General features: G+C 47.7%; 5 protein-coding genes, 1 long non-coding RNA gene and 1 other non-coding gene across 25 annotated transcripts; 6 read left to right on the top strand and 1 right to left on the bottom strand.

Moving 5' to 3' along the window:
* Window positions 1–17,123: 17,123 nt before the first annotated feature.
* ASIC1 (acid sensing ion channel subunit 1) lies at window positions 17,124–42,797 on the top strand. Of its 4 annotated transcripts, none has more exons than XM_023257031.2 (12): window positions 17,124–17,735; window positions 18,582–18,959; window positions 19,584–19,779; window positions 36,805–36,955; window positions 37,571–37,698; window positions 37,978–38,131; window positions 38,512–38,568; window positions 39,039–39,192; window positions 39,632–39,723; window positions 40,223–40,302; window positions 40,391–40,495; window positions 40,658–42,797. In XM_023257031.2, exons 2-12 carry the CDS (start codon window positions 18,598–18,600, stop codon window positions 40,760–40,762), a joined length of 1,584 nt encoding a protein of 527 aa, XP_023112799.1. In that variant the 5' UTR covers window positions 17,124–17,735; window positions 18,582–18,597; the 3' UTR covers window positions 40,763–42,797. The 4 variants fall into 4 exon arrangements, with proteins under 4 accessions (XP_023112799.1, XP_023112800.1, XP_019690458.2 ...); XM_023257032.2 differs by having other exon boundaries at window positions 17,598–17,735; window positions 37,981–38,131; XM_019834899.3 differs by lacking the exons at window positions 17,124–17,735; window positions 18,582–18,959; window positions 19,584–19,779 and adding an exon at window positions 33,278–34,115.
* Window positions 42,798–43,669: 872 nt separating this feature from the next.
* On the top strand, window positions 43,670–56,653 carry SMARCD1 (SWI/SNF related, matrix associated, actin dependent regulator of chromatin, subfamily d, member 1). 9 transcript variants are annotated; one of them, XR_002159727.3, is made up of 15 exons: window positions 43,671–43,896; window positions 44,596–44,783; window positions 45,074–45,116; window positions 45,211–45,333; window positions 45,801–45,923; window positions 46,981–47,097; window positions 48,373–48,474; window positions 48,769–48,930; window positions 49,252–49,349; window positions 51,310–51,445; window positions 53,001–53,123; window positions 54,711–54,812; window positions 54,935–55,565; window positions 55,814–55,910; window positions 56,063–56,653. XR_002159727.3 is itself a non-coding variant. In XM_003988680.6 (13 exons), exons 1-13 carry the CDS (start codon window positions 43,720–43,722, stop codon window positions 54,986–54,988), a joined length of 1,548 nt encoding a protein of 515 aa, XP_003988729.1. In that variant the 5' UTR covers window positions 43,671–43,719; the 3' UTR covers window positions 54,989–56,653. The 9 variants fall into 9 exon arrangements, 2 of the variants coding, with proteins under 2 accessions (XP_019690460.1, XP_003988729.1); XR_002159726.3 differs by having other exon boundaries at window positions 54,935–55,128; window positions 55,487–55,565; window positions 55,814–56,653; XR_002159728.3 differs by lacking the exon at window positions 55,814–55,910 and having other exon boundaries at window positions 54,935–55,128; window positions 55,487–55,565.
* A 3,026-nt stretch (window positions 56,654–59,679) lies between these two features.
* On the top strand, window positions 59,680–65,599 carry GPD1 (glycerol-3-phosphate dehydrogenase 1). Its single transcript, XM_003988682.5, has 8 exons — window positions 59,680–59,846; window positions 60,353–60,530; window positions 61,347–61,487; window positions 62,065–62,203; window positions 62,448–62,560; window positions 63,219–63,452; window positions 63,597–63,703; window positions 64,940–65,599. Exons 1-8 carry the CDS (start codon window positions 59,806–59,808, stop codon window positions 65,034–65,036), a joined length of 1,050 nt encoding a protein of 349 aa, XP_003988731.1. The 5' UTR covers window positions 59,680–59,805; the 3' UTR covers window positions 65,037–65,599.
* Window positions 65,600–65,742: 143 nt separating this feature from the next.
* Window positions 65,743–72,028, top strand: LOC101086986 (cytochrome c oxidase assembly protein COX14). 3 transcript variants are annotated; one of them, XM_006933688.5, is made up of 3 exons: window positions 65,743–67,662; window positions 67,750–67,849; window positions 71,628–72,028. In XM_006933688.5, exon 3 carries the CDS (start codon window positions 71,636–71,638, stop codon window positions 71,807–71,809), a length of 174 nt encoding a protein of 57 aa, XP_006933750.1. In that variant the 5' UTR covers window positions 65,743–67,662; window positions 67,750–67,849; window positions 71,628–71,635; the 3' UTR covers window positions 71,810–72,028. The 3 variants fall into 3 exon arrangements, with proteins under 3 accessions (XP_006933750.1, XP_006933749.1, XP_003988733.1); XM_006933687.5 differs by lacking the exon at window positions 67,750–67,849; XM_003988684.6 differs by lacking the exons at window positions 65,743–67,662; window positions 67,750–67,849 and adding an exon at window positions 69,204–69,263.
* TRNAE-CUC lies at window positions 69,289–69,361 on the top strand. Its single transcript has one exon. It is a non-coding gene; the product is annotated as a tRNA-Glu (tRNA).
* A 9,447-nt stretch (window positions 72,029–81,475) lies between the features above and the next one.
* On the top strand, window positions 81,476–118,967 carry LOC123386595. Of its 3 annotated transcripts, none has more exons than XR_006600708.1 (5): window positions 81,476–81,490; window positions 82,042–83,316; window positions 86,344–86,560; window positions 87,403–89,134; window positions 102,711–103,092. It is a non-coding gene; the product is annotated as an uncharacterized LOC123386595 (long non-coding RNA). The 3 variants fall into 3 exon arrangements; XR_006600707.1 differs by lacking the exon at window positions 81,476–81,490 and adding an exon at window positions 117,690–118,967 and having other exon boundaries at window positions 81,550–83,316; window positions 102,711–102,796; XR_006600706.1 differs by lacking the exon at window positions 81,476–81,490 and having other exon boundaries at window positions 81,552–83,316; window positions 102,711–103,085.
* On the bottom strand, window positions 88,185–119,525 carry CERS5 (ceramide synthase 5). 4 transcript variants are annotated; one of them, XM_019834902.3, is made up of 11 exons: window positions 119,198–119,519; window positions 99,972–100,077; window positions 99,005–99,135; window positions 98,110–98,167; window positions 96,261–96,311; window positions 95,484–95,576; window positions 93,505–93,633; window positions 93,282–93,388; window positions 92,356–92,512; window positions 91,231–91,339; window positions 88,185–89,104 (listed from the first exon to the last, which is right to left on the bottom strand). In XM_019834902.3, exons 1-11 carry the CDS (start codon window positions 119,392–119,394, stop codon window positions 89,082–89,084), a joined length of 1,161 nt encoding a protein of 386 aa, XP_019690461.2. In that variant the 5' UTR covers window positions 119,395–119,519; the 3' UTR covers window positions 88,185–89,081. The 4 variants fall into 4 exon arrangements, with proteins under 4 accessions (XP_019690461.2, XP_023112807.1, XP_003988734.1 ...); XM_023257039.2 differs by lacking the exon at window positions 91,231–91,339 and adding an exon at window positions 102,238–102,327 and having other exon boundaries at window positions 119,198–119,334; XM_003988685.6 differs by lacking the exon at window positions 91,231–91,339 and having other exon boundaries at window positions 119,198–119,512.
* Window positions 119,526–122,083: the final 2,558 nt, after the last annotated feature.

Consider the following 122,083-nt stretch of genomic DNA (forward strand, 5'->3'; position numbering starts at 1 on the left):
TAGAATAGCGATTGAATAGGAGAGGGAAGTACCTGGTTCTTTAAAAAGACCAGAAATTTATGTAAATCATAGCAATACCAATTCTACTAACAGTGGACCCTAAAAGTCAAGCCAAGAACTAGTTCTCAGTAGTCAGACTGCGAGTCAAATCTGGGCCCTCTCCCTCTCTCTTCGATTTCTGTTATCTCCAATGTTAAATGAGAATAATAGAACCTACTTCACAGGGTTGATCTGATGATTAAAAAGGAAATTACAGGGGTGCCTGGGTGACTCAGTTAAGCATCCGACTCTTGATTTCAGCTCAGGTCAATCATCTCATGGTTCATGAGTTTGAGCCCTGCATTTGGCTACACACTGACAGTGCAGAGCCTGCTTGGGATTCCCTTTCTCTCTCTGCCCCTCCCCTGCTCATTCTCTCTCTCTCTCTCTCTCTCTCTCTCTCTCTCTCTCTCTCTCTCTCAAAATAAATAAATACACTTTTTTAAAAAAAGGAAATTATAGATGCAAAGTTCCCTTCCCTGATCACTTCATTATTTACCCAGAACTTCCGCACACATTTCATTAGATCCTCCCAACAATCCCGGGGGGTGGGGGGGTAAGAGAGGCATTATCCCCACAGGGAGGGGGATGCTCAACTACTAGTTCCCTCCCATTTCACAGATGAGAAAGCTGAGTCGTAGAGAAGTTAGATGACTCGTCTAGAGTCTGTGCAGCTTGGGTAAATAGAGGAAAGGGCTCAAAGCAGACCAGGCTGCTCCTCCCCACTTTGCCCTTCGTTTGTTCTTGTGCCACCTCCTTCCCTTGGGTCCCTCTTGCAGCTCCTCTAGGTGTGTGTTACCTGAATCTGAATGGTAAGAAGACAGGGCGGGAGCTCTCTGCACCTCTTGGAGACGGTCCTGTTCTCTCGCTTCCCCCTAACCCTCTGCCTGCAACTTCCTCCCTACGTAGGCCCCTGTAGAACTGATACTGGCACTCTGTGTGGCAAATCTCTACCCTAAATGCGAATTCCAGAGCAACCCCTCACTAGGGGTTTAAACGTGGATTTAAACAGATCTCTTCCTTTTAGCTTGTCTCGTCATCTAGGACATAAGGACTGGTTTCAATCTGTGGTCCCCAAACTGTAGAGCGATCACAGGAGATTCAGCCTCTGGCTCCATGAAGACTCTGAGGACCCTGTCTGTGTGGAACTGTGTAATTGCCGGGGGAAGGATAACTGTGTAATTGTGGGTGCCTGGCTGGCTCAGTCTGTAGAGCATGCGGTTCTTGATCTCGGAGTTGTGAGTTTGAGCTCCACATGAGGCATAGAGTTTACTTTAAAAAAGTACAACCGTCAGCATGTCAGGATCGTGGAGAAATTTTTTTGGAATGAAAAGTTGGGAAACCTCCGGTCTAAATATCCTCTGAAGGTCCTTGCAACTACCATCCTACGCAGCTGCGCTGGAGATTGGGCTTTAGACCACCAGGGGGCGCTGCAGCCCCATACGATGTGGAAACTGAGGCTCCATGGGCCAGAGGACAGTTCCAAACTAGGACAGGGTGGGACCAAGGTTCCAGTCCTGGGTCTGTAGACCACACTGAGACCTGTTACACATAAGGTTCTGTAAGAGAGATGTATCTCCACAGGCAGGGGAGGTAAGGGACCCAGAGAGGATGGTATCCTGTGTCCCAGGCCACTCAGCACTGTGTAGACACCTGTGGTAGTGAGAGGTAATTACCCGTCTGGTTGGACCCTGAGCTGCAGCTCCTAGCCTCCCACATAGGATGGGCCTCACATTCCACCTCAGCTATCCTCGGGCAAGGGGAAGGGACTGAGGGAAGAAAAGGTACAGAACAAGGCCCGGATGGCCACACCTCAGGAATGCAGGGAACTGATGAAGACCTGGGGAGGTAGGGAAGCCTTTCTGAAGGTAGAGTTGGGGACAATCAGAGAAGAGCAGGCAGGTCAGTTCAGGCAGGGAGTTCTGTATCAAAAGGGAATAATTATTGCTTGACAATAGGAGGCAGCAACTCAAGGCCAGAGGGGAGGACAGGAGAGGCCAGCATTCTCCCTCCACTCTCTCACCAACCCCCCCATCCCACCCCACTCCAACCCTGCTGAACCCTGGGCAGGGCTCTGACCCAGCTCAGCCTCTCCAGTCAGGAATTTCTTCCTGGCAAGGCCCAGAGAAACCAAAAGAGGGAATTGAGCTCCCACACACAACCCTCAGAGGCTGAAACTCATACTCAAACTGTCAGGATCCAGAAGACTTTCCAACCCAATCTGAAGGTACACACAGACAGGTGCTCACTATGATGGGACACAGAGACTCTGCACCACCCTAGGACGAGCTCTCTCTCTCTCAGGCTTGATCTTAGCAGAACAAATGGAAGACGGGGTGCCTGGGTGGCTCAGTCAGTTAAGTGTCCGTCTCTTGATTTTGGCTCAGGTCATGATCTCACGATTCGTGAGTTCGAGCCCTGTATTGGACTCCACTGTCAGCACAGAGCCTGCTTGGGATTCTCTGTCTCTCCCTCCCTCTCTGCCCCTCCCCCACTTGTACTCTCTGTCTCTCTCTAAATAAATAAACTTAAAAAATAAAATAAAAAGAACAAATGAAGAAGGACCCAGAGCCTCCAGCCCCCTTAGTCCAGAACACTGGACCCTCACCCCTTAATGCCTCATTCTTGCTCTAGATGGGCCACTCCTTTCTCCTCCTTGGCCAAGCTCCACTCATCTGCTGTTCCCCTCTTATGTACCCTGCTGAAGCAAATTCCTTCCCACACCCACTGTGCTCTACACGGCCTCTCTCCCTATTTGCCTGGGCTCGGGGTACCAGCCCTGACCCCCAGGCTGAGTGTCTCCCAAGCCTGTTCCTTCTGCCTTCCCACACCTCTGGGCCTTCCACGGTGCCTTTCTGAGATTTGCCAAGCCTGAGTGTTCTTCTAAGCAGAGAAGACCAGAAGGAGAGGCAACCGGAAAGGGCATTCATGTTGGCAAGTCTTCTCTGGGCAGCAGAGTGGACAGAAGGACAGGCGGGCAAGCCAGCCATTCTGGAGAGGGTGGGCACACCCTGCCTTCCCCCATCTCAACAGGACCGCCTCCCAAGCTTAGAATTTTGGCTGCAACACACACACACACACACACACACACACACACACACACACACACATATATACATATACACACCAGGCCTATCTGCTCTGCAGAAATATGCTTCCCTGGGGCCCCTAGGGCCTGTTTCCTCATTGCCCACCAAGCCTTTCCCATCTGCTTTCACAGGGGAACCTTCAGTCATGGGTTTGACCCAGAGATCTCCCAATTTTCAAGTCTTACAGCCTTCTAGAGACAAGGCCATACCAAATCTGGGATCATTGCAGTTGCCCCATTTACAGCCCAGCCCCTGTACCTCCCTCCCACCTCAGTGCATCCCTCCCACCTCTGTGAAGCCTTTGAGGCTGGGAGGGAGGTCAGAACGGAGCCCATCTTGGCAAAATGAGAAAAGATTAGAGCAATACATTTGCTGTCAATGGCAATAAGGCTGCCTGAACAGGGGAAGAGGAATATTTGATTTCGGGCTCTCCAGGGGTCTCGGCGGAGGAACACTGGCAGAATGCAGCCTCAGGCCTGATGGAGTGGGGAGGGCTGGTCCCAGCCCCAGCCAACTAGGGACCCTGGAGTCCCAGCCCTCCCATCTCCTTATCGACCCCATCCTCCGCAGTCACCCGCAGGGTTACAGCTCCACCCCCAACCCTCCCATCATTTCTCCCTTCCCACTGCCAAACTTGTGTTTCCCCACAGCAGTTTTTCTACCCAGCACAGGGTGATGGAGCAGAAAGAACACCGCTCTAGGGGCTGGAGAGGAGGCCTGGGTTTTAACCCCCCTGCTGCATCTAAGCCAGGGACTTCATGCAAGTCACTGAGCGTCTCTGAGCCTGGGGCGGTGTGGGTTGGGGGACAACGTGCCATTTGGCATCCTGAGGTCAGCTCGGCCACTCACCACTTCAGTGGCCTTGGGTATCATCGCTTCACCTCTCTGAGCTCCCATCCCCATCCATAAAGCAGGGATGAAGCAAATAATAAGGCCTATCTATGTCCTAGGGTTGTGGCTGGTGTCAACAAAGCCTCAGATAAGAAAGCTGTAAACAAGTTTGACATAGCATTGTCTTGTTTCATGGGGATTTGCCATAGGTTCCCTGGCTGAAGGATGGACCCAACCTTCATCCAGAAGCTCCAGAGGGTTCTTTCCAGCCCTAAGATCTCGGCCCTGAGTCCCACTCCCCCCAGTGAGTAGAGGGAGTAGTTTCTCTGGAAAGGCAGATGAGGGTTTTTTGTTTTTGTTTTTGTTTTTGTTTTGTCAAACAGACCTGAACTGAGGAGTCAACTCTCCTGGACCAATTCTGAAAGACATTCCGAAGAGACAGGTGTTTTAGAAGCAACTGGTCAATAGTGTCCCTTTCCAACCTCCTACCCTCATGTGTACAGGGAGTGCTGCCCCCTGGAGTTGTGCAATGGATGCAAATGAGGCAACTTCTGCCCCGACCCTGGGTGAATAGTCAAGGTGTTCCCTTGACTGACCCTTGACCCTAGGCAGCAGAGGGTGCAGAGAGCCTACAGGATGGAATTCACATCCACTTCCAGGCTGCCTGGAAACACCTGCAGTGTTTTTCATATGCTTTCTGGTCTCTACAACAGCCCAAGAAGGAGGTATAACCAACATGAGGTTGGATAACTTGCCCTAGTCGTATGCTGCAAGGAACTATGACTCAAGTTGGGCCACAGCACTCGGTGCTGCCTCCTGTTGGGGCAGAAGGTACGAGGCTTCCATCCCAGGCCTGGGTCCCTTGGCTGAGATGGGAACCTGGAGTGATTCTTTTTAAAAAAATTTTTTTTAACGTTTATTTATTTTTGGGACAGAGAGAGACAGAGCATGAACGGGGGAGGGGCAGAGAGCGAGGGAGACACAGAATCGGAAACAGGCTCCAGGCTCTGAGCCATCAGCCCAGAGCCCGATGCGGGGCTCGAACCCACGGACCGCGAGATCGTGACCTGGCTGAAGTCGGACGCTTAACCGACTGCGCCACCCAGGCGCCCCTGAGTGGATTATACTACTCAACCGAGGAGCACAGAGAGTGCTTTGGAGAGTGTAGAGCCCTGCACAAATGCATTATACTTTCACGTGCTTCTCTTCTGGTTCCCACTTCATTTGCCACTACCCCGCCCCCCTGCCTGGTCCTCCCCTCTGGCCAGATCTCCTCACTTTATTTTCCATCTGCTACATCAGGCTCATTCATATCCTCCCCTCCCCACTCTGCCTATCCAGATCTCACCCATCCTTTGAGGCCTCCATGAAGTCTTGCTACCGTGCAAAGTGGCAATAGGACAGACTTTCTTGACTTACTATTCACCTTTTATGAATGTGTCCTGGTCCCACAAGAGAGTCCCTAAATCATGCTCTGAGGGCCTTAGACTGTGTCTCCTATCTCTTTGTAACCTTGGGGCTTGCATAGAGTCTGGTACATACTGGGTGTCAGGAAAGCATTTATAGCGGGAGGTGATGATTGTGGTGGTGGCGCTCACGTTAGAATCCACATTTGGGGTGGGGGGGGGGTGGATGGTGGCAATAGCTCTGGTAGCTGTAGTGGTAGGTATGGTGGTGAGTTTGAGAGCATGCTGGTGTTGGTAGCGACGGTGGCGATGTTGATGTTGTGAGTTTGAAGATGGCGGTAGCAATGGGGATAATGATGGTGATGGTGGTGATAAGAGGTGGTGGTGATAGTGGCCGTGTAAATTACGTGTGGCTGCACGACAGATTACTCCGAACACGTAACGCTTCAAAACAAGACACATTTATTCTCTCAAAGTTTCCGCAGGTCAGGAATCTGGGCGTGGTCTAACCAGGTGCCTCTGGCTTTTTTTCTCATAAGACAGCAACCAGGGTGTCGGCAGGGGCTACAGTCTCGTCTACTGGAGGCAGATTTGCTTCCGAACTCACACATGTGATCGTTGACAGGATTCAGTTCCTCTTGGGCTCTTGGACCTTGCTGGGTGTTGGCCTGAGGACTCCCTCGATCCTTTGTCACATGGGCCTCTCCGGAGAGTAGCTGGCAACATGGCAGCTTGCTTTCCGTGATGCAAGTGAGAGAATACCCAGGACAGAAGCTACAGTCTCTTTGTCGCCTAATCTAGAAGTAACATCCCATCACCTCTACTAAATTCTCTTCACTAGAAGCGAGGCATTAAATACAGCCCATAATTTAAAATGTTTTTATTTGCGGGCGCCTGGGTGGCTCAGTCGGTTGAGCGTCCGACTTCAGCTCAGGTCACGATCTCGCAGTCTGGGAGTTCGAGCCCCGCGTCGGGCTCTGGGCTGACGGCTCAGAGCCTGGAGCCTGCTTCCGATTCTGGGTCTCCCTCTCTCTCTGCCCCTCCCCCGTTCATGCTCTGTCTCCTTCTGTCTCAAAAATAAAAATAAACGTTAAAAAAATTTAAAAAAATAAAATAAAATGTTTTTATTTGAGTATAGTTGATACACAGTGTTACATTAGTTTCAGGTATACAACAGTGATTCAACTTCTCTATGTGTCATGCTGTGCTCACCACAAGTGTAGCTGCCATCTGTCACCATACACTGCTAATACAATATCGTTAACTATATTCCCTATGCTGTGCCTTTTATTTCCATGATTTAGTCATCCCATAACTGGGAGCCTGTATCTCCCAGTCCCCTTCACCTGTTTTGTCCATCCCCCTCCCCCCTCCTTTCTGGCAACCATCAGTTTGTTCTCTGTATTTATAGGTCTGATTCTGCATTTGTTTTGTTTATGCATTTGTGGTTTTAGATTCCATATATGAGTGCAATCGTATGGTATTTGTCTTTCTTAGTCTGATATATTTCACATAGTATAATACTCTCTATGTCATCCACGTTGTCGCAAATGGCATATCGCATCCTTTTTTAAGGCTGCATAATATTCATTATATATACATATATATACACACACATATATACACACACACATATATATACACATATATATACACACACACACATATATACACATATATACACACACACACACACATATATATATAAATGCATATCTCACATCTTTATCCATTTGTCTTTTGATGGCCACTTAGGTTGCTGCTTCCATATGTTGGCTATTATAAATGATGATACAGCGAACATGGGGTGAATATACCTTTTCAAATGAGTGCTTTTGTTTTCTTGGGTAAATAACCCATAGTGCGATCACCGGATCATGAGGTGGTTCTATTTTTAACTTTTGGAGGAACCTCCATATTCTTTTCCACAGTGGCTGCACCGTCTTGCATTCCCACCAACAGTGCACGAGGGTTCCTTTCCCCCCACATCCTCACCAACACAAATACAGCCCGTACTTGACAGATAGGATGATACAAGGGCATGAATGCTGGGAGGCAGTGGCCACTGGGAGTCACCTTAGAGGCTGCCTACTACAATGGCTATGGCGGTGATGAGATGGTAGAGGAGGAAAGATGGAGAAGTACAATTGTATCAGGGATGGCAGGGTATCAGAGAGTGGAAGTATTGGTGTCCATAATAGAGTTGGAAAATGGTTCCCCCAAACTAGATCTGGGAAGAGGGGTACAGCTGACTGGAGCCAGATATACAACACCCACTCTCCTCCACCACACTCCAGCCTCATCCCAGGTCCAGGCCTATATCCATTCCCCTAGAGTACTCCCTCCCCATTGCTTTCTTTGCCAATCATCCCCACCCTAGGCTGATGTTCTCCTTTAGGCAATTAATGAGCTAACTAATGGCCAAATGGAGAGCAATTACCACCAGCAATCAAAGGAAAGAGGAAGAGAGTGGTCAGAGGCCCAAGGGAGACAAAGAAGTGCTGCCCGTTTGGGGGCTGGGCTGTGGTTCTTGCGAGGTGGATAAAGCCATCCACCCGATCCTATACTGAGTCCTCATGTCCTTGGTCTCCAGCTCCACATTCCCATAGGACAACGGAGCCCACCACCGCCATCCCTTTATCTTTCCTCTCTCAATTCTTCACAAAGGCTTTAGGCTAGAGCTTCGCTCAGCCCAGAGCAGCCCATCCTCTCCAGTCCCCCTGCCTCTACCTCCTGCCTCTAATCTCTTCCTACTTCTGACTCCTGCCTTTTCTTAAAATCCCCCCAATATTTCCCCTGTCCTTTGATAAGCACAGAAGGGGCTCATCTTTTCTGATGTCTCATACCTTCCATGGCCATCACTAAGCCCCCTCATCCTACCCCAATGCCAAGGCATTTAGGTCTGGTAAGCCAAAATAAAGCCTATTATCCGGAAACGTCTCTTTAAGCAGCCAGGTGATATTAGGTGCCGTGGAGCCAAGTTCTCTTGCAGTAGAATCATCAGGTTGAGTGACAGGGGTAAAATAGATTGGGAGTGAGGAGACCAGGATTCTAATCCCAGATTTGTCACTCACTAATCATGCCACTTCTATTCAATGTTCTCATCTGTTTAATGGTGGTAGTTGGAGGTGGAGGGTGGATCAGATGGCCTCTAAAGACCCTGCCAGTTCTGAAGTTCTCGGATGCTAATTCCCATGAGAAGGGTGGAAGTTGAGTGGAGGATGATAGCCAGGCTAGAAGGCCAAGGACTACGTGGCTGACAGAATAGTGTCTGCTTGCAAAGGACAGTGAAACCTGGTCATAGTAGGGGGTCTTCCCTCCGTGCACTGTAGGGCCCAAGGCCACCCTAACCTTCCTTTCCTGTATCTGCCCAGGCTCCCCACCACCCCCCCCCCCCCCCCCACACACACACACAAGATGCATGACCTTAGAATTTCCAGCTTCCCTCTCTGGCCCTTCATGAGCATGTCCAGACAGTCCCCATCTGCCACTTCCGTCTCTAAGATATCACTCACTTCTTTTGTTTCCTTTCTCCTCCCCCGACCCCCCGCTACACACCCATACTGTCCCCACCCTAATTCAGCCTTTGCTCCTTCTCTCCTGGACCTCTGGAAAAAACACACCTGACTGTCCTCATGCCTCCCACCTCCTTGGTCTGCATGACACCTGTCTCTCCTGGTTCTTCTCTTTGACCAATCCTTCTTGGTTCTCTTTCTCTTTCAGCCTCCTTTCCTCCCGTCCTCCTGTCCTCCCATCCTGCTGTTCACCCCTTAAATTTAGGTGAACTCCCTAAGGCTTTGTCCTTGGCCATCTCATAATGGTAACATGATAACAAAAGCAAAAACAACTAGGATTTAATGGTTCTTACATGCCACAAAGGGCCTCCACATGTATTTTTATTTGATTCCATGAGGTAAACTATTCTCTCCCACTTAATGGAAGTCAATTTTGCCTTCATGGAGTCTCTGAAAACTGTCCTTTCCTTTTGATTTCCACTGCCACTGCTTTAAATCAAGCCTTTAATGCCTTGTCTTAGACCCTTGCTTCAGCGCCCCAGCTGACAATAGTGTAGGTCTTAGCGGCCGATGAGAAGGGAAGGATGTAGTTCCAGTTAACCAATTGACCAAGGGCTTTAGACTTAGCTGAACCAGACCAGGCCCCACTCAGAACACAGTAGGCTGTACTATAAAGATAAGGCACTCAGAAGTAGAATCATTCGGGGGAAAAGATTAGGGTCACAAGCAAAAATTCAGAAATCTGTGATTGGTCTGAGCATAAAGAGGACAGTTCCTGATGAAATAGGTGAAAAGCTGCATAATGAAGTCCAGGAGAATCTCTCTGGAAACTCCACCGTGCCAGGACTTTTGTGACTGGTCCCAGATCAACTCCAGGCAACCCAATCGGCACCCTCAGCCTGCTGGAGCGGGTAAACCTTGACTCTTTAGTTTAAGTCAGGAAAATCCTACCTCAGGAAGAAAAAAGAATAAGAATAAAGAAAATAATATTAGAAATACTGAACAAAGAAATTTAAATTCATGATACTGGTTTCATAGTGGGCTTGGGGGGGGGGCAATCGTTGTAATATTGTTTGTTTTGTCTGCTTTTAGAGATTGAAAGTTTTTAAGAAAACCTGCTTTATGAAGAGTCTAATTGACTTCATTCGCAGTCAATGTTTAAATATATGGGGACAGGGGCGCCTGGGTGGCGCAGTCGGTTAAGCGTCGGACTTCAGCCAGGTCACGATCTCGCGGTCCATGAGTTCGAGCCCCGCGTCAGGCTCTGGGCTGATGGCTCGGAGCCTGGAGCCTGTTTCCGATTCTGTGTCTCCCTCTCTCTCTGCCCCTCCCCCGTTCATGCTCTGTCTCTCTGTGTCCCAAAAATAAATAAAAAAAAAACGTTGGAAAAAAAAATTTTAATATATGGGGACATACAATTTGCCAAATTCATAAGTTTTTGAATTATTGGTTGTATAAGTAGTATGAAAATATTTAGGGGAGGGGTACCTGGGTGGCTCAGTCAGTTAAGTGTCCTATTCCAGCTCAGGTCATGATCTCACGGTTCAGTTCATGAGTTCAAGCCCTGCATTAGTCTCTCTGCTGTCAGCACAGAGCCCGCTTCAGATCCTCTGTCCCCCCTCTCTCACTGCCCCTCCCCCATCTCAAAAGTAAACATTTTTTTAAAAAGAATATTTAGGGGAATGTTAACAATTGGATAAAGACTAATAAACTGGACATCAAAGTAGAAAAGATACGGAGTATTCCCCTCTATGCCCCAAAGTGCCTGAGACATTAAAGAATTTATCATCCTAAACTTCCCATCTGTGATTTCTACGGTCTTCGATTAATTCCCATTCTCCTGCCAAGACTTCCGTGTCCCCATTTTCTCATCTATGAAATGGGATAATATTACCTACTCAGAGGGTAGCTGTGGGGATTGAGAGAATTCCTTCCAGAACACTTAGAACAATACCCACCACACAATGACTCAATAATGTTGCCTATATTTACCCTCCCCCAATACCACTTGATTATGCCACCTCCTTCTCAAAACCCTTCGATCGTTCCCCAGTGACCCCAAACAAATGGAAGCTCCTCCACACGTCAAGAACCTTCCTGTCCTCACCTCTGCCTGCTTCCCAGCCTTGGCCCTCACTACTCCCCCTCAGCCACCAGACAAAGTTACCACCTCTTTGCTTTGCTCTCGTCCTCATCATCATTTCTTCCATTTCTTCCTCCTCCTAAAATGCCTTGCCTCCTTCCTGTGCCATGATGACTATTCAAACTCCTACCCACCCTTCAAAACCCATCTCAAATGCTACATCCTCCAGGACACTTTCCTGGTCATCTTCAACTCTCTCCCTCCTTGGGGCACTCTATTAGTAGTTCTCTCCTGGCAAGCATCACATTCTGTCATGCATCACAGTCAATTACTTATGTGTCTGGTCACCCCAGTTAGGCCATACGTTCCTTGAAGATAAGGCTCACTTCTAATTGATCGTGGGGAACACATGGCAGCCTTGCCCAGGTCCTGGTGTGTAGTAGGTGCTCAGTTAACAGACGTTAGATTCTTCTAGCTCTGGGTAGTTGTGTCATCTAAGCAGAGGCCGCAGGGACCTCCAGACTCCCCAGGCCAGGGTCCCCACCCTTGCTGGCCTACACAGACCGTAGAGCACAGGAATCCGAAGGAGCCAACGGTCTGTATGTACCAGGGCCCACAGGGCAGATGGAAAAATGGCATAGCCAGATTCCAGGAGCATGTGCTCAGCTTATCATCACTCTCCCAGAAATTCAACCCCTCGGTCGAGATTTTTTTCGGACTCTTCTGTGCTAGGCCCTGTGTGAGGCACGGCAGATGCTGGTGCCACTTCCCTAAAAGAGGTTGTGCCCGTGTGCCCAGAACTCCTGTGTGTACACACATATGTGCCCACATGTGCGCCCCGCATGCCCGAGTCTCTTCTCCTGACAAGCCGAGCAGTCTGTAAGCCCAGGCTGAGAGGGCTGCCTTTTACCCTGTTTCCAAACAACTCCCTTTTCTGCGCCAGCGCCCTGCTTCTCCCTTCTGTTTGCCCCTCGCCTCCTCCTCCCTCTGTTGGGGCTGCCGCTGATGATGAAATTTGGCTTGCAACACCCTCTTCCTCCCCTTCCTACAGGCCTGGGAGAGGATTAAGCCACTGGAGTCTGAAATCGGAAAGATCCCAGCTTCTGCTCCCCAGCACCTCCCCACGCCCCCTCCCCCTCCCCGCCCATGCAAAACCAGAAAATTAATCTCCCCTTCTGCCTGTGATATGGCGGGCTGCATTACAAGCTGGGCGTCGAGATAAAGCGGGGAGCCGCGGGACAGCGGCCCAGCGCAGGGGCCCCGGGTGGGGCCGGCCTGGGAGATAAGGGCCTCCCAGCCCCATGAATTATTCACCGGCACTGCCTCCTCCGGCTCAAAGGCTGCCCTGGGCGCTGAGATTGCACCTTCCAGAAAGGCCTGGGTAATGTGGGAGGAGGGTCCATGGAGAAGGCAAGGGCTGTAGAAGGGTCCTCCTGGGGGGGGGGGGGTGGGCAGGGAGAGGGGAGGACTGTGCTTAGGTGGGAGACAGCTCACAGACACAAGTGCCCTGCAGGGCCGGCTGATGCAGAGGGTGGAAGATGTCCCCAAGCCCAAGGAACCCTCAGACCCAGCTATGGCCCCCAGGGATGCTCTTCATTTATGCAACACACTAAACACAATTGAGCAGCTGTAAGTGCCAGGCCAGGTCCACGTCTGGCATCCTAGAGCTGGAGATGCAGTCCCTGCCCTCAAGGTGCCCAGGATCCAACGCACCTGAGTACGGGTGGAACACAGTTGTTCCCCCCTCATCTGCCTTGTCTACGACGCTTCCCCCCTTCCCTCCTGTGGAGCTCTAGACAGCTGCTACCCACTCTGCCGAAGCACTTCACCTTGAGGAGGACCGGAGGACAGACCTGCTTTTAGGGCCACCAGAGTTCACAAAACAGAGACCAAGGCAGCTGGTGCAGCAGGCAATCATAGCTAGGGTAAAGGATTAACCAGGCACGTTTCCTGAAAGAGGAAAAGACCCAGGCACTCTGTGGGTCTTTTGTTTCTCCTTTGTTCACTCTTCAAAGACCCAGAATTTTAAAGCAGGAAGGGACCTTAGTAGTAGTCTCTTCCCTATCTTGCCGGCTCTATTACTGCATTCTCCTCACCCTTTCTCTGTCTCAATCTCTCCTCCCACCTCCCCCTCCCTCCTCCACACCTGCCCTTTTAATCTCTGCCTTGGCCCCAGTTTCTCCCCTTTCTGTGGCACCATGCCTTTCTCTGTCTCTCAATCTCTGCTTTCTCCTTAATCATTCCTTTCTTCTGAAGCCGTGACTCCCCGAATGACAGGATGACACAGAAATTGGGGTATATGATGGAAGAAAGGTGGCCATCTTCTGGCCCCCTTCCCTGGGGGAGGAAAGGAGGAAAAAAGAAGGGCTCAGCCTGGTCCTGGATATGCAGATAAACTGCCAAGGCCCTGAGAACGCAGGAGCGGTAGCAGTTTGGGGAGAGAGCCTCAAGAGAAACACTGGCACAGGAAAGAGACTGAGATACCCTGAGAGCCAGGGGTTAGAGGTTCTGGGGAAGTGAGGACCAGAGGAGACCCCTTCAAATTACAGCCCGGCCTTCAACCCACTGACTCCTGGAGCCCCACGGATCGAATGAGTGAATAGGGCACATTCTCTTCAAGTTGGAGAGGGAGAAGGGGTGGAAGGTGAAGAGGGGCTGGAATGAGAGGAAAACATGAGAAGGGTGAGCCCCGAAGGATGGAGGAGGCAGTGACTTGGGTGGGGAAGGGAGGACAAGCTAAATGGGGGAGGAGAGAGATCAGAGACAGACCAGAGAAGAAGAGAGGACAGCACAGGGTTGAGGGGAAAGGGCGAGTAGCAGAGAAATGAGCGAGGGGTTAAGAGGAGCATTCGGCCCCAGAAAAGAGAAAGCAAGTGGGGGGCAAGTTGAGGGTCTCAGGGGCAATGTGGAGCCCGGTGTGTGTGGGGGGGGGAGGGTGTGTTGATGGGTCCCATCAGCCTCAGGTCCACAGCCCCTTCCCACCCGCCTGCTAATTAACTCCTTAATTGTCTCTGCATTTGCTGAGCTGGCAGATGAAGTGGATGCAGACAGATTGGGGCTTGTGTGATTTCACGCATGGGGGAGCAGAGAAGAGCTGCCTGGGAGTCCCAGGGGGCCTTGCCCCCCTTTTGCCCTCCCCCCTCACACCCCTGTCTCTGAGAGGCTGGAGGGTGCTTCTGTACCTAGAGCAGATGGGGCCATCTGCAAAGGAAGTGTCCGTGGGGAATATGCCCCCATCAGCCTCTCGGGGATGAAAATAATACTTGCTACTATTGGTGGAACACCTACTGTTTACTAGGCACACATTGTTTCATCACTGTGGGCATTAGCCAGATTTTATGGCTTGTGGGAACAGTGAGGCTCAGACAGGTTAAGTAACTTGTCCATAATCACACAGCACTGGTGTGACAGAGGTGGAATTTCAATCCTGGTCAGCACAATGCCAAAGCTCTGTGTGGGTCCTGGCCAGATGTTTCATGCCAGTGGAGGGAAGAATATTTCCAGGCCTATTTCTCTCTCAGCCCCAGGGGAGAAAAGGCACTGAGGTCTTGGGACTACAGGGCCAGAGAGGAGGGAAGTGTGGACAAGTGTCAGGGAGGAGGCTGAAGGAGCTAGGATCTGTCACATCCTGCATAAGAAGTAGGTGGGTCCAGAGAAGCAGAAAGGAGCAGTGGGACACTAATCACAGTCCTTGGATCCCTCAAGTGTCATCTTGCCAAAGCCAACTTCGCCTTTTCCTCATCCTTGCAACACAAACCCCTGTCAGCAGGACTTGCCCCTCTGCCACTCTAAGCTGGCAGCCCTGGGCCATCCCTCAATTTCACTCTTGGCCTTTGCACTAGAGTCACTTGTCAACACATTCATCTCTCCTTTGACACTGGGAGATTTTGAAGGCAGTGACTATGCCAGTCTTCACCGTGTCCAATCCTGGGATTTGACACAGTGTAGGGTTGCTGACATGCATAGGGTAAGGATGGGGGGGTGGGGGTGGGGATCTGTATGGGGATCTATCTCACCTCAAATGAAGACAAAACAATAACAGGGTACTTAGGCTGTGCCTAAGAAAGAACTTCTAAGTCTGGGCATACTGAAGGAGGAACCATACTGAAGCTTTGATTCAGACCTGTGGATTCTCCAGATCAAGGTTTCTCAAGACTGGCTGCTATATATTAGAGGTGCTGAAAAGTTGAGAAATCTGGACCCCACCCTCAGAGATTCTGGTTTAATTGGACTAAGGTGGGGCCACAGCATCACTTTAAAAAGCTCCCCACGTGATTCAAATGTGCAGCCGGGGTTGAGAACCACTCTCAGATTCTGCCCTGATTTGGCGGCGTTGGTGCTTTTACGGCCGGATCCAAACCCTAATGCTAATAATAATAATTACTTATTGAGGATTTAGTAGGTACAAGCTAATGTGCTAAGCACTTTCCGTGCACTAGCTTATGTAATCCTCAGAAACTCCTGTGAACTAAATATTACCCCATTTTACAGATGTGGAAACTGAGCTCAGAGAGGTCAAGATACCAGCCCATTCTAATGAATGGCAGGGCCAGTTCTGAAAGCTGAGATTGCCTGATTCACAACTTTTATCTTCCCTCAGACTCCTGAGGCTGTTCGTTGGCCTCGATTAGTCCTTGCCAGCCTCCACCTCACCTCATCACCTTCCTTCCACCCCCGCTGCTCCCTCAATAACATCCCAGGTGACTGAAGCAATTTGCACCCATTTGAGGAAGCTCCATGTGTCACTCAGCCTGCGAGGGTGGGGAGTTAGGGGAATTACAGATGCTCCAAGATGGTCCTCCCCTCCCCCTGAAGACACTTGGAATTCAAGAATCCTGCCCCATGCTTCCTCCGGTCCCTGTTTGAAGCCAAACTCCACTCCCAAATGCCCCCTTGGGTTGATTCTAAGTATCCGGAATAGTGCTGCCACCCAGTGGCTGCCCAGGGATATGGCAGCCCTCCAGCACTGTCTGGTGCTGCTGGACAGCTCCCCAACTCAAGACCGGAACCCAGGATCCTCCCTTCCCTTTGGCAGCACCATGCCCAGGCCCCTAGTAAATGGACCCCACTCTCCCTCCTGGGGTCCTAAGCCCACACTGCCTCTAGGGATCTCCAACTCCCTTCTCTGGTTTTTCTTGTACCCCCTGCCCCCCAATACTTCACAACTTCTCATGCAACTTCTTTCCATTGTGCCAGTTCTTCTTATTACAGGTTCTTTCTTCTCACTTAAAGCCCTGGGAACACACCTCTCACCTTCCTTCTCCAGAGCTGCGCCAGCCTGCAAGTGGAGTGAAGGAGTTGCTAGAGATAGAATCCTGGTCCCCCACACCCCCCTCCTCCTCATCTGACACCATCAGACCTCAACAGTCTCTGTGCTAAGAGCCCCTAATGAGCATCAGCAAATTAACAACTTCCCTTTGATTGCTCCTTCTCTGTTAATTGGATAGGGAGGGCCCCCCAAGGCCTCTCAGAGAGGAGGAGGAGGGAGGGAGAGAAGGAGAGAAGTGAGAGCTACAGGAGCAGCCCCCAGGCTTGAGCTTAGTGCCCCAGAATTCTGCTCCTTTCCTGAGTACAGCTCCTCCTTCCATCTCTTCCTCATCCTGTCCGCCCCCACCCTCCTAACCCTCCACCTTCCCACCCCACCCCCTTCTCTTTCCCTTTCTTGACTTCTGTCCAAAACCTTGACCTCTGGCTATTTCTTCTTTCTCTCTGCTCCTTCAGAGGTTTAGCAGTGAGGGGCTGCCAATATGCCACCCTCCAAAGGCAAGCCCAAGGCTCCAAGGATGGAATTTGGGTGGCCAAGGCTGTATGTTTGTTTGTATATGTACATGTGTGCCCATGTCACATGTAGGTGGGAGCAGGGATAAGAACAGGTGAATAAGTGTCAGCTCCTGGGTGCTTGCCCTGTAGGCCAGGCCTCTGGGATGCGTGGGTGTCTGTGGGGGTGTGTGTGGCTGTGAGTGGCGTGGTGTGACTCTGGTCTTATGTGTGTCTGTGTCTCCACACGAGCAAGTGCTTGAATCAGTCAAGTGTGACTCTGGAGCTTGCGTGTGTGTGTGTGTGTGTGTGTGTGTGTGTGTGTGTGTGTGTGTGCGCGCGCGCGCGCGCGCGCGCGTGTGCCACCAGAGGAAGCAGCAGCAAGAGGCAGGAGCATCGATCCGAAGGAGACAGCGCGGGGAGGGGGACGCTGGGGGCAGACACCCTCCCGCGCGCGCGCGCGCGCGCGCACACACACACCTCACACATAGTCACACACAAGCCATAGGGCCTCACAGGCAGAGAGACGGCTCCGGGACCGGAGGGAGGCAGAGCCGCCGAGAGCGGCCGGGAGGAGGGGGCGAGGCAGCGGGGGGAGCCCTCGGTCCCGCTCCTGCGTCCGGGGGCCCCGCGCTCACACCGGCCCAGAGACACCCTCGCAGACACCCGTAGGCGCGCACGCGCACCCTCTCCCCTCCCCCTCCGCCTTCCCTCCCGCCGCCTCCCGGCCGGACGATGGATCCCTGCAGATCCCGGGGCTGAGAGCACCGCGCACCGCGCCGAGCCCGGGCGGACCGAGCCGAGGCGAGCGAGCGAGCGCGCGCGGGCGGGCGGACAGAGCCGAGCGGAGCCGGGCCGGGCGGGCCGCTCCCTGCAGGGCTCTGCGCGGCGTGCCGCGGCAGCCGCGGGCTCCGGCTCCGGGCCATGAGCCCCTCCGCGGCTCGGCGCTGAGCCCGAGTCCGGCCCCGCGCCCCAGGACCCGCCGCCGCTTGCCGGGTTCCCGAAGCCCCCTCAGGTGGGTTTCCGATACCCCCGCCTTTGGCTGCGGGACTCCCCAGCGCCCCGAAGCCGAGACTTTCCTCCCCTCTCGCTTTTCCCCAGCTGCTGGGGCGGCTCGGTGACTGGGGAGGGGGGCGGGGGCCGAGCAGGGGATCTGGCTGCGTCGAGAAGCTGGACTGGTGGGGGGGTTGCGTCCGGGGCGGGGACAGCTAGCTGTCATAGGGAACCGTGCCTCCCCCCCCCCCCATGCATCCACCTCCGGCTGCCCTCCACCCCCCACCCCAAATAGACACACACATAGCCTGCGCGGTTAGGAGAACTGGAGACGCCCGCAGGTGAGGACTCGGGCTGGGCCCCTCCCCACCTCGCGGGGCGGGGGGGTGGTTAGCCCAGGTTTAGCTCAGCCAGATGAAAGCTCAGTCCTGGGGACACCCTTGGCCAGGAGCTCCTGACCCTGGGTTCTGTCCATCTGGGGGAGTTTTCGTCTCTAGGATGGGGTGGACATTCCTGTCCCAGAGTGACCCCACATCTGGAGGGAACTCCTGTGCCTGCCTGTGGAAATATTGGGACTTCCCTCTCGCCCTCCAATGACTATATCTGGGGTCTCCCCTGGCCTGGGAAGCTTTCCTGGGAGGGCATTCTCTTGGCCTGAGCTGACCCCTGTGCCCCCGCATTTGGAGGAACCCTCTTCTACGAGTGTGTCCCTTGGCCGGCCACCTCTGGGCTCACACACAGAGGGAAGTCTCCTGCCCCAGGGGCAGTGACCTCTGGTGACGGGGATTCCGAATGGGCACACGTGCAGGGCCCCCCAGGTATACTCTCATCTCAGGACAATAACAGCCTCCCCACCCCCCTTCCCCAGGACCCCCTCGGCCAGGATGGAACTGAAGGCCGAGGAGGAAGAGGTGGGTGGCGTCCAGCCGGTGAGCATCCAGGCCTTCGCCAGCAGCTCCACGCTGCACGGCCTGGCCCACATCTTCTCCTACGAACGGCTGTCTCTGAAGCGGGCGCTCTGGGCCCTGTGCTTCCTGGGCTCGCTGGCTGTGCTGCTGTGTGTGTGCACCGAGCGAGTGCAGTACTACTTCCACTACCACCACGTCACCAAGCTCGATGAGGTGGCTGCCTCCCAGCTCACCTTCCCCGCCGTCACGCTGTGCAATCTCAACGAGTTCCGCTTCAGCCAAGTCTCCAAGAATGACCTGTACCACGCTGGGGAGCTGCTGGCCCTGCTCAACAACAGGTGGGCGGCTCCCACCCATCCGCTAGCCGGGCTCCTTGGAGTTGCATGCATCCCAGCTCCCGGATACCCCTATCAGGGGGCTCGCCTCTCCAAACCTGCTGTAAAGCCCGGACAACCCTGTCCTCTAGGCCCCCCCAAGCCTGCCACTCACAGCAAAGGAATTGGGGTGCTGCTGAGCACGCAGTTGAGAGAGCCCAACCTCTGATCCCAGCATAGTCCCAAACAGCTCTGCCCCTGCCCAGCCTGAGCTATGAGACATTAGCACCTTCTCTGGAATGACCTCTGCCACCCTCCTGCCGCTGCGTCTTGATCTTCTCCTCTATCTTTAAAGGGTAGGGACTGTAGTATAAAGATAGTTCCTGCCTTGATGTCTCTGCCCACCTCTCCCTTACCCACGCGGCCACGGCAGATCCTACTGTCTTCTCAGACCCCGGGGTTCAGGTCCTCTGGACACACCCAGCTCTCCTGTGCCTATGCCCAGGCCTGCTTCCCAGGGCTGATTGCTACCCTCCTCCCTCCCCGCCCCCCCCCCCCACCGAGGTTGGGTATGGGACACTGGAGGCCCAGTGGAGGGATGAATGGAAGGTCATGCTGATCCATGCGCTGCTCACCCCTGGGCTCCAGGTACGAGATACCGGACACACAGATGGCAGATGAAAAGCAGCTGGAGATACTGCAGGACAAGGCCAACTTCCGCAGCTTCAAGCCCAAGCCCTTCAACATGCGGGAATTCTATGACCGTGCAGGGCACGACATTCGAGACATGCTGCTCTCCTGCCACTTCCGGGGGGAGGTCTGCAGCGCTGAAGACTTCAAGGTGGTGAGTGAGTCCCCTGGTGTGGGGCATGAGTCAGCCCTGCCCCCAGAGGAGGAGGTTAGGAGCCAGCCGAGGGCCTCTCATCAAGCTTGCTACTCTGGGAGAGGAAGCTGTGGATCCCTGGGGTTTGCTTCTGTCCGGACGGGACTTAGTTCAGCACAGGGGCACGTGTGCTCTGTGTGAGGGCCTGAGCATCAGCCTTGTGTCCACGATGGCAGGAAAGAGGGCCTACAGTGCCTAACACACATCAGGCTGACACACGCACTCATACACACACACACACACATACACACAGACACACACACACACACACGACCTGGCATGGCTTTGACCCCGCAGCTTACCATGTGGGCTGCAGGTGTCAGAGCTGGACGAGGTGGTGGGTAAGCCTTATTATTTGAAATGAAGTCTGAGGACTATCACCTGGGAGCTTGAAAGAACTGCAGGACTTAGCTACCCCACTTCCCCTGACCAACTGAATCAGAATTTGCATTTTAGCAGGTGATTTGGACTTAAGTTTGGGAAGCACTGAGAAAACTGGGAAGTAAGGGAAGCTTTCTCTTAAATAGCCAGACAGGTAATTCTCTCTGTGCCACCCCTGTCCACACACACACACACACACACACACACATACGCACACGCACATGCACACACACGCATACACATGCACATACTGTCCGATTGGGTTCCCCCTTTGCCAGCAAGACCCACAGAGCCAGGGTCTGAGGAAGGAGAGATTATTTGGGGTACACAGTCATGGCTGAACTGGAAGTTCCCTTTGCTTTTTTTTTTCATCCCTTTGCTCCTTACAATGGAGATGCCCCCACAGACACACACACCCACCACTCCCCACAGATGGGGCTGCCTCAAAGCCAGCATCCCCAGGAGGGTTAGGGGAACTGACTTGCATCTCATGTGCCAGGTGATCCTGGGCAAGTCCTATAGATTCCTGAGCGGTTACAACCAGACAGGCTGGAAAGGGCCCAGAGGACCTGGAGCCATGTGTGAAAAACAACACCAGATGAGAGAACGATGCTTATAACCCTTCAGAATGCTTTGTAGGCTGTCCTTCAATCCCCTGGATAAACAGCCACATTATCTCTATTTTACAAATGCACAAACTGAGGCACAGAGAGGTAGAATGAGTTGCCTGAGTTCACGTAGTTGGTTAGTGACAGATTCAGGATTAGAACTCATGTCTAATCCATTAAGTTCCAATGAAGTGTGCTCTTTGTTAATATTGTTGGCCCTGGAGTCATTGTATCCATTTCCAATCCTGATCGTTGCTCTTTGAAAACCCAGCCTCCCCTAAGACCCCCTTGCTATCCATGCCTGCCCCCAATTCTCCGCTCTCAGATATTCCCTTTTCTTCCTGCCCGTTTCCCCCCCGCCGCCCCTTGCCTGCTTCCTCCCAGCATTATGGGAGCATGAACTGCATTTGCTTGTGTAGAAATGTTGGAGCTGTGGCCATGCTTGTTTTCTCCTGCTGAGGTTACACAAGGATTCCCAATTTCCTTACGCCCTGCTCTGCTGACCAGCTTCATGTGCCTTTGTCAATCCTGCCGGACAAAGGTTGCAGGACTACACTCCTTGCCGAGCCAAGCTGACGGGGAGCCTAGAATGGCACGTTAACCGCTTCCCTCTTTCCTTCCTCGAAACAGAAAAGTCCTGGATTCTCCAGAGCCTGAGACCAAAGGGTTCCCGGGGCTCACCAACTGTATACCCATGAGTGGTAGAAGCGAGCGAAGGTAGAAGTAAGGCAGAGCCTTCCTCTGTAACATACCCAGTGTACAGGCAGAAGGGACCAGCAAGAAAGAGAAAACCCATTAGCTTGAATGGCTTGTAATTCTGGACGGTGGGCAGAATACTTGGCTCAACCCGAGAAGGTGTAAAGCGGGGGTTTAATTAGTCCATAGAAAGTGTTCAGTTGAGGCTCCATTTGTCCCTCATGCCCAGAAAGATTCCAAGTGGTGATGCCGAGACACGTTCGGTTCGTGAAATTGGAGATACTGAATTGTGATCGGTCCATGTTATCTGAGGGAACAATTCTAAGTAGACAGATGGACATATGACTGGTTCGCAAAGCTCTGGAACAATCTGAGTTCTTCCTCTTGCTTGGGGTTGGGGTAAGGGGAGACACAAGAACTAGTAACCTGCAGACCCAGCACTGGCACCTCTTGGTTCTGGGTCGCCAGGGAAGACTAGGTTTTGGATGTTTCTGAGCTCATGTCAAAGACCTGACCCTGAATCTGGCCGCACCCAAACCTCTCAACCCCTCCTTCCACCCTCTCTCATAGATCTCCCTGCCCGCCTCTTTCCATGTCAGGAACTATACCACTTCCGCCAATAGGGATGTTACTACACACATGGGAGTTTGGTTGTGAATCCATGTCTGACATCTCCCCAGTGGAAAGGAAGGGCTCAGGCCCTCTCCTCCAGCTCCCTGGTACTAAGGGGCACAGACACTCCTTGCCTGATGCTCCACCTTCTCTCTCTTCTTCTTTGGTCTAATAGTTAACATCTGCCTCTCCATCCTTGCCATTCTCTGCTAGGCCAAGAGGTATGTACTTAGCCCCTGGACAGACAGGGCACTGACGGAAAGCATTTGCCTATTGGGTCAGAGCTCCGGAGAGACTGTCCTGGCATCTTCTGCTGCCTTGAAACAGAGGTTCTAACTAGGAATCCAAGCCCTGGCTCACAGTTTTTGCAAAATATAGCGTGCAGAGGTACATGTGAATTCCTCTCCTGGTTTCCAAGGGCAAAGCTTATCCAACAGTGAGAACCTTGCTCACGGGGGACAGTTCAGGGGGCATAGGAAGGGCATATTCTGGTCCCTCAAAGACCCCAGCTTCTCTAGCAGGGGTCTGCAGTGACAAGTGTTTCCCCCAGACGTGCTTCTGAATCCAGCTCAACCGTAGGGGATGGACTGGTGGTCACAGAGTGTTTGACTGGGTCCATCCCCCAGCCGTAGCTGAGTCGGCTTTGGAGAGTAGGAATACATTTGGGGAACCTGGGCTAAATCTGGGAGAAACTGATTTGGAAATTCTTTGGGACTGAAGAGGCAGAGGGCAGAGGGTAGACATTAGCGGCTCTCTCCTGAGCTACCATAAGAGCAACCAGAGACTCTCTCTCAAGGACCCTGTCTTCCCTGTCCACTTCTTTTCCTTTGAGGCGGGGTGCTTCGTTGCCAGGGCAACAGGGTCTGGGGCTCCGCTCTCTCCCACCCCAGCTCGAGGCCAGCCAGGCCACGGCAGGGCAGGGGTTCCGTGGAGGGGGACCAGGGGCGCAGCTGTCTGCCAGTGTCTGGGTGGGGGCCGGAGGGAGTGAGCACAGTCGCAGCTGGTGCCAGCCTCCAGCTGCACCTTATCTGTCCCTGGCAGTGGGAGCGCCTGTGTGGCTGGAATGCTGAGCAGCACCAGGGGAGGGGGCTGGCAGATGGCTGCCCAGTCAGCCCTATGCCACCCCCCTCCTCCAGCTGAGACCCAGAGCCTTTGCCTGGGGGAGAGAGAGTGGGGAATTCATTTCTGGACCCTGGAAGAGAAGGAAGGGGAGGGCAGAAAATGGAAATCCTTGGGGTGGGTATGCAGTGGAGATAGTATTCTCTCTCAGGTGGGGGTGGAATTGGGGGGTAAGGGATTGAGGTGCCTACAGGAGTCCCCCCCCCGCCCCGCCAGGACCCAGAGGCACAGAAATCCCCCTAAGATTCTGGAAGGGGACAGGACTCTTCTGGATCACCTAGAGGGGTAAGAAGCAGATATAAGAAGTGGGTGTAGGTGGGTGATCCTGGGACCTGGAGAGGGGAGGGAGCAGCCATCTTATAGCAAGCTGAGCCGGGGTGCAGGTCCCAGAGAGAGCCAGGGCTAGCATGGGAGCATCCTTATCCCCGACTTGGCTCTGCCCCTTCACTGACACCCCTCACACCCACACGCCCTGGCTTGCCTCATCCCCCTCCCACCGCATAGCAGCTCAGACCAGCTCAGACCTCACTGAGTCTGTTCCCGCCAGCTAGCAGGGAACGGAGGCTGCTGAGGGGAAAAGCTGCCCAGACTGCTACATAGAGAGCAGGGTCCTGAGCAACCCTGCCCGGGGGCAAAGCCCAGTGGTCTTTGTTGGGGGGGGGGGTGGTTAACGGGGAGCATGCACAGATTGCAGAGGGACCGGAGAGGCGGGGAAGTTAACTTTGGGAGGAGGACATTCCTTCCAGCCTTATCCTTCTCTCCCTCCCTCCCTCCCTCAGAAGTGCCTGAGGTTGGAGGGAGGAGACGGGAGTAGAGCCAGGTGCAAGAATCCCCGGGGACCCTGGTTGGGGTTTCTCCCTCTCTTTCCGTCTCTCTCTCGCAAACATCCTTTGGATAACGTAGTTTCCTCTCTCACCTCCGCTCCCGGTCCTTTCTTCCTCCCCTGCCATTCTTGACTCCACCCCTCTCCCAGCTAAGAGGCTACTCTAAGTTAATTGATCTCTCGGCTGTTGGCTAAAGTAATAGGGAATTGATGTAAGTAACTAAGTGCCTCTGGGGGCAGAGTCGGAAGTGCAGGGGTGGAGGGAGCACCTCCAAGCCTTGGGCCTTTCTCCTGCCCCAGCCTGCGGAAAACTCAAAGGTAGGGTCTCTGCTGCACCTGGTATGCATCCATCTGGGAAGCAGAGGGAGGCCTGCAGGGAGGTCCCGTTTCTGCTGCGGGTGGAGGTTGCTTCTGAGCATGCTTCAACTTTGGTTCATTACTGTGACAGAGCCCCTTCTAAGGGCCAGGCCCCATGCTGGGTGCCAGAGACCCAGTCCCTGCCCTCAGGGAGCTTGGAGTTAAGTGTGGTACCCAGAGAGGCTCAGAGCCTAGAGAGTGGCGACAGTAACAAAGGAAGCCTCAGGGAACAGGGAGTAATGTGACTGGTACCAGAGGACCCTCGACATCTGGGTGGAGTCCTTCCAATCTCCCCAGGCCAGCTCAGCTATTCAGAAACTCTAGGGTTTTTTTTTTTTTTTAATGTTTGTTTATTTATTCTTGAGAGAGAGAGAGAGAGAGAGAGAGAGAGAGAGCGCGAGCGAGCGAGCAGGGGAGGGGCAGAGACAGAGAGAGGGAGAGAATCCGAAGCAGGCTCCATCTGGTCTGTCAGCACAGAGCCTCACGCGGGGCTCCAATCCACGAACTGTGAGATCATGACCTGAGCTGAAGTCAGATGCTTAACTGATTGAGCCACTCAGGCACCCGAGAAACTCCACTTTCATAGAATGTGTGGTGACTCTCCACCCCCACCCCCACCCGCTGCCATCCTCCCCCAGCAGATGCACAGCTCACTGCTCTCCAGCAGGGGTCATTGTCTGCCTCCAGCCAGGCACCCTAGGCACAAGCCTGCCCTCACGGTAGGTCTGAGGTGGCTGCTCCAGGAACTTCTACCCTCTGGCTGAGAACCTCCCAGTCAGGACTCTTGTGTGAGGATTCTGGGAGGCCAAACTGGGAAGCAGACAGCAAGAATGAGAAGTGATGCCTAGTTCTGGCAGAGGGCGAGGCTGGGCATGGGGACCCCTGGGTTCTATTTTAGGCACAGTTTCATCTGGCTTCACTTCTTAGCTTCTAGGCCCAATTTCCTGTGAGGAAAGGGGGCTCTAAGGAGTTTGCTAAATTCTTCTTTGCCTGGGGGCAGCCCCTCCCTCAGCCTCTGGGACTCTCTAGCTAAGCCCATGCTGGCCCATGTGTGGAATGGATGTATGGTACTGACTTTTCTGGACACATGGATCAGACATCTTGTGGGGAAAAAAATTATATATATGTTTTTATTTATTTTTGAGAGAGAGAGTGTGTGTGAGCAGGGGAGGGGCAGGGAGAGGGGGAGACAGAGGATCCAAAGCAGGCTCTGTGCTGACAGCAATGAGCCTGATGTGGGGCTCAGACTCACAAACCGTGAGATTATGACCTGAGCTGAAGTCAGACGCTCAACCCCCTGAGCCACCCAGGTGCCCCTTCCTTGTGGAAAAGGTTAAAACGAGCACAAAAAGGCTGTGTATTCACCTTGAGGGGAAGTTCCCTTAAGAAACTCTAAGGACAGAGACTCTGGCATCCCAGGTTTTCTAAGGCCACCCCCCAGGGAAAGGGAGGACACATTGTGATTTTTCTGAGCTACTATGAGTTCTTGGAAAGAAAACCCTTTCTCACCCTTCTCATCTGCACCTCCTTGATGTGGCTGCAGTCCCGGGGGCCCTGGGAAGTGGGGCTGTGTAGCTTAGTGCTGTGTGTCTCTAATCAGTATGTCACATCATCGGGCCAGGCTGGGGACATTCCTAGGGGTGAGATGGCTGCAGTGGCCTTGACCGTGAATAGCAGTCAACTCAGCCTTCCTTATGACACATTCGCTGCATGTGGGCCCCAAGTGGGCAAGCACACATGTGCACCTCCATGGTGAGGTCTGAGGATGAGAGAATGGGGATGTAGATTAGGTGAGGTGGACGTGTGTGGATGCGCATGGGGGCACACGCCGCTCAGTGTGGTTGTGGGAGGGAGCTTGTGTGCAGGCAAACCTCTGGTTGCATGCAGAGCACATAGCAGCAAAATTAATCATCTCTTCCAGTCGAGCTTTGCAATATACAAACTCCCTTTGCTTTAGCTCATGGTCCTCAACTCTGGGAGGCAGGAAGATATTAATATCTTCACTTGAAAGATGAGGAAACTGAGGCTCAGGGATGTTAGGTGACTTGTCTGAGGTCACATAGCCAGTGAATGCCAGAGTGGGACCTTGACTTCAGATCTTCTAGATCCAGGTTCTTTGTGTGTGACTGTAGGAGCAGATGTGTGGAGCAGGGTGGTGGGGGGAGGAGGGTGTCTGGCTTCCCAGCTTGCCGTGTTCTCTAAAGAAGCAGGAGGCAGGAAGGAAAAGGGTACAAAGGAGAAGGAGCCCCAGACTCAGGTTGGCCACACCAAGTCTCTTGATTCCTCTGCCTTTTCATTGCACCACCTGGCCAAATCCCGACCTTACTAGATAGACCCACCACTGGCTTTCCTCAGGGTGGCTCTAGGGCAACCAAGCTCTACCGGAGGAAGTCACACAATAGGCCAGCTTGAAATCACCTTGTGCCCATGATCAATATCCTGAAATGGGCCTGCAGTGCCACCTGGCAACCCCATTGTATTTTCCTGGTCACCTCGCTCTTCCCAATGACTACTGCAGACTTCTCCACTCATCTCAAACAGCCGCTCTTCCTAGCCGCCCCACTCACCCTCAGCAGATGACCTTGCCTCCTGCTCCACAGAGAAGATACAAGCCTCAGAAGATAGAAGCCTCGGCCAAGAACTCGCCCTTCCTTTGGGCAGCGATCCCCAGAGGGGAGCATTCCTCTTATCTAGGCTGAAAATCTCAACCTATTCTTTCCATCTGATCTCCTACCTATATAGGACTTTTACCCTAAAGATTTTGCCTCTCCTTCTGCACTTGGTCTCTGCCTCTCCAGTGGAACCTACCTACTGACACTGAAACATGCTTATGATTCTCCCATCTAGAAATACATAGCTAAAACGACAGCTATCATTTATTGAGCACTTGCTATGTATCAGGGTTGAGGTTAAGATAAAAACCAAAACCAAAGGTCTCTCGACTCCACAGCTCCCTCCGGCTCCAGCTCGCACACTATCTCTCTGCTTCCTTTCACAGAAAAAATTCTGAAAAGTGATGTTATATATTCCACTGTCTCCATTTCCTCATCTCAAACTCCCTCTTCAATCTGCTTCAGGCTGCCATCTGCCTGCCCCCAGCACTCCACCAAAATGGTTCTAGCTGCGGCCACCAGGGACCTCCATGTGGCCAGATCCTGCAAACGTTCTTTATCCTTACTCTCTCAATAACATTCAAAAATGGTTGACCACCTCCTCTTTTTAAAACCGTTCTGTCCTGACACCCACACACTCTCGATTTTCCTCCTTTGTCTAGTTCCTCCTTCTCTGTCTCATTGCCAGTTCATTCTCTTTAACTTGGCTGTTCAATGTCAGCACTACTCAAGTCTCAATCCCCAGCTTTTCTCTTTTTATAAATCATGAGGGCACAACTTAATGGTGCAACTTGATGAATTTTTCATTAGTACATTTTTACATTGGTGTATCTTTTTTTACATACAAGATTTTATTTTATTTTTTTTTAATTTTTTTTTCAACGTTTATTTATTTTTTGGGACAGAGAGAGACAGAGCATGAACGGGGGAGGGGCAGAGAGAGAGGGAGACACAGAATCGGAAACAGGCTCCAGGCTCTGAGCCATCAGCCCAGAGCCTGACGTGGGGCTCGAACTCACGGACCGCGAGATCGTGACCTGGCTGAAGTCGGACGCTTAACCGACTGCGCCACCCAGGCACCCCAAGATTTTATTTTTAAGTAATCTCTACACCCAATGTGGGGCCCAAACCCATGACCTTGAGATCAAGAGTCACATGCCCTACCCACGCTAGCCAGGTGCCCCTGCAGTGGTGTATCTCACAATGTTATATTTTACGTATTACATCAGTCTGTACTTACATTGGCATAAAAGTGTAAAACATTTCCAGCACCTTAGAAAGTTCCTTTAGGCCCTTTCCTAGTCAATACTGTCCCATAAGAGTTAACCATTACTCTGACTTCTGTCGGGACAGATAAGTCCCACCTGTTCTTGACGTTCCTAGAGTATATGTATCCTCCATACACACTTTTGTGCTTGTCTTCTTTTGCTTTCGATTTTGTCTGTGAGATTATCTTGTTTGGTGTGGTGGTAGTTAGCTCTTTGTCAATGCTGTGTTGTATCTCATTATATAAATATACCAAGATGTGTTTATCCATTCTACTCTTGCTAGACATTTGGGTTGTTATTAGTTTTTTGGCTATTGTAAGTAAAGCTACCATGAACATTCTTGTTTATGTTTTCTGCTTGTCATAGGTACTCATTTCTTGGGTATATAACTAGGAGCTGTGGTTAAGTCACAGGTTGGGATTCTGTTTAGCTTCAGTGGATATTGACAAATCAGGCTTGTTTGCTCTTTCTTTCTTTCTTTCTTTCTTTCTTTCTTTCTTTCTTTCTTTCTTTCTTTCTTTCTTTCCTTCACTTTCTATTCTATTCTTGGGCCATCTCATCTTCACGCATGACTTCAGTCAGCATCTATACACCAGCGAGTGCCAGATGTATGCCTCAGTCTAGCTCTCTCCTCTCAGCCTCAGCACCAGTGACCAATCTCCCACTTCACATCTCTACTTGGATGTCCCCAAAGCTCCAAAAACCCAGCATGTGCAAAGCCAAATTCATCATCTTATCTCCCAAACTAGTCCTTGCCTTGTGTTCTGGCCTAGCGAGCCACCCCACCGTACAGCCACTTATGCAGACTAGAAATCATCCCTGACACTCCCATCTCCCTCACCGCCCTTAACCGGACCTGCCATTGTTGCCTCCCAAATATCCCTACCCTACTACCCTATACCAAGCCAGCCCACTACTCACCGTCTTACCTAGACCCTGCAATCGTTTCCTAACAGGTCTTCCAGCATCCCCTCCGGCCACTCCAGAGTCCTTTCTTCAAAACATGCTCTGATCACTTGAAATTCTCCCACGGTGTGCCTCCCATTGTCCTTGGACCAGAATCTTTGCTGTGGCCTTCAAAGCCCTGAGAGGTCTGGGTCCTGCATGTTCCTCCAGCCTGTTCTTACCCTGCCCTGGCTTTCCAACTACATCCTCCTCTGCTCAGCTCTCTCCTTCCGTGGTCTTCAGGGCCTTTGCATGACTCTGCTCTCTGGAATACTCTTTCTCCCTGCCTCCCCCCCTACCCCCATGCAGACCTTTACCTAATTATGCCTCCTTATTCTTTAGATTGCAATTAAAACATCACTTCCTCAGAGAAACCTGCTTTGATTCCCAAGGCTGGGTCAGATCTCCCTGTCATTCACTCCCATAGAGCATATTATTTTTTTCATAGCACTTATCGTAGTTTGCGATTAAACATTTAGTTTTGCAATTTTTAGAAAATGGTGTCTGTCTCCCCCATCAGACAGTAAGTTCCACAAGGGCAAGATCCTGCTCCTTTATATATTCTTTTTTTTTTTTAAGTTTATTTATTTTGAGAGAAAGAGAGGGAATGGGGGAGGGGCAGAGAGAGAGGGAGAGAGAGAATTCCAAGGAGGCTCTGCCCTGTCAGCATGGAGCCTGATGTGGGGCTCAATCTCACGAACTGTGAGCTCATGACCTGAACTGAAACCAAGACTCAGATGCTTAACCGACTGAGCCACCCAGGTGCCCCTATGTATTCTTCACGTGTCCTCAGTATGTAGATACTCAGTAAATATTTGATGAATAAATGAACGAATGAAGAAGGAGGAAGGGATTTGGAGGGGGATGATCTAATCCTAGTCTCATGCCCATTACTTGCTCTCCATGAAACTTGAACAGATCATTGTGCCTCAGTTTCCTCATTTGTCGGGGGGGGGGGGTGAAGTTACTCAAACCTGCTTAATTCACTAGGTTGTATAAGGATCCCATGAGATATTAATTGAAGAGCGTGAAACATTGTACAGATGTTGAGGGCGAGGGAGTTTAGAAAGACATGCGGAGAAAGTCAGAAACCACTGAGTCGCCGCACACAGCTTAAGAGCGGTGCTGGGTAGGGGATGACACAGGGAAGGGTTGCATCCTTGGACAGAGGGTTCAGAATCGAGTGCTGCCCTACCTGCGTTCTGCTTGGCCACTTCTCCTGGGGCCTCTGTGTGTGCTTGGGGCGGGGGGGGAGGGGCGCGGTCTGTGTGTGCTGCTTGATACTTTCCTTACCTCCCATTACTGTGAAAATTTTGGATTTGTCTACTGGAATAAGATGTGGTAGCAGAGAATGTTAGAGGATGGAGGAGGGAAGAAATGTGGTTGGTGTGTATGTGTGTGTGTGTGTGTGTGTGTGTGTGTGTGTGTGTGTCTTTGTTGCCCCACAAGGCAGCTGTGTGTAGTGATGTGTAGGTGTGCAGTGTGGGTCTTTGTGTTGGTGTGGGGGAAGAAGTGTCCTGCCATGCTGAATTTGCCGTCCTCTGAAGCTGCTGTGTGTGCGCGTGCCCTTCTCTCTAGTGAAGCCTCGTGGTGGAAGTGGCTGTCCCCTGTCTTGGTGTCTTCCCTCTGGAAGTCTAACCTACCTCTCCGGCCAGAAGTCTGAAGGAGGGGAACAATGCCCTCTAGTGGGTGTGGGACGCACGGGCAGCTGTGGCTTCCCCACCCTCACCCCAGGCCTAGAACTTACCTCTGAAACACACATCCTGAGGACAGGCAAAGCCTTCTAGAAGCTGAGGTCTGGGAGGGGGGTGCCCAGGTGGAGAAAATGCACACGGGACCAGAAACAGAAAAGGAACCCATGAATTCATACAGAAGAAGCCTGAGGACCACAGCCGAAGGGGGTTGGAGGGCGGTAATCTTTCTTCTCATGTCTTGAGTGACCTCTCTGGTTGCCCTGGGTGTTCCTGGTCTTCTTGGTTCTAGTTTCTTAACATGGTCCCTGGGTCTTGCTCTTTCATTTTCACGGTCTCTGTCTTCAAGAAGCTGTTGGTCACTGCTCATGCCTGAAGGGGCTTGAGCAGATTTGGACCCCTCATTCTGTGTCCTGAGTGGGTACTAACTTTGTCCTGTGCAATCAGGGAAGGCTTCTTGGAGGAAGTAACATGTGAGTAAGGTCTTGAAAAATGAGTAGAAATTCTCCAGATGGAGTCTAGGGAAAGCATGGAGCTGTGGATGAGCCTTGTGTGTATGCAGAATGGGAGAAGGGCATGGTGGCTAGGCACTAGACTGCTGTGGAAGGTTGGGGAAGGGAGGCTGGAAGGTAAGTTGCAAAGGCCTCATAGCTCCTCTTGCGATGGAGGTGATTTCACCAAGAGGCACTGGGGCGTGAAGGTCTCTATGCAGGAGAATGGTCAGAATTATATAAGGTGGGGAGAAACTACTGGGAGGCAGGGGATTGGGGAGAGCAGTTGGAAAGCCATTGTTTAGGCAAGAGAGGTGGAGGCCAGTCTGAGGGCAATGGTGAAAGATGGAGATGGGCCAGAGCTCAAACACCGCTCTTCTTCTGGGGCCTCTGTGTCCCTGGCAGCAAAGCTGAGGCCAAAGGTCCTATATTAGTCAGTTCTGCTGGCATCTGGCACCCTGCCTCCAATCCCCAACACACTCCAGGGTCTCTGCATGGAAACAGAGAAGGGAAGAGGTGTGGGAGCAGGGAGGGAGGGGAGAAAAGGAGGGGGAAGGAGGTCTGAGGCTGTGTGATGGTTAAGGAAGGGCAAGGCCCAGTAGACTCATCTGACCTCCACTGCTTACCTCTGGTCCTGCAAAGGAAGGGTTAACAGGCTTCCCCTCTCTCCCTCCCTTCCACTCCTCCCCTCAGGTCACCTTCTAGGCCCTAGAGACTTGGCTTGTGGCTCAAGTTCCTCAATCATTGGCCCTGAGTAATCAGAGCGCACAGAGGGGCCAGGGGCCTGGGGGCAGAGAGTGGTAAACTGGGGGCAAGTCTCAGAGACTGAGCAGCCAGGGGTATGTATGAGGCTGAGGGTTTGGGGAACACCCCGAGTTGGTTCCTGACACTCTCCACCTGACCTAGCAGTATTCTCTGATCTCAATTTCTTCCACCTACCAGACAGAATTCCTCGAACTCCTCTCCTGGACGTTGAGGGGTGGGCAAGCTGGGAGGGGGAGTGGTGGTCTGCCAGGAAGCTTTTCAGCTGCAAGAGACAGGGTCCTCCCCCCCACTGGTGCCGGGAACTGGCCATAAATGAGTCTGTGGTCAGTGAGAGACCTCTGCTAATGGAACCTGGGCTGCCCCCCAAGCCACAGAAGGGAAAGGTGGAGGAGGGGAAAGTGACCTAAGTGTTGCTCAGCACAGGGGAGGGTGAGGACTTGAAGCTGAGCCAGAATCAGGGGAGGCAGGGGAGGATAAATGGGGTCAGGGACTGGCGGGAGGGAAATTGGAGGTCAAGGCAATGATTACAGGGGAATTAAGGGTTCAGGAAGTAACAGGGTAAATTGGGGTCAGGGCAGTGACTGAAAGGGAACTGGGGTCTTATGTGTGTATTGGGAGATGATGGGGGTATATGGTCAGTGAAATAATTGGGGGGATTATGGATCAGGGGGAGTCATGGAGGAATTAGAGGTCTGAGAGAGCCGAGAGTGCAGAGGTTCTGATATCTCAGGGAAATGGCTGCACCAGGTGAGAATGGGGGCGAGGACCCAGAATTGGGACAGGAAGACCAAGGGAGATGCTGAGGAACCGATGGGATGGCGATAGGGAGCTTGAATGTCATGGGGGAGGGGCAGGGACTGTGGCTCTGGGCTGTGGAAGCAAAGGAATCTGCTAGGTCCCATCTCACCTGGAGCCCCTAGGCTTGTCTAGGGTTTCCACTGTCTTCAACCCCCTCTGTCCTGCTGGAGCTGGTGACAGGAAAGGGGCTCCCTCCCGTCCATCAGCCTCCCTTTCCCACCGCCATCCATTATTCATCAGCCCAGAGGCCCGCCCTGTGGCAGAGCAGGCAGGTCCTCCTCCCCACGCCCCGCCCAGTCTCAGCCCCATCTCAGCCACACTGCCACGAAGGCCCTGGCAGAGAAGGACAGCTGGCTGGCGGGGCGGAGGAGACCTGGCAGAAGGTCTGGGTGGCTGGCTCTGCCGGACCCTGCCTGAGATCACATCTGTCTCTCCCTTCACCTGCCAATCCCCAGTGCCAGGAAGCCCCTGGAGAAGATGCCCATCCAGATCTTCTGCTCTGTGTCATTCTCCTCTGGAGAGGAAGCCCCAGGGCCCTTGGGAGATGTTTGGGGTCCGCACCAGCGGCGGCAGCGGGACAAGTCAGAATCAGAAGAGGAGGAAGAGAAGGAAAAGGAGGCAGTGAGGAAGAAGGCTAGAGAGGGGGATTCGCCCATGGATTTGGTGGCCTTTGCCAACAGCTGCACCCTGCATGGCACCAGCCACATCTTCGTGGAGGGGGGTCCAGGGCCGAGGCAGGCCCTGTGGGCAGTGGCCTTTGTTCTGGCACTGGGTGCCTTCTTGTGCCAGGTAGGGGACCGCGTTGCCTATTACCTCAGCTACCCGCACGTGACTCTGCTAGACGAGGTGGCCACCACGGAGCTGGCCTTCCCGGCGGTCACCCTCTGCAACACTAATGCTGTGCGGCTGTCCCAGCTCAGCTACCCCGACTTGCTCTACTTGGCCCCCATGCTGGGGCTGGATGAAAGTGATGACCCTGGGGTGCCTCTGGCCCCACCGGGGCCTGAGGCCTTCTCTGGGGAGCCCTTTAACCTGCACCGCTTCTACAACCGCTCTTGCCACCGGCTGGAGGACATGCTGCTCTATTGTTCCTACTGCGGGGGGCCCTGTGGCCCTCACAACTTCTCGGTGGTGAGTGGGGGCCCGGGCCGGGCGTAGCACCCTAAGCGTGTCTGGCATGGCACACCCTGACTGTCGCCTCCTGGGGCTGGGGCTGGTGACCACCTCCCCTGCCTCACCTGGGCCACCCACACTTTATGACCTGTCTCAGAGAGACCTGGCCAGAGCTTGCCCCGGGAGCCCCAGGGTCTGGAACCGGGCTGCTATTTTCGGGTCTGTGCCGTCCTGCTCTTCCTGTTAGAATCTTGAAATTCATCTGTGCTAGTTGGTAATTAGCGGCTGCCCTGAGGCCCCTGGTGTCTCTCTGAATATTCTCCAGCATCTCTAGCCCTTTCCCAGACCTCCCTGCGATCGAGCAGGGCCTAGGACCTTTGTCTGTCTTTGGGGTCAACCTTTGGTCTGATGGTGGGTACCTATTCCTGGCCTTAACAATTTTGACTGTCACCCCTGGACTGGAGCTGGGGCAGGTATAACCTGGTCTCTGGAGGCACAGAAGAAGAGTGTGGAAGGGAGGTGAAGGGGTGGGGACAGCCCCCAACTCCACCCCACCACACCCCTTCTCAGTAAGGACCACAGCAGGGATGTCAGTGCATCCTCATGTGGTCTTTCAGTGTTCCTCCTACCGTGTGTGTGTGTGTGTGTGTGTGTGTGTGTGTGTCTGTCTGTCTGTCTGTCTGTGTATCTGAGGGAGAACAACAGACCTCCTCTAAATCCTCCCCTTCCCCTCCAGCTCTGAGTGACTAGGGATCCTTTTGCCCAGGGAAGTCTTCAGTGGGAGTCAGCCTCCTGCTTGCCCTCCCACTCTGGAATTTAGGGTCCTTGCTGAGGCACCAAGTGGCACCCCCTCCCCTCCCCAGTTCAGCTTCCAGTTCTGTCTGGCCTGACTCCTCTCCTGCCCCCTCCGGGTGCCAGATGCCTGGCCTTCCCTTCCCCCACATCTGTCCCTCCATCCCCCACCTCGTCCATAGCGCAGGAGCAGGTGGCTGTCATCAGTGTGTTGTGGACCAACCGCAGACAGGGACCTCGAGGTTTTGGCCACTGGATCTCAGGCGGGCCGGGAAATACAGGAACGTGGGATAACAAAGGGGTCAACTTAGCCACCTCTGGACCTGAGGGTAGAACACTTCTCACATAGAACCACCAGGTGGCAGCAGCAGTCCACTGGTCAACCTCACAGCCCTCAGCCCAGGCAGGGCTGGTGCTCTGGGCCACATGGGGTGCCTCACCTTCCAGATGGAGGGTAGGCATGGGTGTGCGTCTGGAGCCTGTGACTGAGTGCCACAAAACTTCCTTGTGGGGCTGGGGGATTGGGAGTTGTTGGAGTTCTGTCTCTACTTCATCTCTGGGCCTTACCCACAGAATAGAGGAGAGCACATGTTTTCTTTTCTGAATGGGGGAGGAGGCTGTTTCAGGAAGGGGAAGGGGACAGGGATTCTATTTCTTAGGAACCTCCACATACCCCCACTGCTCTGGTCTGGCCTAACACTGTCTTTCTCTTTCCCTGGGCTGTGTCTGTAGACCTTCTGACTTGCTTTGTGGACTCTGTCACCATCAAGCAGTAGTCAAAGCATACTCACCCCATTTGTGGGAACCTGGAAACATTCAGGCAAGCAGCAGGGAGAGGGCCATGAGGAATTGGTTCACTCTTCTCTCCGTGGCTGTGTGGTCAGAGCTGTGATAAGGGCTGCTCTGAGGGATGGGCTGGAGAGACTGCCCCCAGGGCTCAGATCTCCTCTGAGGCCCTCATAGTTCTGCACAAACATTGCCAAGCATACCATGCCCTGAATGCTCAGTACCAAGTCCTGGGACAGGAGATGCTGGTGCTTGGGTGAGCATGGTCCCTGGGATGGCAACTAGGTCCGCTTTCAGGTTCTGGTGATGATGGGACAACAATGGACATAAGGGGCTCCTTGCTAGAGAAAACTAAAAAGCTTCACTTGGTTTGGGGGAAGGATCTCGGGGAGAGCAAGATTTCAGATGCCTGGGGCAAAATCCAGGAAAAGAGAAATCATATCTCAGAAGGCCCCAGGATCTTGGGCCTGAGGAGGGGGCCTCAAGGAGGGAGTCTCAAGGAGGGACCAGGAGTATGGCAGTGACGGGATCCTGGTGATGGAGGTGTATATACGTCAGGGTCCCAGCAGGAAAAAGACTGCCACTCGGATAGTCTAATTGAAAAGACTTGAACAAAGGGTCTATTTACAGAGCTGTGGGCAGAGTTAAGGAAACTCTGCCTGAAGGGGCCTGAGGCACCTAGTGATAGTGGGAAGTTGTCACAATCAAGCTAAAGGGGTACAGGGAGGCAGCGGTGCTATGCGGGGAGCTCTCCTGGCGGGGTCTGTAGTTACAGGGTCTAAATCACTGCCAGAACATTTTCAGAGGGGAGAAGGGTGGGGAAGGATGAACACCCGGATCTCTTGTCTCCTTCTGCCCTCTGATCCCTTAGTGATAGCTCCCAGTGGCCATCCCGAACCCAGAGCCTGTCCAAGTGACAAAGGGGCACGGACAGCACACTCCATCAGGATCAGCTTTCCAGGGCACAGAGCAGGGCCAAGAAGGGCAGCGAATGAGTGAGAAGGAGGACAAATGGAGAATGGGCTACATAGAAGGAATCATTGCTGAGCAGCCGAGGGGTCTGGGGACAGCCCTTGGTAGGTAGGGGGCGCTGCCAGGACTCTCAGGTTCTTCACTCTGCCTTCACCAGGTCTTCACACGGTATGGAAAGTGCTACACATTCAACTCGGGCCGAGATGGGCGTCCACGGCTGAAGACCATGAAGGGTGGGACTGGCAATGGGCTGGAGATCATGCTGGACATCCAGCAGGACGAGTACCTGCCCGTATGGGGAGAGACTGGTATGTCACTTCTCTCTGAGACCCCTTCCCATGGCCCTAGTCATCAGCCTCCACCAGGGGACTCCTGAGCTCCACTGTGGGACCCGAGGCAGGACTTGGGCTCTCCTCCCTTCTTCCTAGCATCTTGCCATCTCCATCTCCGACTCTACCTGAATGCCACCCTCACAGTTCTCTGGCTCCCCCTTCCTGGCTCAGTTACTCTCCAAGGTAACCAGCCATCCCTTTCCATCAGTGGCCGCCACTCGCTCTATAAATAACTCCCTCTCTTCTTGGGCCGTCTGCCGTTAGTCTGGTCCCAGGGGGCCTTGGGGCTGAGAGACATGAGGAGAAGAGAGAAAAGGAGAGGGAGAAATAGATAGTGTCTGGGAAAGAATATGAAACGCCGAGATGCATAGCTGAAGTCAGATAAGAAAAGTATGTAGGTTGCAGGGTTCATCAGGGCAGCGTGCAGTTAGCAAACCCAAAAGGATCCTGGGGATGGGCCCCATAGACTAACCCCTCTCCCCGTCCCAGTGTGCACTGTGCTTATTCCTGGGAGAGGTGGCATGACCCCAGCTCTGAAGGAGGTTAGGGAGTCAGAAGCCTTCCCGATACACACCCCCCTCATTCCCATAGATGAGACGTCCTTCGAAGCGGGCATCAAAGTGCAGATCCACAGTCAGGATGAACCTCCCTTCATCGACCAGCTGGGCTTTGGTGTGGCCCCAGGGTTCCAGACCTTTGTGTCCTGCCAGGAGCAGCGGGTGAGAGGACCACGGGAGGCTGGTCCCAGGGTGGGGTGTTGAGGGGTCAAGATGGAGTGGTGGGCAATCAATACAGGAGGGATGGGTGAGCTAGGGTCTGGGTTTCAGTCTGACTAGTGAGAAGCATGAATGAACAGGAATGCTCTGTAAACTCTGAGACCCTCAGAGTCTGCAGAGGGAGAGGGGGCAGGACTCCTGAGTTCTGCATCTTGTCAGACAAGTCCGTCAAGGTGACTCGGGGAGAAGTCCCCACACCCCCCAGCTCCCCGGCTCTCCCAGCAGCTCATCTACCTGCCCCCGCCCTGGGGCACCTGCAAAGCTGTTACCATGGACTCGGATTTCTTCGACTCCTACAGCATAACTGCCTGCCGCATCGACTGTGAGACACGCTACCTGGTGGAGAACTGTAACTGTCGCATGGTGCACATGCCAGGTCAGGCCCCAAAGCTCCAGACACAGTCTTGGGGCCCCTCAGCCTGCATTGCCTCTCACCAGCTCCCCATGCATATCAACCACCTGCCAACACGGAAGCAAGATTAACTGGCTTCTCCCCACCACAGTTCTAGCCCCATCCATATTCCTATGGCTCTTGTCCCTCTGACCTCAATTCCTGACTGTACCCGTCAGAAAGTGTGGAAAGCATCCAAGAGGGGTGTGGACTGTGGGGTGGGTCACCTTCAGGACAGACTGGGGGCTGGCTAGTCCTGCCCTCCCACCCTCTCCTAGTTTCCAGTTTCTAGGCCCTTAATACCACCATCATCAGAAGACCCCTTTAATCTCCATCCTGCACCACTGTCTTTTCTCCTCTGTTAGGGGATGCCCCATACTGCACTCCAGAACAGTACAAGGAGTGTGCGGATCCTGCTCTGGGTGAGCGCCCCTGTCCTGGGGTAGTCTGGGGGAAGGAAGGAGCCACGTGCATGGGGGTTTCAGACCAAGTTCCCAGAAGCTTCAGATAACTCCTGGATCAGGCTTCACTTGAACTCTCTCTCCTGTGTCTGACCTCAGCAAGGCTGGGAATGGCATCTCTAGAGGCCCCTGTGAAAAATGAACCGGGCTTACCCGGGAGGGGCCCTCACCCTCTCTCGTCAACACCTCAGCTGGTTGACCCCCAAGGGCCCTGAAGCAATGAGATACAGGATTATGAAATATCCATGGGGAGGCTGGGTGAGGATCAGCACAGGGTGGGCACAGGGCAGGCACAGGGCTGAGGCAAAGGACAGGTCAGGTAAAGAGAAGGGGATCCAGGCTTCCTTTGGACAGGGCCAGGATGTTCATGTTGGGAAGGTGCTGGCCGAAGAGCCCCACTCAACTGGTGCCTCTCACCTGGTCGGGCACAGACTTCCTGGTGGAGAAGGACCAGGAATACTGTGTGTGTGAAATGCCCTGCAACCTAACCCGCTATGGCAAGGAGCTGTCCATGGTCAAGATCCCCAGCAAAGCGTCAGCCAAGTACCTGGCCAAGAAGTTCAACAAGTCTGAGCAGTACATAGGGTAAGGGCTCTAACTGTGCAGGGCAGGGCCCTTGGGCTGGGACTGTAAAGGGTATAACGGGGCTTTGAGGGGCCAGCAGACAGGAGGAGGTTGAGATAACAAGGAGAAGGCATCCAAGGAGTCTGGGGTGGGCATGGAGGGCAGATCTAGCTGGAGCAAGCAAAGGAAGCACCTCTCTTTCCTCCTTGCTTCATTCTCTATCTTCATCCGCACTGCTACAACTGGGGTCACTCCACACTTGCCAGTGTGCGGAGTGTCTTTTCATAGGTGCCATCACACTTAATCCTTACAGCAATCCTAAAAGGCAGGTACCCCCATCGACATCTCATTTTATGGACATGGAGACAGATTCAAAGAGGATAACTTGCTAAGGTCACCTAGCTAGTGAGGGACAGAGATGTGACTTGAACCTAGGTCTCCTCCCCCAACCCCTTTGCAGGGAGAACATCCTGGTGCTGGACATTTTCTTTGAAGTCCTCAACTATGAGACTATTGAGCAGAAGAAGGCCTATGAAATTGCAGGGCTCCTGGGTGAGCTGCTCATGGCACTGTCCCCTTCCCATGCCATGGGCATGGCGTGACACCCTACTACCCAAAGCAGGCTGCCTACCTCTGTCCCGCAAGTTCCTTCCTCGCCTGCCATCCCCCCGGGTCCTTTCCCCAAACTCTGTTGTCTTGGTATATAGTGGGAGGAGGGGGCTGAACCTTCTCTTAGGGCAAAGTGGTAGAGACAGGCCTGTGGGCATGAAGGGGGGACTCTTTCATAAGCCTTTGAAAATTTACCCGGAAAATGAATGTTGGGGTATTTTGTATTTTCTGAATAACACCTGTTGACTTTAGAAAAGTTTTAAAAAAAATGCAGAAAAGCACGGAGAAGAAAATAAACCCCACCAGAATCGCTTTGTGCTCCTTCTGTGCAAAGGCTGTGGATCTTTTTGCAAATACGACTTAACTGTCCCTGTCCCAGTAGGCTCTGCTGCTTCCAAGGTGTCCTGACACCACTAACCTCCCTGTGCCCCCTCCCCTGCAGGTGACATTGGAGGCCAGATGGGCCTGTTCATTGGGGCCAGCATCCTCACAGTACTGGAGCTCTTTGACTACGCCTATGAGGTAATTGTGGGTGGGCCGTCGGGGTGGGGCCACAGGCGCTGCAGGGTTCCGGCCTGCCAAACCACTCACCACCCCACCTCTGTCTCAGGTCATTAAGCACAAGCTGTGCAGAAGAGGAAAGTGCCAGAAGGAGGCCAAAAGGAGCAGCGCGGACAAGGGTGTGGCCCTTAGCCTGGATGACGTCAAAAGACATGTGAGGGAGCAAGAGAGGGGTGCCCTCCGGCCCCGCCCCTTCCCCCCCCCCCCAGCCCCAGGACCACCCCCCTCGCCACCTCTTCTCCTTTGCCTCCCCCGAGCCCCAGCACCACCTGTCGCCCTTCCGATAACCAGTCCCTGTCCTGTGCCGTTCCCCTAGAACCCGTGTGAGAGCCTCCGGGGCCATCCTGCCGGGATGACGTATGCTGCCAACATCCTACCTCACCATCCGGCCCGAGGCACTTTTGAGGACTTTACCTGCTGAGCCCCGCAGGCCACCGTACCAAAGGCCTAGGTGGGGAGGGCTAGGAGAATAAGGGGGCCCTCAGTTGCGCCCCTCCGCATCTGCCCTGGGGACTCACTCCCCCCTCCCAAGGTAGTCCCCCACTCCTGGGCAGTCCTTTCCTCTTGTCTGTGGTGAGGAAGGAGTCTTGACCATAGAGCCCTCTCCCTGCCTCTATCCCGTTCTTTTTATTTTTACTGAAACTAATCTAAAAAAAAAAAAAAACTTTAAAAAAACTAAAAAACTAAAAACTAAAAAGAGAGAATGGGGCAGGTGACCTCAGGCTGCCCCTTTCTGCTCCATGCTGCCTCCCCCAGCTCCCAGCCTGAATTATGTCTGTCTGGCTGTCTGTCATCTGACTGTCCACCTACATTCTGCTGCCACCAGTCACCAAAGCCCCTCCCAGTGGGGGGTGGAGGGGATCCTTGGGGTCTGGAATTTGGCCCCGAATCAGAGAATGTACCTTGAAGGGGAGGGCTAGTTGCGGGGGGGGGGGGGGAGGCTTCCCCAGCCTTAAGAGACCCTCTCAGCCCAGTGTCCCCCCAACCGCAAATTTCCAGGCAAGAACTAAGACCCTAGTCCCCATTCCCACCCCCTTACATGTGAAGTCTCTATCTAGGGAGTTGGGGATGGGAATACCCCGAAGAAGTGGATGATGGGGAGAAGATGTGGCCCTGGTGCTGTAGGCCACATCCTGATACCTACAAGTTCACCCCCACCCCAGAACTGCTGGAGAGAAATCCCAAGAGGTAGCACTCCTCTACTGTCCCATGAAAGATCCAGCTGGTTGGCTTCCAGCTCAGGGAGAGGGACACTGGTGCCTAACCTCACTGGTCCCTCTCCCAGGGGCCCCTGCGGAGGGCCGCATCCATAAATTTTCTTATGGAACTCTCCCAAGTCCTCTCCCCCAACTTCATTTGCTTCTCTCAACAACCTCATCTGCATTTTCTATTTCTATATGATACAGACTCTATATTGCTATATCTCTGTATATACTTTCCCCTAACTCTGTCTGTCTCTACCCCATCCCCTCTTGTCTCTAAGAACCATCCTCCCGCTCCAAGTCCCCCCTTTCTGTGTTTCTACTCCCTCCCTGGTCTCTGAATGCCTTCGCCTGTATAAAGAGTTGGACTCTCTCCCCTGGTGTCTGTACTGTGTACACACATCCCTCTGAGAAGCACAAGGAGACGACACGCGCATTGTAACCTTCGCACTGTCTCGGTGGCGACATAAAGGAAGCTGTGAATCACAAGCTCTGCCTCTTTCTGGCCTCACCCTCTGCCCCCAACCCGGGCACCCTATGCCCTTCCCGTAGCCTTAACATTCCCTCCCCTGTTTCACAATCACAAAGCCCTTTGCCTGGCTGACTGTGGCCTCCCCAGGGAAGGGATAGCTGCGGAAAGAGACCCTGCCCAGGGAGTGGAGATCTGCTCTGCACACCAAGCCAAGGGTGTCAGAGACAAGGGGAACTACGGTCTTGTAGCTGGAGAGACAGAAGTTCAGGTCCTCAGCCAGTGACCTTTCCTTCCTTCTGGGTGCCCAGCCTCCTTTCCTCACCTGATACCTAAGCCCACCACTTCTATTTTCTGGTGAGGTATGGTTTGGTAATGGTGGGGAAAAACACAGGTTTAGAGGGGAAGTTGAAAGCTCTGCTCTTCTGTCTCTCCCTTCCTATCTTAATGAGAAATGAGTGAAGTAGAGGGCCTGCCATGCCCCCTCCCCCAGGCACTCCTCCTAGGCCAGAGCCCTACCCCTTCCCAGGCCTTCTCCGCCCAACTGTCTCTTGGTCTCCAACCCCAGAACAGGACCTGTGGCAGGTCACCTGCGCACTGCCTGGAGCTAGAGAGTGAGGCTATGGGATGTTGGGGGAGCTCTTGGTTCTTAGAAGTTCCTTGGAGATCAGACCTCTCCAGAGGGAAGCAGGAACAAGGCCAAGGGGTGTGCACCGGATGGAGAACAGCAGGCAGGGCTACGGGTGACGCATGCCTCTGGTCTAATAAACTGGGTTTCAACCATCTCTTCAGTTGTCGTTCTTCTCTTATTTGAAGAGTATTTGGGCCTTTCCACGAAGTGCCTAAAACTGAGCTTAGCTTAGGGCCAAACAACTGGGGAGGAGTAAGGAGGCTTGAGCAAGGAGACTCTGGTTCTCCTGGGATGGGACAGACTGACCATCACACCAGGTATGGTTTGAACCACTGGGCAGGGAAAGAGGGAGAGGTCAAAGGTCCCAAAGAGAAGTCCTAGCACAAAGGATTCTTTGGAGAGCGGGCAGGGTCAAAATCCAAAATAAAATCTGGAAGCAGCTTAGGTTTTAAAGGTCAGGGACAAAGTTGGGTCCAAGTTCTGGCGTGAGGTAGTTATTGCACTGAATCTGTGGAATGACCTCTGGGCTATTAGCCAGAAGATCTGGATTCTGGGCTTTGGCTTTATTGCTAACTTGGTTGATCTTTGCCCAAACATTCACTAAGATCAGCTCTCCAGTTTGTAAAATGGAATAAACGGTGCATTCGCTTCTTCAGTGCCCCCAGGCTTGAAGCAATAAGAGAAGGAGACAAAAAAAGCGCTTTGGAAAGTTAAATCTACTGCGCCTAGATGAAGCAGTTTCTCCATCACCCCCGTCATCAGAGCGTTGAGGTTGAGGTGTGGTCCCTCTTTCCAGGGCCTCGTCTTCCTCCCGTCAGCCTGGGGGCGCCCGCTCACAGGGCCTCTCTATCCCAGAGTTCTCTATGGTCTTCCCTCCCGGACCGTGTAGACGGGAGGGAGTGGTCAGTAGGCCTTTTCCGCTTGTCGCCCCCCTCTAGCCCACAGTCTCGCTGCCCTGAGCCTCCCGTGCCGGCCGGCCGGCGGGGTGGACAGGCGGGCGCGCGGGGGGCGCGCGGGGGGCGGGGGGAGTTCCGGTTCCGGTTCTTTGTGCAGCTGCAGCAGCGGCTCCGGGGAAGATGGCGGCCCGGGCGGGTTTCCAGTCTGTGGCTCCGAGCGGCGGCGCTGGAGCCTCAGGGGGGGCGGGCGCGGCGGCTGCCCTGGGCCCGGGCGGGACTCCGGGGCCTCCCGTGCGAATGGGCCCGGCGCCGGGTCAAGGGCTGTACCGCTCCCCGATGCCCGGAGCGGCCTATCCGGTGAGTGGGGCAGGAGGAGGGGCGCGCGGGCTGGGGGCGGGGCCGAGCGGGGGCCTGGGAGTGACAGGGGTGGGGGAGAAGTAGGAGGGACTCTCCTGGGAGGGATTTGGGCCCTGAGCGGGGGTGAGGGGAGGCAAGTGCGGAGGAAGGGAAGGGAGGCGGTTAGCATCCCCACCTTCTCCTGGGAGCATTGTTTGCGTTGGGGAGTCAGGGTACGGAAACAGCGTGGATAAAGTGGGGCCAAAGGTGGGCATGTGGGAACTGGAGTGCAAAAGGATCAGCGCATCTCCAGTGCCCAGAGGAACGCAGAAGGTGTAGCTAGCCAATCGAGGTCAGCTTCTAAGGAGACGATAGTTCCCAGTACCATTTGAGTAAATGTGGGACTTATGTGGGACTTAGAGAAGATGCCCAGTATGTCAGATATGAAATAGACTGGAGAGAATTTGAGTATAATCTAGCTATGTTTTGGGTTTGGGGCTGTATTCCTATGGAACTGCAACTGGAGTACAGGAACCTCTAGTTATTTGGATTTCAGAAACAGAGGGCTCTTCCCGTTGTATTCCATCACCACCACCACCACCACCACCACCCCCCCACCAACCTTGTTTCATTTAAAGAACTCAGGCGTCTTTCACTTTCTCTTACTTGGTGGGGCTAGTAGGGAAGTCATGACATCTCTGGGTCCTTTCCTCTCTATAGAGACCAGGTATGCTGCCAGGCAGCCGAATGACACCTCAGGGACCTTCCATGGGACCCCCTGGCTATGGGGGTAATCCTTCAGTCCGACCTGGCCTGGCCCAGTCAGGGATGGACCAGTCCCGCAAGAGACCTGCGCCTCAGCAGATACAGCAGGTCCAGCAGCAGGCGGTCCAAAATCGAAACCACAAGTAAGATGACCCTGGGGTAGGGGAGGGAGGGAGGGAGGGAAAGAGGGAGGGAGCCCGTGAGGACACAGGTAGTGGGAGAACCTGAATCCAGAAGTGGTGGTGCTGTGTCAGATGGGTGCTCATTCTTCAGAATGCCTCACATGGGTGGGGGTTGGGGTAGGCGGAGTGTCTTTGATTTGAGAGACGCTTTGCAGTTCCTTCATTTTCCTATAAATGGAGGTGCTGACCAGTCTGTCTTCATGTTCTGGCTAGTTCCATCCCAACCTGATCACAGTATTTATTCCAAACAGTGCAAAGAAAAAGAAGATGGCTGACAAAATTCTACCTCAAAGGGTGAGTCCAGGACGTAGATCTTCTTGAGGATGTGCTGAGTTTGAAAATAGAGACGGTCAGCTCTAGATCTCAATGATGCCTCTTTGTTCCTAAGATTCGTGAACTGGTACCAGAATCCCAGGCCTATATGGATCTCTTGGCTTTTGAAAGGAAGCTGGACCAGACTATCATGAGGAAACGGCTAGATATCCAGGAGGCCTTGAAACGTCCCATCAAGGTAATGCAGGAGAGTGCTAGGCAGAGCGCCAAAGGAGAGGACTCGGGAACCTTCCATAGGCTTAGGATGAGAAATCAAAGGCGCAGCACGGCTCTCCTTGGCATTTAAATTATATCTCTCCCATCCGCCTACGAACTGAGAATTACATTAGAACTGAACAGCAAAGGGGGAGGGGCTTTTGATATCTCCTGCACCAGAAATATACCCTGTCCCTGTTTTTGCTGTAACTCCTCTGCCACCTTGGGAACCTGGCACCTTGCATGACTTTGTCTATTTGCAATCCTAGCTTGTGCAGTTGCACTCAGGCCAGTGGACTATATTCTTCTAGATGAAATCTCAATCTACCCAGCCCAGGGACTGGGTAGATAGTAAGCCAGTCTGTTAGGAGTAATTTGGGGGGTTGGGGAGATTCTTTAAATATCAAACCACTGAAGCCCCACCATCAATCCTGTTTCTGCTTTCTTCAGCAAAAACGGAAGCTGCGAATTTTCATTTCTAACACTTTCAATCCGGCTAAGTCAGATGCCGAGGATGGGGAAGGGACGGTGGCTTCCTGGGAGCTTCGGGTAGAAGGACGGCTCCTGGAGGATGTGAGTTCAAAGTCCGCTGTGGTTGACATCTAGGGTGGAAGCTTCTGGGAGCAAGCAGTGTTGTCTGGTTGGCAAGAATCCTGACTGGTGCTCACAGCTCCTGTTGCGAACAGCAGAGAGAGAGTCACTGTGTTCCCTGCACTAAAAGACAATGGTGCTTTGTGTCTGGCTCCCACAGCTTGGCCCTTGCTGTGGTATCATATCGAGAACCTTATTGTTCTGGGATTTGATTTGTTGTTTACCTTCCTCCTGATGGTGCTGGCCGTTGGACTTAGCCTTTGCAGATTATTCAGTTTGTGTTTTTTGTTTCTCTAAAGTCAAGTGACTTTGTACTTAGCATTTGAAGACATGCTTTCCTCTCTGTCCATGAGGTCCTTGATTCCCACTCTGGTATCTCCACCTTCCCAATTTTCATTCTCCAGCCTTTCATAGTTTAAGTGAGATAGTTTTCTTTGCATAATGGGGAATATCAGCTGATGGGTGTTAGCCCTTTACTTCCCATCCCAGAAGCTCCTTGGGGAAGCTCACCTTTTATTCCCTTACACTCTCTGATGGTCTGTTTTTAGCTCTTCATAAGGAAGCTAATTAGAATGCATTTTTGAAGGAAAACCGGGGCTCTGTGTCAGAGCTTCCTCCTCTATATAGGTCCAGTCCATCTGCTGGTGGTATCATTCCATCCAAATAAAGCTGTTTTTGTTCTGGCTGATTATTGCCTGTGATTCATTTCCCCTCTAGAGTCAGACTTTTCTCTGTTTAGACTCGCTTTGTTATGGGCAACAGTTTGGCTTAACTTGCCTCATTTCCTTTAGGGAAATGAGGTGGGTAAGTCAGTGACCCTGTACATGTTATAGGCTGCTTCTTCAGGGTTCTGTGGCTACTCTGACCGGCTTAATACCTACAGACACCTGCTTTGTCATCTCCTGAGGGAGATTCAGAAGACATTTTTGAGTCCCCCCCCCCCCCCCCAACTGTTGTGTGGGTTCCTTTTTTTATGGGACTTTGTCTTGAGAGATTTCTCTGGTCTTTTCTAACATGACCTCTTCTCTCTCTCCTCTAGTCAGCCTTGTCCAAATATGATGCCACCAAACAAAAGAGGAAATTCTCTTCTTTTTTTAAGTCCTTGGTGATCGAACTGGACAAAGACCTGTATGGGCCAGACAACCATCTGGTAGAAGTGAGTAGTTCTGTCCTGTAGACTTTGACTCCATAACTGGAGGATGATGAACGTGGGAGCCAAACTTGAATGTTTAGGGTGAGGGGGAGGTTTAAAGAAAGGGTAACCCCTAGCATGCAGTACTACCGTTGCAGTGTGTACACTGACCTCCAGGTGGCACTAGCTGTTTAGTTCTGGTACTGTTTGGACCCAAGAGCTCTTACAGTCTGACTTGTCCCACGTTTTTAATGTTATCCTGGTTGCTGCCTCAAGAGAAATTCTAATGGAGGCCTCTTACACATCCCAGGCCATCTGTGCATCTTGCTTATTAATAATGGTGAGATGTAGTTATCCACACCCTACTCATACTTTTTCCTGATAGCAGGTACTGTCATTAAGGGGGTTAACTAATAGAGTTCAAGTCCCTGCAGGGTTACCTCCATCGATAGATCTGGGACTTTCTTTTGGTCCCTGTTTAGATTCACTTTCCACATCAGCAAAAACCCTTTGTTGTAATGCCTGGTTATACAATGTTCTGAAGACTGTGTTAACGACAGTATTCTTTGGGGTACAGTCAAAACAGAATGAGACAGTCCAGCTCTCTAAATGAACTTAACCTGCTCCTTTCTTTGCCAGTGTAGCCGCAGCCCCTTAACCTCAACCACTAAGAGACATGGGAAGGTCTTTACCATCTAATAAGGGAAGTAAGTCATAGAACCAATAGAAATTTGTAAATATATTTAACTGGACTTTATAGCAGTAGAGTATAGTGGCTAAGAACGTGGGCTTTAGAATCAGACACACCAGAGCTCAAATCACAGGGCCACCACTTAGTGGTTGTTTGATCTTGGGCAAGTTAACTTCACTCTTCTAAGCATTAGTTTGCTCACCTGTAAAATAGGTTTAGTTGTGCCTATCTTATGTGGATGTTGTGGGAATTAAATGAGATGATCCCAGGGAAATGTCTTAGAAGACTCTTGTCCATAGTAAATATTCAAGAAATGATAGCTATGTTATTTTACTATGTACATGTGTATTAACCATTTTGTGGATAAAATTACCACTGAAAATTTCGGCTAATTTAAATGTGACCCTGTACAGAATCAAAAGGTTAATCTGCTTATATACAGACAGTAATCCCAGAGCTTTATGCAGTATTTAAAAATGTCTTATGCTATTGCTCTTTTCCAATAGCCTCAGTAATCAAAGTTGAATATTCAGTCATTACAGAAGCTCTTCCCTCCCACCCCAGCTCTTCCTGTGGGAGAGCTCCCCCTGACATCTTCCTCTCTGTAGTGGCACAGGACCGCCACTACCCAGGAGACGGATGGCTTCCAGGTGAAGCGGCCAGGAGATGTGAATGTACGGTGTACTGTCCTACTGATGCTGGACTACCAGGTATTCTGTGGTGAAGTCAGGGGATCCAGCTTTCACAGCCACATCCCATTGGCGGCCCGATATTTAAAGGTTTAAATCTAGTTGTGGGTACCTTGTCACCAGACTCTAAGCTCCTGAGATATAGGGATAGGGTCTTAGTTATCTCTGAGCTCCTCCTAGTGTTTTTTGGTCCCAGAGAAAACAGTACATTAGTGCTTGTCAAATGGCTTGAATGTATGGCCCTGCTAAAGCACCCCAAAATGCATGTGGACCCAGCTCACTAGATTCATCCCTGTACTCTTTGGTTCTCTGCAGCCTCCCCAGTTTAAATTAGACCCTCGCCTGGCTCGGCTCCTGGGCATCCACACCCAGACCCGTCCAGTGATCATCCAAGCACTGTGGCAATATATTAAGACACACAAGCTCCAGGACCCTCATGAGCGGGAGTTTGTCATCTGTGACAAGTACCTCCAGCAGGTAAGAAAAGGACCCATTCTTTGCCAAAGACCAGTAGAATATTAGTTTTGTGCTCAAAATGCCAACTTCCTGGGGCGCTTGGGTGGCTCAGTCGGTTGATCGGCTGACTTTGGCTCAGGTCATGATCTCGCAGTCTGTGAGTTCGAGCCCCGCGTCGGGCTCTGTGCTGACCACTCAGAGCCTGGAGCCTGTTTCAGATTTTGTGTCTCCCTCTCTCTGACCCTCCCCGGTTCATGCTCTGTCTCTCTCTGTCTCAAAAATCAATAAATGTTTAAAAAAAAAAAATGCCAACTTCTTAGCTGCTTTTCCTCTTTCACATAGATCTTTGAGTCTCAACGTATGAAGTTCTCAGAGATCCCTCAACGGCTCCATGCCTTGCTTATGCCACCAGAGCCCATCATCATTAATCATGTCATCAGGTAAGCATGTGTATGTATGAGAGGCAGCACTGTGCTGGGGTGGGCTGGTACCAACTTGCATAAGGCAGTTGTTAAATTTTCAGGAAGCAGGTGGTCAAATAGCAGTTACTTAAGTTACATATAAACTTACAACTTACTACATTAGAGTGGGGCGCCTGGGTGGCTTAGTTAAGTGTCCGACTCTTGATTTGGCTCAGGTCATGATCTCACGGTCCTGGGATTGGTCCTGGGATCAAGCCCTGCATTGGGCTCCACACTGAGTGTGGATTCTGCTTGGGATTCTCTCTCTCCCTCTCTGCGCCTTCCCCACTTGTATGCGTGTGCTCTCTCTCAAAATACATAAACATTAAAAAATATGTTACAGGAGAAACGAGGGTAACACATACTCAAAAACTCATCATTTCCCACCTTATTACATCTTATTAGTTGCATATATATAGCGGAAGTACTAGGCAGTTTCCTCTACTATCCCAAAGTATGAGCATTCCTATGAAAACTTTCATAAGCCGAAATGGCACAAAGCAAAAAAGTGATTTCTGTTAATTTTTATGGAAAAAATGGTGAGCATCCCAGACCCCCCAAATAACCTCTTTTGCATAAAATATGAAATAAAGCACACATGCTCACAGATACAACTCAAAGCTGTAGCAGCTTGATGCTGAGATGCCAAGGGTATTTCCCGGAGGAGGAGATTGGTGGTGTCGTTTGCTGCTCAGGGTGTGTGCTGCCTCTGTAATGCTGCTGCAAAATAAATGCCGAACGCTGTTTTTGCTTTTTGCCCATTTTCATAAATGTGAAAATTCTCTTCAGAAAGACTAATGTAGGCCTTTCAGAAAAGCAAAGTGGCGTAACATGAATCCAAAACCAGGGGATACCTGTGTCATGATGTCTTAACTGTGCATCTCTTCCCAGCTCCTTGATCAGTGACCTACGTTGACAGCTTGAAGTCAGCCACGTTGGGAATATTTAAACCACAGAAATCAGCAGATGCTACAAATTAGCTTTTTTTTTTTCTCCTCTTTTGGAGAATCATTTGTTAGACATTTACCGGCTCATCGCTGATGGGCTGCCGTCTCTTCTGTGGATGGTAAAACATTCTAATCTGAGACTCCCAATTCCGTTATCTCCTTCCACTTTTTTGTTCAGAAGATGGATGGGCAAAAGTGTCTCCGCATATAAGGAGTGAAGGAATGCCCTTCCTCCTCCTCACGGCAGCAGGTGGCTGGCTATAGACTCTCTGTTTTCTTTCCCTTACTCCATATTAATTCCAATAAAGGTCTTCCTTTCTTTATATGAACCATCACTCAGCCAATGGTGACTCCTCCAACTTATGTGTTGGATCATTAGAAGCTGATCTGTCCTGGGTTCCTGTGTGTAAGGTTAAGCCACTTTTTATTTTGTACGGTGTGTGTACGTGTGTGTGTTTTAAGTAGGCTCCATGCCCACCAACACAGGGAGCCCAACACGGGGCTTGCACTCATGACCCTGAGATCAAGACCTGAGCTGAGATCAAGAGTCAGACTCTTAACCACCTGAGCCATCCAGGCGCCCTGGCATGTGTTTTATTAGAATTTATTTTCAGGTCAATTTTGGTTTAACAGGGAGAAAGACATATAAGATACTACAGTATTGGTTTCCTTTGGGGAGGGAGAAACTTAATTTTCCCTGGATATTTTTTGTACCGTTTGAATTTTTACCATTGATTAAAGAACAGTACAACTTTATTGAGGTTTATATACAGTAGGTCACACACACTTGAAATATAGTTTGAGACTTTGTCAAATGTAACACCATGTAGCAGCTGCCACCGCAAAGAAGGTGCAGGAAATTTCTGTCACGCAAAAGTTCTCTTGTGCCTTTTTGCAGTCAGACCCTTCATTCTTGGGCCTTCTTCTTGACCCTGTGTAAATAGGTCTTAGGGGACAAGCCCTTTACCAGGCTCCTTTGGTTTCCTCCCCAGTGTTGACCCGAATGATCAGAAAAAGACCGCCTGTTACGACATTGATGTGGAAGTGGATGATACTTTGAAGACCCAGATGAATTCTTTTCTGCTGTCTACTGCCAGCCAGCAGGAGATTGCTACTCTAGACAACAAGGTAGGGTCCCCTGCCCAGCGTAGCTTGGGTGTCACCAGCCTCCTGTCGTAGCTTCTAGGCTGTCTTTTGACTCTTGGTGTTCATTTAAAATATATTAACACCTAATATATGCCAGGTACTGTGCTTGGTGCCAGTTGCAGCCAGACACTGATTCTGGCTATAACTTTTAATAGCTTTGAGCCTCAGGTTCTGAACTGCGAAATAGAGATTATAAGAACTTTTCTGTAAGGGTTGTTATGAGGATTAAATGAGACCATGTAGATAAGGATGACTCTGGATCTGGCACGTAAGAACAAATGGTAACTGCTGCTCTTCCTATTACTATCCTTATTAGACATAGTCCATGCGGGTAAAGCCAGAAATGCTCTGAGGAACACAAAGGAGAACAGGGTGGCTTTCCTGGAAGAGTTGATGCCCCAACTAAATCTTGAAGGACAAGAGTTAAGGAAAGGGGAGAAGGGACAGTGGTGCTTAGGGGCGTGGGAGGCAGAAGACATTCCAGAAAGAGGGAACAGTGTATGTAAAGGTCGAAAGATGAGAGAGTGAGCCTGGCGTTTAAGAAAGTACAAGCCGTTCCGTGTGTTAGCTGTATCTCAGGGTGCTAGCTACGGATAGGAAGTTTGGAGAAAGGAAACCTGGTGGGGAAGCAGGATCTTAGTCGTGAAGAAGCTTTGATATAGGGAGAGCTGGTTTGTATTTTGTCCTGAAGACAGGAGGAAGTCCTGCTCTTTGCATTTAGAATGATCACCTGCAGGAAGGTGGAGAGTGAGTTCTAATCTGGAGGCAGGAAGCCCAGTTAGGCCAGTGCAGTAACGCATGTGAGGTGTGTTGAGGGCCTAAATTTGTGGTACTGACAGTGAGGATGAAAATAAGTAGACAGATCTGAGAGGTGTCTAAGTGGAACTGAAGAGATTTGGATACTATTTTGATGGGGATGGTGGGGTGAAGCTTGAGGGAGAAGGAGGCATGACTCCCAAGTTTTTAGCTTGGGTGGATAGTAGTATTTATTCAGATTGGCGACTGGAGAACAGGAGGAGAAGTGAGTGTTGGGGAAAAGGTAGTGAATTATGTTTTGGAGAGTTTCAGGAGCCTTGAGAAGTCAAGCAGTTGGATTGGTTGAAGTTTAGAAAATGGACTCTGGTCTGCCTACTGAGGACTCCCTAACCTGTCATTAGTAATGGAAGATATGCAAGTGAATGAGGTTGCCAGGAAGAGTACAGAGAATGAGAAAAGGGCAGGAAGAAACCCCTAGACCATAGCTTTTGAGATAGCTGTGTGTACCACTGCTTTTCTACCTGAGAGTGTTTTTGGGCCCATTTGTGCTGTGGATTAAGTATTCACCATGTAGTTTCACCCATGGCGGACCCTGTGGAGATCAGAAGTAAAACTACATACCTGCTGAAAGAATGTCAAGCGCTGGAGCAGTTAGGGCTCTGGGTGGCACTCCGGACCTGGGCTGGGAGTGGCAGGCACATGGAGATGTCAGACAGTGTCTGCCATTTAACTTTGCATTTCCTAGTTTGAAAATGTTATGAGCTTCCTTCTCTTCTTTCAGATCCATGAGACAATAGAAACTATCAATCAGCTGAAGACCCAGCGGGAGTTCATGCTGAGCTTTGCCAGAGACCCTCAGGGTTTCATCAATGATTGGCTTCAGTCCCAATGCCGGGACCTCAAGGTAAAGAACCTAGGAAAGGTGCAAAGAGACTTAGGTCAGTGGGGCACACATTTGCTTTATTTCTGTAGCATCTGGTAGAAGAGCCAGAGAGGGGAGTGAAGGACCAGATTTTCTTTAGCATGTTCTAGGGTCCACTTTACAATCAGTAGGGAATTGGAGGTGGAACCATCAAGTGTTTATCTACTACTTACTATGAGGTGTCACTGTGTACCATATAGTAGGAGGTGCAGAGCAGAAAGTTGGATCTCTCCTGTCCAAGCACCCTGCATTCTGTTTGGAGAAAGTAGGCTAATAGGATTGATTGATTGATTGATTGATTGATTTAAAATTTGAGGGTCTAATTGGTTTTATTCAATGATTTATGAATCAGGCAGCATCCCTTCCAGTAAATAGGCATTCTGAGGATTGTACAAAATGGAAGGTTTTTGTTTTGTTTTTAGTTTTTTTTAACGTTTGTTTATTTTTGAGAGACAGCGCAAGCGAGAGCAGGGGAGGGGCAGAGAGAGAGGAAGACACAGAAATTGAAACAGGCTCCAGCTGTCAGCACAGAGCCCCATGCGGGTCTTGAACTCACAAACCGCAAGATCATGACCTGAGCTGAAGTCGGATGTTTAACCAACTGAGACACCCAGGCGCCCCTGAGAATGGAAGGTTTTGATAAGGAGGAGGAGGGTGGGGCAAGGAAGTCTTAGCAAAAGTAAAGAAAGGATTATTTCAGACCAGGTTATTTTCTTTTGTGGGGAAAGGAACAGACTAGTATTACTTACAAAGTTGTAAACCATGTAAGACGTTATCAGAACTCACCACTACCGATGAGGTGATTCAAAGGAGAACGGAGATGGATGAGGCTAGGATAGCTGGGGGGTTCTCCGTGGCGAAGTTGGGATTTGAGGTCGTTCTCAGGGGAGCTCTATAAGCTCAGGCAAGAAGGTGGAAATGAGCACTGAATGGAAATGTCTCCTCAGTTTTCTCCTATCCTGTGGTGACTGTGACTAGAATTATAGAGGCTGCGCAGAGGAACAAGGGAAGAGGGGAGCCAGAAAGGGTCCCTGGACAAAGCAATGACTTGTTGATGGCAGGAGGTGACTTTGGTTGTGGTGGCAGTAATTTGCTAGGGCTGCCATAGTAAAATACTGCCAGCCGGGTGGCTCTGACAACAGGTATTTACTGTTTATCCAGAGGCTAGAAGTCTGAAGTCAGGGGCCAGCAGGGCTGGTTCCTTCTGAGGGCTGTGAGGTAGAACCTGTTCCGAGGCACTCTCCTAGCTTGTGATGGCCCTTAGGCATTCCTTGGTCTGCAGATGGTGTTCTCCGTGTGTCTTCACGTCATCTTCCCTTTGTGCATGTCTGTCTCTGTGTCCAAGTTCCCCCTTTTTATAAGGATACCAATCTTGTTGGATTAGGCCCACTCTAATGACCTCATCTTAACGTGATCATCTCCAGAGACCCTATTTCCAAATAAGGTCACATTCACAGGTACTAGGGGGTTAGGATTTTGACATCTTTTGGGGGGATACAATTCAGTCCATGACAGGTGCGAAGGAGGGACACAAGCCTGTTCTCTCTTTTCCCCTCCCGTATCCTCCAGACCATGACTGATGTGGTGGGGAACCCAGAGGAAGAGCGCCGAGCTGAGTTTTACTTCCAGCCTTGGGCCCAGGAGGCTGTGTGCCGATACTTCTACTCCAAGGTAGGCGCCTGGGCACGGGAAACTGACGAAAAGCAAGGGGTCTGAACCCCTGGTGGGGGTCAGGAAATTAGGTACCAGCTTCTGGTTTGTGTCATCTATTCTCTTCACTGCTTTCTCCCTAGGTGCAGCAGAGACGACAAGAATTAGAGCAAGCCCTGGGAATTCGAAATACATAGGGCCTCCCTCACAGCCCTGATTCGGCTGCACCGATTCTTATTTGGGCCCTGTGCTGCCTGCCTCATAGCACCTGCCTTGGTCTTGCTTGGGGCCTTCCAGGGGATGCTGTTGGTTCAAGGACAACACCAGAATGAAGAGGGTCTCACATTTCTGTCTCATAAGACGCCTGTTACCCTCTTCTCCCACCCCATCCCTTCCTGTCCCCCAGCTTCCCTTCGCCCCACAAAGTTCCCATGTGCCTCTACCCTCCCCTGGTCTACATAGGACCTCTAGATAGTATTAGAGAGAACCTGTAGTGGTAATCAGTGCATTGAATGGATTGGGCCTAAGGCCAGGTGGTCTTCAAGGGGACCGGCTACACTGACCCTGCCCTTCAGAGACCCAGGAGTTGGGAGCTTTAGCCCCTTCTCTGAGACTCAGGCCTGGGGGCACTCTATAAGCTAGTTGATCTTGGCTCTCCTGATAACAGAATCCAATTTCCTTCCTTCCCTCCGCAGGTTTGGAGCACACCCCTCCTTCACTTGTTGCCCTCTAGCACGAAAGGAACCCTGGTTCTTGGGCTCCACTGAGCCCCAGGTCAGTCCGCAGCCCTCTGGATTGGCCTGCTGTCTCAGTGCTTCTCTTACTCCCTCGTAGGGGGTCCACATCAGTATTGGAGTTTGTTTTTTAACTGTTGCTCCCTCCCAGCACACTCCCTATAGCTGCTCTTTGTAGGATTCCTCTGCTATCCATCTGTCCTAATTCAGGGCATTTGGGTGGGGGGATCTTGCCTTTCCCTGTCAGAGCCCCAGGGATCTAACCTGGGGTACTATCATTGCCAGCAGAGGCTGTTCCTGCTGTTGCTTGGAGGTGTGACTCATTTATTCACTCCACCCTGCCTCCCTCATCCTTTCATGGAGAAACAGGCCTGAAATCAAACGGGTAAAAGCCCTGGGCCATCCCTGTCTTCCTGTCCCTTGTTTGCCCAGTTGACACCCACTGGTGACTTCTAGGGCACTGAGGAGTGAAAGCGCCTAGGGCTAGCGAATAGCTCTGAGTTGGGTTTGTGACTCTTCCCTCTCCCTGCCTCACAGGATTGTGACTCCCCAGCCCCTGCCCTCAAAGCTTCAGACCCCTCAGGTAGCAGCAGGACCTTGTGATCTTGGCCCCTTGGAACTGAGATGGTTTTGCATCTTTCCAGGAGAGCCTCAGATTCTTCTTCCAGGTTGTATCACCCCGAGTTAGCATATCCCAGGCTCGCAGACTCAACATAGCAGGGTGGGAGACAGCTGGGCACAGAGGGGGAATTCCGTTCAGCCTGGGCTCTAACCCCACAGAACTGACAAAGCCCCTGCTTCCCCACCCCCTCCTCAGGCTCCTGCGAGCACATCCTCCAGCCCCATATCCCTGCGTGTTCCACACTGGGGACAGCAGAATTTTCTCCCCATCTTCCCCTTCCTGCCATTATCCCACCCCTCCCTTAAAAGGTTCTCCCCACAGAGACACTGGACAACCTCTGTCCTTGGGGCTGGAACCATGAGAAGGAAGCTCAGCACTCCTACATAGTGTCCCTGTTGAAGATAACTGTTTTTATTAACTGAATTATGTTTTTTTCATGGACCAAAATTTTTTTTGTACTGTCCCCTTATCGATGTCACCCAGTTTTAATAAAAGAATCTTCTGAAGGATGGGTCCCCCTACCTGCTGAGGGAGAGCGATTCCCTGAGCTCTTTCTCTGAATCCCATTAGCCATGCTCATGGTGTTTATTCGTTTTATTTGATAATTATGTATTGAGCACCTGCTGTGTGCCAGCTGTGGTGCTAGGCACTAGGAATACGGTGGAAAACAAGTTTCTACCCTGCGGACATCAGGTTCTCACCTTAGAGCTTGCTCTGTCAGCCCAGTGGTCCAAGCAGGCCAGGTGCTGGTTGGGATTATTGGCCTTCCTCACTGGATCTAAGAGTCCCGCCCCCGGCTCTTGTTAGGGAGGTATTAACAAGACCACGGCACTGCCATCCCCCGCTAACCTTCTGAGCTCCCCACAGCACCTGTTGGCTCAAGAGCACTGCCCTTGAGTGCCTGTGATTCCTTAGGCTTGATGATCCTGAGCCACCTGTAGAGGAGCTCCTCTTCTCAGGGCTCCTATCTAGGTAGGGCCTGCACAACTGAAGACTGTGTTCCTCTGCCTACTGTCCCCCTAAGGTTCCACTTCATGGTCCTGAGTGAGATTTCAGTTCTTCAGACCAGCAGAGAAGTGTTGTGTTGTCCTCTCCATACTACAAATAATCAGCCCCTCTGCAGAGTTGAGAAGACTGCTCAGGATTGATCTGTCCGCAGAAGCATGAAATTCTGCAGTTCACATCATAATGTGCCAGCTTCCCACCTGGTGGCGTTGTCTAGCTTGGTTCTACCCATGAAGGGGTTTAGAATGTAGGATGAGCGCAATGCAGTCCAAAGTTGTAAAAAAATTCTCCTTCGCCTCCACGGATGGGAACACCCAAGTATCGCCTGCATGCAGTCAAACCCACCAAGGATGCAGCCTGTTCCCAATTTGGAACTTGGGGGTTTACCAGACTTGAGTAGGAAAAACAGAAGAACGTGTGGGGTGAGAACTTGGGAGTGGAAAAAATTGATGTCAAGGACATTGACATGGCATCTGTTTTTACCCAGGCTAATTACATGTGTAATGAATGGCTGATGAACCATTATTAATTTCAAGCAAATAATCTACAGTTCGCTCTTGGGAAAAGAGCTCTGGTACAGATAACTTCCTGTGATGAGCCAATTCTGAATCTGCACTCTTTATTCGTATATAAATGCACAATTTCTTTGTCTCCATACTTAGATGATTTTAAGGGCAAAATGAGAGAAGGAAGCATTTAGGCAAAAACAAGGGGGTTGTTTTATGCATAAGCGTCCATTCTCTGGGATTCCCATCATATGCACCAGGGACAGAAGCATTCTTTCTCTTCCATCACCCATAATCAGTGTTCCCAGCTGGCACTTGGCACTGGTGCCTTTGTCTCTGTGCCAGTGCAATAATGGAGCGATCTGTGGGAGGCTGGCTTTGTAGCAGGTGCAACTTTACTCCTAAGGGAAACCAACTACCAACTTCGTGTACGTTTCCCTATGGGAACTCCCTGGCCATGGGAGGGGAATATGGTGGGCTCTTCTCAGGCAGTCCCTAGAACTTAGAAAAACCTTTTCTCCACAGACTTGCCCTCGAGCCCATTTACTCTTACACGGTGGTTGCACACAGACTCCCCTCTGGCCTAGTGCTCGTTGCTGTTGGCGGCCAGCAGTGGCCCAGAGGGATGAAAACACCCACTCAGCAATCTGCCAAGCCAGGAGGTCAGCACATGAGCAGACAGTGGCGTCTGCCCTCTAGGCCAAGGTGCAGGGACAGCTGGAGTGTTAGAGCCATTTGTCCCATTCCAGTTCGGCCTAGAAACCGGAGCTGCTTCTCTTCTCAAATGGCTGTGGGTGATGTAGGGCCCTGGACTGTTCAATGTGTTCTTTCTTTTTTTTAGTGTTTATTTTTGAGAGAGAGACAGTGTGAGCGGGGGAGTGGTGGCGGGGGTGGGGGGCGGCAGATGATCTGAAGCGGGCTCTGTGCTGACAGCAGAGAGCCCAAAGCAGGGCTCAAACTAACGAACCGTGAAATCATGACCTGAGCCGAAGTCAGATGCTTAACCGACTGAGCCACCCAGGTGCCCCTCAATGTATTCTTTCCAGTCTCTTCCTGTGCCCCAAATCACACACCCCACTTCTCCATTACAAGATCTGAGACCACAAAGCTCCACAGAAGTTATAGCTGCCCCAGGTCTTGCCTCCCCCTTTCTGGCTTCTTGCAAACTAGCCAGTAACCTGAGGGAGCCCATGATGTGGTAGCTTGGAAACCCAAGAAAGACTTGAAGTAAGCTCAAAACCTCTCAAGGACAGTGAATGCTTTAGCTGCCTTCTTTTCTGTCCTGTCCTCTTCTTCCTTAAACCCAGAGTCTGCAAGAGAATTGTAAGCCACTTGGCATCAGAGCTTTTAACTTTGGCTTTTCCCACCTTCTTTTCCTGGAAGACATTCAGGTGAGGATCCTTTGGGGTGAGGAGAGAGGCCCAAGGGTGAGTCCCTGAGATGAACACTGGGTAACCGAGATGACCTTGACTCTTGGGGCTCTTGAGGTCTCTCCTAATCCTTGGGCTGGGATGCCCCCAAAGCAGGCCCTTACCTCTTACGTAGTCTTATCCTCAAAAGTGAGTCTACACCCATGCACTTCACTCACGCAGCCCTGCAGCAGAGCTAGTGTGGGGCCAGTGACATGTAGTCTTTTGTCACTGCTAGAGGATAAACCTCTAGAGCAGACTTTGGGGTCCTAGGAGGATATGTGGCGTGATTCCTACCTTGGAAAAGAAAGCATTCCTGTATTTGCTACTAGGACTGAATACAACTTAGGCCAGTGCTGGGGGACAGAAGGGATTGGGAGGGGGGGGGGGGACCAGTCACTTGCTCCTCATCTGGGCTATTTCTTGGCAGATTTCAAAATGAGACCATTACAGGGAGGGAGGGCTGGGGCCAAGGGAAGAAGCTCACTAGCACCATCAGCTGGCAAACCTAAAAAGAAAAGCGGGGCCTGGACTCTGCCTCATTCCTGTTCTCCACCTGTCTCTTTTCTCCCCTTTCCCTGGCTTTGCCAGATTCCGTCTCCCTGGGCTCCCGCCTCCCCACCCGCCCCTGGAGGGCGGGACTTGGCTGCACCCACGTGTGGTGGAGTTATATGCTCCGAGCCCCGCAGAGAAGCTGGGAGTGCAGCACTGAGCCAGATCGGTTAGAGCAGCGGCACGATGGCTGGCAAGAAAGTCTGCATTGTAGGCTCCGGCAACTGGTAAGTGACTCTGTCAAGTATGGGGAGGGAACGGGAGGTTCCCCCCAAGCACACAGGGGGTTAGGGAGAGAGGCTTGGTGGGCAGGAGGCAGACACTGGGTAGGAAATGCCCTCCAATTTCTGTACCACCCCTGGTATCTTCTGTGCCTACCCCCACAGGACAGATGGTGCCCAGACCTTTTCCTGGCCCTTGCTTGCCCGGGCAGCTGCACCTGTTCACCACAGGAAGGGAGCTTCCAGAGTCCTCTCTGCCTGAATAGCTGCTTAGGGCTGGGGGGTTGAAGGCTGTTCCCCTTTTCCAGCTGCAAAGTATAAGATAGACTAAGTCTCCTTTCTACTGCCAAAGACGCACTTTCATGGTGGTGGTCCAGGTCATAAGGAAGGTGGCAAGCAAATAATCTGGTAGGCTGTGGTGCCATCCTGAGGTGGAGCGTTGCCCCCTCCCCTGCCACCGTTCCTCCCTCTTGCCCTGACTCCTCCACTTTCTGTGCTCTCCCTCCCACCAGGGGCTCTGCTATCGCCAAGATTGTGGGCGGCAATGCGGCCCAGCTGTCACACTTTGACCCACGGGTGACCATGTGGGTGTTTGAGGAAGACGTCGGAGGGAAAAAGCTGACAGAGATCATCAACACACAGCATGAGAATGTCAAATACCTGCCAGGGCACAAGTTGCCCCCCAACGTGGTAAGCCCCAATACCCTGGGAGAGGGAAGCGGAGGGGTGCCTCCTGCTGAGAGGGGGGTCATTTCAGCTGCTACTTGGACTTGGAAAGCATCTTGGGAGGGCTGCTCTAGGCACAGGGCACCCCTATATAAAATCCCCAAACTGCTCTCCTGGGACTTCCTGGGACTGAAAAGAACTTGAACCCTCTCCACCTCCACCTCCACCGCCCCCCCCCCCCCACCAACACCCATACACTTATGGGCTCCCAAGCAGGAAAGGGAGGATGAGGAAGTTGGTTTCCATGACAACTAAAGACTTGGGGTCTGGGTAGCGCCTGCCTCAGGCTCTAATCCTGTTACTTATTCACTGGGTTATTAGCAGACGTGGAGGGTGCTCCTTGGACTTAAGGTCTCTAGTCAAATCCACGTGGCTTGTTCCCAACCTGGAAAGGGGGAGCAGGGAAGACAGCAGGAAGGGCTCTCCCTTCCCAGTTGGGAGCCTTAAGAATCAGGGTGATGAAACCCTACTTGGCCTCTCCCTCCTGCCAAGCCCAGGCCTTCTGTGGCCTCCCTCACTGTCCCACAGCCAAGGGCTACAGAAGCACTGAGAGGAGGCTCCCAGGAGTCCTCAAGAGCCCCGGGCAGCTGGAGCCGGAGAGGGAATGACAGCGAGGGGGAGGGAATGCAGTGTTCCATTTCCTCCAAGTTCAGGCCTTCCAGATTAGATCCCCTGACTGCCCTTCCTTCTCCCCCACCAGCCTCATATCTTGGCCCCTAGATCTCCAGAATGGGCTAGCAGAAGTCCGTGAGGCCCATGAGCACTGGTCGCCCCCCACAGGTGGCTGTCCCAGATGTGGTCCAGGCTGCAGCCGGTGCTGACATCCTGATCTTTGTGGTGCCCCATCAGTTCATCGGCAAGATTTGTGATCAACTCAAGGGCCACCTGAAGGCAAACGCCATTGGTGTATCTCTTATTAAGGTGCCAGGAACACTTTCATGTGGATGGGGTGCAGCTAACTGCTGTGGGGTGAGGGTAGGGAAGTGAGAACAGAAAATGGCAGAAGTAGGCCAAGAGTTTTTTGGAGAGAAGAGAAGAGTTGCTTGGAGGAGGCTGAGAAATAGGTGCTGGGGGCCGCTGGGGTGGGGAGGATGGTTGGGGGGAAGTTAGAAGTAGCTTTGGAGGCAGACGTCTGCAGTTTGGGAGGCATACAAGAGATGCCTGGGGGTATGAGGAGCTGTTGGGTTTGAGGAATGTGAAAGGGAAGGTGGTTTGGAGCAGTGACTGGGACGGAAGTTAGTTTGAGGTCCTTGGGGGTGGGTTGTTGAGGGATGTCAGGAAGTAGGTTGGTTGAGGGTATATGGAAGAATTTTCAAATGGATTCCTTTTCACGTGCCATCTACCCTCCTCACGGCAAGCTTTGGCTGAGTTCGAATGGGACAGGGCCTTTGGGGAGGGACACTGATGAATAGTAGATTTGGAAGGGGCAGGACTTCTGGGTGGGAAGCCCTCAGCTGGGCATAAAGGGCACCTGGCCTGAGCTCCATCCTGTGCCCAGGGGGTAGACGAGGGCCCTAAAGGGCTGAAGCTCATCTCTGAAGTGATTGGGGAGCACCTTGGCATCCCCATGAGTGTGCTGATGGGGGCCAACATTGCCAGCGAGGTGGCTGATGAGAAGTTCTGTGAGACAACCATTGGTGAGAGCCCTAACCATCACTGACAAGTGCAGCTTGTCACATCCCCTCTCCGTATTCCCCCCTCCCCCACGTAGCCATCTTTTCCCCCATAAGGCAGGCAAAGGAAAGAAGACCCAAGCATCAGAGGTGAGGGAGGACCGGGACCCCTCCCCCCCCGCCCCCAGGGAAAGGGTGGCAGGTCCTGCTTAGGGCTGGTATGGAAAGAGAATCCCCTCTCAAAGCTTCACCTCCCTTCCCACTTTAGGCTGCAAGGACCAGGCCCAAGGAGAGCTTCTGAAAAAGTTGATGCAGACACCCAATTTCCGCATCACAGTGGTGCCAGAGGTGGATACAGTAGAGATTTGTGGGGCCTTAAAGGTGAGAGGGGTGCAGAGGCATCTATGAGGTGGGGAGAAGATCCTGATGGAGGGCCTGGCTTAGCTACATGAGGTGGCTGGTACTCCTCACTCTTGGGCAATTGCTTGCCTTCCCCACCAAGTCCCACACACGCAGGAAGAATTGCAACAGCAAGGTCAGGGTCATTCAGGCCTGACAATTACTCACTCTCAAACATTGGACCTCCCTCTTCCTCCCTTTCTCCCTATAGCCCCTTGTAGGACATTCCTGTCCCTGCTTCCAGTGGGTGGTCCAGGGGGAAGAGGAGATGTCCTGGGAAAGCACCCAGGCTAATGGGAGATAAGATATCTAGGGCACCGAGGCAGGTTGATGGCCAGAACTCTGGATCTTGGACAAGTTGAGGACATCAGGGATGTGGAGCAGAATAGTCAAGGATGGGAGGGCTAGCTGAACAGAAGATTGGTTTTCAGGAAATGTTCTCAAGGATGGAGTAGGGGGCAGGGTTGCAGAGCCAGGAAGCACAAGCCCAGGGGTACAGCGAGTGGGAAAATCAAGCGGAGGAGCTAGTTGAGGAGCCCACCCACTATATTTCACATGGCTGATGGAAGGAGCATGAGGATGGTGCCCGAGGGCCTGCAGGAAGGGATCCTTTCTCACCTGTGACCTCCACTCCCCAAAGAATATAGTGGCCGTGGGAGCTGGCTTCTGTGACGGGCTGGGCTTTGGTGACAACACCAAGGCAGCGGTGATCCGACTGGGGCTCATGGAGATGATCGCCTTTGCCAAGCTCTTCTGCAGTGGCCCTGTGTCCTCTGCCACCTTCTTGGAGAGCTGTGGTATCGGTGACCTCATCACCACCTGCTATGGAGGGAGGAACCGAAAGGTGGCCGAGGCCTTCGTCCGCACAGGAAAGGTAGGAACCCTGGAAGAATGGAGAATGGAGGGTGGGCCCTTTAGGTGCCTAAGATCCCACCTCCCATCTGAGCCCCAGACTCTCCACCTCCCCCTGACAACCCTTCTCTGCCATTTCCATCCACCCGTCTCGTTTTCTTCACAGCCCATTGAGCAGCTGGAGAAAGAGATGCTGAATGGGCAGAAGCTGCAGGGGCCCCCGACAGCCCGGGAGCTACACAGCATCCTCCAACACAAGGGCATGGTGGACAAGTAGGTGTCTGCCCCAGCCCCAGTGGAGGAGGGAACCACAGCCACAAGTGCTTTCCACACTCATCTTCCTGATCCCTCCTCAATCGGTGAAGTGGGTGGAGAGGGAACCTTGTATTTACAGACAAGGAGACTACAGCTTGGAGAGAGTCTGGTCTGCCCGCTGTCCCTCTGCTACTGCATAGTCTTTGAACTCCCTCCAGTCTACTGCTCTTTGCACCACATTGCTTGGACCCCTTTGCATAGCCTCACTTCCGGTCCTTTCCTCCTGTCCTTTGCTATGGGGGCTGGAGCTCTGGGGCAGCAGGAATAAACTCAACTGACTGTCCCATCATCCCATCTAAGCTGCTTCCTGGAGGCCAACCTTTCTGTCCCCTGAATCTTGTCCTGGGTGCCGAGGGGTGAGGAAGACAGCCGCTGTGTCAAAGTGCTCCTTTTCAGGGAGCACAAAGACAGTGGGAGTGATGGGCTGATCAGAGCAGAGCTCTACTAATCTGAGAAAGAATCCTAGAATAAGAGAGTATGAAACAGGTTCAGAAGATCAGCTTACGGCTGGTCGGCGGAAAGCCTCAAGGTAAAGGAAGCAACCTGTGTAAGAGGATGGGAAGAAGGAAATGCATTTATTGAGCATCTACACATTAATACATAATGGCTTCTTCATTACTTTGTTATATTGGTCCTATTTTATAGTTGATGATTCTGATGCTTAGAGAGGTTAAGTGGCTTACCCAACTAGAACAAAAAATTCATGCCAGGGAATCATACAGGCAAGTTCAATACAATAGGGATCAGGGAATGGGGCGCCTGGGTGGCGCAGTCGGTTGAGCGTCCGACTTCAGCCAGGTCACGATCTCGCGGTCCGTGAGTTCGAGCCCCGTGTCAGGCTCTGGGCTGATGGCTCAGAGCCTGGAGCCTGTTTCCGATTCTGTGTCTCCCTGTCTCTCTGCCCCTCCCCCGTTCATGCTCTGTCTCTCTCTGTCCCAAAAATAAATAAAACGTTGAAAAAAAAATTAAAAAAAAAAAAACAACAATAGGGAGCAGGGCAATTAACAACCTGCCCTAAACCCAGGACTAGGAGTTCAACTTCTCAGCAATTGGAAATTGAGAACCAGAGTCGGCCTGAGCTCAAAGGTGGGAGAGTAGGAGAGTGGAGGGTTAGGAGGTGGACAGGGAGTGGGCGGGGGCAGGTAGTAGAGGTATACCGGAAGGCTAATCTGGGTTTCTCCTTCCCCATTCTAGGTTTCCTCTATTCATGGCTGTGTACAAAATATGCTATGAGAACCATCCAGTGGGTGAATTCATCTGTTGCCTGCAGAATCATCCAGAACATTTGTGAGCGGAGCTGGGGCCAGGCCAGGCAGCTTCTTTACCCCAGTGGAGACAGTCAGAAGCTTGGGGTACCTGGCCACCAGGATCTCGGGGACTCTCCATGGAGCAGCCTCTTCTGGGGGACAGGAGGCTGTGGGGCCCAGCTACCTGCCTGGAGATCCTGAACCATCAAGCAGCCCATAGCCTCTTGCCACCACATCTCGCCAGAAGTGGAGTTGCCTTGTCCCTCTCCAGATGCGGGGTTTTCTCCTTGTCCTCTGAAAGGGGTAGAATCACACCCCAGTCCTGTCTGCTTTGGGTGTGTGTGTTGAGGGGAGGGTGAAGGGAGAGGGAGGCAAGGGCTGCCCACTGCTGCCTCTCACACACCAGAAGTCCTGTCCCCAAGCCCAGTTAAATGGCTAAAGAAGTACCTCAGCCACAAGAGGAATGAGGTAAGGGCTGCCAAGGAGGGGTCTGGGCTTTTGAGCCGACACAGGCCCCAGGGACCCCTTTGCTCTGACCTCTGCCAAGCCCCACACAGCATCAATGGATCTCAGTGTTTGTTAACAAAATACAAAGCTCTCAACCCCCTCCTAGCTTCTCCTAGCAACATCTGCGTCCTCAGAAACCTCTGGTCATTCCTATTCCCCCCCCCCCCCCCGCCCCCAGGCTGCCCTGGCACCAGACTTGCTGCCATGCTGGCATCTCTGGCCCTGGGGCTTGTCATTGTCCCCGGGGACTTCCTAGTTGTTGCTAGCTTCTCCCCATCATGCATGACCTTTCTAAGCCTTCCCTCACCCTCCCGGCCAGGGCCCTCTTTGGGGAGCAGGAACCTAATCTGCTGACAGCTACACCTTTTCATAGCTGGTTCAGATCACTCTGCTCCCTATGACCTTTGAATTTGCTCCGCCTCTCTTCTCTGGAGCTCTAGTGGGGGGAGGTGTCATTTGGGTCCCTCCTGCCACTGCCTTCCCTAGGACATCCTTAGCTCCACCCCTTTTCTCCTCCCAAACCCTATACCTATTTCTCAGCTGCCCCCAGAGCAGCCAGGGCAACTAACCAACGCCTGCATCAGGGGGCCAGAGAGTGGCCCGAAGGGTAATCTGGGATAGGGAAGTAAGAGTGAGCAAGTCCATGTTGATGGCTCCTGACATTCCAAGGCCAGCTCTCCTTTGTCATCTGAAGGCCTTCTCCTGAGGAATTGACCACTTTGGGCATCTCTGGAGCTGGGAAACTCAAGGAGGAAAAAATTAAAACCACCCTACCCCCTGTGATGAGGAAAGAACGGGAAGGGGAGGAGGGAGTGTGCTTTGAACTGGCCTTGTTTCAGGAAGGATTGGCAGCCAGGGAATGTCACAGGTCAGCAGCCTGGACCCCTGGCTATAAATAGGCCCTATGGGCCTGCCAGCCTCCAGCCATGTTCAGCAGAGGATCTCAGCTTCCTATGTGGCAGCACCTGGCACACTGTGGTTCTGCCAGCATTATGTTAACCCTTTCTTACTCTGTGCCAAACCAGGGAGGCAGGCTCCTCTCAGTCCCAGCCCTCGGATTCACACTGCCTTAACCAGTAAAGGGCAGAGCTGCCTGCATCAGGCTGCAGGAGTGAGGGGCACAGCCACCCCAGATTTGGCTGGGCCCAGGTCCGGACACTGACTGAAACCAGAGCTCCTCCCCAGGAGGTCAAAGTGGGGACAGAAAGACAGCTCTTGGCCTTCAGCTGCAGCTGCGACCTTGTTAGGTAGTCCGACACCTTTGCCTACTTTTGTTCACTCCACACTTAACAATCTGGGCCTTCCAATCAAGCCTACTACTTGTCTACTCAATAAATCGTGGTTTTTCCAGAAACGAGTTGGGGGGAAGGGGGGGCGCTTCAGCGCACGTGGCAGTGTGTATGCTGTGGTGTATCACTGCATGTATAGATTTTCACTCATGCCACAGGAAAAAAAATGAAGAAAAAAACCCGGAAATCCCCCCTCGATAATCCCAGCCACTCTGGGCCCCTGGCAGGGGTGCCCATCGGGTCCTTTTTCCCCCAAGTGACACTCCCTTCCCAGTGCGTCTTTGGGTCTTCACCACTCCTCCTGCAAGCGGGGAGCTCACGCACTGGCCGGAAACGTCAGACTTTCGTCCCTCGTACCCACTCTGTGGCCCTAGCCAAACCTGTAGCATTCTTGGCGGTCCAGGCCTCGCAGTGCGTACCGGTTCCTACCTGAGTTCGGCCAAAGCCGGCCACGCGGAAGAGGGCAGCTCCAGGCTCTAGGGGGAGCGCGGCCCACCTCCAGCGGGCTGACCCCTAGAGAATCTACCAGCTCCGGGGGCGTCACCGCGCCTAGGCTGGGGATTGGCTGACTCTCTCTGAGTCGAAGAGAAAGGTTATGTTTTCTATCTTGACTGTGTATCCCTAAAAGTTCCGGTTCTAGAGCTGGGTCGCCAAAGACCCTCTCTCAATGGACAATGACTACAACCCCCAGAATGCAACGGTCCTCTCCGAAAGGAAGACTCGTCTGAGGATGCGTAGTAAGGGTGACTGGCCCGGAAGCACAAAGGCGGGAACCAGCCGAGCTGCGGCAAACGAGAGCTGCATCCTCGCTGGGTGGCTTTGTGTAGTGTTCCGCGCGCTGCTATCTCTGGCGTCCGGAGCGGAGTCCTAGAGGGTAAGCGGGTCGGGTGGGGGGGCGGAAAGGGTGGTTTTCCGCGCCAATAGCGCCCCAGGTCTATGCCAATAACGCATTCATGGTCAGGGTTGCTGAGTCCGGCTGCGCTAGGAAATTGCGCAGATTGCGGCGGCCTGACGCTGCCTGCAGAGGCCGAGGTTGGACGTCGGGGAGCTGCAACATCCAGGTACACCGTTGCGAGGGTCCCGCGGGGGCCGCCTGTCCGCTGAGGCGCTCGGTCTTGGATCGGCCTTTGTTAACCCATCTTGGCAAGCCCCCGTCTTCGGTGCCCTTGAGATCACCGCGTTTCCTGCGCCGCGAACCGCGCGAGCCGCCATCTGCCCCGCTTGCAGCCCTACAGGCCCCCGACAGCCATAGGTTTCCGTGAAACCTTGACTCCAACCCCGCGCCTTGGCCCTCCATGCTCTGACTTCGGTAGCTCGGACCCTTCCCTGCCTTACAGTCGGCTGCGCCTTGATATGTGGCTTTCGCCGGGCACCCTTCTGCTTATCGATTAAACAGCTCCACTCGCTGCTCTCGGTTCCTCGAATGCTCTCCCCCTCCTTATTCTCTACTGGTGTAAATCCTGCCTGCGCATCTAAAAGACAGAGCCGCACACCCCCTCCCCAGCTTATTGCTAACTTTTCTTGAGCCCCCACCTTTTCTCTGAACTCTCTCTCACTTTGCCTCTCTTCTGATCCGCTCCGTCTTCTACCTTAGGTAACAGGATTTGGGATGTATGGCTTTTCCCCATCAGACCATAGCTGCTTTGTGACAGAAGCCATGTACTTCTTTGTGGCCTTCATAGTACGAGTAAAAGGTAGACAGATAAATGAGTCAATCTAGGCGGAGGTGGCTGGAACACATTTGAGGAAATGATTTCCAGAGGAGAAACTCGAGTCTTGAAGTACTCCCATGTTTGGGGGGCAGAAAAAGAGAAGAGCCAGAACTTTGCAGATTGCACTCCTATGGAATTTTTCATACTGGTTCTTGTGTTTTTTTCCCTGTTTTTCTTTTTTGTTTTTTTTTTTGTTTTTGTTTTTTTTACCTCCCTATTTTTTGAAAACTTCAGTCTAACCCCATCACCCCATAACAGACCCGGCTTTGAGCTTTTTTCTTTTCTTTCTTTCTTTCTTTTCTTCTCCTCCTCCTCCTCCTCCTCCTCCTCCTCCTCCTTCTCCTTCTCCTTCTTCTTTTAAGAAAATGGATGTCTCTCATATGAGAGTGTGTTGCTAACCTCACAAGTTTCTTTCATTTCCAAGGTAAATCCTTCTACCTGGGCTTCTAATTTTGCCTTTTCTTGAGCCATCCTGGATCTTGTTCCATCCTGTCCACCTCTTTTTTTATTCTCAGGTTAGCCACCAGCCTTTTCCTTTTTAAAACATATCTGTATCTTATCAATAAACAAAATATAATTAGAATTTCCTTGATCTTGTTAACGTTCTCAAGCTGCTGCACCTTTACTTCTGTTCCCTTAACCAGAAAATCACAAGAATTCTTTGAGGTAAAAAGTTACCCTTCTAGTAATCTATTTCTCTCTGTCCCAGAAAAATACACATGAAACTTGGGAGGTGGTGTTGGTGGCTCTACTGGAACTCTGGGTGAGAATTTGTGCTTTAACTGGGTGCCTGGCTGGCCCAATTGGTAGAGCATGGGACTCTCCATCTCAGGGTCATGAGTTCGAACCCCATGTTGGGCTTGAGCCTATTTAAAAAAAAAAAAAAAAGGATCTGTGCTTTCACTTAATCAGTGCACTAAATTGACTTCTACCTTAGGTAGAAGTTTACCCATGATCGAGTTATCTTTTCCCATCTGATGAGCTCATCTGACCAGTCTTCATGGCACTTAACTTGGAGTGGTGATTCCCAGTTTTCATTCTGGCTCACAGGTGGGAAGGATAACTCAATCAGTGGCAGTGACTTGATTGCAGTGATTTGCAACCAGGAAGGGAGATGTAGTTAAATGAAAAGGCCTTCCCAGATGTTTCTGGAATTTCCCACCTGCCTTCTTTCATGAATTCTTTTTCTTCTTCAAACCAGCGTTCCCTTGGTTTCTCTCTCCGGTTTTATCCTCTGCTTTGGTGTCACTGTTAACCTCTGTATCTATAGCCTAGTCTCTCTCTCAAGGTCTGGTCCAATTTGCATGTCTTTCTGCCTGGTGGGCATTATCACATGAATGTTTTGTTGAACATCTGAATTTTAACATATCCAAAATCCATCTCATGAACTTGACTGCTACTCACTGCCACTACCACCCCCATACGCACAGTGATACACACCTGTTTCTTTCCATTTCTTATCCCTATTATCCCATCCACAGAGTTTCCTAATTTGCTACCTTGGAGATATTTTCAGCTTTACCCTAATCCATTCCATTGATAAATCACATTCTTCCAAAATAACTTGTGTATCTTTCCTCTCCATTTCTACTGCCTGCCTTAGCTCAGGGTCTGTGGAGAGTTTTTGTTAGCTTGAACATAGAAATCTCAGGTTGGATTAGATAAGAAACGAAAGTGAGGTTCTAGACACCAAAATTACATCTGTTAGTAGGTCTTCTGTCGCTCTTCTAGCCAAGCTGTACCATCCTTTTACTTTTGTTAGCTGGTGAATGCTTCCAGCCTTCTTCCTCCAGCCCCTCGAAGAAGTGGTCCTATAACTGGTTAGCATCTGGCCGGGATAATAGGGGATAGGTGGAGAAGGAATAAGTGAGACGGAGGTTGAAGGTTGCAGGTCTCTTTCCTGGGATCTTGTCTACCACCTTAGCTCGAGGTATGTGTGTTTTCTTCACTGTCTCACAGCTCAGGGTCCCTTTCAAGCCTCAGATAACCAAGAACGCAACTCTTTCTCGCCTGAACCTGTGCCATTTGGTTTTCTTCCTCTATGTAATGTCACTTTCCGTAGTCATTTGGAATTAGAATTCAGGGAAGCTGTGCCTCAGCCCAGCTTGGGTTCCACCCTCAGGAACTGGCTCAAAGGCAGTGTTTCGCCCGTAGAGCTTGCTGTGAGAAGCTCTTCTTTGCCCCACCCTACTCTTGACCCCCTAAACCAGCCAATCCTGAGCTTTTCTTCCAAATTCTTGACTTTTAAGCAACCCGTTCTCGCTAATTTCAGTCAGTCTTTTAATTTCAAGTCCCTCAACAGAGAGGAGCCTAAGAACACATTCATAGTCCCAGATTGAGGAACATTTTGTTCAGGATGAAAGATTCCCATGCTAAACTTTATCTTGTTCTCTGGTTCAGAGTATCTAGGGAACAGTTAAATTAGAAGTAATTTATTCATGCACATGTGAGCTAACAATTTGTTGGGGACTCAGTTTCTTTTTAACCCTTAGGATAGGTTCTTGGAATTCTGTTTGGAACTTGGAATTAAAGTTGTAGAAGGTTAAGTATAATTGAAATAGTGTAAACATACTGTTGGCATTATTTCAGGTATATTATGGCTTTAAACAGATGCTTGAGGGATCACCTGGGAACTTAACCACTGTGAACAAGATTGGTTTTATGGGAAAACAAATTGGATATAGCGTAGAAGTTTCCCATTTGATCTCCCAGAGAGAACTCCTGCTCTCGTTTAATCCCTGACTACCCCCATTCATTCCCTACTAGCCAGAAAAATTGATGCGTGCTTACAGTCATATACCAGTTACAAACATTTCTGGGTGGTTCATACCAGTCACTTTTCCCCACAAACATAGAGGGCCGGGTGTTACCTGTGATGTCATTCAAGTGTACCTCTTTCCAGCTGTGTTGTTGTATCTCATATGCAGACTGTATTTGTCTTTTTGAATCTTAAGAGTTCTTGAACAGTATCTTCCAGTATAAGACTCTGCGTGGGTGTAGCGGCCATCCAGAGTAAAGTACAGTCAGACTAAGCAGGATGCAGAAGTTGTACAATGGCCTTAAGCAGAGAAGTGGGCTGGGCAGGTGAGGCCGTATCCTTGGGTCTAAATCCAGTCTGTCTTTGTAGGGGACAACATGCCAACTGCCAAGCAACTAGCTGACATTGGCTACAAGACCTTCTCTACCTCCATGATGCTCCTCACTGTGTACGGGGGCTACCTCTGCAGTGCCCGAGTCTACCACTATTTCCAGCGGCGCAGCTCCCGGCGCCAGGCTGCAGAAGAACAGAAGACCTCAGGAGTCCCGTAGAACCGGGGGGCTATTTTCCTTGAACAGAGAGGCCTGAGGCATGCTGTGGAACGATCTCACCTGCACTCGGTTCCAAGTCAAGAGAACTAGGGCCTTAATGGTTTCCAAATCCTGCTGAGAAAAAGTGCCCATGTTTTCTCTGATACTCCATCTTGGGGAGGCTGTTGAATCACAACAGGAATGGGAGGATAAGGCAGACATTAAATATTTTGCTGTGTCTGTGTCTTGGTATTTTTGTGTACTTAAATAGGGTATGGGCTACAGAGGTGGGGCCTTGACTACCTGTTTTCTAGTCACAGACTGGATTTCTGTATTTTGAGTTCTTAGCACCCATGAAATGGGGGTGTGCAGTTTTAGGACTGGTAGTATCAACTCATGATGTCAGAAAAGACTGTCTCAGCCTCTGTATAAATCCCCTGAAAAGACTCTGTAGAGACCAAAGCTCTTCTTTGGTCCGTGACCATTCCAGCACCAATTACTGTGTCAAGGTAATTGACAAGTACTCTGGCAAGGTCACGGCCAGCGGTGCACCCCTCAGTTAAGGAAGGCAGAAGCCCTTGTTTAACAGCCCTGTCAAAATTGCCCAAAGTGAAGGAGGCCTAGTTCTCAAAGGGAAGAATTGTTGGGCAGCTTATAGTAATGCAGTCCAGCTCCTTAAACTCAGGGGGTGTAGTATTAGCATAGGATTGATTTCACATAGGAAATCTACCTGCAAGTCTTTCACAAAGTTGTGAAGAGAATGTGAAAGAAAACCGTGCATTCAAGGTAAAACCCAACTATGAAAAGAGCTGTTCTTGCCACCATTCCATGTTGAGCTTTGAGTCTTGCTGGTTCACATCATTCTTGGTAATCGGCCAAAATAACAATCCTCTTGGACACTTGTCTTTCTCATGTGCATACTGTTCTGACTTTTGTCCGACTCCTAAACCTGTCACCTAAAGGCCCTCTTCTGTGATTAAAAAAACCTCAGCTTTCCTATACCACCAGCCCTTCTACTCCCATCCTCTCTCGGTGTGTTAACCAAGAACTCTGCTTCGCCTTCTCTGCTTTCTCACTTGCCTGTATGGTAGGGTCACTACCATTCTCCAAGCTCCCCTGTGCACTTTCAAAACATGTAACATAGGGGCACCTGGGTGGCTCAGTAGGTTAAGCGTCTGACTCTTGATTCCATCTCAGGTCCTGATTTCAAGGTTGGGCTCAGCGCTGGGTGTGGAGCTTGCTTAAGATTCTCTCTCCCTCTCTCTCTGCCCCTCCCACTCCCTAAAAAAAAAAAAAAGTGGAACATCGGTCTTTTTTTTTTCTCTCCGACTTCTGTTTCACCCCTTTCCTCCCCCCCTTTTTTCTTACATCAGTCTTTTTGAGAAGCTTTCTTACCTTCTCATTTCCACCCTCTCTGGAACTTGGAGACTTCAGGTCTTTTGCTACCTTCTGTTTTCTTCCGGTCTTTCAGCCCTTTCTTGACCTAAACTGATTTCCTGTCTAGCCTGTGCCCATCACAGATCCTTCAAACAGCTCTGCTGCGGTCTTTGCCTCCCTCATTACCCTTTTCAATCCCAGACCTTGCTCCATTAGTTGTCTCTAATTCACATTCTTCCTTCTCAGTATGTGAACTTGCTCAAGATTATTTAAGGAGAACTCCACATGTTGCCACTTCCACAGACTTAAAATTCGTTCCACCTCCACAGTTGTGTTGAAACTCCTGGTTAATGTGGCCTCTGTTGTGCCATACCCACTGATGATTTCGGTCCTTCCCTGGCTGTTTCTCTGCTGCACTGAAGTTGGACTTTGGCCCTAGGGAGGGGACCACTCTCTTGTTTCCTTCTATGCCTTTGACTTTTTCTTTTGATTTCCTTTGGGAATTTCTGCCCACTTTAAACACTGATGTGCTTCAGAATTTTGTTTTTAGACCATTTCTCTCATTCTGTATGTTTTTCCTGGATTATTCTAGGCACTCAATGATTTTAACGTTACAAGAACAGTTAAGTACTCGGTGTTGGTATCCCAGCTCTACCATTCTAGCCGTATTGCAGTACTCCAGTTGCTTATTCTTAATTCCTCAGATTACCTCTGTTTAAGGTGGATTAAAAAAAAATAGTTCCTAATTTAAAAGATTAGTTTCAAGATTAAATGAGATAATTCATGTTAAGTATTTCTTTGGCGTATGATAAGCGTTCGATAAATGTCAGCTATTCATCCCTACTGCTGACCTCCAAATCTGTATCGTCTAGGTTGACCTTTGGAACTTCAGCTCTATCCAGTTGTGTGACATATCCACTTGAATATCTCATAGTCCCCTAACTTGACATGTTCACAACTAATCGCATTCCTTGTCTCCGGGACCTATTTTTTTCTCCATATTTTAGTTAAGGATGTTATCATCCAAGTCAGAAATGAGAGTTTTAATAGACTTCCCTGTATCCTACTCCCAACCAAGTAATTGTCTTATTCATTCTTACTATTTAAGCATCCACTAAATCAGTTCTGTCCTTTCCATTTCTTGCTTACAATTTTGCAGAAGCCTTTTAGGGGTCTTGGTTCCAATCTTGACCTCATCTAATTTATTTGCCACATAGCTGTCCTAGATCTCTATTTGGAACTAACTAAATTATGGCACTCTCTTGCTTTCAATCTTCTCTGAAGCTCTATCATAAACAATAGGTTAAGACTCTTTCACCCGTAGAGTTGAGTCCAGACTCCTTAGCATGGCATATGAGGTCCTTAAGACCTGACCCACTTTATGTTTCTACTTCATGCTTTATGTTCTTTAATATCAACTGCCTGTATGATCACATGCTGTTTCTTGTTCCATGCCTGTTTGTGCTTTCTTTCTGAATAGAACATCCTCTCTACTCCCCTGTCTTCTCTTTTTCCAGTAAGATTTCTTGGATTCTTCACTGTCCTATGCTGGGTCACATGTCTGTAGAAAATACCATTTTTCCTTTTAAAAAAATCTTTAAAAGCACAAGTAGCTAAGACAGTTTTGAAGAGGAACAAAGAAGATGGGGTGATCCTACCAGATATCAAGACATAGCAGAAAGCTTAGAGTAATATAAATGTGGCATTATAGTGCAGGAGTAGACGAATAGATCATTGGCATAGTATAATAAGCTCAGAAACAGATCATATGTATATGTGAGAAATTGAGTATGATAGAGTATCACAAACCCATGGGAAAAACCATACTCCGTGTTGTGGATAAAATTGTAAAAATAGATTGAAAAGACACACTAAACTCACAATAGAAGTTATATTGGGGGTTAAGTGAGGTGGAGTAGGGCAGAGGTTGAAGGCGTTTTAAATTGACAATTGTTTCCTCTATTCACAGGATTTCTGACACCAAATGTGTTTTTCCCACACCAAACAATTCTCCCAGCTCTGCAGACAGCAGCTAAGTATCCCATAATTCAGTTCTCTCCTAGCTACCTGGAGTTAGTATAGACCCTACAGGTAAGGGCTCAGTCTCCTAAGACTGTCCCCTAGTTCAGATGCCAATCACAAGTAGTGGGTCCTTGGGTTACCCCCACTTCTGCGTGACTTGGCTGCAACTCAGTTCCCATGACCTCCTCCTTAGGTTTGATAATTTGTTAGAATGGCTCACAGAGCCAAACTAGGAAAACACTTTATTTACTGTTACTGGTTTATTATAACGGATGCCACTCAGAAACAGTCGAATGGAAGAGATAATTAGGGCAGGGTAAAGGCATACCACCCTAAGATCACCATTGTGTGTTCACCAACCCAGAAGCTCTTTGAACCCCATTATTTAGGGTTTTTATGGAGGTCCTATTACATAAGCGTGATTGATTAAATCATCATTGGCCATTGGTGATGAACTCAATCTCCATCCCTTCTTCCCAACCTGTAGGTTGGGAGAGTGGGGCTGAAAGTTCCAGTCCTCTAATCATGCCTTGGTCCTGTTCTGTGGCAATCAGCTCCCATCCTTAAACTAGGGGCCCACCAAGTCATCTCATTAGCACAGAGTCATCACTCTGGAGGTTACAGGGGTCTTAGAAATTCTGTGCCAACAACCTGTGAAGAAGAGCAAATGAGTATGTTGTTTGTTTTGTTTTTTTAAATAAGCTCTACCTTTTACGTGGGGCTTGAACTCAGGACCCTGAGATTAAGAGTCATGTGCTCTACCAGCTGAGCCATTCAAGCGCCCCTGTATTTCTTCTATCACAATGTCACAGGTCTATAATTTTGTACTTCTTTTACAAATACGATTGGGGATAAGATAGAATGTTAGAGGTGTTAAATCTCGGTACTGGAAATGGGAGTATGTAAGTAGTCTTTATGTTTTTCTGCATTTTTTTCCCCGATTGCTCAAAGAAAAACTTGGGGGAAATCTCTTTGATAGCTTCCTGTTTACTACAGTGGTTCTCAGAAGTGGTATCCACCCCCCGCCCCCCAGCCAAGGTGAAAGTGTTTTGTCACTGTGATTGGGAAGCATCTCTGGCATTTGGTGGGTGAACGCCAAGGATGCTAGATTTCTTGCAACGCCTGCGATAAACTTGGCACAACATGTTGTCCCAAGTCCTGCGCAACTATTAAATGTCCCCATAGATATTCAAATAAGTGAAAAGACAGTTTATAATTAGCCAAGCCTATAATCTCTTTTCCATATAAACGCAAAAGTATTTTTTGTACAGGTTTAGTGTTCTCTGAATTCTCTAGCTATGCAACTTTATTTAAATGGAGGGAAGACTACAGTAATTTGTTTTACAGTAATTTGGAGGGAAGACTACATTTCACAAAGCCATGCTATTGATGGCTAAGCCTGTTCTTGGTATTTGAGTCTCTGACACAATGCTAATCGTAACAATCTGCATTTGTGGACACTGAATCGATGGTGAATGCACAGAAGTGCTAATCATCTGAATGCTAATATAACTATGTCCAAATATTTGTATGCAGACATCATTTCATTGTAAATTGTTTTAAAAACTGCTTTATATTACTATTCGGGCATTGTGCTGATTAAAAAAATTATGTGTAGGTACGTTAAATAATTATTGTATTTAAGGATAGTAACAGGAGTGTTAAAAATACTTGTTATATAAAGTAGGTGTTTTAGATATAATTCATTCACATTTGGTCATCTTTTGCTGTGGTGCTGAGGTGTTGGTTAATTTTGCGTCACCTTGGCTAGGCTATGGTGTTTAGTTGTTTGGTCAAACACCAGTCTGGATGTTGCTGTGAAGGTATTTTTTAGATGTAATCAACATTTAAATCAGTAATTTAGTAATTTGAGTAATGCAGATTATCCTCCATAATATGGATGGGCCTCATCGATCAGTTGAAGGCCTTAAGAGCAAAGACTGAGAGTTCCCAAAGAAGGAATACTGCATAAGACTAACATGGGGGGCATCTGACTGGCTCAGTCTGTAGAGCATGCAACTTTTGATCTCAGGGTTGTTTAAGTTCCAGCCCCACATTGGGTGAAGAGATTACTTAAAAAAAAACAACAAAAAACAGAAACCTTGCCTGAGTTTCCAGCTTGTAGATTTTTTTTTTAAAGCAATCTCTATATCCAAAGTGGGGTTGAACTTACAACTCCGAGATCAGTTGTCACATGCTCCACCTATTGAGCCAGCCAGGCACCGCTCTAGCCTGTAGATCTTGAATTACGTCATCCATCTTACCTGAATTTCCAGCCTGCTAGCCTGCCCTACACATTTCAGACTTGCCAGTCCCTACAATATGTGAGCCAATTCCATAAAATAAGTCTCTCACTCTCACTTTTGTTCTTTCTCTAACCTGTTGGTTCCGTTTCTCTGGAGAACTCCAATAGAGCAAATGACATACCTGATAAAGGGTTAGTATCCAAAACATAAAGAACTTACAAAACTCAACACCCTGGGTGCCTGGCTGTCTCAGTTGGCAAAGCTTGCAACTCTTGATCTTGGGATTGTAAATAAGTTCAAGCCCGACATTGACATTGAGTATAGAGATTACTTAAAAACAAAAACTCACCACCCCCAAAACAATCCAATTAAAAAATGGGCAAAAGACATGAATAGACATTTTTTCAAAGAAGACATTCACATGGCCAACAGACACATGAACAGATGCTCAACATCACTTATCAGAGAAATGCAAATCAAAACTACAATGAGCAAACCTTACACCTGTCACAATGGCTAAAATCAACAAGAAACGAGGTGTTGGCGAGGATGTAGAGAAGGGAATTCTCTTGCACTGTTGATGGGAATGCAAACTGGTGTAGCCACTCTGGAATACAGTATGGAGGTTCCTCAAAAAGTTAAAAATAGAATTACCCTATGATCCAGCAATTGCATTACTAGGGTTTTTTTTTTTTTTAGTGTTTATTTATTTAGAGTGCACAAGCATGACTGGGGGAGGGGCAGAGAGAAAGGGAGGGCTAGATTCCCAATCAGGCTCTGTGATGTCAGCGTGGTGCCTGATGTGGAGCTCGACCCCACGAATTGTGAGATCATGACCTGAGCTGAAATCAAGAGTCGGACACTTAACGGACTCAGCCACCCAGGTGCCCCTGCACTACTAGGTATTTGCTCAAAGAATACAAAAGCACAGATTCAAAGGGATACATGCACCCTAATGTTTATAGCAGCATTATCTACAACTGCCAAATTACGCAAACAGCCCAAATGTCCATCAGTGATGAATGGATAAAGATAGGGCGTGCGCGCGCACGCACACACACACGCACACACACACACTGGAATGTTACTCAGCCATAAAAAAGAATGAAATCTTGCCATTTGTAAGACATGGATGGAGCTAGAGAATATTATGCTAATCAGAAGAATAAGTCAGAGAAAGACTGTGATTTCACTCATGTGGAATTTAAGAAACAAATGAGCAAAGGAAAAAAAAGAAACCAAGAAACAGACTCTTAGCTGTAGAGAACAAAGTGATGGTTACCAGAGGGTAGGTGGGTAGGGGGATGGGTGAAATAGGAAGTGGGGATTAAGGAGTGCACTTGGGGTGATGAGCACCGGGTGTTATATGAAAGTGTTGAATCACTATATTCTGTACCTGAAACTAATATACTATATGTTAACTAGCTGGAAATAAAAAAAAATTTTTTTTAATGTTTATTCTTGAGAGAGAGGGAGACAGAGCATGAGTGGGGGAGGGGCAGAGAGAGAAAGGGAGACACAGAATCTGAAACTGGCTCCAGGCTCCTAGCTATCAGCACAGAGCCTGATGCAGGGCTCAAACTCACGAACTGTGAGATCATGACCTGAGCCAAAGGCGAATACTTAACTGACTGAATCACCCAGCTGCCTCTAACCAGCTGGAATTTAAATAAAAACTTAAAAAAAAACCTCTCTAATAGAACAGATAATGCCAATATGTAGCTGTCCAGTGCTTCTTTACCTCTAATTGTCTGACGGTCATTTTCACTTGGAGCACCCACTGTCATTTCAAATGTAGCTTGTTGAAACCGTCAAGCAATTGTTAAGTCTTTATGGAGCATAAACTATTTAATTAAGAAGAATAGACATATTTGCTGTCAAGGTGAATACCATCAAGTTCATGAGATATTACACTAAATATCAATGGACTGAATTAAAAGACAAAGACTAATAGATTGGGTTAAAAAAGCAAATCCAAGTTGTAGGTAGTTTCTAATAAACATTAATAAAGAAATTGAAAATAGATGGCTAAGACATTCCTGAAGAATGTAGACAGATGTAAGGAGTGACAATATTAAGAAAAGTTAAATACTAAACAGTAAAGTGATCATTTGCTAACGTAAAGAAAAATAACTTGAGAAGGGATGATCATAAATTTGTTTGCAACAAACAAAGCAACTAAGAAGCTAAAGCAAAAATTCCTAGGAATGCAAGAACAGGATAAAAATATGGTTATAGTGAGGGACTTTATTATACTTTGTTTGGAACTGAACAGCACTAGAATAAGGACTGAGAAGAAATAATACAAACAACAAACCTGACGTGTATATGTGCATGTATGTGTATATGTAATATGGAACAGTTTTCCATGACCATAGAACATTTAGAAACATTTGTATTCACTATTCCAAAACAAGTTTTATTTTATTATTTTTAAGTTTATTTATTATTCAGAGAGAGTTGGTGAGCAAGTGGGAGAGGGGCAGAGAGAGAGAGAATCCCAAGCAGGCTCTGCCCCGTCACCGTCAGTGCAGAGCCCGATGCGGAGCCCAAACTCACAAACTGAGATCACGTCCTGAAGCTGAAGTGGGACACTTAACCGACTGAGCCACCTAGGTACCCCTCCAAAACAATTTTTTAAAACAAATCCTTAAACAAATTTAAAGTAGGAATCTTAAAGACTGTATTCTCTTATCACATCCAATAAGATTATAAATAAATAATCTCAACTTGCCAGAAATGAAATATTCTTGGCAACCCTTAAAGAAAAAACACAAATTTTCAACTTAATTTAAAGCAATGAAACAAAGTATTTCATGCAGACCTTCAAAACATAGCCCAAGCTGGTGTCAGGAGATGTATGCCCTTAAATGCCTTCACAAGAAACAAAAGTAGGTGTTGGACTTTATAGATGAGAACCACTGGCTACTGGATCCCTGTTGTGATATTTAAGACCTCTTTTGTGCTCCATAGCAACCAGTTATGTACCCTTTCACAGCACTTTTAATATTTAGATAACAGCATTCTCTTGCTAATGGAAATGACAAGTTTGTAGGGTCTTTATCAAAAATGTAAAGTGTCTATACTCTTACCTATTTCACTGCTAAGCCTCTAGGCCTTAGAAATATTCATACAACCGCACAGCGTATTTGTATAAGGATATTATTTGCAATATTTTAATCTTTTTTTAAACAAATTTCTAATGTTTATTTTTGAGAGAGCACAAGCAGGGAAGGGGCAGAGAGAAGGGGACAGAGGATCCAAGGCAGACTGCATGCTGACAGCAGTGTGCCCAATGTGGGGCTCAAACCCATGAACCGTGAGATCGTGGCCTGAGCTGAAGAAAGATGCTCAACCCACTGAGCCACCCAGGTGCCCCATAACAAAGAGTGTTAAATAAGTTAAAGAATAATGGTATACCACAAAGTGGAATGTTGATCAGTCAAAACTAGCAGAATATGTGTAGTATGATCTCATTTTTGCTTTAAAAGGAACATTTGTATACATGTGGTTATCTGATAAGTGGTTTTGGAAGGCTGTATACCAAGCATTCATAGTTATTGGGGCAAATGGAGAGGTCATGTACTTTCTTAATTCCTTTTTTGACGATGAGCACATATATATAGCACATATATATAATAAAAATATCTGTTGAGTTTCAAACATATACAAAAGCTGAGGGAATAGAAATAAAACCTTTATACCCATCCCTCAGTTTTAACTGTTACCAACTTATTGCCACGCTTGCTTCAAAAATAGTTACTGAGTTTTTTTTTGTTTAAGGAAAAAGATGTTTATTTGTATCATATCTACTAGTCTGTAAGCTTTTTTTTTTTTTTTTAATTTTTTTTTTCAACTTTTATTTATTTTTGGGACAGAGAGAGACAGAGCATGAACGGGGGAGGGGCAGAGAGAGAGGGAGACACAGAATCGGAAACAGGCTCCAGGCTCTGAGCCATCAGCCCAGAGCCCGACGCGGGGCTCGAACTCCTGGACTGCGAGATCGTGACCTGGCTGAAGTCGGACGCTTAACCGACTGCGCCACCCAGGCGCCCCAGTAAGCTTTTTTTTTTGAATACATGAATATATTTCCAATGTAAAATATTTAAAAAATAGAGATAAGTAAAAGTACCCCTTGTCACTCCCTCTATTCCTCATCATTTCCCTACACAGAAGTGACTGGTGTTAACCATTTCCAGTGTGTTTATATATACGTAAAATATGTGGTGTGTGTTGATTGAGTTTGCTTTTCTCTGGTTTCTTCTATTATTCAGAGGCCAGAGACTCAGAAGAGAGCCAGTAATGGGCAAGGCCTGGGACACCATGGCTCTCCACACCCTGTGTTAGTCAAGGTCAGCTTTGCTGGCAAGGTTGTAGTTTGTCCTGGGAACCCTACTGCAGGGAGGGGACAGTGAAGGAAAGTAGCCAGGTGGAGCCATAAAAAGGAATGCCTCTGTGACTCAGTCAGCCAATTCCTTATAATAAATTACTGCCAGTAGAGCCCTGTTGCTGCCAATAAGTTTAGTATTGTTTCCTAGATGTCTTTCATAGAGCAGTCATTTGAGTGAAAAAAGATCCCAAATCTGTTTTGTTTTGTTTTTTCTATAGGCCTAGGGTTTGTGGCTAAATTTCTTGGTGAGGCCTGCTCTTCAAAAGACTATTTATTGAACAAGAAAAAACAACTGCAGATGGCTGAGGTGAGGGTGGTACAGATTGTAACCTTGCTACCTATCAGTCTATGTCAATTCATAGTCTCCTTTTCCATTTCCTGTGCCTCTAAGGTCTAGTCCCAATTAGTAAGATACCCTCCCCGTGAGTACTTTTCAAAGACTTATTTGTTGCTTTAAACCTTTGAGGGCTCCCATAACCTACCATCTAAAACTTAACTCTTCAGCACGAAAGTCAAGGTCCTTCACTATATGGCCCCAAGCCATCTTCGTATTCTCATCTCCCACTTTGATCCAACTCCCAACAAGTTCCAGTTCCCTGCCAATGCATTATACTTTTGAGGAACACCCGGGTGGCTCAGTGGGTTAAGCATCTAACTCTTGATTTCGGCCCAAGTCATGATCTCAGGGTTCATGAGTTTGAGCCCCGCGTTGTGCTCTCCGCTGATTGCACAGAGCTTGCTAGGGATTCTGTCTCCCTCTCTCTCGACTCCTCCTGCATGCGTGCATACTCTCTCTCAAAATAAATAATATATAAACACTAAAAATTTTTTGAAATATCCCAAATGTATTTAAAGCACTAAAAATAAAATGAGCCATTTACCCATCTTATCCACATCTTCCCTTCCCAGAGATAAACACTATCCATCCTTCTCGTGCTGTATATGTTTCCATACTTTTACTATAGAAATGCCCTTAATATTATTTTGGGGTTAAAAAAAGTAATGTTAATGGCATCAAAAGGGACATATTCTTTTGAAGCTTGCTTGCCATTTTCACTCAACATTGTTTTTGACATTTATTTATCCATCGTGCTAATTTTATGTGGCAACATGACTGGGCCACGGAGTGCCCAGATATTTGGTTAAACATTCCTGGTGCGTCTGTGAGGGCTTTTCTGGATGAGATTAACATTTGAATCCATAGACCAAAGTAAAGCCTATTGCCCTCCCCAGTGTGGTTGGGCCTCAGTCAGTCCATTGTCAACTGCCAACTTGAATTAAAACAAAAAGGCATACTAAGAATGCTTTCTGTCCTCTTGACTGTCTTTGAACTGAGACACTGGCCTTCCTCTGTCTTTGGACTCAGACTGGAACTTATACCAATGGGCTCTCTGGTTTGTCAGGCCTTCAGAATCAGATTGGAAATACATCAGCTCTCCTGGTGCTCCAACTGCTGACTTCAGATCCAGGGACTTCTCTGCCTCCACAACCTTGTGAGCCAATTTCTTATAACAAATTAAGAAACATATCTAGATATCTAGATAGCTATATCTCCATCCTACTGGCTCAGACTAGTACATCCATATTGACAAAACTTAGTGGGTTTTGTTTTTTTTTTTTGTTTATTTTAGACAGTGTAAAGTGTGCATGCAAGTCGGGGAGAGGGGCAGAGGAGAGCGAGAATCCCAAGCAGACTCCACACCCAGCACCGAGTTGCTCAACCAAGCCACCTAGGTGCCCCAAGAAAACCTAGTTTTTAATCGCGACATAATATTCCAACTGCATGAGTAAATCAATTTATTCCATCCCTCTAGTGAAAGATCACGGAGACATCTCCACTTTTTCCCTCCTAGAAAAGTGTAGTTTCCTTGGGCCCATATGCTACTTTCTCCCAAGAATAATTATTACTAATATTTAGCTTTACTAGTTATTGTTAAGCTGTTTTTCCAAAGTGGTGTTAAGTGGTTTCTGTTCGTTTTAATTTACATACTGACTTCTGGTAAGGTAGAGCACCTTTTTGTTGATTTCTTATCCATTAGCATATGTTTCCTCTAGAAACTGCCTATTCATATCCTTTGCTCCTTCCCCTGCCTTTGTCTTACTATTGGGTTGTCTTTGTTTCTTTGTATCTGTATTCTGGATAACAAGATTTTGTTAATCAAAGGTGTTGCAGGTTTGACAGAGATGGTCTTCTAGAGCTTTTTAATCTGGGAGGTGGTGGCGGTGGTAGCGTAAGCATCCCATGTGGTCTGCATCATCATGCACATGTCTCTCTAGAGCAGTGCCATGGATAACTGACCTGAGACCACTTTCATGCAAGTTCTTACTTGGGGATGGGGTGGGGGTGGGGGTCATGACGGTTCCTAGACCACACAGGAAGTAGCTATTTGAAGTTCTCAAATTCATGGGGGAGGGGAAGAAAAAAAAAAAAAGAGGTTAGAGACGGAGAGAGCCAAAGCATAAGAGACTCTTAAAAACTGAGAACAAACTGAGGGTTGATGGGGGGTGGGAGGGAGGGGAGGGTGGGTGATGGGTATTGAGGAGGGCACTTGTTGGGATCAGCACTGGGTGTTGTATGGAAATCAATTTGACAATAAATTCCATATTAAAAAAAAAAGTTCTCAAATTCACATGAAATGTAGGCCCATTTCATGGGCCTGGAACTCTGGAATCTTCCGACTCCACAAGCCCAAGCAAACTTCCTCGCTTTCTTCTTTTGCCAGCTGGATGCATTTTTCAGTTTCCCCTCTTTTACTAAGACTGTTGCTATCTCAGGGTCCCAGCTTTAACTGGAGGTCTCATTTCCAGCTTCCTGCTTGGTCTTGTCTCTTGTCAGCATTAGCAAATATATTCCCCTTATCCCTCTAGTAACTCATTGTGTCTTTTGTGTCCCTTTCTTGGAAGCTCAGCTACACATTAAAAACAAACCAGGGAACACCTGGGTGACTCAGTCCATTAAATGTCTGACTCTTGATTTCAGCTCAGGTCATGATCTCATGATTGGGGAGTTCGAGCCTCACGTTGGGCTCTGCACTGACCTTGTGGAGCCTGCTTGGGATTCTCTCTCTCCCTCTCTCTCAAATAGATAAACTTAAAAAAATATATATGTATTTTTTTTCTTTTATTTTTTAATTTATATTTTATTTTTATTTTTTTACGTTTATTTATTTTTGAGACAGAGCGAGACAGAGCATGAATGGGGGAGGGTCAGAGAGAGAGGGAGACACAGAATCTGAAACAGGCTCCAGGCTCTGAGCTGTCAGCACAGCCCGATGCGGGGCTCAAACTCACGGACTGCGAGATCATGACCTGAGCCGAAGTCGGATGCCCAACCGACTGAGCCACCCAGGGGCCCCAAAAAATATATATTTTAAAAAGTGACCTTTATGTACCATTTCTAGATGTTTGTCTCAGGTTATTTTAGCCTGCATTAAGCCAGAACTGATCTCTTTCATATACTTTGACATCTCTTCTAAACATAATACCTTTCCATTTGTTTTCCTAGCAAAACTCTACTCATCTTTAATGGCCTAGCTTCAATTTTCAAGTTTTCTCCCATCTTGCCAAGAATAATTTAGGATAGTTCTTATCACGGAGTGCCTGGGTGGGTGAGTCAGTTAAGCGTCCAACTTCAGCTCAGGCCGTGATCTCACGGCTTGTGAGTTCAAGCCCCACATTGGGCTCTCTGCTCTCAGTGCAGAGTCCGCTTTGGACCCTCTGTCCCCTTCTCTCTTTGCCCCTCCTCTACTGTGCATATGCTGTCTCTCAAAAATAAACGTTAGAAAAAAAGAATAGTTTTGGGGTGTCTGGGTGGCTCAATCAGTTGAGTATCTGACTCTTGATCTCGGCTTGTGTCATGATCTCACAGTTTCGTGTGTTTAAGCCCCACGTCGGGCTTTGTGCTGACAGTGTGGAGCTTGGCTGGGATTCTCTTTCCTCTCTCTGCCCCAATCCCACTTGTGCTGTGTCTCTCTCAAAATAAACACTTAAAAAAAATAATAATTCTTATCACATTGTAGTTATTTTTCCCCCCTTACTCGGGGTATCTGAGCTCTTTTAGAGTAGAAACCCAGATCTTGCTCATCTCTGTGTCCCCAGCTTCTGCCGCAGTGCCGATCCTAAAGTAGGCACTTAAATTTTTTTTTAATGTTAATTTCTGAGAGAAACAGAACACGAGCAGGGGAGGGGCAGAGAGAGAGGGAAACACAGAATCTGAAGCAGACTCCAGGGTCCAGGCTTTCAGCACAGGGCCCAACACGGGGCTCAAACTCATGAACCATGAGATTATGACCTGAGCTGAAGTGGATGCTTAACTGACAGAGCCACCCAGAAGGCACTTAAATATTTCACTGAACTGAAAATACTTCCCTGCCTGAAATACTGGATCTAAAGTCTGAAGAACTTGGTTTACAACCAGCGTACTGAATCACTTAGGAACGAAACTCGTACCATTACTTTTAGGATTGCGGTAACATGATAGCTCATGATAGATGATGGGCAATCTGGGCTTGTTTTTTTAGTAATCTCTGTGCCTAACCCAACGTGGGGCTCGAACTCACCACCCCGAGATCAAGAGTAGCATATTCTACTGAGCCAGCAAGGCGCCCCACTGGTCTTTTTGAGCAATTTGAGACTCCATGTCCTCAGTGTGGCAGATTGAATTTTTCAAAGATGAAAGCAGCTGTGTCTCCCATTCTACGCGTTCTTCTGCAGTGACCTTGCTCCTCCCATCAAGAGGTACTGTAGTCTCTATCTTGAATCTAGGTGGTCTCTGTGACTACTTTGATCAGTAGAATACCGTGGAAGTGATGTGTGCCAGTCTAGATGACATTCTTAATGTTTTTAAGAGAGTGAGTGTGTGAGCAGGGGAGAGGGGCAGAGAGGCAGAAAGAGAATCTTAAGCAGGCTCCACACTGATCGTGGCTCATTCGGTTAAGTGACTTCAGCTCAGGTCATAATCTCACGGCTCATGGGTTTGAGCCCCACGTTGGCCTCTCTGCTGTCACCACAGAGCTCGCTTTGGATGCTATCTCCGTCTCTCTGCCCCTTCTCTGTTCATGCACTCTCAAAAATAAGTAAACACTAAAAAAAAATAAATGCTATAAAAAACAGAATCTTACAAAAATAAATTTCATATTTCACAATTACTAGTCTATTCAACTAATAAGGCAACTTGAGGAACTAAATGTAAGACTTTAGCTCTGACCAAATAACTATGTAAGATTTTTTTAGAAATTTTTGCATGCCCCATAGTAAGTCTATTTGTTTTATTAAAAACTTTTTTAAAATATTTTTTTAATGTTTATTTTTGAGAGAGAGAGAGTGCAAACAGGAGAGGGGCAGAGAGAGAGGGAGACACAGAATCTGAAGCAGGATCCAGGCTCTGAGCTGTCAGCACAGAGCCTGACGTGGGGCTTGAACTCACAGAGAGTGAGATCATGACCTGAGCTGAAGTCGGACGTTCAACCTACTGAGCCACTCAGGCGCCCCCATAGTAAGTCTTTTCAAAAGCCAGCCACTCAGTAAGGTGAGTGAACATCAAGTATCTGATTCTTAGAACAGTAACTGGTTTCTTTCAGTTTTCACCCATCTCCCTGACAGTGAAGCACTCCATATGCCTTAATGTACACAACAACATCTGGAAATACTATGACAATCTGAATATTCGCTAAATGAAAAACTACTCTGAGATGAATAATGTCATTGTTAATTTTGCCAGGACCTCAACTACAGGTAAGTCTGGATTAGGAAGACTGTTTTTCCATGGCTAAAAGAAAACAGAACTAAAAGAGGAAACATCTTCTTAGACTCATTTATTGCAATCTTTAAAAAAAAATTTTTTTTAATGTTTATTTTTGAGACAGAGAAAGAGCATGAGCAGGGCAAGGGCAGAGACAGAGAGGGAGACATAGAATCTGAAGCAGGCTCCAGGCTCCAAGCTGTCAGCACAGAGACTGACGCAGGGCTCAAACTCACGAACCGCAAGATCATGACCTGAGCCGAAGTCGGACGCTTAACCGACTGAGCCACCCAGGTGCCCCTTATTGCAGTCTTTTAAATGTGAACTGGTAGTCTCTGTATGGGAAATAAGGGTATCTAACTAAAAGTGTCTTCATCCAAATCCTTTGTTGGTTTGGTAACATGCATATATCTGCTCAGTATTTTTTGTGACTACTATGCATGTTTATTTTTTTCTTAATACATAAAGCCATAAAATGTAGGCACTCTTTCCAGCAATGCACAGAAAGGAAAAAAATGTGGTGTCTAAGAGCCTTTAGAATCAGGTCTGAACATTTTCTGAATTAGCGTATGGATTCAGGGAATTGGGGATAGAGTCACTGAAGAGGCTGAGACAGCAGAGGAGGGTTGAAGCACTTTTAATCACACAAGAGTAAACAACAGTATAAACCCTTAGCGGCTCGCCCAGTGGCTATGGTCCTCTTCCAGCCCTCAGCTCACCCTCCCCCACTCCCACTCCCTGCGTACCATTGAGTGAAGTGCAGGGCGTCAGCAGGACCCTGTCACTGCCAGGTGGTAGGAAGGGAATCTAGCTAGGGGCCACAAAAACCCTGATCATCCATCCATGGTTATCTGTTTCTGTACAACTTCGTGTGACTTTTCGAGCTCCGAGGAGTAACAGTGCAGAAACCTGGAGCTGAACTCTACTGTTCCATTCAGATGGCCATAGCTTCAAAAGCCATGGACAACAAGGGAAGGGACAGTCCAGAGCCAGCATTACTCAAGATGCAGCCAAATCTGGGATTGAGGTGGGTTCAAAGGGGGCACAAGGCCTACTGGCCACAGTCTAGTATTGTGCCCCAACCTAGGAAATGAAACTCGTGCATATGCACACATGCACATGCACACACACATACACATGCAGACAAACACACACACACCCACACACACACCCACAAAGCAAATAACATTACCGAAAGAACCGGAGGCTATTAAATACAAAATGGCAGAGTTGGTTTTTTTTTTTTTTAAGTGAAAATATTTGCTCTTTTGATTCTCCTCAGTGCCCTGCGGAGCCCCTAGTCACAAGAGTGTAGGTGGGGAGGCCTGAGAGGAGCAGGTTGCCAGTGGCCCTACAAGTCCATGTGTGCTCTAGTCCCCACACCAACCACCTTACTCTTCAGCCCAGTAGCTGCTTCCCATGTGACCATTCACCCGATTGGCGCCATTGCTGGAGCTGCTGCCACAGGGGCTTTTTGAGTTGGTGGTCGCTTCTTCTTCCTCTGAGCTGCTCTCCACATCACTGCGATCGTCCTTCGACACCTGCGTGGGACGGGGCCAGAAGTACGAAAGGTGAGGACAGAACTTGTCTGCTATTTTAAGACCACACAGCCCATGTTTGGGCACTGCTCCCACCATGGCCCACTTTCTGGTGGCACCTGACTCAAAACACTACCTGCGCCATGGATACCATCGTGAAAAGGTATCCTCTGCCTCTTTCTCAGTTTCTCTCTCCTCATCTCTGATTCTGTTCCCTATGGAATAAGAAGCTGCATTGGCAGTGGGGGAGGGGTGTCTCTCAGGACCAGCCGAGGGAGGTGAAATCATTCTCTGAGGCCAGGTTTAGGTCTGAGGGAAACTCCAGATGTTCTTCTCCTCCCCCACTTCAAAAAATAGAAAAGGCCGATACAAACAATACAGATGGCCGTCACCATCGCTTCTATCTCGTGATGGTTGTGGCCACTGCAGTTATTCATGTTGGTTATCCTGACTATTGCTTTATCCCCAAAGCTGATTCATAACTAGGCCTTCTTCAGTAGTTTTACTGTCTTTGGGCTTAATACCCTATGACACTATTTCTCCAATCCTGTCCGTTTTCCCACTGGCAAGGCCACTTCTGTGCAACTTTAGCATTGCCAAGATACCAGTCTGGTGAAAAGAAAAGTGGATTGGCAGTCATCAAGAGAAGAATCCCAGCCCCAATCATGTTGCTGTCTGTGAATCTTTACTTTTTTTTTTTTTTAATGTTTGTTTATTTTGAGAGAAAGAGCGAGTGAGCATGTGAGCGGGGGAGGGTCAGAGAGAATGGGGGAGAGAGAATCACAAGCAGGCTCCATGCTGTCAGTGCAGAGGATGGGTCTGTATGGTTCTACTGTCTCCCTGGGGCCCGGGGAAGAGCCTGGCACAAGGTAGGCCCTCAAGAATATTACTGAATGATTCTTTCATTTAATCTCCCTGCTACCTTGCTAGTTGTATTTTGACACCCCCCCCACCTTTTTTTTTTTTTTTTTTTTTAATGTTTATTTTTGAGTGAGCAAGCAGAGGAGGGGAGGAGAGAGGATCTGAAGCAGGCTCTGTGCTGACAGTAGAGATCCCAACGTGGGGCTTGAACTCACAGAACCATGAGATCATGACCTAAGCCAAGATCAAGAGTCAGACGCTTAACCGACTGAGCCACTCAGGCAGCCTGAATCTTTTTACCTCTTAACCACAGCTTTTCGGTTTTAGATTTTCAAATGAAGAGTTTGGACTGGAAAAACGTTTTCTAATCAAAACTACCCTGCATATCAAGCAAAGTCTTTTTAGTTCTTTACCATGGACCATAAAAAGTAAAGGAGAGAAATCCAGTGAGACCTGTCAGACTTCTGACTTCCAAAACTGACAGATAATCAGTGTGGGTTTTTTTTTTTTTTTTAGTAAGCTCTGTGCCTAATGTGGGGCTTGAACTCATGACCCTGAGATTAAGAGCCTCATGTTCTACCAACTGAACTAGCCAGGCGCCCCTCAATGTGTTTTGTTAAAAAAAAAAAAAAAAGTTAGGGGCGCCTTGGGTGGCTCAGTCTGTTGAGTGTCCAACTCTTGATTTCGGTTCAAATCATGATCTCACGGTTTGTGGAATTGAGCTCCGCCGTTGGGCTCTGCACTGGCAGAGCCTGCTTGGGATTCTCTCTCTCTCTCTCTCTCTCTCTCTCTCTCTCTCTCTCTCTCTCTGCCCTTCCCCTGCTTGAGTACACACGCTGTCTCTCTCTCAAAATGAATAAGCTTAGAAAAATAAATCCATAAAAAATAAATTTTAAAAAAAGTAAAGGAAAGAAGGGGGTGAGAAGGGAACAAAGATCTATATGCTGTTGCCAAGGAGTGGGGCACTTGCTTTGGTTAGCTCTAAGACTCTGTGATCTATTGCAGCTTTGACCTCTGAGCCCAGGCAACTGACAGATTTGAGGTAAAGGGAGGCTCAGAAAGGGGAAAAAATAAGAGTCGACTCAACTCTTGCCTCCATTTAGAAAAAACTATCTGGCAACTTGAGCTCCAGTCAACAATGGCCCCACAAGGTCAGGAGACAGGCATGCTCTGAGACAACACAGGGAACAGGAAGGGAAGCAGGAAGGAAGAGGAACACATTCAGACAGACATGCTTTACTGAACACTAGAAGCACAGATACACTTACATGCAAGAGATGAAACTGTCCAGCTCCCACCAGGCATAGAAAAAAGGAAGGAGGTGAGAAAAGAGTGGAGAGTACAGAGTCTGGGTCTAATCCTTCCTGGATAGGTCACCTGGTCAGGAAAGAAAAGCAGGGGAGAAGAGAGATGTCCAGTAGCTACAGCAAGATGCATAGGCACACTGAGCAAGTTCTGAAACCAGTTGCAGCCATAAGGAACAGGGACACAAGAAATCATATATGCCTGGGTTACATTACATTCCATCCCTTTGTCCTAGAGTCAGTGTCTCCTCTAGCAGAGCCCCCCTCCCCCGCCCCCCACCACCCCTCCCAGCTTGGGCTCTGCATTTGCCCAAGGCTGAATCCTCAGCCCATGCGCAAATCCCAGCCTGACTGCTTCAGAACTTGCAAAATTCAGTTATGAGTTTCATCATTTTTACCATTAATGACATCTTTCTTTGTGTTTTTGGGCTCTTGGCATAAGATGGGTATTTGAAACCCTAAATACCGATCTCATTTAGGATCATTTCTTCATACAACAGTGGGATGAGGTCAATACTTAGTCCCATATCTTAAACATCACAGTGTGGTCATCTTGGGGTGGCTTGTGAACTACCATGCCATTCCTAGGCAATCAAACATTTCTGCTTTCATAAGTTTATAGTGTAGAGTTCTACATACAATTTCCTTTGGAAAAAAGGTTTCTGTGCTAAAAAGCAAAAATATGAAATCCACTGAAGTAGGTAAGGGGTAGGAAATGGTTAAAGCCATCTAGAAACGTAACACTGTTCATTATTTAACCACAGTTATTGTAAGGGACAGAAAGAAGGCAGATCTTTCCTCCTGTATCTTTTTTTTTTTTTTTTCTCCAGTAATCTCTGTACCTAAGGTGGGGCTCAAACTCATAACCCAGAGATCAAGAGTTGCATGCTCTACTGACTAAGCCAGCCAGGCACCCCTCTTAGTGATATCTTAAAAGGCTAAACACTTACAGAAAAGGAGTCCTCTGGAGTCCTAAGCTTTTTGCTGGGTCTGCTTGAGTAGCTGGGGCTCACTAGGCTAGAGAAGTCTACTAAGTAATATCTATCTTCCTACCCAGCCCCAAAAAAAGAAGCCATCTTTCCTCCTCACCTTTCCTCGGATCAAAGCTTTGAAAGCAATTCGCACAATTAGGTAGGACCAGATGACATGCAGAACCTGTAGGATCAGGAGAAGGCCATTGAAGAGCCACCAGGAGGGATAAGGCCCGATCATCTCCCAACTCTCAAAGAAAGTCGTGTTCAGAATCCTAGAAGAAGTAGGCCAATGGTGAGATTCTAGAGTTAAAGCCAAGTAGACAGCAATGAAGTGGAGTTCCCTGGGAAGCAGAACCCAGTATGTTTTCTCCCTATACATTCTAACAGTTGAAATTCTAGGGATATTCATTAACACTGAGAAAATAAAGAAAGGGGGCCTATGAAATTTTCTATCTTTAGGGGCAGGGAAAGATATGTGAATCTCAGAAATTGGTGGATTAAGTCACATTTAATCGTTTCAAATACGCAGAGTTTCACACAATTGGAGCAGCAATTTTAATCATAATCCTAGTCATTACTCAGATCCTCAGGCACATACAGGACAGGTGGTGGCTGATTCGCTCAGACTAAGCAAAATCTCCAACCTGCAGTCACTGACTCTGTACCATCAAGTAGGGAGTGTACAAGTGAGAGTGGTGTGTGTGTTGGTTAGGGTGGGGTAGAAGGTATAAGAGCAGGAAAACAAGAAGAGCCTGAGAATTTTATAATCAGCGCAAAAGAAGGCAAAGGAATTACTTAGGCATAAAGTGAGGGCTGTCCCTCAGACAGGAGTCAGGAAAGCCACAGCCAAGTGAGTTGGATGTTCTCAGTCTGGATTACACCTCCCTAGGAATACTGTGGGAGGGTCCTGTGAGTCCACAAAGGGTCAGGTTAAGCCAAGGATAAAGCAGGGCAATAGGGTTTTTGGTGGCCTATTTCCTAAATTGGCAAAAGGTATCATTAGCTACATACTGACCACAGCTCCATGACCCTAACACTCACCAGAATGGGTAGATTCCTAGACGAGTGACCACAAAAACAGCACTGAAGATCACAAAAAGGGTGTCACAGAGACGCTGGTATTTGGCATAATTGGCCAGTTTGGCTGCCTGGAGAAAGGAAAATAAGAATTGAGTTGAGAGAAAGCTGGTTCTCAAATAGGAAGAAAAGGAGAGAAAGAGAGGAATAATGAGGAAAAAGGAGTTGGGGGGGGGGGCGGTCTCACCTCCAGCAAGAAGTCTGAGACATCATGTAAACACATGACCAGAGTTCCCACCCGAACCATGTTGTTGATATAGGAGAAGGTGATGAGCCCAATGGTGGCCAAGTGATGCATAAACATGATCAGGAAGTCCTAGCAAGGAATGGAAATAGAAGGGGCAGGTAAAGGCAAGGCCATAGAGATATCAGCCAACCCAATGCCCTGCATGTTCTCTGAGGATCTTCTCCCACTGCTTAGAGGTTCCATTTTGTCTAAACTCTCCCATATGGAGCACCCCTACCGTTTGACCCAAAACTCTACACCAGTGACTGTGTAGTGACCAGATTAACATAATCTATGTTAATATAGTTCAAAGCACAGAAAATAACAGTTTTCTTTGGAAGTTGTGGAATATGTAGACCATGTATGCTGAGTTGATACTTGGAAATAATTTCCTAGGTGGTAGTCAGACCTACAAGCCATAGATAATCTGTGAGATTCTAAGACTGTTTTGATGAAAGATATTTCAACCAAAGAGACCTAACAGAAAGGAGAGGTTTATGGAAGGGCAAAGCTAACCTCTTCAAAAAAGTTTCAGAGAAATGCTAAACAATCCATTTTAACTGTAAGCACTTTCTGCTTTCAGATTTAAAGCTCTAATTTCCTCTTGGGTTCAAATGCCAAGGTCAGACTCAGAAATCTCTAAATACCTGTTATCAGACATGTCTAATAAATACTTCTCAGCCCACTGAGGGACAGAGAATGGGAGAAGACAGGTGAATTTGGGTGAGAGAAACAAGGATGAAAAGTCTGTGCTCTCCACATATAGTGGTATGTTATAGTTCTTGAGTTGGGGGCGGGTTCATAAGTATACATTCTAGTATGTTTTAAAACCCACATATAGGGGCGCCTGGGTGGCTCAGTCGGCTAAGCGTCGGACTTCAGCTCAGGTCATGATCTCACAGTTCGTGAGTTCAAGCCCCACGTCAAGCTCTGTGCTGACAACTTAGAGCCTGGAGCCTGCTTCGGATTCTGTCTCTCTCTCTCGCTCTCTCTGCCCCTCCCCGGCTCATGCTCTGTCTCTCTGTCTCAAAAATAAATAAAAACATTAAAAAAAATAATAAAAATAAATAAAACCCACATATATATTACAAATCTTTTTATATGTGTCATGTTTTAAAATAAAATTTTAAATAAGGGGACCTGTGTCTCCTGACCATAGGAGAGTGCAAGACATTTGAATTGAGTATCAAGCTTCTAGATTACACAACAACTAATAACCCACATTAGTTTTAATACATTCCCATAAATGCTAATTCTGGTCTTCCTCACCAAACATAACCATGAGATAGTGACAAATTAAAGTCAGAGCTGCTGGAACCACATTACTTCAGGTGCATACCAATAAAGTAAAGATTCTGCCCTTTCTGTCCACTTATAAAAAACTTAAGTCATTCCCAACTTTGTCACTATATGGGCAAGCCAACTCACTTCTCCGAATCTTTGTTTCCTAAACAACAGCAAGAAAATGGTAAATGAAATCATCTAAAACCCTTTCCAGTTGACATTCTTTAAGTAAGTGGGGTCACCAAGAAGGGAGAACAGAGAGAGAGAGAGAACGAGGGCTCTACAGCAAAACAAAAGCCAGATCTAGCTATTCTGGAGGCCGGCCTTTTCCTGGATCAGGCCTTGCTATCCCTTAGTTCTGACTAGTTTCCAAAGCTCTATACATGTAAGAACCTTAGAGAAAAATAAGGAAAAGGATATGCTTTTTAGCTGGTTAACTTTTTATCCTGGGCTGCCCTGAACGCCTCAAATATACTTACTTCATCATTAGTCAAGTCTCATTTCTGAGAAGGTTACAAAAAGCTAATAGTCCCATCAAGCCTACTTTTTCCCTCTTTTGTGGTCCCAGTCAGGGTAGAGAATCCACAAGGGCAGTGATGGTGGCTGCTAGAAAGGAGGATGCAGTATGTTAGAGTTGAGGGAGACAATGTCCTTACCTTTCGTTTAATGTCTATGAACTGAGAAAACATGAGAGACCAATAGAAGGCCAATTCCATGATATAATAGTAATAAAGCCCACTTGTGAGAGGCTGAAAGAGAGAAAGAAGTAGTTAGAATACCAGCTAATCAAAAATTCATTCCATCTCCGCAACTTTCTCCGTCTTGGAGGACCAATACCCAAAATTATTAGACACCCTTCCTCCCCACCGTGTTGCAAGATCTGTAACAGCTAACAGATTTGGGATTGGTATGGAGACTTAAACCTCTTCCCTCTGCCCCTCCACATACACATTTTCTACTCGCATCTTTAGAGATAAGGTTAACACATACTATAGCACAATCAAATCAGTGTATCTAGAATTCTGGACAATTAGTGCTTTTCAGGGGATTTAATATACTCAGGTCTTCCACCCTGTTACAGCCCCTCGACATTTTTCTAGAATAGATTAGAACCAAGATGCTTTTAAGGAGACTCCAAGTTACCCTTGATTCAAAAAGGACACCTGAGCCAGAAAGCATCTCATCAAGTGCCAGGAAGCTGTTTTTCTTTCGGGCCCAATTAGGGTGAATATAACGGGGAATCTGGAAAAGATCACTGGATTTCACAGCTATGGGAGGCCCAGAAATAGATACCCTAAATACATGAGTCAAAGAGACTCAGCCCCTAATCCCTCAAGAAAACCAAGAAGACATGCCATCTGCTCTGGGACTGTCCTGCCCACCCTACCTTACACACACACGAGGCCCCTGCCTTGAAAGGGCTCAGACTGTACCTGATACGGATAGCTATGCCAGCACTGTCGGATGTCCCAGAACCAAGGTGACTAAAAGGAAAGAGATAATCCGAGTCAGCCTTTAGGATTCAACCCTGGTTTACCAAATAATCCCTTTCTCTCTCTGCTAGGAGCAAAAGAGAAATGGGGAAGAAAAAGGAATCCCCCTCTTGACAGAATTTAGGGGGTCCTTAAAAGGTCAATAAATGGTTAGGTTTTTGTTTTAGAGCAAGAAAAGTGTTATTACAAATAGAAAAGCCATGCTTTGAAATAAATAAGAGCAGGGAGAGCTCTAGGATAGTTTTTAAAAACCTCAACACCTAGGATATAGGAACTAGGGATGCAGGAAGACCGTGATTCCATTCGACAACCAAGAGAGAGATCTGCATGCCAAAGATTTAAATCAAAAATAATTATCTCTAATGGAGTTTCAATGTCCTTTAAGGAAATTTGTCCATTTCATCTAAGTTGTTGAATTTTTTACTATTTGATTGTTCATAATATTGTGTTACTATACTTTCGATGTCTACAGGATCTATAGTTACAGCCCCCCCGCCCTTTTCTCTCTGACACTGATGATTTGTTTCTTTTTATCTAGGGGTTTACCAATTTTAATGAAACCTTTCAAAGAACCAACTCATGGCTTTGTCTATTGTCTATGTCATTAGTTTTTTTTACTGTTTTTAATTATTATTTCTTTCCTTTAACTTACTTTGGCATTACTTTGCTCTTCTTTCTCCAGATCTTAAAGTAGAAACTTGTATTATTGACTTTAAAGCTTTCTTCTTTTCTAATATAAACATATAAAGTTATAAATTTCCCTTTAAGCATGCTTTAGGGGCATCTCCTAAGTTCTGGTATGTTGGATTTTCAGCATCATTTCAATTAAGTATTTTCTAATTTCCCTTGTGATTTCTTCTTTGATCCATGGGTCATTTAGAAGAGTTTCACTTCCAAATATTTTCTAGATATCTTATTATTATTGATTTTTAATTTAATTTCATTATGATCACAGAACATATTTTGTAAGATTTCAAGGGCCCCTGGGTGGCTCAGTCAGTTAAGCAACTGACTTCAGCTCAGGTCATGATCTAACGGTTCGTAGGTTTGAGCCCTGCATCGGGCTCTGTGCTGACAGCTCCGGATCCTGTGTCTCCCTCTCTCCCTCTCTCTGCCCCTCCCCCACTCACGCTGTGTCTCTGTCTCTCAAAAATGAATAAACATCAAACAATTTTTTTTTTAAAAAGTCACCAACCGTGGTGTATATTTATCTGTTCCCTTCCTTCAGTTCTGCTTTTTACTTAATGTATTTTGAAGTCTTAATTATAACATTTAGAGGAAAATAGTACAGTACAGTGGAAAAAACAACATGGACTCAGGAATCAAAAAGCCTGAAATTCTTTTGACAATTAACTGAAAAGCAGGAACAATACCTGTTTTATCCACTTTAAAGGTTTACTGATTCCTACAGTAACCTAACCCTGATTTCTACAACTGTCTCCTTGGAAGAACAAGATCTTTGTCAAATGCTTTGTAAACCATCACAGACTTTGTAAACCAGCATCAGATTAAATCACATCTGATTTAATCAATACTATTACTATTTGTGTACTATGCTATTACTATTACAATTATCTCCCCTAAATAAAGGGAGAAACAGTAAAGTTACGAAATCAGATGCCAGACAGACAACAATCTATTTGGCATATAAACCTGGGCTATAGGCATTACAGAAAAAAATAAAAGGGCAGGGAGGAAATAAAGATCTAATGGTATCACACAACTCTTATCTCTAGAGATGTAGGCATGATTAGAACCCAACAGAGGACCAGAGAGAGTTTAGACTTACCGACCAGAGAAATCTAATTCCATAGCAGAATATACATAAATAAAAAGTGAATCTCCACCTGGGTGGGCAAAGAATAGAGGTTAGATGAATATTCACTCAAAAGAAAGTTTTTGAGGCTAAGGAGGTCAGGATAGCAGATTTGGGGACAACACAATTATGGGTAAGAAATAAGATCCCAGAGCGGCACCTGGCTGGCTCAGCCAGTAAAGCATGTGACTCTTGATCAGGGGAGTCATAAGTTTGAGCCCCAGGTTGAACAAAGAGTTTACTTAAAAATATATACATAAATAACATCTTAAAAAAAAAAAAAAAAAAAAAAAGATAAAGTTCCCAGCACAGGGACAAATATTGTTACCTAAAAAGCCGAAATGATAGACGTCTTCCAGCTTTGTTTAAAATAGATTCCCACCAGTGCATACTGGTTATAATCAACTTTTCTTCCATATCAGACTCCCTAATGATAGTGCCTAATATTTTCTTTGCATGACAATGATCAATTGTGTTCTGTGTACAGGGGATAATTAGTAAAAACCCAGTGAAATGAAGTACAGTATGTCCAGGAAAGGATACTTCCTACCAAAATGTCAATTTACTGCAAGCCGGTACTATCTCTACCAAGGTGTACAAGGGTGTGCCTATCTACCTATATAAGTGCACTTATAGGAATTCACTCCCAATCTATTTGAGAAGGAAGAACAAAATCAAACTACAACATGTAGCTTAATGGCGGCATGTTCAAGACACTAAGGGCGACCGGTCTTCCAGTTCTCTTCTTTCCTGCCTACAATAAATTGAGTCAGCCCTCTACATTCATTGACTATTGTCCTACCAAAAGAAAACCTCAGTCCAGTCATACCCCACCCTTCTCACTCCCCACCTCCATATGCACACCTACATGCTCTCACAGAACTTAGTGAGCGTTGGGGGCTTGTCCTGATTCCTCCGATGACGAAACCAGCATTGGATTTTTCGGACATCCCAATCCAGTTGTTTTGACAGGCCCTCTAGCCTTTTCTCATCAGGATACTGTGGATGCATGACCAGAGTCAGAACGTCCCTTTCTCTTCAACCCTCTCATTAAATCCCCCTGACTAGCTGAGTGGCAAAAAGGGGGGATATATAACTACAACGGTTTAAGGGATGTTTATCCTTCTAGGTTTCACCCCCACACTCATTTTTAGTAAGAAGTCCTATTTCACATATCAAAGACCTTTGCCTTTAGCAAAGCTTTATTAGCTTTCCTTTAGAATCCTTGTTTGGTCTTCTCTCTCCAGCCCAAGCTGAATAAAAAAAGCTATTAAAAACCCAAACTGCAGGGGCACCTGGGTGACTCAGTTGGTTAAGTCTCCGACTCTTGGTTTCAGCTTAAGTCATGATCTCACAGTTTGTGAGTTCAGCCCCACATCAGGGTCCACACTGTGCAGAGCCTGCTTGGGATTCTCTCTCCCTCTCTCTGCCCCTCCCCTGCTTGTGCTCTCTCTCAAGATAAATAAATAAACTTAAAACAAAAACAAAAACAAACTACAAAGGCTATTGGTACCATCCCTATCTGGATTATGCAACTAGATAATGACAGAAACTGGAGCAGGGAAAAACAAAATCAAAATACGATGTGTGTCTGGAGAAGGTGGGGTTGTGGTTACTAGGTCTAAAATCCAAATGTATGTAAACATATTTAAGGGATCCTGACCCAAAGGTATTTCCCTGAGGGGATAAAGTTCTCCTTATGGTTATATAGACTACCGAAATGTGAAAGATCATCCCATCCTATCCCTATCCTTGGAGACACTTGCTCTCTACCGCCCCCTGCCCTATGGGGTAACCTCTCACATGAATCTTCCTCTCTTTCTTTGCCGACTTACCTTGGTAATAGATACGAACACCTTTTCAAGGATGGCATTGGGTTGCGCCTGATAAGGACCACTGTCCTGGATGCCAACACGGAGTGCACAGGGTTTAGCAATAAACCTGTAAGGATAAAAATCCAAAGCCAATTTTAAATATGGTTTGCTAAGCATGAAAGAAAAAATCCTGATTAGGGGGCTGATGGAAGGCAAAGGGAAAAAACTGGGCTGGGAACCAGGACTTTTTAATTTATTCCTAGATTCTGCCACTGACTTACTTGCAAAGTGACCTGTTTAAGAAATATTAGAACATAAGTTCTCTTTCCATTTTTTTCCTGGCTTCTCTTATCACATCTTGAGCTGTAGAGTCAGAAAGACCTAGGTCAGACCTATCATTTTATCTACTAGTCTTCCATTTATTGCCTGTAGGAAGGAACTGCAGCAGTTTACTTAATCTCTATAAGTCTGTTTTTTCATCTAGAAGATGAAGATAGTATCAACATCCTTGCTACTCAAAATAAGACCAAAACATTATTGGTTTTTCCTGGAAACCTTTTGGAAATGCAGAATCTCAAACCCCATCCCAAACCTGCAAAATCAGAACCTGCATTAACAAGATCCCCAGGTGATTCCTATGCCTATTAAAATTAGAAGCGCTGGTCTACAAGAATCCTATACCTATTCAATGAGATAGTATATATGAAGACCATGGCACAAAGGAAATGCTGAATAAATGGTAGTTTCCCTCACATCAAACAATCAAGAAGATCTTAACTGGAGGGCAAAGTAGAACTGAGACTGAGCTCTTCCTAAATACAAATATCCTGGGTCTTGGTCACCTTCCTGCCTAAACAAAAAATTATGGAAATACTTAGAACTTTAGTAGCCTGGAAGAAAGGAAATTAGGAAGGATGAGAAATAAATTACCTATTAGTACTCAATTCTATTCCCAAATCTACCATTAATAAGTCATATAAACTTAAGTCACTTAACTTTTGGGTCTTGGTTTTATCATCTAGAAGAAGTAATGACATGATATCTAAGATTTTTTTTCTTTTTTTAAGTTTATTTTGAGAGAGAGAGAGAGAGAGCGAGCATGAGTGGGAGAGGAGCAGAGAAAGAGAGGGACAGAGAATCCCATGCAGGCTCCATGTTGTTAGATTGGAATGTGACTCTGGGCTGGATCCCACAAACAGAGAGATCATGACCTCAGCCTAAATCGAGTTGGACACTTAACCGACTGAGCCACCCAGGCGCCCTTAAGATTTTTTCCCAAATCTAGTATTCCATGGTGTTATCATTAACTGTAATTAATTTCTAACTTGTAGACCTTTGAAAAACAAGGAACTATTCTTTGGTTCTTCAAAAAAATTCCCTCTAGGGGCGCCTGGGTGACTCAGTCCGTTAAGCGTCCAACTTCGGCTCAGGTCATGATCTCACAGTCCGTGAGTTTGAGCCCCACGTCGGGCTCTGTGCTGACAGCTCGGAGCCTGGAGCCTGCTTGGGATTCTGTGTCTCCCTCTCTCTCTGCCCCTCCCCTGCTCATGCTCTGTCTCAAAAATAAATAAAACATTAAAAAAAAAAATTTAAAGAAAGATCCCTCTTAGGGCACAGGGCTGGCTCAGTCCATTTAGCATGCGGCTGTTGATCTCAAGGTCGTGAGTTCAAGCCCCACATTGGGCATAGAGTTTACTTAAAAGAAAAAAAATTCTTAAAAAAAAAAAGATCTCTCTCTTCCACATCCATAAATTTCTGTGAGCATTAGCTCTAGGAAAAGCTCTACATAGTCATTTTCAGAATAAGTCAAAACCAGTTTTAGTTCTCTTAGCATCTTAAGGAGTCCCAAGATGAAATTGTGACTGGGAGGCGTAAGATCGAGTGCTCTTGACCTATTTCTTGGTCTGCATTTGAATCCAGAATTTATCTCTAAGGGAGGAACTGAGAATAAGAAACTTTATTATCTTCCTCTGTGAAAACTTCTTCTACCCTTATCACGAAAGTTCCTGGAGCCATGGAGAAATATTTATTCACAGCACAAAGTTAACCACATCTGTAACCTATTCTCTCCTCTTTGACACAGGTGGTACAAAAGTTTCACCCAAAGGCCAACACTATTAGATACTTTATATTTCCTGGTATATTATTCTGTGTACAAATATTTTAGCACCCCACTCATGTTTAAACTCCTTATGAACACAGTATACAGGGAATGCTGTTTTTGTATTTACCAAGATTCTGTGTCTGTGCTCAGTAATTAACAAGTGACAGGTCTCTCAAATCCTACCCTTGCTCCATTGGAACTCAGTTTGGACCCAGGACTGATCAGCATCCAGAGGAGTAACTAAGTCAGTCATTCTTTGCTTTTCAGTTGGTGCTACAGGAGAGAGAAAAGCACTGAATTATCTCTGTATCCTCTCATCTACATTAACTGTATGAAGAAGTAGACCCAATAACAAAAACAGCTTTTCCAATTCCTTCTCTTACTCCCTGATCCAGAGCTCTTCAGTCCAGAAGCAGTCAGGTGATCAAAGGCCCTGGAGTTAGATTTTGCCAGCTAAGTAAGAGATTTTGTGAAAGTTACTCATCTATAGAATGGAGATAATGTCTACCTCACAGGGTTATTTTAAAAATGAAATGACATGATCCATGCCTAACCCAGTACCTGATATTTAGTAAACACTCATTAAAAGGCAGCTATTTATTATTGTTGTTGTTCTTAATATTATTATTAAAAGCAGCTATTATTATTTTTACTAGAAACAGTTCGGTCTTCATTCTCCTTGATGGTATCTCTGGAAGAAGCCAAGAAGTGCAAGAAATCTTCTTTCATACGACAGAGATAGGTTTGTACCCTGCTTACCTGGGTGAAGCCAAGATAATTTTTTTATTATCTAGACTTTGGAGTGAACTTAATATCCTAGAGTCAGAATTAGCTCATATCCTGCCCTCATTAGTTCACAGAGTGCAATGAAAGACAAAATTACTAGCATGCAGTCAGTTACAGTTAGACAAATACAGACCCTAAGAGGAACGCCTGGGTGGCTCATTTGGTTAAGTGTCTTGATTTTGGCTCAGGTCATGATCTCATGGTTCATGAGACTGAGCCCCATGTGGGGCTCTGCAGTGACAGCACAAAGCCTGCTTGGGATTCTCTCACTCCCTCTCTCTTTGCCCCTCCCCATTCATACTCTCTCTCTCTCTCTCTCCTCTCAAAATAAATAAATAAACTTTAAAAAAAAAACCCAAAAAACAGACCCTAAGAAAATTTATCTATTTGGCAAATATTTATGGGGCACCTATTTTGTGCTATAGCATGAAGCATAAAACATAAATAAGCATAAAACATAACTAAGTTTGAAAAATAATTTTTTCCATGATAAAAATTAAATACATAGATTTATGTACTTAATGAAATCACCTTAATGAAGAAAGTGAAATTAGGTATTCATCCTTTTTGTTAGATAGGCATTTACCGAACTGTACAGATTCCTAGAGTCTCAGAGACCGTTTCAGGAGGTCTACACGGTCAAAACTATCTCATAATAATTCTATAACTTCATAATAATTCTTGTCTCTCTCACTCTCTCATGAGTGTGCAGTGGAATTTTCTATGGGTTACATGACATTGCAATAGACGGAATGCAGGAGCTGACATGAGAATACAGGTGCCAAATACTAAAGAGTGTTAAAAAAAATGTAAAATAATGCTATTCTTCTCACATTTTATTTTGTTTTGGAAAATAGTTATTTTTCATGAAACATTAGTTGTATTACCAATATAATCAATTTATTGTCATTTGTAAATGAATTAATAGAATATATATCTTTAAAATTCCATTTTAACTTCTAAAACAGTACATGTTGATAGATATTATCCATGTAAACATAAATTTATGTTTGGGGTGCTTAATAATTTTTAAGAATGTAAAAATTTTTAAGAGTGTAAAAGATTCCTGACATCATAGTTTGAAACTGCTGTTGATGGCAGTGAGAAATCAAATTTATCTTGTGATTTTCTGTCCTCTACAGGATCAATTTGTTGCCCAAGTTTTAAAATAATTAAAAAAAATTTTTTTTTAGTGTTTATTTTTGAGAAGGAGAGAGCATGAGCAGGGGAGGGGCAGAGAAAGAGGTGGATACAGAATCTGAAGCAGGCTCCAGGCTCTGAACCGTCAGCACAGAGCCCGACAGGGGGCTCGAACTCACGAACCGTGAGATCATGACCTGAGCCAAAGCTGGACGCTTAGCTGACTAAGCCACTCAGGTGCCCCTAAAATAATTTTTTTTAAGTTTTTTTTTTTTTTAATGTTTTTATTTATTTTTGAGACAGAGACAGAGTTGAGCAGGGGAGGGGCACAGAGAGAGGGAGAGACAGACAGAATCCGAAGCAGGCTTTAGGCTCTGAGCTGTCAGCACAGAGCCTGATGCGGGGCTCGAACTCACGGACTGTGAGATCATGACCTGAGCCGAAGTCGGACGCCTAACCGACTGAGCCACCCTAAAATAATTTTTTAAGGGGTGCTCCCTGCCACACACACACACACACACACACACACACACACACACACACACAAATGGGAGAGATGAGAACTGAGATATTTAAATAAAGATTCTTAGGTCCAGATAAAGCCTGTTTAGAAAATGTAATCCTTAGGTACACAAGCAGCATTTGAAAACCCTCCCCAAGACATATGTATACAAGAGGCAAAATGCAGAGTTCCACACAAAACAGATTCCAAAGGTCCTTTCCCTTTGCAACTGAATTCTTAATAAACCAATCACATTAAAAATTTGAGTAGCTTCTGTTGGGTGGACAGAGGAGAAAGTACAAAAAGACATTCAGGCAGTGGGAACAGCATGTACTAAAGCAAACAGAAGAGACAAACTACTTACAGAACTATGCAATGTACGAATTCAGGGGTGGCAACAGTGGCAGGAGGAAAAAAACTCTACAGATAGAGGCCAAATCACAGGTATGTTATGTTATGTTATGTTATGTTATGTTATGTTATGTTATGTTATGTTATGTTATGAGTGAACTTTATCCTATAGTTGATGGAGAGGCACTGGAAGGCTTTAGGCCAGGAGAAGAGCTAGATTTGTATATTAATAAAGGAGCATCATCAGTTAAAGGCTACTGTAAAAACTCCATGCTTTAAGTGATAAAGCACTGAACTAAGGCTATAGAAATGAAAACGAAAGGACGGATTCAAGAGCTGCGGAGGAGGTAAAATTAATAGCACTTGGTAACAGAATAGATGTAAGAGGCAAAAGCAGAGTCCAGCCTTCCTTATTTCTGACTTGGGAAACTAAGTTGATTATGGTGTCTCAACCAAGTAGAGCATAAGATAAAGCAAATTTGGGAATGATAGATGAATTGTGTTAGGCTGAATTTGAAGTGCTCATAGGACACTGAAATGGAACTGTCTAGTAGGCAAATAAAGAGGCTTAAGACACACACACACACACACACACACACACACACACACACACACCTGAGAAAGAAAAAAGAGCACAAGAGAATGAGAATATAGGTGGTAGCTAAATTGTGGGGGTGGATGTGAGTGCAACAAGAAAGGAACACAAACTGAGGCTCCTGGGTGGCTTAGTTGATTGCTTAATCCAACTCTTAATCTCAGCTCAGGTCTTGATCTCAGGATAGTGAGTTCAAGCCCCGTGTTGGGCTCCATGCTGGATGTGGAGCCTACTTAAAAAAGAAAGAAAGAAAGGAACACAAATTGAGAAGAAAACCAAGGTCAACATCCTGGGAAACACTAATATAAAAGGTGAATTTAGAGGGCAGGAAGACCAGAGGTAGAGTTGTATCAAATGAGGCAGAGATCAAGTAAGACAAGGATTTCAGTATCCACTGGATTTAGCAATTTGGAGATCTGTGGTAACCTTCACCAAACAAATTCCAGTAAAACAGAAAATCTAGAGACAGCAGTGAGTTACATCAGTGAAAGATATAAGGAGGAGGAAGAAAGAAATGGAAATAGTTAAGATTCTTAAGAATCTTGACTAAGAAGAGAAGGGAATGCCTTCAACATCCTGCATCAGAGTCACACTTCTCCAACTCCCACTCATTCCTCAGTCTTCATCTCTCTCTCATCTCGTTTCTGTCCCTACGCTCCATTGACACTGCTCTTGCCAAAAATGATCTTATTGTGAAATCAAATGGATGCTTTTCAGTCCTGTATCCTACCTGACCACTCCACGTTATTCCACATTACCGACCATGCCCTCCCTCTTGAAATGTACTTTTTCTTAGCTTCCTTACTTGCCATACTCCTCCTACTTTTCTCCCTCCATCTCTCTGGCAACAGAAGTAGACTGCTTGGTATGCATTGCTAGTTGAGTCACTTGGACATGCTACTTAACTTTCTCTGTGCTCCCGTTTTCTCATCTACAAAATGAGGATAACTGTAATTATCTACCTACTTCATAAAGTTACTATGAGGACTCAATGTTTAGCACTTAGAATAGTGCCTGGGGGGCGCCTGGGTGGCTCAGTCGGTTGAGCCGCTGACTTCGGCTCAGGTCATGATCTCACGGTCCGTGAGTTCGAGCCCCGCGTCGGGCTCTGTGCTGACAGCTCAGAGCCTGGAGCCTGTTTCAGATTCTGTGTCTCCCTCTCTCTGACCCTCCCCTGTTCATGCTCTGTCTCTCCCTGTCTCAAAAATAAATAAAATGTTAAAAAAAAAAAAAAAAAAGAATAGTGCCTGGGACAAAGTAAGTACTTATTAAATGCTTACTACAGATATTATCAAATACTATAGGGTTGTCATACCTCTTTTCTCCTTTTGGGTTTTTTTCCCCCCCACTCTGCTTTTTCCTAAAATATGCTGTTTCCTCAGAGTCCTATGCAGGTTCTTTTCTTACTCTACACACCCACTCTGGTTGATCTCATTCAATTATAGCAGAGGGTCTCAAAGTATGGTCTACAGACCCCCAGAAGGCCCCTGAGATACTCTCTAGAGGCCCAGAAAGTAAAAACTATTTTAATAATAATATCAAGACATCATTTGCCTTTGTTACTGTGTTGACACTTGCAACGACAGGGCAAAACCATGGTGGATAAAACTTATGTTACCTGAGCACAGATACACCAACTGTAGTAATGGTTATTGTATTCTTCCTTGCTATGTCCTCTTAGTTTTTTTTTTTTTTTTTCTTTTAAGCCAGTTCACTTAAGAATGTCCTTGACGAAGCAATACAAATGATTGATTTTAACAAATCTCAGCCTTTGAGTATACTTTTAAAAAGTATTATGTGATGAAATGGGAAGTACACAGCACTTTTGCTACATAGCAAAGTATATGGTTGTCTCAAGGACAACCATACTTGTTTGATTAAGTTGTGCACTGAACTTAAATCACTTTTTCCTTGGGGCACTTGAGAGGCTCAGTCGGTTAAGCGTCTTGACTCCTGATTTCGGCTCGGGTCATGATCTCAAGGTTCGTGGGATTGAGCCCACATTGGGCTCTGTGGTGACAGCGCTGAGCCTGCTAGGGAATCAATCAATCAATCTCTCTCTCTCTCTCTCTCTCTCCTTCCCTCTCAAAATAAATAAACATTTTTTAAAATTACATTTTTCATAGAATACAATTTTTACCTCAAAGAATGGCCAACAAACTAAGGTCATTTGGACCTGGGTATTTTCTGAAAAATGAATGAAATAAGCCTGTCATTTCAAAAAAACAAACATTGTTGCCAATGATAAAATTCAAGCTTTCAAGTGAAAATTAGAATTTTAGAGAACTTATATCCACCTTTGAACTTGAAAACTTCCCAATCGTTCAAGCTTTTATGATAAGACTAGTTCTGATGATATTAATAGGATTCTTAAATGTTGTATAAAGAAATGTATTGACATTTGGGAGATCTATATAACTCAGTAAACCAGTATTGGATATCTACAGTTAGTGTAGGTATCCTGGATGACCCATTCAAGGAAGCTCATTTAATCAAACTTAATGAAGCCTTTACCTTTGCATACTGATGGAAATGATGGTGGCACATAGTGAGGCTATATTTCCAGATTAGACTATGCCAGTTTGAGTAGATGTGGCAAGAATGAGAACCCTCACCGGATTTCCTCGGACGGCTCCAGTAGAGCTGCTGGTGACCCATCTTGCTCTCTGGGATGCAATGAGGCAAAATTACCAACCCATGATCTCCAGACAGACCAATGGATTTTAACATGAATGAAAAGCTCAATGATAGGGTTTCATATTCCACAATGCAACCAACCTTTAAGAAACTACTTCCTGTTGGGGTGCCTGGGTGGCTCAGTCAGTTAAGCATCCAACTCTTGATTTCCGCTCAGGTCATGATCCCAGGGTTATGGGATCTAGCTCCACGTTGGGTTCCATTGAGCATGGAGCCTGCTTAAGATTCTCTCTGCCCTTCTCCCCTGCTCACACTCTCTCTCTCTCTGTCTCTCAAAAATTAAAAGAAAGGAAAGGAAAGGAAAGGAAAGGAAAGGAAAGGAAAGGAAAGGAAAGGAAAGGAAAGGAAAGGAAAGGAAAAAAAGAAAAAGAAAATTACTATTTGTTATGTTTTGGTGTTGTATCAAAGAAAAAATACTTCCCCTTTCCAATGACACATTTGTGTGAAGCCAGCTTTTATTTATATGCTTCAACTAAAACAACATATAACAAGAGCCTGAATGCAGAAGCCAGGGAGAAGAATCCAACTATCTTCTATTAAGTCAGACAGTAAAGAGATTTCCAAAAATGTAAAATCAATGCTGTTCTCTGGATTTTTTTTTTAGAAAATAATTACTTTTCAAAAATGCTATTCATGTAACATGGCTACTATCGTTATTTTTAACGAAATAATACATTTAAATTATACTAATACTATTCATTTATGTGCTGGTGACTCCCAAGCATACATTTTGAGTATCCCCTATACATATGCACGAATGTTAGTGTATTTTTCTGAGTAAATTTTTTTATTAAAAAAATTTGGGGGGGGCGGCACACCTGGGTGGCTCAGTCGGTTAAGCGTCTGACTTCAGCTCAGATCATGATCTCAAGGTTTGTGAATTCCAGCTTTGTGTCAGGCTCTATGCTGAAAACTCAGAGCCTGGAACCTGCTTTGGATTTTGTGTCGTCTTCTCTCTCTGCCCCTCCCCTGCTTATGCTGTCTCCCTCTCAGAAATAAACATTAAAAAAAATGTTTTTTAAAATTTTTATTTATTTGAGGGGTGCCTGGGTGGCTCAGCTGGTTAAACATCTCACTCTTGGTTTCGGTTTAAGTCATGATCTCATGGTTCATGAGTTCAAGCCCCAGTCAGGCTCTATGCTGACCACATGCAGAGCCTGCTTGGGATTCTCTGTCACCCCCTCATTCTCTCCCTCTCTGCCCCTCTCCTGTTCATACTTGAGCTCTCTCTCACACTCTCAAAATAAATAAACTTAAAAAGAAATAAAATTTCATTTCTTTGATTGAGAGACAGTGCATGTGAGTGGGGGAGAAGGGAAGGGTAGGAGGGAGGGAGGGAGGGAGGGAGGGAGGGAGGGGGAGAGAGAGAAAGAAAGGGGGAAGGGGGGAGAGAGAGAAAGAAAGGGGGAAGGGGGGAGAGAGAGAGGGGGGGGGAGAGAGAGAGAGAGAGAGAGAGAGAGAGAGAGAAAAAATCTTAAGTAGACTCCATGCTCAGCATGGAGCCTGACATAGGGCTTGATACCACGACTCTGGGATCATGACCTGAGGTGAAATCAAGAGTCAGTCACTCAACTGACTGAGCCAGCCCTAATTTTTTTTTTTTTAAGATTTTGTTTTTAAGCAATCTCCACATCCTATGTGGGGCTTGAACTCACAACCCAGAGATCAAGAGTTGCATACTCCTTCGACTGAGCCAGCCAGGCACCCTTCTGAGTAAAATGTTCAAAGGATAGGATTTGCTATCTACAAACTCATGTGCTATACACATTTGTTGTACACGTATATGTATTCTTTGCAGTTTATTTATTTATTTAGAGAGACAGTGCAAGTGGGGGAGGAGCAGAGAATGAGGGAGAGAGAGAATCCCAAGCAGGCTCCATACTCTCAGTGTAGAGCCTGATGTGGGGCTCAAACCCACGAAACTGTGAGATCATGACTTGAGCTGAAATCAAAGAGCTGTTAACCAACTGAGCCACCCAAGCACCCCACGCAGTTTCTTTTGAGGACTTTTTTTTTTTTTTTTAAGAATAGTGTCTTCAGGGACTCTTTTTTTTTTTTTTTTTGAGAGAGACAGCCTGAGTGGGGGACCTGTAGTGGTAGGGGGACAGAGGATCCGAAACCAGCTCTGCACTGACAGCAATGAGTGCAATGCAGGGCTTGAACTCACAAACCGTGAGATAGTGACCTAAACTAAAGTCTGACGCTTAACTGACTAAGTCATTCAGGCACCTCTCTCTCTTTTTTTTAATTTAATTCATTTTTTAAGTTTTATAAGTAATCTCTACACCCCAAGTGGGACTCAGACACACACCCCAGATCAATAGTCTCACACTCCCTAGGACTAAACCAGCCAGGTGTCGCGAGGATTTTTTTTTAATTGGCAAATTTGCTCTTAAAGCAGAAGCAGACTATAAAGAAAAGGACCACTATGGCATATATTATCCTAAACCATGGCAAGGCACACACTGTGGATTTATACCAGACTATTTTCACTCCTCCCACATGTATCAAAGTTATCCTCACTTAGACTATTACAGAGCCTTAAAGCATTAAGATAATTAGTGCCTATGCAATTTGATACACTGCTAGGTGCTGTGATGAGAAGGATCAGCATCCTGCTTACATCTAACCTCATTGTAAGGAATGTAAGTCTTGAGATAATAAGAATTACTAACAGTATATATGTTGAAATGTTTCAGATGGACACAATTTAAGACTAAGTTGTAGTATTATTGTACAGTAGTTAGTGAATATTTTACTTGCTATAGAGCAGCAGTTCTCAAAGTGTGGCTGAAAAATTGCTGGGGGTCCCTGACACTCTCATTGTTGAAAAGTTTCTCCCTTTCCGACTGTATACATACATTTCTTTCACTACACATATCTATCTTTCTTAAATGGTCTATCTCTCCACTTACAATCTTAAATGACGATACAACTTAATGTATAGTAACTTAAATGTAATGTAATGTAACTTAAAGTAGAAATACACAAATGTACAAGTGCCAAGAGGTGAATCAGAGAAACAGGTTAACAAAAAAACTGTTCCTTAAGAAATTTTCACTGTTCTTCAGGGTCCAAGAAACAAGTGTGTGTTAGTGAGACATTAAGCCTATGTTTTAGTTAACAACTGTTAAAAGGAACTGAACCCACCTCCTCCAAACTCCCATAACAGCCTTCTGCATACATTTATGACACTGTATTTTAAACCACTGATATTCTTGCTTTCTTTCTGTGAGCAAACACCATGACTTACATTTTTATCTGTGGCACAGTCTGACAACTGGCAGATACTAAGTTCTCAATAAATAACTGCTGAAGAAAGAAGAAAATAGGTAAAAACTAAATTCTTAACCAAAAGGTGAAGTGTTTCAAGGAAATGTGCCCACCTGTCCTCCTGGGTCATCAGATAACCTACCAGCTCCATGTAGGAGAAGGTCCCTGATTTCTGAGAAATCAGTAGAAATTCAAGTTAACCAATTTCAGTATAACAGGGGATTTCCCCAAGCAGAATTAAACACAGCAAATACAACCTGACTGGGTTTGAGACCTCCTGTGCTTATTTTTTTAAACATCTTTTTTTTTTTTAAGTTTATTTATTTATTTAGAGAGAGAAAGAGAGCACAAGCAGGGGAGGGGCAGAGAGAGAGGGAAAGAGAGAATACCAAGCAGGCCCTGCACTGTCGGCTCAGAGCCCCACTTGGGGCTCAGGGGCTCAAACTCACAAATGGTGAGATCATGACCCGAGCCAACATCAAGAGATGGACACTTAACTGAGTCACCCAGGCACGCCCTGCGTGGTTATTGAGACTTCTTACAAATGTTGACACTACCCAGAAGCCAAAGACTTAAGGAATACCCTTTTTAATTTTTTTTTTTCAACGTTCATTTATTTTTGGGACAGAGAGCGACAGAGCATGAACGGGTGAGGGGCAGAGAGAGAGAGGGAGACACAGAATCGGAAACAGGCTCCAGGCTCTGAGCCATCAGCCCAAAGCCCGACGCGGGGCTCGAACTCACGGACCGCGAGATCGTGACCTGGCTGAAGTCGGACGCTTAACTGACAGCGCCACCCAGGCGCCCCAGGAATACCCTTTTTAAGAAACACCACAGGGGCACCGGGGTGGCTTAGTCGGTTAAGCATCCGACTCTTGGTTTCGGCTCACATCATGATCTCATGGTTTGTAAGTTTGAGCCCCGCATAAGGCTCCGTGTTGGTGTGGAACCTGCTAGGGATTCTCTCTCTTTCCCTCTCTCTCTCTCTCCCCTTCCCTGTGTGTTCTCAAAATAAATAAATAAACTTAAAAAACAAACAAAGCACCATAATTTTGAGAAGAGATAGAATACTGTGATTTTTTTTAAATGTTTATTATTTACTTAGAGAGAGAGAGAGAGAGAGAGAGAGTGAGCAGGCAGAAAGGGAGACAGAGAATCCCAAGCAGGCTCCACACCATCAGTGCAGAGCCCAAGGTGGTGCTCAAACTCATGAATTGTGACTTCATAACCTTAGCCAAAACCACAAGTCAGACGCTTAACCAACTGAGCCACCCAGGCGCCCCAAAATACTGTGATTATTCCCAATGTCTTATCAGGGCTGTGCAGCACTCCACATACATTTAACTTCTTGACAAACTTGTTTGTTTACAGATCATGAACTACTTGACTAAGAAGATATATGCAGAAAAGTAAAATTACAGAGCAATGCCTGGCTAGAAGGCGCTGTCAGTCACTCAGTATTACTCAAAATAGACTATAACTAGTCACATAAATCATTCGGAAAATGATTTATATTTAAAAAACCCCATTTTTGCCACAACTTTTAGAAAGATTTGCTCAAAGCATGGTCAGAAAAAAAAAATTAAAAAATAAAAGCATGGTCTGATATACTTAGGACTGATCACCCTTCTGGTCCTAAAAAAAATAAATCAAATGTGAATTTATATTAAAATTCTTTTCAGGGGCGCCTGGGTGGCTCAGTCGGTTAAGCGTCCGACTTTGGCTCAGCCTGCTTCGGATTCTGTGTTTCCTCCTCTCTCTGTCCCTCCCCAGCTCATGCTCATGCTCGTACTCCCTCTCTCTCTCTCTCAAAAATAAACATTAAAAAAAATTTTTTTTAATAAAATTATTTTCAGTTATAAATACTTGTTTGAATTACTCCCATCAGCACTATTCAACAGAAATATAATGCAGGCCACATATATAATTTAAAATTTTCCTTTTCTTTTATTATTATTTTTTAATGTTTATTTATTCTTGAGAGAGAGAGAGAGAGAGAGAGAGAGAGAGAGAGAGAGAGAGAAAGAGCATGAGCAGGGGAGGGGCAGACAGAACGGGAAACAGAATCTGAGGCAGGCTCCAGGCTCCAACCTGTCAGCACAGAGCCCTACATGGGGCTGGAACTCAGGAAGGAACTGTTGAGATCCTGACCTGGGCCCAAGTTGGATGCTTAACCGACTGAGCCACCCAGGCACCCCTAATTTTAAAATTTCTAATAGCCACATTCAGAAAAGGAAAAAAGAAACAGGTAAAGTTAATTCTGATAATATACTTTGGTTAAACAGATATATCCAAAAATATCACATCAATATGTAATCAATGTTGAGGCACGGTGGATGGCTCAGTCAGTTAAATGTCTGACTCTTGATCTCAGCGCAGGTCATGATTTCACAGTCTGTGTGATCAAGCCTGTCGTTGGGCTCTGTGCTGACAGCAGGGAGCCTGCTTGGGATTCTCTCTCTCCCCCTCTCCTGCTCTCTCTCTCAAAATAAGTAAATAAACTTAAAAAATAAATTAAAAAATAGTTATTTCCTTGTAATCAATGTTAAAAATGAGATATACTACGTTCTTTTTTTCCCCCGTGCACTGTCTTTAAAATCTGGTGTGTGTTACACTTCGAACGTATCTAACACAGCACATTTGGACTAGTGACATTTGAAATCCCCAAAAGCAAGTAGCTACTATAGTAGCTAGTGGCTACTGCACTGAACAGCACAGTTTTAGAGAATTCTTCATATCTAGGAAAAATGCCTTTGTTCCTAGGAAAACTCGTTTCAGATTTTTTTTTTTAAGTTTGAAGTGATTATGGTTAGCTCCTTTTGCAGTAACATTTCAATTAACTTCCCCAAAGATAAGGTAGGAGTGGGTTCAAGCAGAGTCCAAAACTCAGTGAAGGGCAGCTTTTATCTGCCTAAAAATACCTCTGGAAAGGAAGCCAAAATAGGTTTATCTCCCTTGCCGCTCCGTAAGAAGGGTGAGCGGATGCCTGGGTGGCTCAGTTGGGTAAGCGTTAGTTAAGCGTCCAACTTCGGCTCAGGTCATGATCTCACAGTTCATGAGTTCCAAGGCCCATGTTGGACTCTGTGATGACAGCTCAGAGCCTGGAGACTGCTTTGGATTCTTTGTCTCCCTTGCTCTCTGCCCCTCCCCTGCTTGCCCTCACTCTGTCTCTCTCTCAAGAATAAACATTAAAAAAATGTTTTTAATTAAAAAAAAAAAGGTGCAGATTTCACTTGCTGCCTCCTCTTAATTTCTTCTTTACCCATCTAGGAGACCCTAGTTTTCTGAATCAGGAAGTGGCTAAAGCAAAAATATCTGACATGTTTCTTTGCTGTGCTGAATATATTGTCTCCAGGGATAAGCCAGGAACCTGACCTCAGGCATGACAGTATTCAGTTTTCTGCAGAGCATCAACACCCACTGCACAGAAAGGGTTGGGGAAAGAAGTTTCCCCAGCAAAAGGAGGGGCACATAAGGCTTCTGACCATCTGGAGCTAATGAAGAGGTGGATTCTTAGATAAGGGCAGGGCCACGTGAGTATCTTTTTCAATCTTGCCCTGCTGGATCTGCAAACCTGATTTAATTCTGTGATTTACAATTCAATAACGCCCAACAGAATACCTTTAGAGATGCAATGGAATGGGCAGTTTCCCTCACAGCCTAGTCAGCAGCTAGGTCCATTCTTCCCAAAGCCTTTCTAACCCGTCTGGAAGACCCACTGATACTGGGTCACAATGCAGTCACTTGACATGGATCTGGGAGGAAGGCAGCAGGCCTGTCAGGGAGAGGAAAAAGTTCTTCCTCCACTTAGGGGAAATGGGGGAAAACAAGAAAAAAAAAAAAAAAGCAGTACGTAGCAGAGGTAGCAAGGCTTACGAGAGGAAGATGAAATGAGTGGCTGAGAAACGTGCACACAAGAGTCACTACTTTTGTTACCAGTTACATGACAGGCTAGCAAGTGAATCTGTTCAGTCTCCTATGACAGAGAATGGTATTGAGAAGGCTCTTTGCACACCCCAGTGAGGTTGCTTTGGAAGTAACAAGAGAGAAGAGGGGATTGGAATAATGAATGAGCAGCAGAGAGAGCTCTAATCTATCTCCTGAATAATTCACAAAATAATTTTCTTCTGGCAATACAGAGCTCCTATTGCAATAGCATATTCAAAATAAATGAGCCTATACAGCTCTAATGGTGTCAATGGTGTCTCAAGCTTCTACTTGATCCCAAGAAACAAGTGCTCAAGTGACTAGATATTAAATTTCAAACAATTTTATCATGAACATGACATGAAAAGAAGTTTAAAAAAAAAACACATGGAAGAGTTTCTTATCCCTGTTTTGTTAGGGTACAGGGTAGTGTGAATATGTGTATGGGGAGAGGGGATAAAGAGAGAAAAAAGCTGTAGAAAGGTACACAACATGCAAATATATGATGAAATTTAACAACAGAAACAAAGGAATTTCAAGCCAAACATCCATTTCAGGTTGGAGATCTAGATTCTGATTACTCCTCTGGGCATCTATGTAGATGAGGATGGTCCCTCCTCAAACATTCAATAAATATTTACCGATCACAGGCCACACCTGAGGCATTTTGCAAGGCACAGGCCACCACAATACAGCCACTCAGAAGAGGTCCACAGAGGGCAGCCTGCATTATTTGGTAAGTAACAATGTCCTATCCGCAATTCTTTAGCAAAACAGCTAGATACAAACACTTTACTTATTATGGCCCCGCGGCTTTTCAAGTCATCCCTATCAGAGGAGGCTGTGGTTCTCCAGGGAATGTGGGAACTAAAAAACAAATGCTCAGCATGGTTGATGAGAAGGATGGGAAGGTAAAACCAAATTGTAAACTCTATTCTTTGGGAGATTTTTTTTTTTAAGTTTATTTATTTAGTAATCTCTATAATCTCTACACCCAACCTAAGACTCAAACTCAGGACCCTGAGATCAGGAGTCACATGCTCTTCTGACTGAGCCAGCCAGGCACCCCTATTCTTTGGGAAATTCTTAAAACAACATAAGGGACATAATTTATCAAGGGACATAATATAAGACTCATTAAAATATACAGAACAATTTGAAACAAAAATTTGAAAAAATATACAATCTTCAAATCAAACACATTAAATAACCAAGAATAAGATGAGCATGGATTTGTTTTCCAAATCCTAGAATACTAGGAAGAGGTGGCTTAAACCTTAATCCTTGAAAGGAGGTTTAAGGAAAGGTTAAAGATGGCTACACCATATAGTGGAAAGAGCCCGGGGCTTGGGAAAATGATCTGGATCTTGGTTCTAGTTCCTCCTCCGGTGAGTATGAAACCTCTGAAAAGCTGCAGGATGTTTCCAGGCTAGTTTACTGTCTATAAAGTCCTAGCTCACACAGTCTATGATTACTAGAAACCAAGTCACTTCTAGAAACAAATTAGATGGGATTTGAGAAATGAGAAAAGTAGGAAAAACAACTTAGCTGTACCAATATTTCTAATAACGTCTTTTCCTATACTCTTAAGAGTGGCTTCTACTACCGTTATGGAAGACCGGTGTAGCAAGAGAGGAACTGCTAATCCAGCACTCAATTCTACTTCTAACTAAGGTAGTAGGTTTTATAAAAAGAAACAAAATAGCAAGACCGCCTCCAAGGTTAAACTTTCCCAAGATCATACATGAGATGAACAGGATGCCTGACCTTACTAGCCAAGGAATATCATACTAGAATGCTTTCAGCTCAGTATTCCCATCCTCCCCTGCTCCCCTGACACCGAGCACCATAGAAACATTCAGATAGAATTCCCACAGGTAAAGGATCCTTTTCCAGTGGCTCCGCCAGGGGATATAGAAGTCTTCACAGCCATCTGAGGGAACTCTTTGGAAATCTGAAGATATATGCAGTTTTTTTTTAGTTTATTTATTTATTATTTTGAGAGAATGCACGTGCAAGTGGAGGAGGGGCAGAGAGGGGGGGAAAGAGAGAATCCCAAGCAGGCTCTGTACTATCATTTCGAGCATGATGCGGGGCTGGAACTCACAAACCACGAGATCACTACCTAAGCCGAAGTCAGACGCTTAACTGAGAGCCACCCAGGGGTGCCCCTATCCAAGTTTGTATAAAATGGGTATTTATAAGAAACAAGCTATTTCCTCTTATCAGTAACGTGAATAAACTTCCATATTGGTATACATTTATATAAAAAGCAGAGAATATTTTCCTAGGACAATTAAATTTTTTGTCTTAAATTGGTGTATTTTCCTTTTTAGTCATTTCACTGTCTTTCTCTTTTTTCAGCCCTCATATACAGCTGCCAAGGTGGAGAGTACCCAGATCTAAGTTATTCCTAAGAGGGAAAAGTGGTTTGTACTCCCACCCCAGGAATACTTAATACAATGCCTATACTTAAAAAACTGTAACACTAAGGTCCCAAGGGCCCAGAAAAGGCATTCAGATCTTTCAGTTTCATTTGCTTCAGTTAAAAGCATCTTGATTTTTGTACCTGAACGTCTGACGGAGAGCACTTTGATAACAATACACAAACACTATGAACAAATGGATGAATGACAAGCTGGCTACAGAAAAGAAATATTTTGTGAAAGATTTTTGTGTCAGAAGTAGTAGGCACTTTTGAAAAGTAACCCAAAACACATAATAACTAATTCTTCAGAGAGTAATAGATTCTTTATTTGCAGTATATTCCCGTCCTAGAAAGGGCGTTTCTGCTCCAGATAAGGGCCAAATGAACAAACGATGTCAAAGTGCATCCTCATTACCTGAGACCTAAGAAGAAATAAGTCTCCTTTTCTGCAGAGTAGATTTGATCAAACTCACCCACAGCTGTAAGCCCACAGTATAAAATCGCCACATCAAGTCCTCTGTGAACATTTCATCTTAGACAGTAGGTACCAACTACTCACTTAAGGAAAAGTGAAATCACTTTTATCAAGAACACGCGGTCAGAAAAAGAACTGTGATTCTGCTAAACTCACTTAGAAGCCAGCTCAATACAGCTTTCCTCTGATAAACCCTACAGATCTCTTCCTTTCAAAATGACCACTCCTCCTTCCATCTCAGGCCTCTAAGGCCTGTTCCGCAACTAATCTGACACCTTTCTAGACTTTGGAACCCCAGGCTCCACCACGCCTTATCCCTACCAGATTTCCACTCTCTTGCGGGCTCTGGTAGCAGTTTTTGGAAATTTACACATGCACAAAAATGTCCATGAACTGACAAAGCAAGGCTTGGGGCCTAACCCTGCTCCCCTCAACTCTCATAAGTGTCCTCACAAATCTCAGATTCCCCCAAACCCGCTCCTTTCGCTTGGAAAGGTTGGCTCTTAACATTAACCGTTCAGCTTCCACAGCCCCAACTAGTTCTGGTTCCTGTGGCCCTTTCCTGTTTCTCTCTTCGGGTGTTCGGGTTCTCGGCCGCAGCTCACACACTCAACCTGTTTCCTGTCTGTAGGATCCCTGGAGGCTGGGAGCAGGCCCAGAAGAAGCCCCCCCCTCCACTCCCAGGGCCTCCGGGATCTAAAAAGGGAAAGGGCCCGGCCTCCCCTAGACTCTCGTTCTTCCACTGTCCACGCCCCAAACTGTCTTTACCTAGGCTCCTCGACCACCTCCGCCACCCTCCGAACATCCCGCGCTGCAGCCCGGGCTCCCCCAGCCCCCTGCTTCCGGGCTTCCCCGCCAATTCTGCTTCCGGTGCTCGGCCTCTCCCCGCCCCGAGCCGGTTCCACCGGTCCGCTCCCCAGCCCCGGCCCCGGCCCCGACCCTCCGCTCCACTCGCTCGCGGGCTCTCACCGCTCGAAGAGCAGCCGCACGGAGAATATGCCCGCCGCCACTGGGAATGCCGAGAGGATGTGTCGCGCCCGCGGGTAGCCGTAGCCGTCGCCCGGCCCCTCAAGGTCGGCCCAGCTCACGTTCTGGGGCAGCCAGAAGCGTTCGCTCCACAGCCAACTCCACAGCAGGCCCAGGGCTCCCGCCGCCGCTGTCGCCATCTTACGCCCGCCCCGCGGCCACCGCCGCCACAGCCTCAGCTGCCGCCACAGCCAACGGAACCCGCGGGGAGGCGGACCCGGGGCGGGGCCGAGCCGGCAGCCACCCCTTCCGGCCCCTTCGGGTTCCCGGCCCGTCTCAGCCCGCCTCCTCCGTGGGGCCGGGCCTCTTCACCGCCCATCTCACCTCCCCGCCCACCCACCTCCCGGACCGCAGCGGCAGACACCAGGACCGCCTCTCCTTGGGACCCCGCCCCCCGCCGGGCCATGCCCCTCCCATCTCCGCCCCGCCTCCACCTGCCCCGCAGGCGCTCAATTCTGGTCCCGCCCATTTTTGCTGTGAGTTTCAGCCACGCTTTCTCTCGCTCTCTCTCTCTCTCTCTCTCTCTCTCTCTCTCTCTCTCTCTCCTTCTCTCTCCTCTCTCCTCTCTCCTCTCTCCTCTCTCCTCTCTCTCTCTCTCCTCTCTCTCTCTCTCTCCTGTCGCTCTCTGTCCTCTCTCTGTCTGTCCTCTCTCTCTCTCTCCTCTCTCTCCTCTCTCTCTCTCTCTCTCTCTCTCTCTCTCTCTCTCTCTCTCCTTCTCTCTCCTCTCTCCTCTCTCTCTCTCTCTCCTGTCGCTCTCTGTCCTCTCTCTGTCTGTCCTCTCTCTCTCTCCTCTCTCTTCTCTCTCTCTCTCTCTCTCTCTCTCTACCAGCCACGGCCACACCCCTTATTTCAGGCCTAGCTCCCTTAAGGGGACACTCCTCTTTCTCAGCCCAGCAGTCTCAAAGGCTGTTCCCGCTGCCAGGCAGTCCAGACCTGCGTCTCTGCTCCTAGCAGAGCAGGCTTTCATTGGGGTCTACCTCGCCATCTCGGATGGTGCCGCCTAACCGCTCTTCCTTCCACCTCTAGCGTTTTTTGTTCCTAACCTTTTTCTCCCTTCGAGTCCTTCCATGATCTCAATTCCCTTTCACTGTTTTATCCCCTAAAATGAACTTTTCAAAATCCTTTTATTTTTCTCATGGGTAAAAGGAAATGGGAAAATAGCCAAAGGATATCATACAAAGAAAAGTACAAAGGAAAAAGAAAAATAAATGATAGCGAATATTTAATGAGGCTTACCAAGTGCCAGGTACTGCACTGAACATTTTACACCAGGTATTTAACTCCATCATTCTATGAAGTAGGTATTGTTTTATTTACTATTTTATGGATGGGTAAACTGACATCCATAGAGATCAAACAGCTTGCCCAAAGTTATATAGGATCGTGGTAGAGCAGGGCTTCTGAGCTAGAAAGTCTTTAGACTCTGAAACACTGAGCCCTTATAAACCTCCTTAATTTTAGGTTTGCACAGTAAACATTTAACTCTTTTGTGGATCTACACAAAAAAGAAGGGGAGCCACAGACAAAAAACTTTCAGAAAGCTAAATTCAAAATGTCCTTCAACTGCCTGAGATTCCTGACCTCTGGTTGCTGTCTGTTCAAACCTGGCTACAAGGTTAATTACCACAGGCTAACTAGAATGATCTGAAAAAAGATTAAAAGAAATTAATCTCTACCTCTTGTTCAAGGACAGATAAAGTAACTTTATAACTAGTAAGGTATGCCTACACCAGAAGTTAGAGTTTCAAGGGGACAGGAAACAGGAGAAAAAAGTGTGCCATCCTAAGTAGACTAGGTTTGCTTTAGCTCAAAGGTTCTCAAATTTAGGGTACCACAGCCCAGATATTAGCTTGTCCCATCTCCCACATGGAGAGTTTGCTAAAAGGTTTCTTTTAGCAGAGATTCTGCTTCTGATTCAGGAGGTGAGTCTGAGTGGGGCCTATGAGTTTGCATTTCTCATTTTTAACAAACTCATAGGCAATGCCACTGCAGCTGGTTTGAGAACCACTACATGGTGCCATGTTTGTCCAAACCCAGCAATAGCTTAGTGGTAACTACCACCCTATATTCAAGGTGTATTGTATTGTATTGTATTGTATTGTATTGTATTGTATTGTATTGTAGTAATGTTTACTTATTTTTGAGAGAGGGAGGAAGTATAAGCAGAGTATTGGCAGAGAGAGAGAGAGAGAGAGAGAGAGAGAGAGAGAGAGGATCTGAAACAGCCTCTGTGCTGACAGCAGAGAGCCTGATGAGGGGCACAAACCCATAAAGCGTGAAATCATGACCTGATGCTTAACCAACTGAACCACCCAGGCACCACAAGGGTGAACAAGAAGTGAACTCTCGCTGATTCCTGGGAATTCAAATCAGAGCCCCAGGGGACAAAGAATTTGGCATGCGGGCCCAAGCACACAGCGATCTTGGTCTCAAGGTCTATCCCCCCCCAAAACACATTTGTACCATTTCTCGACATCTTGAGTGTGAGAAAATATATAGTTAAGGAAATGTGTAATGAATGTAAACTTTCTGCCACTTTCACTTTGTCCAGGAGTGATTCAACCAGCAAGCTGGTAGAACTAAGTTGGTCCTGTAGTAGTCATGAAGAGTCTCCTTAACCATCTCAGGTTACAAGCTGGCCCCTTTTCTTGCTTCACCAACAGGACCTGTTGCCACCACTGACCTACCAAGCCCAAACAAGTTGCCTTCATTCAGAAAGCTGAGAGAAACACTTTGGCTGTAGGTTCTTTTGTTTTCTAAGGATGTTTAGTGTTACCTGGTCATTCTCTTGATAAGAACCACCTTTTATTATATTGATATGGAGCTAGT

Source organism: Felis catus, chromosome B4 (assembly GCF_018350175.1).
Source record: "Felis catus isolate Fca126 chromosome B4, F.catus_Fca126_mat1.0, whole genome shotgun sequence".
Lineage (NCBI taxonomy): Eukaryota > Metazoa > Chordata > Mammalia > Carnivora > Felidae > Felis > Felis catus.

Coding starts and splice junctions, on each gene's coding strand:
- ASIC1 (XM_019834899.3), top strand. CDS start 33,462: ATGCCCATCCAGATCTTCTGCTCTGTGTCATTCTCCTCTGGAGAGGAA. Junction 38,569..39,038: donor GTGTGCGGATCCTGCTCTGG/GTGAGCGCCCCT, acceptor GGTCGGGCACAG/ACTTCCTGGTGGAGAAGGAC. Junction 39,193..39,631: donor AAGTCTGAGCAGTACATAGG/GTAAGGGCTCTA, acceptor ACCCCTTTGCAG/GGAGAACATCCTGGTGCTGG.
- SMARCD1 (XM_003988680.6), top strand. CDS start 43,720: ATGGCGGCCCGGGCGGGTTTCCAGTCTGTGGCTCCGAGCGGCGGCGCT. Junction 43,897..44,595: donor TGCCCGGAGCGGCCTATCCG/GTGAGTGGGGCA, acceptor TCCTCTCTATAG/AGACCAGGTATGCTGCCAGG. Junction 47,098..48,372: donor CAGACAACCATCTGGTAGAA/GTGAGTAGTTCT, acceptor TCCTCTCTGTAG/TGGCACAGGACCGCCACTAC.
- GPD1 (XM_003988682.5), top strand. CDS start 59,806: ATGGCTGGCAAGAAAGTCTGCATTGTAGGCTCCGGCAACTG. Junction 60,531..61,346: donor ACAAGTTGCCCCCCAACGTG/GTAAGCCCCAAT, acceptor CGCCCCCCACAG/GTGGCTGTCCCAGATGTGGT. Junction 63,704..64,939: donor CACAAGGGCATGGTGGACAA/GTAGGTGTCTGC, acceptor TCCCCATTCTAG/GTTTCCTCTATTCATGGCTG.
- LOC101086986 (XM_006933688.5), top strand. CDS start 71,636: ATGCCAACTGCCAAGCAACTAGCTGACATTGGCTACAAGACCTTCTCT.
- CERS5 (XM_003988685.6), bottom strand. CDS start 119,394: ATGGCGACAGCGGCGGCGGGAGCCCTGGGCCTGCTGTGGAGTTGGCTG. Junction 93,634..95,483: donor TCATAGACATTAAACGAAAG/GTAAGGACATTG, acceptor ATTCCTTGCTAG/GACTTCCTGATCATGTTTAT. Junction 89,105..92,355: donor AAGCTTTGATCCGAGGAAAG/GTGAGGAGGAAA, acceptor CGTCCCACGCAG/GTGTCGAAGGACGATCGCAG.